The sequence below is a fragment of the Astatotilapia calliptera genome, chromosome 16 (genome assembly GCF_900246225.1).
Source record: "Astatotilapia calliptera chromosome 16, fAstCal1.2, whole genome shotgun sequence".
NCBI classification, from domain to species: domain Eukaryota; kingdom Metazoa; phylum Chordata; class Actinopteri; order Cichliformes; family Cichlidae; genus Astatotilapia; species Astatotilapia calliptera.
In genome coordinates this window covers 16874422-16993386 of record NC_039317.1, presented here as the reverse complement: position 1 = coordinate 16993386, position 118965 = coordinate 16874422, and the positions used below count along the sequence as shown (strand labels likewise).

The window sequence follows — 118965 nt, the reverse complement described above, 5'->3', positions numbered from 1 at the left end:
ACATGGTTACAACCACAATCTTCTCTGTGGCTTTCCTCTTTTCCTCCTGCCTGGCACCTCCATATTCAGGATCCTTTTGTCCAGCATGTTTACCATACCAAAGCCCTGTCTCTCTAACTTTGTCTCCAAATTGCTCAAACCAAGCAGTCCCGCTCATCCATGATGTAAATCTGAACATCTACAACTCAGCATCCCGCAAACAAGAAAAGGCTTAGAGCCGATCCATGGTCTAATTCCAACTCCACCTTGAACCCATCTATCACTTCACTGCTGTCTTGCTGTCCTCATACATGTCCTGCACCACCCTCACATACAGTGGGGCAAAAAAGTATTTAGTCAGCCACCGATTGTGCAAGTTCCCCCACCTAAAATGATGACAGAGGTCAGTAATTTGCACCAGAGGTACACTTCAACTGTGAGAGACAGAATGTGAAAAAAAAAAAAAATCCATGAATCCACATGGTAGGATTTGTAAAGAATTTATTCGTAAATCAGGGTGGAAAATAAGTATTTGGTCAATAACAAAAATACAACTCAATACTTTGTAACATAACCTTTGTTGGCAATAACAGAGGTCAAACGTTTACTATAGGTCTTTACCAGGTTTGCACACACAGTAGCTGGTATTTTGGCCCATTCCTCCATGCAGATCTTCTCGAGAGCAGTGATGTTTTGGGGCTGTCGCCGAGCAACACGGACTTTCAACTCCCGCCACAGATTTTCTATGGGGTTGAGGTCTGGAGACTGGCTAGGCCACTCCAGGACTTTCAAATGCTTCTTACGGAGCCACTCCTTTGTTGCCCGGGCGGTGTGTTTTGGATCATTGTCATGTTGGAAGACCCAGCCTCGTTTCATCTTCAAAGTTCTCACTGATGGAAGGAGGTTTTGGCTCAAAATCTCACGATACATGGCCCCATTCATTCTGTCCTTAACACGGATCAGTCGTCCTGTCCCCTTGGCAGAAAAACAGCCCCATAGCATGATGTTTCCACCCCCATGCTTCACAGTAGGTATGGTGTTCTTGGGATGCAACTCAGTATTCTTCTTCCTCCAAACACGACGAGTTGAGTTTATACCAAAAAGTTCTACTTTGGTTTCATCTGACCACATGACATTCTCCCAATCCTCTGCTGTATCATCCATGTGCTCTCTGGCAAACTTCAGACGGGCCTGGACATGCACTGGCTTCAGCAGCGGAACACGTCTGGCACTGCGGGATTTGATTCCCTGCCGTTGTAGTGTGTTACTGATGGTGACCTTTGTTACTTTGGTCCCAGCTCTCTGCAGGTCATTCACCAGGTCCCCCCGTGTGGTTCTGGGATCTTTGCTCACCGTTCTCATGATCATTTTGACCCCACGGGATGAGATCTTGCGTGGAGCCCCAGATCGAGGGAGATTATCAGTGGTCTTGTATGTCTTCCATTTTCTGATGATTGCTCCCACAGTTGATTTTTTCACACCAAGCTGCTTGCCTATTGTAGATTCACTCTTCCCAGTCTGGTGCAGGTCTACAATACTTTTCCTGGTGTCCTTCGAAAGCTCTTTGGTCTTGGCCATGGCGGAGTTTGGAGTCTGACTGTTTGAGGCTGTGGACAGGTGTCTTTTATACAGATGATGAGTTCAAACAGGTGCCATTCATACAGGTAACGAGTGGGGGACAGAAAAGCTTCTTACAGAAGACGTTACAGGTCTGTGAGAGCCAGAGATTTTCCTTGTTTGAGGTGACCAAATACTTATTTTCCACCCTGATTTACGAATAAATTCTTTACAAATCCTACCATGTGAATTCATGGATTTTTTTTTTCACATTCTGTCTCTCACAGTTGAAGTGTACCTCTGGTGCAAATTACTGACCTCTGTCATCATTTTAGGTGGGGGAACTTGCACAATCGGTGGCTGACTAAATACTTTTTTGCCCCACTGTACTTCTCTGCCACTACGGGCTTCCTTCTCCTAAATATTAAGGCTGATTGTTTTTCACATTTCTCAATTCCCAACCTAGCTTGAGTACAGCAGAGGGCACATTTTGAAGCATTTGCACAGGTGTTCCTGAGCAAACCACTGAAACTTGAACTGCCCTGCAGCTGACACGATGTAAGGGGGGAAAGAGAAATTTTCACTGTAATAATTACAACTGATCAAACCAGACAAAGCACTCTGCATAAGCATCACGTTTTAGACTTGTCTTTTACTCACAAAACACATTTGCGTGAATCAACAGGATATTTGCTGGAATATTTCACATAAATGCCATGGGAAGTAATAATAATAATATTTTTTAAGTAGAAACTTGGGCGCTTCATTAAAAAACAGTACCCAAACCCGACACTAGATGGCAGCCTACACTAGTGGATAACAATGCATGCTCAGTAACAATAAGACTACAATGCAAAATGGTTCCAGCAGAGCTCTGAAAACCTTCAGACATCGCCCAGTGTAGAGGGAAAATAAGCACGGTGTAATTATTTCGTGAAAAGACTTCATAAATATAGCAATTACCTTAATTTTCCAATAACTAATTATTCACACACACACACACACAATAGGAGAGCATTACAGCGATTCCCGCGAAAACTGCAAATAAGGTTAAAAATTGTGGTTTTGAGTGAGACTCAACACTTTGCATTTGGGAGTTAATTAAGCAAAGACGCTGAATAAAAGTACGTTGACCCCGCACTTCCATTAGCCTCGGTTCCCGGTGCAGCTTATTATAGTATAAAACTCCTGAGTGGCCTCACACTGCAGCATTATTCGGGGGCTTGGGTGTACTTTTTCAGACTCATAACCAACAGAGCTTACTTAGGTTACCCTTGCTTCACCGCCGACTGCATATGCGGGCTTATGTGAGTTTAGGGAGCCATGGAGAGTACGCCCAGGAACAGCTGACAATTTATGCTAGTGGGGCCCCCACATTCTCAGAGAGAGAGGGGGGAGTGAGGTGGGTAGGTGGGAGAGAAAGAGAGGGAAAGAGAAGAAGCTAGAGGAGGAGAGAGGGGGGGAAAGAAAAGGAGGGGGGACCGAGAGGGCAAGAGGGGTGAGGAGTAAGGATGGTTGGGGCGCGAAGCAGACGTGAGTTGTTGGGGCGCGAGAGAGGGGGGAGGAAAAAAAGGCGAAGGAGAGAGGGGGAAAAGGGAGGCTGTCTTGTTTGTAGCTTGTCAGCAATTGCTTGAGACAAGCTTCCCCTCCATGTGTGAAAGCTACTTGGCATGGAATGCTTGGACTGTACCAAGTGCTGGCAGGCTGGAGGGGGGGGACAGAGGAACAGACCCGGATTGAGGAGCCAGTGTGTGGCTGAAGTAATCCTTCGGCAGTGTCGGCTCTTTGATGTTGTATCTTTTTGGATGTGTGTATGTGTGTGTGTGTGTATGTGCGTGTGCTTGGAGAAAGGAGGGAGGGAGTTGTGTGGGTGTGAATGGGGCTGGAGAGAGAGCGTTCTGTATGGATATGTGCTCTCTCTCCCCAGCAGCAACAAAAGAGAGGGAATGCTCCCCCCATCGCCGGCTCTCAAGAGAAAGAAAGAAAAAAAAAAAAGGAAAAGATGATGAAACCTGAAGTGGTCATGCAATGTGATTTGTGTGTGTGTGTTCATATAGGCACACCGACATTATGTGCGGTTGCATATGTGTGTGTGTGTGTGTGTGTGTGTGTGCATGTCACCGTGGATAGCTTCTCCAGTTTAATCTGTTTACTAACAATCTGCTTGAATCCTGTTTGTGCTGTTTATGTTTTTGTGTGTTTCGAACATCGTCTGTGGGTGGGTTTGTGCATGCACAATTGTCCCTGTGCCTCTTTCAGTGTGTTATGTGTTTTCTCCCCAGTAGAGGATGTTATTGTCTTAAGATTATGTTGGCGTGTGTATGTGCATGCACTGGGGGTCAACCTCCAGTAGCCTGTTGCTTTCTGCTGCTGACTGCTCTCTCAGCTTCCCATCAGGAGGAATGCAGACTGAGACGAATTCCTGCAGGATTCCTCATCTCTGGCTTCATTATTCCCACTGCCGGTGCTGAACAAACAAACACACACACATACAAAAAGAAGAAGAAGAATACACACAAGCACACACGTTTCTGCTATTTGCTGACCAAAACAGGAATGGGCTATCCTAAAACCGGGAACTGACTCCAGTCTTAATGATGAACCCAAAAAATTTGAACGGCTTTCTCTGCTTTCTTCCCGTACTTTCCTCCTTATCTCTTCTCCCACTTTTCCTTGCTCCTGGGCTTTCTCACATTCTCCTGATTGCATGGTCTGCTGTTGGTAGGCACACCACTTTTGCTTCCATACTCCTTCTTTCTATCTGTATGTGTGTGTGTGTGTGTGTGTGTGTGTGTGTGTGTGTGTGTGTGTGTGTGTGTGTGTGTGTGTGTGTGTGTAGAAAAGCAGTAAAGTTTGACAACGTCCAGTCAGCAGCAGAAAGCTACAGAGCTGTGTCCTCCGTGTTACACAAGGAACTGAAAGCTCCTCTCATCCCTTCACCCCCACTCATCATCTGTTTCCAGGGCCCATGGTTTAAAAAAAGGGAAAAAAAGGAAGAGGCCAAGAAACTGGATGCAATTTTAAATGAATTAGGCCGTGAATAATTTTCATGATGTCAAAATGTATTGGGGTGAAGGCGTTTATGTAATTGGAGCACTTGGTTCACTGCAGCTTAAGACAGGAAATTTTTTATTTAGATGGGAGCGCATGCAATTCTTAATGAACACACACACACACACAAAATCAGTGGCTTACATGTTTAATTTGTGCACGTATGCACCAGCAAAACACCCACGCAAACACCTGAGTGATGTGATGAATACACTCGGCTGTGCTGACCTCATTTACATGTCCTCTTGAGGAGGTGTACTGTAAAGGAGGGGACAAGGCAGAAGGAAGCATGGGTTGAGGGGAAAAGGAGAGAAAAAGAAAGAGAAGGAGAGGTCGGGAGGAAAGATGAGGGTGAGGAAACTAAGGCACGAAAGTAGGTGTGTTGAAAGGAGGGAACAGGAAAGGAGAAGAGGAGCAGAGACGAGGGGGGTGGGGGGAGAAAAAAGTAAGAGAAGGAAGGTGGCGATGTTAAAAGAAGAAGCACTTTGCCATGTGAATATGTGGCAAAAAGGGGGACAGAAAACACTTGGATTTGAGGAGAGGAAATGATGAAAAGAAGAAGGTGTGAGATGTAAATATAAAGGGTGGGGGGATAGAAGGGGAGGGATGAGGAAATAAGGCAGGGAAAGAGGAAGCAGGTAAGGGCATTTATGGAGGAGTAAAAGATGGGGGGTAAAAGGATAGATGAAAGAGAGGGAAAGTTGAAAGGTAAAGGGGGTGGAGAAATGAATGAAGACTGTGGCCAAGGAAGGCAGGGATGGAGAGAGGGAGGGAGGGAGACTGGGAGAGGAGGGAGGGATAGAGGGAGGGAGCGAAGGGAAAGGGAGGAGGGTTGATCTCTGGGGTTTGAAGCACATTAGTATTCATGGGGAAGAGGAGGCCACAGACAGCAGAGAAACAGAGGGACCAGACTGAGAGCAGCATACCACACACATATACACACACTCAACATAAACACACTCACACCACATTTAAGCAAGCACCCACACTTCTCTCTGTATACGTGCCTACACACAAACACCGTTTTATGTATTGCGTGTTCTTCATTGGTACAGAGGTCCTAGCCACTCCTTGTGCTGATATGCAAACAGTATGCTAAAAGGCAGCAGAGACAACTGCGCTCCATCTATCCTAATATCTGCAGGTTGCGCACATTAACGTGGATATGGGCCCCCGGAAATCCTCCCAGGAGAAGCTTTAGCGGTCGAGGCCTGTGAAACCGCATTCACCCCCGCTGGCCTCGGATCGAATCCCGCCTCAGAAGCATCTCTCCTGTGTTTTCACCACTTTCCCCCTCCCTCCTTCTCGGTCTATGAAAGCAGAAGATACTAGTGGGCCGTGCATGACGTCTGTCTGCCTGTTTTTTCTTATTCTATTAATTTTTTTAAAAAGGAGATCTTAACGGCTACCGTGTACCTACAGACAACGAGAGGAAGTGAAAGCAGTGGAAGTGATTCGTTTCACCGTGGGAGAGAAGGGCCGGTCTGAGCTCTGGGGAGAAGGTGTAAGACAGAAAAGATTCCTATCGTGTTGGAGGCCACTTGCAAAACACCTCTGATGGTGGCAGGAGGAGAGCAGAGAGAGAGAGGAGGGGAGGAAAAAGTGGCAACACTCTCTGGGTGTTCTATTCTTAGTCTCCTCAGACTTTGGATGTATATGTGTGTGTGTGCATGCGCGCATGTGTGGGTGGGCAGGTGGTGTACAGCTGACAGTTGATTTGCTGTGACACCAGACACACTGGCTGCCTTGGACTCCCATGGCCTAGATATCAGAGTCTCCTGGAAGCCCCCTCACACTCTGTTTCACACACACACACACACACACACACACACACACACACACACACACACACACACACACACACACACACACACACACACACACACACACACACTTAATCACATCCACACACTCATCTATGTCACTCTCTTTTCTTTCTTTTTCTCTTTTCCCCCCTACTCTCACTCTCTCATAGACCCACATATCACTTTCTGATTGGCAAGCAGGTGGTCTCTACTGAATGTCCTTAAGGGTTTGGGGAGAGGAGTGGGTGGCGGGTGTATGTGTGTGTTGGGGGGGGGGGAGCAGAAACTGGTAAAGAGAACGGCAAGGCAGCAGGCAAGACAAGTGAGAGAAGAAGAGGGGAGCTGGAGATGCGAGGAAGGAGAAATGGTGAGGGGAGGCAAAACAAGAGAGAAACAAATAGAGTGGGAAGCAGGGGGGGAGAAAGAGAGGGAAAGGAGTGAAAAAGTGCAGGAGGCTGACAGATAGATAGAAAAGAAATAGAGAGATGGAGTGAGAGGAAAGAAAAGAGTGAGATCCCATCATGTAAACAGACCGAAGCACCGCATAGAGATGGAGGAGGCTGTTGCCATGGCGGCAGAGGCTGCATCCTTTTGTTAAAGATGTCACTCAGGGGGAATCAGGGCTAATGAGGAAGGACTTTGCGCCTGCGCGTGCACGTGTGCGCGCCCGAGTGTTTAGTCAATGTGTATCTGAGCAACACGGTCTGCTGGTATTCTCGGAGCTATAATGGTTTCACTTCAGGAAATAGAAAAAAAATAGATAGTGGAAAATGCAGTTGAGAGCAGAGGGATGAGTGGAAAATTAAAAATAGAGGAGAAACGGAGTCAAGCAGGGGTTACACGGTCCGTGCAGAGAAATGTCAATGTCGTTGGTTTGAATGGCGAAAGGCGGTGAATTACAGATGAATGTAACTGTGCGCGTTTGTGTGTCAGACTGAACTCCATTGAGAATTAGGCGAGGGATGTGCGTTTGCGTGTGTGTGTGTCTGTGTGTGAGTTTTGGTGTGGCACTGTGCTGCGTAGGTGGTTTGTTCTCCGTGCTCTTCATCTCGCCGCAAATTAGTGAAGAATCAAAGGGAAACAGGTTTCATTTAATCCTACCCTCTCTGTCTCTCTCCATCTTCCTTTCTTTTTTCCTCTCTTTCACTCTCTTGTCTCTCTGTCCTCGGCAAACAGCCTTGAGCCTCCCACAGAGTGAATGCAGACATCTGCCTGCACTTTCTCTCTCTTTCTCTCTTTCTGTCTCTCCCTCTTTTCTTTTCTGTCTTAGAACCAATACACAAACACACACATACACGGAGCATTTGTTTCCCTGTCAGCTCCATCATCAAAGAGGGTGAGAGAGGTCTTTGCGCCATTCTTCCATTCTACTCCACTTCCCTCTCCTCACTTCTTTTTTCCCTTCTGTTCCTCTCTACCAGTTCCCCTCCTTTTTTTTTTACCCCCCCGATCTTTCTCCCCCCATTTCTTCCTCTGCCTTTATAGACAGGGATAAATAATTTGATCTGGAGGGTTTTGAAATTCCACCACTCTGAGAGGCGTGACGTTAATCTTTTATTATCTGCTCTCTCATTCTTCCTCTCCCTTTCTTTTCCATTCCCTTTTCTCCTTATCTCTCCACCAGACCCTCCCACCCTCCCCTTTTCCCTTACGGTATCCCCCCCCGCCACCAAGCCTGTCCTTGCAGTATTCTAATGATTCATATTTCACATCCACTGCCTTTTCATTTAGCCTGTCTACACCGCTTCAGGGACAGCTACTCACGATCTTAATTGACTGAGGAGATAGAGAGGCTGGGTAGGTGGCAGAGGTAGACCTGCCATCCAACCCCCCACCGTATACAAACAACACACACACACACACACACACACACACACACACACACACACACACACACACACACACACACACACACACACACACACACACACATATGTATATATATATAAATGTGTGCATGTGTGAAAGTGAATCCAGAGAAAGATTTGTACACATACGCTCCCCAGCATCCTCGCATCAGAACAAAAACACATCAGTGCATGGGCACGCACGCAGATTTGCACACTGTGGTAATTAAGCTGTCGATTTTTCTTAGGGTCAGGGGAGTGACGCAGGAGAGCAGAGCAGAAATGATGATGTGAAGGAAAGGATGCTAAGATGAGGAGAAATGAGAGGACTCACTCCCTCCCTTTCTCACCTCTCTCTCGCTCTCTCTCTCTCTCTGCCCCTCTCCTCCTCTCTCTGAATCCCCCACCACCCACCTACCCCCAACCCATCTCTCTGTCTGTCTGTGCCTCTCTTTGATCTCAGCCTCTGTCCCACACTGCATATTAAGATGCCCGGGCCCCTGTTTGGTATTCTGAGGCGGGCACCAAGATGCCAGTCTCCATATCCTCTCCTCGCTTCTCTCTGAAAGAGAGCAAAAACCCCTCTGTCTGTCTCAAGATGCTTATCCCGCTAAATGGGTCTGAAATAGCTGGAGAACAGGGCGGGGGAGCGGTGGTGGCGGCAGGGTAGAGAGAGATGCACAGAAGGGGTGGGGGGTGGTAGTAGGGGGGGGCGAGTATTAGACACACCACAGACGGGTGGTTGTGGTGAAGAAAGGGGGTGGAGGGGTGGGAAGGAAAGCGGGGGTAAGGAAAGAGAAGCAGAGTGATGGGGCTGATTTTAGCTGAGAGGATAATTAAACGCTATTATCACAATGGGCCAGTAATACAGGCAGCCTGTACATAGAGAAGCCAGCCCTCCCATGTTTGATTCGCTAAAGGGAGGGAGGAAGGAATGAGGGAGGGAGAGGAGAAGAGAGGAGAGGAGAGGGAAGCACAGATTAATAGGCAGAGGAAGAGCAAGAGAAACAGAGAGAGGAAGACAGAGAGGCACTGAGGGAGAAAGAGGGAGACAGACGGCAAAATAGGCAAACAGAATTAGAATGAGAGAATGAGTGGGAGAGTGTAGTGGTGGGGTGATTGCTCAGTGTTTGGGATTAGCATGACTCTCTCTGTCTCTCTCTCCACCTCTCACCCCCTTGCTCTCTTTATATATATGTATCTCCCTCTTTCTTTCTCTCCCTCTCCTTTATAAGCCCTGGGGATGGCACAGCTTTAGTTAAACTGCTCTATTAAACGACGCCTGCTGAGAAAATCAAATTATAACTTCCTTTAATCAGCGAGTATCAGTGGCCCACACAGGAGCAGCCGGCTCTGACAGCACAGAGAGAGAGAGAGAGAGAGAGAGAAAGAGAGAGAGAGAGAGAGAGAGAGAGAAGGAGACTGTGACTGGAGACCTGAGGGAGGCCGATATGAACCTGTCTCCCGTCTGCTTCGGTTCCCATGGCAACAAGATAGAGTGAGGGGGAATATGGGTTGTGGAATGTCTGCATCTATCGTTTCCTCTCGGTAAGCATTCATACACAAAGATAGGAGGGAGAAAGAGAATATGCTCAGTGAGTCAGGGCGTTTGTCTGTTTGGGTGGCGTTTGGAAGCTGGTGCACGCATTCACAACTAATGCCATCCATATCTGCCACCCCTCCATCCCCCCTTGTGACCTGAGCCGTGCTATTAAATAACTAAGTACATTTACGTAGCCAATTAAGAAAAAAAAAAAAAAACGGTGTTCATAATTGATTTGATTTTATGTCCCCTCTTTTTTTAAGATACAAAATAGATACAAACATATCAAAGTACATGCTTACATATAACATATGTAAAACCCAGAACTAAGTTTTATTCACAATAGGACTAAGAAAACGTATCAAATGTTTAGACTTAGAAACCATTTACCTTTTGAAGTAAGAAAAAAAGAAGAAGGCAAGTTTAATATTTGAACTTTGATGGCAGCATCATGTCACAGAGAAGTTGGGACACGGCCATGTTTACCAACGTGCAGCATCCAAAGTCTGTAAAACTGTGAGCACTGAGCTGAAATATGCAAGGCCTTCCTCCCATGTCACATGGATGGGAGCATGTGTTACTCTAAAACCTGTATGTATCTTTCAGGACTAATGGTGCCTTTCCAAATGTGCATAGGTACACATTGGATAGGTACCAATACCCCACCATACCATCAGGATATGCAGGCTTTTGAACTGAGCACTAAAAACAAGCTCAATTGTCCTTCTTCTGTTTAGTCTAGAGAATTCTGTACCCATGTTTTCCAAAAGAGACTTTCAACTTTCACTTTGAAAATTAGATTTTGCCGAAAGAAGAACGTGGCGTTTCTGAATCTGAATTTATATACAGCTTCTTCTTTGTATGATGTTCACAGACAGGGGATTCCAGACATGATAATGAGCCTAAGCAGTGATTTCTATCACAGAATCATTACTGTTTTGAATGCAGTGCCACTCAAGGGCCTGAAAATCACCAGCACACAGTATAGATTATGCACCCTGGCGCTTGTGCACAGGGATTCCTCCAAATTCTTGTAATCTTGTGATGTATCGCATACCGTAGATGATGAAATATTCAAAGTCTTCACAGTTTTACTTACAGTAACAACATTCAGATATTGTTCCACAATATGCCTCTTTGTAGAGGCAGTACTTAACTGGTGTACCCCTGCCAGTCTTTACTTCTGAGAAACTGTCCTTTTTATACCTAAAAGGGTGTTACTGTTTAGTTTTCCGTTTGTCTTCTCCATCCCAACTTTTGTGAGATGCGTTGCTGTCATCAAATTCAAAATGAGCTAATATTTTTCATAAAAAAATAAACTGTCTTAGTTTTAACATCTGATATGTTGTGAGATTTTCAAATGACCCAATTCTGTTTTTTATTTACATTTTACCTACACTTGTGGTGTTCCAACCTTTTGAGGGTGTGGTATTTATCTAAGACTATTTATGAATTCAACCTGTAAGAGAGAATCTCAAGTTCAGATTAACACATGATTTGATTATGCAACGCACTGTTACGCAGTATTTGCGAACTTCTTGGCTTGTAACCTCTTTTCTTGTTGTCCCATGTCACAAAAACAAATTACTTTTCCAATTACACAATTACTTTGTCCTGACAAAGACAGTTCCTGCCTGGATTGTGTTCACAGGCGGCATTCCCTGAGTCAATGAAGCACTAAATTTTTTTTAATGTCACACCTGTGGTTAGCTTCAAGCATCAAAGGCACTCCCAGTTTCTTTTATATGTTAACAACAGTGTTTATCTCAGGGTTCCAGTCACTTTGCTCTTTTGTGCTAAACCAAACCTGCCCTGCCTTCCTACACTTAATAATGCTTTAGTTACTACAAACAAGTGCAAGGAAAACAGATGAAATATGTTTCCACTGAACTTCTTACAAAATCAACATGGTTATAACGTTGGAACTTGATCAGCATCTTTAGTAACTTTTGGTACATTTAAGTCGTCATCTGAAATCTTTTACGTCTTGTTTGTGTATATTTGAGTGGAATTGCCTAGCATGTCTTAATCTTGCTTTCTTGATTAACTATACTGGGTTTAACCTTAGCTTAACTTTAACTGGTTTCCTTTGGATCACTACTTGTTTCTACCCTTTAGGACATTTTAAACTTCTAACCAACATCACTGTAAATGAGCTCCAGCCCTCAGTGATATTTTGAATTCCACCCAGCAGTGATTTATCCAGCCACCATTTGGATCCAGCCCCCAGCTTCTGAACCTAACTGTCAGCAAAGTATTTACAACAAGCACCTGAAAGATTTGAAATGTGGGATTTGAAATCGGCACTTTACATAAGTATAAGATCTGATCTTGCAGCACAGTCTGAGTTTGTTTCCTTGTCGTCACAGTAAAGGCCTCCGCCATGTAAGCATAATAGACTCGCGCAATCATAAATCTTTCTCGTTAGGAGGCGATGTAATCGCTCTCGCCTCTGATTAGTCATTAACAGTCCAGTTAGTGAAATGGTGAGACGCAGGTGGGTGGGCAACTGCTTACATCTCCGGGGTCTGCCTCGACTCGTTAATGATCAGTTAATTAACATTGTTTCGGTCCTCCAGCTTGTTTACACTAACCTGCCATGGGGAAGAGTTGGAAAACACTGCTGCAGGGGACAGTAAACACAGGGAGGAGGGGGACAGACAGCAGGGCAGAAGGGAGAAAACGAGCTGAAATATGGAAAGTTCGACTCGAAAAAAAATTCTGTCCTCAAGTTCAAGCGGGAAAAGAGCAGAGAGAAATGCAAGAGTGTGTGGAGAGGAGATGGACAGGTGGCAGAAGTGAGGAAAAGAGAACAGACCAAGTGGTAGCATCTCAGCACATCAGCCATCATTAGGGATCCCTAAGGCAGTGCTTGTCTCTGTTACTCATAGCAACACTGCATACCACGATAATAGGCTGACTGATGATTGGTCAGGCTGCCACACTCTGGTAAGTGACCTCACTGCTGTGTGAGTGAGCTCACTGTCTCAGTATTTTGATAAGCCATCCAGTCCTTAGTTTCCTTGGCCTCACAGCCAAACCTGTTAATGAACCAACCCAAATGCAACCAGTTTCTCCTGCTGTCAGCCAACACAGGAGCCCCGCGGATAGGCAAAGCCATTCCCCAACCTCCCGTTCTTCCCACAACCACTGCTCTCTGTCGATCCATTTTACAGATTTGTTAATGTTCTTTGTGTTAATTTGTCACAGTTACTGTCTTCATCCATTAAGTGTAATGCACCTCTGACCGACTACTTCATCCTTTCTGTCTGTGTGTCTCCCCAGCATAAGAGCGTTTATCGAAGCTTTAAATAATGCAGATGGTAATATGATAAGTGAACAGTCAATGTTGGTGTCCTGCTTAAACACACACAGATGATGCATGCACGCCTGTGCATGCAGGCAGATAGCCGTGCACACACAGTGGAATAAATGCGATTCAGTTTTTCCCCTCTTCTATTAAGGTAGCACAGGACGAGATCTGGATTTTCTTCTCCCGCTTCCAAAGCAGTCTGGGTTAGTCATGCCAGAGAGTTGCAGTGTTGGAGGGCCAGAACATCGACCTGAAGAGCTTTGCTAGTGTGCATGTCTAATGCAACCCATTCTGGGAATACTGCCAGTCTACTGTTACTCCACCAGTGGGGTTTATCATACACACTTGCACACCCACATGCTTACACAGTCACACACAGAACCACAGAGAGAGGCAGTGTAGGTGTGTGTTTATGTGTGTGTGTGTCTGTGTGTGAGAGAGAGAGACAGAGAGACAGGAAGAGACACAGCTTTGTGGTGTGTCACTGATCTGTGCTAGCATGCATGAACATGTCCGACGTAGCCATGGCTTGCTTGTCAAAAGTCACAAATATGCAGCTCTCATCCCGTGATTTTTGTGTCCCTCTTACAGAATGTTTCTGCACAGTATTCAGAGCCGTAAAAGGCTTCCATCTAGCTGGCACTCCACATCCATGTTTGCTTAATGTGGAGAGGCATATGGTACCTACAGGGAAAGAAGTAAAGAAAGAGCCAACGTAGAAACCAAACAACTACTTCTTATACACACAAAGATATAGTCCATATGAACTGTTTTCAAAAATGGAAGGATTTGATGTTCTCTCCTCTTGTCTGCGATTGATTTTTGTTGGGTTTTGAGGCTTCAGCTTGAGCTTTCGGAAATTCTGATTTTCTACATTTTTAAAATGTAAACAACAGAAAAAATGGTTAGTTATGGTGCACAAAACATCTTTTTGAGCACTGTAAGTTCAGTGTTGGGAAGGTTACTTTTAAAAAGAATACATGCCCCAAAATGTAGTTTGTAACATATTCCGTTAAGTTACTCAATGTGAGCAACATATTCTGAATACTTTGGATTACTTAATGCATTGTCAAGCTTTTTACAACTGCATGAAGGTAGCAATCACATCCTGCAACTTCTTGTTTCTTTTTCTCTACCAATTGGCTGTTAAGCCCAAATCTCCCTGAATAGACAATATATTTACTGTACACCAACATTAACAGGATGCTTACATTTACAGCCTCTTATTGCATGTTTTGTTTGGGTTTCCGGCAATGCGTTTAATTATCAAAATTAGTGCGGGGGATAGCCTAACATATGAAACAGGAAATGACTGCTGTGTAATCCATTTATTTCAACTAAGTAACTTTATTTAATTATGACCTATTTAAACAGTTGCTCTAATGAAATACAGTTACTCATATTTTGTATTTTAAATATGTAAGGCCAGTACATGTATTCCGTTACTCCCCAACACTGACAGCAAGTCTGCTGTTACAGTGAGCTGCTAATATTTTGATATTTTGAGGCTTTTGAGCAAAGGAGTCCCTGGTGTCAACTCAAATTTAGTGACACGCCACTTATTTTTAAAAGCAGAGTACACGCCCACTTCTAACATGTACACGATACGCTTATACCGTCATGCACAAGAAACTGAGCCCTCACCCATAAAACATCTTTTGAAGAGGAAAGCTTCCACTTTGCAAGAACATCTTCACTTTGAGAATCTAAATCAGTTTGAGCAAAGAGAGAAAACCAAATGCACACGCACGTGGCTGCGCACACAACCACACACACCATAAGGCTAGCTAATAATGTGTGCACTTAAACACCAATTCATTCAATCCCCAGTTGTCTTGATTATACATCTGGGTTAGATTTGAAATGTATCTTGATTAAATATTGAGAAGGACCACTCTCACATCGCTTGTCCTTAATGTTTCACTCTTCCTCTGAGGCTTGTGATAGTCACTCTATGATGAATGTGTATGTGTGTGTGTGAGAGCTTTTGTGTGTGTGTGTGTACACTTTAGCTCAACATAATTTTATCTATCAAGTAGCATCTCTCTATTTTTAATGCCATTAGCTTATCATGAGAACTAGTGAACAACCCCAGGTTAAGAGATAAACGTAGTAATATGTTTGAGAAAAGAACAGTGATTAGATTAGTCTTTTTTTTAGTAAATACTAAATTTGCAGAAGTGCACCATCAGTGGTAAAAATCTTCAAATAATTTTAATGTAATGGGCAAAATATGACAAATATCTCTACATACAGCATTGCGCAAAAGTCTCGAGGTAGAAAAGCTTGTGGTACAGCAAATTACACGAGAATTGGAGTAAAACACTGTAGCAACAGGTCTTATAGAGTGATGAATCCAAATTTTTAACTTTTGGCTCAAGTCATCGTCATCATGTACAGAGGAGATAAGGAGAAAGTGTCTACAGTCATCTGTAAAACAAGGATCCCCAACACCACTGATATTTCAGCCAGTGGTGTTGGGGATTTGTCAGCATTAATGGAATTACCATCAAAAAGCACCATCAAATTTTGATCCACCGCCCAATATCATCTGGACAGACTAATTGGCCGGGGCTTCATTTTTCAGCATGACAATGATCCCAAGCATACTGTCAATGCAGTAAAATCATCCCGGGAGAGAAAAACACTGACAATGATTATGTGTTGAAGATTAAATGCTGTCAAACTAAATAGTGACTTTAAATATTGACTACAAAGAAATTAAAGGTGTTTTAAGACTTACAAATCAACACCCCCACAAAGCCTTTTGGTAAATAGATATATGCACTATACACATATACAGTAACCAACTTCTTGTATCTCTTCTGGCCTCTTCTGTAAGGAAACCCAATTAGAAACACATTTTTCAGATTTGGAGTCATCACTCCATAGGACCTGATGCTACTGGTTTTCAGTCCAGTTCTTGTGTAATTTGGCATACTTGATCCTTTTTCCTTAAGAATGGCTTCTCAACAGCCACCCTTCGGCTGGGACTGCATCTTTCAGGTCCTGAGACAGTACTGGATTTTTCCTGTTTCTTAAGGACATGACTTTCAGATACTGTTCATCTGCTGTAATTTTTCTTGGATATTATTTTCTATGTCTGCTGCTTCTTCTGTCGTCTTCCATTTTTCCAGTTTACTCAGATTTTTTTAAGGACACACTGAATGCCATGCTGATATATGCCAAGTTTTCAACTAATAACTCTCTGGGAATCACCTTCTTGATGCCAAAAATAATATGCCTATTTTGTGCTAAAGAAATGGGAACAAATTATGTACAAATGTATGTACTTGTTTTATGCAACAGGCTTCTAGTAACAAAGTGCCTAAAGATACAATTTGGGTTCTAAAAATGGGTGCGGAAGGAAAGCCAATGTCCCAAAAAAAAGACCTCTAGAAAGCCTGGAGAACTATTGCTCAAGACCACATTTGAAAATTACAAGAAAATCTGGCTCCTTGGTGGGTAAAAGCTCTATAAATGAGGGGCAATACAAAACTTTTGCACAGCGCTGTAAACCTGAAACTAATACTGCACAATTATACAGGTATATGTGTATGTATATGTGTATATCCACACATGAACCAGGATGTTCATGTGCGTGTGTTAATAGGGCAGGATGGGTGTATCTTTACATGAAACTGAAACCCTGCTAACTTTCACATTTTAGGAAACTTACAAAAATGATCAGACACTGCCCCCACCAAATGTTTCAGCGCTGGAAAGGTATAGATGGGGAAGGTCTGTGAAACTATCCAACCATGTGACAAGTGCCTCTAATGGAGTGCTGGACCATTAGTTTTCTAAAACCACCGAGTTTAACACTGTGGTATTAAAAGATATTATATGTCCTCTTCTATATGATGACATAAACCTAGATGTTTATCAACTTTAGCTTGGGTTTAGGGATTAAATGTTATGAAAGAAAGCTTCTGCTGCAAATTGTATGGATGTTCAAATACATTTCCCCAACAGGATGCAGTCAAAGAAAAGATGCATGCATAATTGGAAGTTTAAGATCCATGTTGTTGGTATTTGTGAACTAAAAGGCTTCACTATGTTAATTTAAAAAAAAAACCTGAGTTTCTCCTTTTAATATAAATACAGCTGTTTAATATAAATGCACCCATTCATAAAACAAGATTTTTTATTTTTATTTTTTAACAAATGTAATACTAAACTTCATCAAGGTAAATAGATGATCTAGACTAGTGATGTCTGGGGAAATTGGCTCCACTTACAGTCCACTTTGATCTCTCAGATATTGTAATATAATTAGAAAAATGGTGAAATTTTAACAGTATGTCTCAGTTTTTCTTATATGATAAAGAAGTGCTGCTGTGGTAAACAAAAAGATCTGTTAGCACAACTCTTTGGGCTTAAATTATAAGAAATAAATATGTAAAATTGTAGAAATAGTCCTGGCAGCTCATTGCCCAGACGGTTCTGTAATTATAAAGTGAAAAGGTTTTGTTAATCATCAGACTTTCTCTCTCCCCCTTCTCTCTCGCTCTCTTTTTAACTATGGGCCCACTGTAAAAACCTCAAATTTACTTAGTAGCTAGTGAAAAAGCAAAACTGTTTCGGTCATTTATTTGCATAATAATTACTTTATTACTTTGGTGTAATATGAATGGTGATGGGGAAAGTCTTTATCATTACCAAAAGCTGTAAAACCTATTAAAATACAGTTAAGAGTCTAAAACGCATGCCCTCCCCCACAATTTCCAAAATCATCCACTGGACTAAATTGCAGTCTTTTCCGGCCGATTCTGGCCCCCGGGCCTTATGTTTGACAATCCTCCTCAAGCATATCAGAGACAGAAACACAAAGCTACGAAATTCCTAAAGCCTTAAGTTTTTCTGTTCACATAGGACAGAAGCAACAAGCTCTTGTTAACTTGCACTCCCCCCCCCCCCCCCAAAAGATGTCTAGACAAAATAGCTGCTGATTGATTTTATATAGATTCGATTAACCGTTTCAGCTGCTGACACCATGTGTCTTTTGTAGGAGGGGTGTATCAACTTTGAATAAAACGAAAACAGAAAGAATGTGCTGTGAAAAAGTTTCAAAAGTTTGATGCTTATCTACCGCGCATGGAAGAGAATTAGGGCCACTGGGGGAAAAGCGGGCACGTCTTTTTTTGTGTTTTCCAGAACTCCGACTTTTTTCCCCTCCGAATTCTGATTTTAGAATAGAATAGAATAATCTCAGAATCAGAATTCAGACTTTTTTTTCTCAGATTTGCGGAATTAAAGTCAGAATTCTGACTTTTTTCTCAGGATTGTGGAAAAGAAAAAAAAGACGTGCCCGTTTATTTTTTTCCAGTGGCCCTAATCCTCTTCCGTAACTACGCCTACGCTCTTTCATATAGGGAAGTTCGAGGTAACTACTTTTATAGGAGTTTACTCGGCAAAACAATCCCACGTAAACAGTTTAGTGTGTTTTTCCTTCTCTATTTTCAGATGTCTTCTATAGTGTTTGCCATATCACATGGAGATGGACAGTGGTCTCTCTCGGCTGTCCGACAGTAACATTCTCACTGGCACACAGACCTGACCTAGAATTGCTACTTAGAATTCGACTAAACCATCTCGCAGTAACAGGGGGGTGGTGGGAAGCGACGACAGGAAATCTTGACTGGGATGTAATGGAGTAGGACCACTGGAAAGCTCCGGCGAATGGGGGGGAGACATATTCCTATTTTGTAATGTTACCGTGAAAATGTTGTGATTTGATAATTGTGCGGTGTAAATTCGTCGCTCAGGAAAAAGGGGAAATTAAGCTAGCATTCCAGGTGAGTGTTCCCCTTTTCACATCTAGCTGGAAAGTATCGCTACCACGGCTCGCCTCCTGGCAACGGGCACACGCGGGTCCTCCTCCCGGGGACATCTCACTTGGTATCCGTTCTTCTCTGCCTCTGTCCCCGAAGGCTGGCTAGCAAAACCCACGTAGCGTCTGGCCTGGCAGACAGTGAGCACCCTTTGAACCGTAAATGCCGATTTTTCCAGCGCAACAAAAGCGGATTATTCACGATGTTTTCGGCATGGTGTAAAACCCGCGGAGAAATATTGGTTTTTACCCCATTATACTGGAGGACCGCCCGTGCTTCGTGAAAATGAAAAAAGGATACAATGCAGCATGCATGTTTTGCATTCTTCGGGAGCTCCACACCGTTGGTATTGTATTTTCTTCATTTTAAACGTGTTTGGTATGATTTATAAATCCGAAACGAGATTATAGGCCTCGTCTGCTGATTGTGTCGGCCAGCCCTATCATCTGCCGAGCGATTTAATTGTTACATTGTTAACGGAGCAGGCAGAACTTGAAAATGAACGTTTGTCCAAGGCGGGCCTGAGTACTTTCATTAACAAACGAAGCCGTGGGATGAATATATGCGTGGGTTTTTGTGTGCTTGTGGGCGACGTCGTTGTTCTCGCTCTCAGCCGCCGTCCACTGCCTCCCTCTTCGGGGAAGACTTTGTTTGCGCTGGCCGAGGCTCCATGAATGCGAGTGCTGAAGTCCTCCCTTCCCCCCCAGTTCTCTGGCGAAACAGGAACAACTTCTTTTAGGAAAAAGAAAAAAAAGTTCCTGGAGTTTCAAGCGCCATGGAATTACTTTGTCCGCCAAGAGTTGTCCAGTGAGGCGCTGAGATTTCAGGGGGGAGTCTAATCCCTGTAGTTGCTGCGTGCTTTTACGTTTATTTAGCAGTTTTAGGTTTGTGTAGCTTTGTGTATATTTTAAGGACGACTTCCTCGAGTAGGCCTGTTCGTGGGTAACTTGTGGCATTGTGCTGTGCTACCTTTGGAAAAAGAAAACAAAGAGTTAGACATGGTAACGAATGTGATCACTCTTTTACATTTTACTAATCTTGTTTAACTTCAGGGAGGATAAAAAAAAATCCACAGGTCCGACAGTGTGGAAATAAAAGCAGAGTAAAAACACAGTCACCACCTGGGAATTTACTGCTGATGAATAAAGTCTTATATTGTTCTCCCTTACCAAGTGATTTCTTTTGCCTCACTGAACATTTTGAAAGCATTCGTCAGGTTGCTAAATGCAATGTTTTTCCCTTGTTTTTTCTTTGTTTTGTTTTTTTTCCCCCTTTTTCCTCAAGAGAAGTCTGCAGCTTTTGCACTTTGTAGCAGTCCTTTCTCAGATCAGATGCTGTTAGTTCCTCTGAGTTAGCAGTGAGGAGGGGGAGGTTCAGAGTCTGAGGACAGTTTTGGAGCATACATACCAGTTGCTGAAACTGAACTGCAGACCTTGCTGGGTCTCTTCAATTGCTAGGCAACACTGCTGTCTGCCATTAATGTGCATCATTGCATAGTCTTGAAGCTGTTTCACATGCATCTTTTTGTTTTTTGTAGAATCACTGCTTCTTTTCATTGGGACTTTGTGTAGTTAAGGATTTACAAAAAAAAATGCATTTTTGTCTTTCCACTGTGCATTTTTGGTGCACAGAAGTGAGGAAGCTCTTAAAAGAGTATCACAGACGCTCTCCTAATCCCTTATGTGCACACAGGTCGATAACTGAAGAATAAATACGTGTCTGGGTTAAAAAACGCGAGCCTACACTGTCACTGTAGCCCCTAATGACCTCAGCTTTGCACTGTTTATGTGTTTGCTACATGTTGGACTTGTGAACACCGGCTACTGAGTGCTTTTTCTTGCCGTTTGCTTGTTTGTGTTTTGCCCATTGAGCAAAGTCCCTTCCCTCTGTTCCAGGTGTGAATGACTTGTGGCTGTAGGTTGTCGTGAGGTGGCCAGGTTCCTGCACAGCCTCTGTGGCTGACTGGGAGAAGTCGAGTGGAGAGCAGACATCAGTGCCCAGGGGACCTGAAGGCCTGGTTCTCCATATGAGGCCCTGCTGAAAGGGCAGGGGGGCTTCTGAGGTAACCCAACTCAACTCTGGCTCTCTCTTCTTTTATTACACACTTTATCACACAGTTTCTTATACACACACACTCCCCTTGTCCTCTCTAGGGTGACAGAATGCTTGTAAATGGGCTTCCTCGTTGTTTTCATTGCTTAGGAGTAAGTAAAACAAGTAATGGCAGGATTATAAAGCCAGTGTCTGAAGTCACTCCCTGTTTACGATATGGCTAACTGTATTTACAGTGAACAGTTTGTTTTAAGTTTCTGAATTGTCCTTAAAAAAAATCCTCATTGTGTTAAAATGTAGATAGTGGCCCGATGCTTGTCAGAAATAATGGAAAATCACACATGCTTGAAAGTGTCTGAAATCTACATTTTTCTGCTTACTGTCTGGTAGATGACATGGACTCTGTTATACAGGAGTTGCTGAAAAAGCTAAAACAAAGGGGTGATTTTGGACAATCTGTAGCCGTAAGGCCTTTGTGTTCATTATATGTTGGAATAAGAAGAGCTAGAAGCACGAGGCGCATGTTTTTCAGCTCTGCTTTTTCCACGCTATAATTGCTGTCAAAAACTCACTGGTGCCATAAACTGATAGCTTAACGCTGCTGTGATGTAACCATAACAAGTCAGGCGCGGGCACTTTGCAACGCCGGTCACTATCTCTTGACATTTATCTTTGGAGGTGCCTGCTTTCTGATGATGGAGCCTTGAATTGCGGAGCAGGCAGCCTGTTTGACTGCTGTTGACGCTCAGGGGGTAGCGGCTTGAGGAAAAGGACCTCACCGCCGCAGTGCATTGGACTATCAGCGCAGTGTTTGGTCTCGCTCTCTGATCTGCACATGTTGAGGACACAACACGGTCAGGGCGCTCTTCCTGAGAACGCTGTGCGCACTGTTTATTTATCTGCTATCTAATCTGAAGTGTGTTAACCAAAAACCACAGCGAGGTGAAGGACGCGGGGAAATGGATATTGATGTAAAGCGGCAAAGGATTTATTTTTGCCTCTGAGTATTGGACTCTCATGTTTCTGTGCATTTGTTTGCTTCGTGGGTTTTCTAATTAAAACTCGCAAGCCTTGTGTTGTGTATGACGTGGAGGGATGTGTTGGAGAGGCAGTTTGTCTCTGTGACTGTGTGGCGGGTAAAGGGGGGGGGGGGGGGGTCCCCTCCCTTGTCGTATAGTGGATTAGACTACCCGACTCAGTGTGTTTTTCTACTGCTTTAAAGGTTTATTTCATCTCTGTAGGACCTTTTTTTTTATTTGCACTAATGAAAGATCAGTTCATTAAAGACATTCATTCACAGTTCATTAAGAAATTCAGTTAATTTCATGAATGGCTCTCATGGTTGTAGGATGTCCACAAGGAGAAGGGAAAATAAAGTTTGACGTTTAACTTGTATTACTAACATTATTCTGCCCTTAACTTAGCATTGTAAGATTTTGTGTATCTTTTTTTTTTTTTTAAGTCTAGCAGTGTTAAATTATTACTACAATGCAAGAGACCTGTAATCTAAGTACTTGATATACTGCAGTGTGGCCCTTAAAGGGAATTGAAACACTTCAAAATCACCAAACTCCTATAAAACAGGATTGTCAAGTACTGTGGTGCGTAGTTATATTCATCGTTCCCACCAGAACTGTAGAAATATGATGGTATAATAGGCTAAAATTATGAACTCATAGAATATATTTTTATTTAGTTCAATGGATGTAGAAAGCAATTTTTAACTCCTCAGATTGTAGAGGATTGCTCAAAACCACTAAAATAAGCTTGCCGCTGCAGGATGTTTCTGAGAGTAGGTGTAAGCGGATGAAGGTTAAAAGAAACTTTTGACTTCTTTGGCTATTGATTTGTATTTTGTTGCTGATATTGCCCGTTCACTCCTCTGGCAATTATAATGGACAGTTGATATATTTTCTCTCTCTCTCTTTCAGTAGATATAAATATGGACTTAATGCATTTGATAGGTATCTATGCCTACAGCAACTTTTTTTAATCTCTAGCAACAATGTTTCTCATCCTCGGCATGAAATTGTGAACACAGTTCTTCTACGAGAGTCAGTGTAATTAAAATCAACAATTAGTCGCAATCAGTGGGTTCAGAAGGTGCTATTTGGGGGGGAAAAAACGTTCGCTTGTATCGGATTGAGCCAGTTGATGAAATCGGTGATGAAGTTTAGGCAGCGGAATTGGCATTTAGAGAGAGAAAGTGGAAAATGATGATCTTCCTGCTGCAAATTGGGTTACACGGCAGAAGCCAGTTAGAACCAGTAACAATAGGAGGTGAAATGGGATAAAATGGAAGACAATAACAGAGTGAAGATACACAGATAGATTGATGGATGGATAATAACGTGATGGTATTAAAACAATACAAAACTTTTATCCTGTTGTAGAAACATGGACATCAGTGCTTTCAGTGGATAAAATTACACACTTCAAATTTGCAAAATCTCTGAATTCTCAATCTGCTACAAACTGTTGTACAAAAGCGAGCGCATCGGTTGTGTGCGTCCTGTTGATCACAGTTGGTCCATCATAAGAAATATTAAGATTAATTACTATAATAATAAAATATAAGGGGTACGGTTAAGGCCTAAATATGTAAATTCACAACATGGAGCCCGTAGTAATAAGTCTTTTCCGCTTTCCTACCAGCTGCAGCTGAATGTATAAATGTGTTTCTCTAATAGCTGCAGTTTCACATCGTTTTAGTGTAGGAGGTCACGGACTCGTGTGGATGTGTGGTGGGATTGTTGCCCATACAAGATCCTCGGGGATGTGTCTGGCTGAGTCAGAACGTACCAATCAATCTGCTTTCATGTTTTTTTCGCTGTGATTGACAGTTATGGCACAGACAGGCTGCTTCTTCTACAACGAGGGAAAGGGCGCTCGCAAACAGAGCTGCTTTCAGGTGGAACCTGGGTGGTGGTGGTTGTGGGAGGGGGGTGGGGGGGAGCTCTGTGAACTGCATTTACCTCAACTGTGAGCCACCAAGCAGAGGGCCTTTCCTGCTACAAGGCTGACACTTTTTTTTGGGTTAGCCTAGCTTACCATATGACCAGGACTGATTTCACACACTTACTCACAGTGGGGCCGACATTACTTAGTCTGTAATCTGCCAGCTGGCCCAGTACAAAGTCAGAGTGATGTCTTGATTGTGAGATAACGGTGTGGTAAATTCACAGCTAGCAGGTGGTCATCCTGTGTCCTGCTTTCTGCATGTTTCATTCAGGCGGCGTTCTCATCAAAAACACTTAAAGTATTTCAAGAAGTGAGAGACGTTTGACTCTGACTACAACCTGTTGTGTGCCACATCTGTGAAAGTGCAACTTTGGACAACATCCCCACTGTAAAAACGCTGGATAACGTCCAGCGTTTTCATGAGTGAAAAATGGCTTTAACGAATAACAAGGTGGCCACAAGAAGAAAGCATTGTATCGTGATGAAGTTGACTAACTGGGAGTTTTTTATTGTTTCATTTCTTTATCTTTGGTGATCCGATAAGATGCCCAACAGTGTTTGTTTAAACTTTAACACAATTCAGGGAGCTCAGTTTTAATTTGAAATCTCAATTTATTCATCTGCTGTGGTAACTCTTCATCGGTAAGTATTCTTTGACTAAGCGATCACTGTAAATATGAGGAAGATTCTGGTGCTCCAGCCCTTTATTCTCTTTAGTTGAGCTTCTGATAAGTGATAGTTTCAGCGCTTTGTAAAAAAAAATGCACTGTTTTAAATTAGTTTGTGAGAAATAAACAGAGCTTCATAGAGTTAAATGTTGTTTATATGGCTGAAGTGATTAATCTACATAATGCTTGCCAGGAAATTGTTTTGCAACTAAGTTGATATATTGATGTAAAGCAAACATTAATTTAAGTCCATTTTTAAGCAAAAATACCAACTCTACCAAAGTGTAAGCTTCTCAGTTGAAGAATGATGCTTTTTCATTAATGCTTAGTTTTGACTGTTTTCTAACAGTAACGTCAATAGATAATTTATAGTGAAAAATCACAGAGTTGTGCAGGGGTTAGAATAGAATAGAATAGCCTTTATTGTCATTGTACAGAGTACAACGAAATTGGAGTGCCACTCCCTTGGTGCAAGTTTCAATAATAAATATAAATGTAAAATATAAAAAGTACAAAAAAAGTACTCAAACAATAGTATGTACAATATATACAGGATAGCAGCATTAATATAATGACAGTAGCTGTGCTGCTTCATACCAGGAAGGTCCTGGGTTCAAACCCATCGGGCATCTGGGCGGTTTGGAGTTCGCATGTTCTCCCTGTGCTTGTGTAGGCTTTTCCTGGGCTCTCCAACTTCCTTCCAAAGTCCAAACACGCACATGTAAGGTTAACTGGTGACTCTAAATTGGCTGTTTGAGTGAAGATTAGTGAAAATGTTTGTCTGTTTCTCTCTCTTTGTTAGCCTTGTGATTAACTGGCGATTTGTCCAGGGTGTAACCTGCTTCTTGCCATATGACAGCTGGGAGAGGCTCCAGCCCCCCTACCAGCCTCATTTGGTTAAGAAGATGGAAAAATTGTAGTTTATACTGGACTTGAGTCTTATGGTCACTGCATTTGAAAAGCTTGCTCAGAATAAAGCCCCCTGCATTAGCGCAGGTATAAGAGGAGAAGAATCCAGAAGAATCAAGCAAATAAATCACAGTTTTCCCCTCCAGGAAGTCTTATCTTTTCAAGCTACTCGAGAATCTTCCTCTGTATAATCTGGGAATCTCTGAGCTCCTTTATTTATATAATTGAAATGTCAGTAAGGGCTGTCACGGCTGTACACTTCTGTATAACCTGGCTGTGTGTATATTAGGTTACAGAAATTAAGAGGTGCAAGAAATAGCCCTCTTCTGCTAGTACTTACACGGCTGCATTTGAATCGAATTGACTCGTTTTTTCGGGTTTTCTGTTAGTGATAGCACCTGGTACCATGTACTCTTTTAGTACTTGCTTGGCTGGGGTTCCAAGTGAGCTGAGTTGATCGGAAAATGTAATGTCAGCAGACTGTGTGCCACCGATTGGTCAGTCAGTGGTGTCATGAGAGTGACTCCTTCCCAAAAATTAAAACTGTCATTTTTGAAATTCAGCATCGAGGAAAGTAGCGGCACAAAAATCACGGCCCGAGTAAAAGCCATAGACTGAGCGGGTATGCTATCGGCTCGACGTCGTTCATTGTTGTATTGTTTGTGCCACATACAAAGGTCATCACAGGACATTTGGATGTGTTGCTAAAACAACCCCACGCACATTTAGGTGATACACAGTTGTAGTAGAAAATGAGTCGAGCTGAGTAGGTACCGCGTCCCACCACTTGGGGTGAGGGTAACAGTGATGCATATAAACAAGGGTTCAGACCACACAATGGTCACTGTGTCAGTTTAGATGAATATAGAGTTATGATATCCTGCCTTTTCGTGACTGAGGAACATGGCAGACTACATGGTGCTACCCAGTCAATCATGCTTGCAGTCTTTCCTGATACTTTATGCTTTCTGTGAAAAGAATCCAAACACACTGTGGCAGTTGAAGCAGTATGATACTGGTTGACTAGTGGTCATTTCACAGTTTCACCTAAACTAAAGTGGTAAAATCATTCTTCATCTTCTTTGCCATGCCTGCAGTTGTTCACAGCTGAACTTTTGAGAAAACTCAACAGCTGGCACAGCGCTCTGTACTGATATTGATGAACCACACAGGAAAGACAGAAGTGCCACGAAACACCCAGAAAAATGTCAACATGCTAGTTTTTTGTTTTTTTTTTTTGTTTTTTTTTAAATGTATGTATTATGTGAGAAAAATCAACTGCCTATTTTCATCCTGTGTCACTTAGATTGGGCCGTAATTGGGCACAAGAAGATGCATATCGTACCATCTTAACCCACTAAGAGTCAGACTTTGATTTTAACTAGAATGGACCAAGATCTTTAGATAGATGATTCATGGACTATTCACAATGGAGTAATTTCAATTTGGAGTCACCACTGTTTATATTGTAATCAGATCATTTATAACCAGTAGCAAAAATTAGCTTTTGTTTTGTTGCATATAAACAGTAGTTTCCAAGCAGACAAAATCAGATGTTAGCGCCTTAATTATCTAAATCAGCTAACTTAAAGGTAATCTTTTATTTTTATATTTAGACCGCAACTGTAAGTGCTTTGTTATAGGAGGCAGACAAAGGGGATTTTTCACACGTTGCTGCCTATAATTACAAATGTCATGTGTCTTGGATGTGGCACAAATTACACACACTGGTTTTATTGTATTATAAGCTCATCGCTTCAGATGGGAATCTCAAGAGACCTTCCAATACAGATGCTGATTTGACATGTATTAGGGCCCTTTACTGAAGATGCACTTCTTTTAGTGCATCTGTATTTGATTTTTTTTTTTTTTTAACCCGCTGTCGAGTAATTCGAGCCACCTGCTTGTGGTTGTGAGCAAAGGACTTGAATGTGTTGTTTCTTAATCAGTTTTAGATCATGAATGTGAGGAACAAAACAACTCTAAGCTTCATTCTGAAAATGTATTTTCTTGAGTTATGTTGGCAGTTAAAAAACATCGCCTTAAATGGTTATTGGTGAATAAATCGCATAAAAAGAAACCAGGCAGGATGCTCAGCATGCATCTGATATCAGGATTAAGAAGCATCACCATTAATGTGAAGATTTCATTTTAAGTTAGTTCACCAGGGGCGTGGCTTTTGCATGGCTTTACATATCACTTATTGCTGCGATTCCATGGTTATATGCAGGGACCTAAAGGAAGCTCAGACAGAAATGCACACGAGCATGCTCTGACTCATGGGAACAGCACATGCCATAAACTTGAAGCAGAGTTCTCAGTGGATCTCCGACATTATTAGGACAGCTAAGTACTGCCTCATGTTGGTATTTGTCTGTGCACCAGTATAGTTATGTGCGTGTATATTGCTCTGTGACTGTATATTTAATTAGGCAGGTCTTAGCCAGTGTGTTTAAAATTCCATGGGTATGACACACCAGTGTAAACTGGGGTAATTCAGGGACACAATCTGTCTCATATTCTCTCCAGAGTGCTAATTTTGTTGTACGATAAAAGAACGAAGATAGAACATCTATTATATACTCTTTGTGTGTGTGCGCGTGTGCTTGTGTGTAGTTTCTCTCTTTAGGAAATACCAGGTCAGTAAAGATGCCTGAGCTTTGTTACGTGGTTTGAAAGGTTGCAAAGCCTGTTTCTTGTGGGCGCTGTGGTTTGTAAAATACAGAAAAGAATGTATGGAAAATATTTTGCGTAAGCACGTCTTGAAGTTTTGCATAGTGTGTTGTCATCTTTCCTGCTTAATATTCTTTTAAAAATTTTGATGCAGTTTGATTAATGAAACGTTTTAACTAATAACAAGTTGCTTGCAAGAAAAGCTTGTTGACCGGTGAGGAACGCAAATTTCTTTTCCTCTTTACCTCAGTGGTCTACATGGCTGCTGAAAGGCCTGGCCGTTGGGATTTCCCACAATACTTGTAGTCACAGGGAGACGTCCTCCCAGCATGAGCAAGGTTGGAATGTGGCCCGAGTGTGGGAGCGACTGTGCGGATGAAGGAAGGGGAGTCACGGACCAGAGAGCAGGGGAAGGGAGGAAAGAAGGGGTCTGCACAGAGGGCAGCAGAGTTTGTCCTAACTGAGTGCTGTTCCTGTGTTAATTCATATCTGAGATAGAAATGAGAGAAATCATTATTTAGAGAGGAAAAATGCGTATGTGTCTTACTGTTTACTGCTCATATTTGCCGCAGTGACTGCTGATTCCAGGAGTGCTCTTGCATTAATTAGCAGTTCTACTGGAGGTCTTCATGGGTTTAAAATTTTGATCCTAAAGGGATCCAGAGGGGATCTGAAAAAATTCATACGCAGTCTTAAATGGACCTTAAGATAATTGGACTAGATCTGAAATGCAGTTGACCTGAACAGACCCAAAGAGAGACCACCAGCAGTTAATTGGCAGGATGATGCACCATCAGCTAACAAGCAGACTTAAAGAGAGGCAGTTAAATTTTTTTTCTTCCCTCTTTTCTTTGCTGGAGTTTTCTTTTGCCTCAATCACTTTGTACTCTGCAGTGTAACACAATGTATTTTGATGTCACAGCTGAAAGCAAATCTACTGGGATACATGTACATTTTAATTGTGGAGTTTGCATGTCGTCCTTGTGACTGCATGGGTTGACTGCAAGGCTACGACCTTCTTAAAAAATGGACAGATTGGTGAACGTAATCATTCAGACATCCAACCCAGAATTAAACTCCTTAGGTCCAGAATAAGGTCTCTCATATTATGGTATGTCATGAGTTAGTATGGCTTACTATGCTAAGATGTGCTAGTCATGAAGTAGAATTAATAGAAGGGTGACCAGCTTCTAGGTATAATGGTTAAGAACTGGACCCACAGGCATCGATGTTCACAAGCTCACTTCCAGCTCTGGTCGTCTTTCTGCTTTCTCCTGCTAACAGAGTATACTTCAGTAGAAATCTCAGCTACAGTTTGACCTGATTGGTTTGATCCAAATGGACATCGAAGGGTTTTACAACCAGTTTTATTCTTGTATAAATGTTTTCAGTGTGATTTATTGTTCCAAGTCTTATCTGGGATCCAAAAGTTGTGCAGTCTTTGATGTTTCATCTATAAAGTCCAAGATCTGCTGTATTTTATAAGTGAGAAATATTGTCAGATTCTTTTTACCTTGATACCTTTTAAAAATCTTACTGTCAGGTTTTGATACTAGCAACCCCCTTAATTTGCACTTCTTGTCATAGAAGTACAGGCACGTTCTTGCCAGTTATCCCGTTGTCTTTGTCTCGTATTGAGCACAAAGGTGTGTGTGTGTTTGTTTTGTGTGAGCAAGGCACAGTCACTTAGCCAGGGATGCAGAGACAGAGGGCAGATGGAAAGAGATGGAAGTGCGGGGTGAAGTGTGTGAGACGGAGATCAGAGCAGGCCAGAGTGCTGAGTGCCAGTCCTGCTGCCGGAGCTGGCCACTACACATGGCACCATTCCCAGGCTACGCCAGCAGATGTGCCACTAGTGAGTCAGCGTGTGTGTGTGTTTGCCTACTTGCACTCGACTGGGAGACAGACACCCACCCGCACTCTCTGTGAAGACAATGGCTTGTGTAATGACTACCGTATCACACCCCTTTCCCATCCTCCTGTTTTCGTTGCCACTTCCATCACTGTGATGGATACGGTGAGGCTTCTGTCACCACGATATGATATGACACAGTGTGACATTACACACATGTCGCCTCCCAGGGGATGGTGGGCCTGGTCTGCAGACCAGAGGAGAATGTGTTGTGGATGGTTTGAATTGGGAAAGCTGTTATGCAGGACCAGTAGGAAAGCTAATATTGGAAGTAATGGAGGGAGCTGAGGAAAAAAGGAGAAAGATGGAGGTGTGTAAATATTGGACTCTGGGAGCAGTCAACAATTTGGAAAATACAGAAGACTTTAAGTTTCTTGTAACAACTTGATTTCAGTTGAAAGGAAGCCTGGTCATACTTGTGCGTGCATCCTTGAGCCTCTCACAGTGCATGCATAATGTCAAATGTTAGTCTAGTGGCGTCACAGCTCTATCTTTAGTGACATTCAGGATTCTTTGCATTCTGTGTTCGCTAAGTGTAAATAATGAGCACAACGCAGGGTGTGGCATGCTGGCAGAGTCCTTTCAGGAAGTCACCTGAACAGGTGAGCATGCAGGTGTTTCCTACACTGTGGTATTGTTAATGTCCAACAGATATCTTTATCTTACTTTCATTTTTTTTCTTACTGTTTTTTTTTTTTTGTCTCACTTCTTCAAGACAGAAAGTAGCTGTAATGTTTGTGCAGGTTGTGCTGTTTATTACCTGAGCTAAAGCTGCATATCAACATCATCGTCATCATTTTAGATTTGCATTAAACTTTACATAAACTAAAATGCTAGTATTTTAGCGGTGGCAGCTTCATAATGAAGTAGAATTGCAAATGACAAGTTTAATGTATAAATAATAAAACTCATTGTCCTTGAGTTCAACAGATTGGCAAGTTTTGCTTGCTGTAACTCAGTATTTCTGTTTAAGTGACATTACAGCCACTATTCTTACTTTGTGGCCCTGCTGTCTTACTACTCACTACATACTCATGCTTAGAGTATGTAGTGGCAGTATGTAGGGGCAGGAATAGCTCAGTAGGTAGAGTGGTGACCCCATGATCGGAAGGTCGGGGGTTCAACTCCACTGAACGGCTACCCTGAGGTACCCCTGAGCAAGGTACCGTCCCTACACACTGCTCCCTGGGCGCTGCATTGGTGGCTGCCCACTGCTTCACTGGGTGAATGGGTTAAATGCAGAGGAACTATTTCCCTATGGGGACTAACACTTACACATTATTATTATTATTAAACTCAATTCATATCACAAATAGAGCAAACAGATATAGAAGATTTACCTGTCCTTCAAGAAGCTAAGATGCAATTTAAGGTATAGTACAGCGCATGTAGATTGGAAAACCATAAAAAAATAACTAAAGCAAAAAGTAATATAGTCAGTGAGAGCAGCCATCATAAATTTTATAGTCCAGTCTAACATTTCAAGCCCATGTTGATAAACACACAGTAGCAGTATCTGACACAGACACCACTGTGTTATGCTTTGTTCCCATTATACACACACAGTACACTGACAAAGTTAAAGGACTGACTCAGAGAGATTTTGTAAAAGTACAGAAATTCAGTGCTGCTATCCTGTAATCACCACCTGTGGCTTACTTTGACAAAGGGGCGATCGTGGCTCAAGAGTTGCCAGCTCGTCTTGTAATCGGAAGGTTGTCGGTTCGAGCCCCAGCTCTGACAGTCTTGGTCGTTGTGTCCTTGGGCAAGACACTTCACCCGTTGCCTACTGGTGGTGGTCAGATGGCCCAGTGGTGCCAGTGTCCGGCAGCCTCGCTTCTGTCAGTGCGCCCCAGGGCAGCTGTGGCTATAATGTAGCTTGCCATCACCAGTGTGTGAATGGGTGAATGACTGAATGTAGTGTAAAACGCTTTGGGGTCCATAGGGACTAAGTAAAGCGCTATACAAATACAAGCCATTTACCATTTACCAAAGTTATCCAGATTTTCACTACATATTTAACTCCAAAGGGAAGAAATCAAACATCGTTTGAACATTTGGAAGGTTTAAAATGTGTTTTCATTAGAAAAGGGCATATTTTGGCATAAGGCACATCCTTATTTCACCACTCTGTCAGATTAAAAAAAAAAATCATTTTGTTGCATATAAGCTTTTATTCATGTGACCATTTCACTAAATTGAAGTGTGTGTGTATAAGCTATTGTGATGAGATGTAGAGCGTTGTTTTTTTAAATTTTGTTTTATTTTTCCTGCTCTGAGTTGGCTGCTGCTTTTTCAGATTGTACAGTTGGTTGCTGATGGCCATGTGTTTTGTATATTCTTACAGAAAACTGTGAGAAGAGGTGGAAATAATGCTTTTTGATATTTCCCCTAAACAAATAATGGGCAAAAGCAATTCTTGAGATGGAGGGTGAACAGACGGAGAGTGGGTAGGGAAGCTAGAGTGAGAAAGAGGGAGCAATACTCCATTGTGACTGAACTGCAAAATGGGATTTGCATAAATAAGGCTGAAACATCAGCAGGCCCTTTTACAGCCACCAGCAGGGCTGAGATGAGGGAAGAGGGATGGCGTGTGTGTGTGTGTGTGTTTGTTTTTTTTTCTTTTTTTTAAATAAATCTTTATTGTGTTTAAAATTTTCAGCCAGTGGACTATGTTGACAGCAACATAGTTCTTTTCTTCTCACTGATCCCACACCTTACCAGCGGAGTATACCAGTAGATACTGCATTGCTATAAAGCCTCCCACTCCCCTTCAGAGGAATTTGGGTGACGTAGATTGGAAGGGTCTACTCTCTAAGCAGGCAGCATACAATGACTGTTACATAAGCATGAAAATAAAATAGTCCTCCAGTGCCACCCGCATCGGAAAGCCCAAATCTAATTGAATTGAACTATTTTCTGCCCCCTTCATATTTATATCACAGGCAAAAAGCTCATTTTTGGAGCGTCATTATGCTGTTTTCCCATTAACTTGCATGAACTGCATCTCCTCGTGTTTGCCGTGATAGACAGTTCAGCATCTTTACTGGAGGTGGAGGAAGTGAATTCTCTGTGATTACCTCTATGATGCTTTCTTGTTTAAATGTGTGTGTGTGTGAGACATGCTGGAACGTACACACCTGATGTGTGTGTGTGTGTGTCCGTGTATTCCTTATGACAATCATGTCAGCAAGCTTTCCAATTAGTGTCTTGTTAGCGTGCGATTGGAAAGAACAGATGATTGACAGTTCCTGCTGTTTGCTTCCATGTACGCGCACAGACTTGCATCACACGCATATGCTTGTTATTGGGGTCTAGATTTAGATGAAGCCCCTCCAGGCTTTACATGCAAGTTGGAGTTGAATGAAGTAGAAGACTGGTTCTTTGATATATTATAAACTATATCTACTAATGCAAACGAAATATATATATTTTAAGTGATTTTATTTTATTTTATTTTTTCTTGCTCTTCTCTCAAGGCTCTCCTCCTTTTGTATTGCTCCATAGTGAAGGAGTCAGTCAAGGCCAACTACTGCCTGATCCCACCAGGTCCGAACATTTTTAACTTGCGCTGGACACCTTCTCCTAAAGGGTTCACTGAGCTTTAAGCAAAGTGCTTGTGATGGTTGAAAAGAGTTTAGTATACATCCCTCAGCACCTTGTGAAGAGGGAATAGAGGAGCCTAAATTTCCCTAGCTGGCAATCATGCCCAGTTTGTGCAAAGTAAATGGTGTTTTTAAATGTCAGTCAGCTTTTTTTTTTTTTTCTGACGTTCATTGCTCTTTTTAATGTACAAATGAAATGGTACACCCTCTAAAAGTCCTAGTTGTTACTGGTGTCCTAAACATTTTACCTGTTTAAAAACACCAACAATCACAATCAGATGCCACTTTAGGAGTAGCCTTTATTAATATCTCATTAGGTTTTGTAGTGTACATTTAAATTTTTTAGGAGCAGGAAGGTTCATCCAATTAGATTTCTCTTGGAGACAGACGTTAAATTCAGTTTACATTGTTAAAGTGAAGGGGAACCCTGAGCATGTTTTTGTGGCCGGTACACAGTAGCCGATAGCATCTGATATAGTGTCATCGTTAGACTCCGCTCTAGCACAAGCTCCAATTATAGAAACAAGACGTTAACAGCAGAACCTGTTTTCTGCGTGCCTGTTCAGCTGGTAGTGTGTAATTATTCAGACACAAAGTTTAACTGAACTTTTATATGGGGACTGTCGCGTTAACAGAAGCTCTTGTTTCTGATTTATGCTGTATATCACAGCTGCAGAATTACACGTGCTTCAATATAAAATGCGTAAAAGAAGTTGCCTTTCGTTACATTTTTAATAATGAGCCTAGCATTTCTCTGAAGTGTCTCCACTACAGTATTTTTTTTTACATTTAAAGGTTAATCTAGTCAGTTTAATTTGGTTCTACAAGCCGCCTCTGTTTCTGTTGAGAAGCCAGCGTCTGCCTGTGTGCAGTAATCTGTGCTCCTGACTGCTGTAAATCACTTCTTCTTCTGTGACCAGTGAGAGATGAGTGTTGCTGCTGTAGCAGGAGTCGGTGTATTTGTCTGCTTCCCAGTGCTGCCACCATCCCCCCATACAAGTAGAAAAGGGGGCGACACAACCCCCAAACACCATTCCACCTCCCTCTCCCCAGGGGGACTCTGGAGCCAGTTACAATGCTGAGTGTTTTGGAAGAGCTCCTAAATATTTTCAGGATGACAATGTAATCTCACTGACTGGGCTGCTCTCTTGAACAGGATTCTCGTGCAGTTCTCGCTCTCACTCACCAACACACACAAAAGACAGTGATTGGTGTGAGTCACAGTACCAGCTCGACAGCTCTACCACATGTGCCAAAGATAAAGAAAGTATCAATGACTAACCTAACTGGTGTTTTTTTTTTTTTTTTTTAAATTGTAAAATCATTATATGTAAATCAACAGATTTCTTTTTTCCAGATAAATATTGGTGCTCTCTGGTGGACAAACTAAGCAGTGGTGGCAGCGTTTGGGCTGTGACTTAGTTTTTATCAGTTACTATTGAACCAGACTCCATATCAGCTTATAGTGGAGCATTTATATTATCAAGCACCTTGAGATGATTGATCTTGCATATTGATGATGTATAAATTGAATCAAACTATAGAGTTAGTGGAGGGGAAGACTGATGTTTTGTGTCTGCTGTTTTTTTACAGTCTTTGTTCTGTCAGCTGTTTAAATTGGTCAGTTGTTTTAACTAACACATGTTGAACAATGAGGATTGAAATTATGTACGTACTTCCAGAGTTCACTACAGATTTAGACTGTATTTGTGAGGGGTGTTTGTAGGAACACCCATGAGCTTCCAAAGACAGTGTATGCACAATTTCTTAAACAAATTATTAGATTATTTATTTTGTAACTTTTTCCTGCAAATACGATTGTGAAGTACTTGGTGATTATTACCGGAGCATTATAATCCGCCGTCTCTGTAATGAGTCTCTTATCCTTCACCGTTTTGGACTGCAGCTGGATGTGGTAGACTTTGTCTGCTCTGAAGCACTCGATACAGACGCATGAACCGGTTCTCCCCCAGTCGGTAGACCTTGAGGACACAGCAGATCTGTAGAGTTGAAGAAGATTATCATTACCAGCTGCAGTCTAAGGGCTCCAAGGTGCTTCTGCGGTGGTATTGCAGACAGACAGCTTTGTGGATGGCTGTATACATGTTGTAGCTGTTTACTGTCACTAGGGGGCGACGCCACAAACAACTGATCTGTAGGCTACTTTTACTTGCTTGTGCTATTGTTGGTCCATCACTTGTGGACAAAAGCAGGTTTATAACTTGCAAATTGCTTAAGTGAAACCAAGTGTTCAAAATAAAGAAAAGCGTCCACTGCAGCTTCTCATGCTGCTCCTGTTTGTGGCCCACTCTTCAAGCCGTCAGGGTTCAGGTTATGCATACACTCATCCACGTCGAGCTATGTGCTTTTGTTGTTGTTGTTGTTTTTTTTTTTGAGGACTTTTGACGTTGGAGTTGGTTGCCTACGGAGAGCCTCTCTGCAGACAAATACCTATGCAAACAGACACAACGTCTCTACCATAAATTAAGTATAAGACGGCGCATGTAATGTGTCCATTTGCAGGATGCGATAATCTTGGAAAGCAGCTGAATGATGTTGAAAGCTGTCATAGTAGAGACCAGGCTGTTGATCTGCTGGCAAGCGGGTTAGCAGTGTCTGAATTTTAAAAATGAAAGCAAAGGGTATTGTCCATTTGTTGCGGATGGCATCATTCTCTCAGATGGATATGGAATAAAGCTAAAGCCAGTCTCTAAATGTATTTGGGCGGGTCTTAACATACCTGGGCGGCCTGCCCATATAAAGTCTGTGTGTGAAGCACTGAGTGTGTTGAGGGCGAAAAAAAAAAAAGCACTATAAGCAGACATTTCAGACACTGGGGGAAAAACAAACATGCTGAGGTTACAATTAACAATGACTGAAGTCTGTGTAAGTCGTCAGGTAATGAATTTGACCTACGATTTTCTTACTGAATAATGTCAGAATTACTTTATTAAGCCCTGTTTTGCCCAAAGCAACTTTAAAAGAGGGGGGGAAATAACAAAGATTGATAATAAGAAGACTTTGGGTAGAGTGTCACTTTGAACTCTCTTGAGACGGCGTCTACCTTTTCCAGTTTTGTTAACAGTCCTTTTTCTCCTTCTTTTCTCTCAACAGTGTGCCCAAGGGCCGTTGAAAGCCCCCTTGGGGGAATTTCATAAATACACACTGAACAAGAACAAGAGAAGCCTTCTGGACTATTGTTATTTTTTTCCACACTTTTCCCACACACACACATACACTTACACACATACACGCACACCCACACAGACAAGGACGTAGAGAGAATGTTGGAGGTCCAAGAGGAGAGGCCAGCGGCGGCAGGTACAGCAGCGACACATTTCAGCAAGAGGGAACGAGGAAAGAAAGAGAGAGAAGAGGCCAAGGACGGTCGGGGAAACCTGTCGAACATTGGGAATCCTGTTCCTGGCTCCAGGAACGTGCGTGCAAAAGCGCCGCTCACACACACAGGCAGTCCTCACCAGCTCATCACTCCACCCTGTTCTGTAGTCTTGGGAGCTCCATCAATGAACTCCAATAGGCTAAAGAACTCCCCGTCCACCAACACACAAAGGTGAGTGGATTCATACAATGTGACAACCTGTGGATATTGCCCTGCGATACTTCCTTTCTAATAATGATCAGCTATTTTGTGGGTGTAACTGAAATCTAGGTTATACTGGCTATATATTAAAGCTATGGATTAAAATAATGTTTAATCCAGACTGTTTATGATGGACAGCAAAGCATTTTTAACTGCATGAAAATCTTTGGAAGTACATGGAAATAAAACTTTTTAAAGGGTTGTTTGAAAAACTACTACCCTTTTTTTTTCTCCTTTTTTTTTGTTAAGACAACCTTCCTAGACAGTTTGGTGGACTATTAATGATGACTAAACCACTTAAGCTTGTTATTTAGCTTCAATAACATGTAATCAAACTTTACTGAGGAAACATCTGTCCACGGCAATTCTTTTTTTTTTTTTACGTAATTGGAAAAAAAGAAGAAGAAAAAAAGCCAAGGTCATTAACAACAGTTAAGAACAAGGGGCAAATTGAAAAGCTCTGCCTGTTTTTCCAGCTTAGATTTAGTTGAAATAAGAAATATTAACTTTAAAAATCAGCAAGACCGAGGCCACATTAAGGCGGCCTTTTTGCTCATATGTACTGTACTTTCTAGAGAGCTGTTGTTCTAGTATTTGAATGTAAGAAATAAACATATTCCTGCTGTCAGATCTGTTTACGCTGCTTACAATCAGCATGTCGTTTAAACCCTTATAGCCATCAAGAATGGGGCAGCTCTTTTCCTAATTGATGCATGTGGGCACAGAGTTCAGTTCAATTTCAGTTCACTTCTGGTTTATTTAAAGACCCTACAGTACTCAGAAAACTCCAACGATTAGATGATCCGGTATGAGCAAGCATGTTGTGACAGTGGGAAAGAAAAACTCCTTTTGAACAGGAAGAAACCTTTGGTAGAACCAGGCTACACGAGGCACAACTGTCTGCCACGACTATTTGAGGGAATGAAGGCAAAGTGAAGAGAAAAACGGGAGCACAGGGAGACAGGACAGTTATTTCTTTTTCTATTCCAGCTCCTAAACCTGGTAGGAAGACCTAGTTTAAAATGGTGTCTCTTCTCTAGTTTGGCTAGAAAAGCTAGCCATAGTTAGAAATTACTCTTAAGTAATCTTTTTGCATGGACATCATTTACTTTTCTGTAGCAGCAGGCAGAAAATGCGTTTGGATAGCTGTTAACACAGAAACTAGGCCCTATCTAGACTCTTTTGGCTGATTACTTTAACTTAATTACCTCTGTCTGCTTGCGCTTCACCAGTGGCTGTGGCTTAATGATTGTAATGTTACTTTTTCCTACACACTCGACAGACGGAGTCACTCAGTCCCTGCAAGGACCCTGAGGCACACACGTTACCTACAGGGCTTTCTTCTTAAAGAGGAAGGCTCGGCCGTTTATAAAGTCATCTCACTTGCACATCTAAAATTAAAAAACAAAAAAGTAAAATAAAATAAAAACAATAAATAAAATAAAGCTAACATGTTATCCTTATGCTTTTTAAGGTTATTACTACTCTGGTATTTTCATTTCTCTTTACTGAATTGAACTTACTCTCTTGATGTCTTTAATTGTAGCGGTATTTTGAAGTGAGGCTTGTAAGCAAGTATGTCTACACGATACCTGATAAATCTATAAGAGTTGCATGTTGGCAAGGTCAAGAAGGTGGTACAAACCTGAACAATTTGCTTTACCTGTATGGTGTGGAAATTAGGTGTTGGTCAGGTGTAATGCTAATGTAAAATCATTTTTTGTGAATTATTAGTTTAAGGTTTTGATGCGTGATCCAGAGCTCTTCCAGGGTCAGGGAGTACACTGGGCTTGGAAGTTTTCCCTGCTGACTCATGGTTCTGGAGCCTCTGGAAATGACTGCACGGACTGCCAAACTTATGGCTTTGCCTTCTTGTTCTGCTGGCTGTGTGTCTCTCTACATACGTACAGTGTGCAGAGCTGTGGCTGAACCTTTTGGACATGTTGGCATATGTTATGCTACTTGTACGTGTGTGTGTGTGTGTGTGTGTGTGTGTGTGTGTGTGTGTGTGTGTGTGTGTGTATATGAGGAAGAAAGAAAGATATTAGGGTGTGGTATGGAAGTTCTCTGCCAGTTGGATGTTTCCTGCTTGCCTGAACTGAACTGCTCTCAGAGCCGGTTAGCAGCAGTCATTTGTAGGTGCCCTGTCTCTTTGCAGATGAGATCTGTGTGCACTGAATTCCCCATACCGGTAACTTAATCTTGCGTTCACAGACATCTATGCCAACTGTTGGTTGTCAAACTGATGCTGTGTTTAGCAGTTGCAAGTTGTTTTTTTTTTTTTTTTTTTTTTTGGGGGGGGGGGAGGACTAAAAGAACACAAAGTTCACATTTTCCTTTGGTTTTCTCTCTGCCACCCCTCTTGGGTACCATATCGGAGGGGAAAAAGGCACATGTTATGACTAGGTGTCGTGGGATTAAAGACCCTATGGATGGCAAGGTGCCTCCGCATTTATCTGTGATTTACCTGGTTCATTCTTGATTCCAGAAAATGCTTATTAGATAAGCCTGCTAAAATGCCCCTGGCCTTTTGTTGTATCCAAAATATCTGATGTTTTTCACAGATTTCAAGGCAAAGTAGCTGTTTTAGTTCATGGCGTAAATGTATCCTTATCTATTCATTGTTTTTCAGCCCTAAACCTAAGACGGAGGCCATGGTACGATCACCTCCTGTCGTGTCTCCCTCCACTGCCGCCCAGAGTGACTCTAAAATGCCCAATCAGGGCAAACCAGGGAGTACGGGCAGCCAATCACAGCCCTCACCCTGTGACCCCAAGACCAAAGGGGCTCAAAATGTTGCAGGTGGAGTGGGGCTTAAAAACGGCCAGAGCCTAAGCTCCGGCCCAAGCTCCAAGGTGAAATCCAAAAGGAGCATGAACAACTCTGCAGAGTCATCCGAACAACCAGAGAGTGGTACGCCTACCAGTGAGGAAACAGGTAAGAATCACCTTAGCCAGTACAGTATTATCAAATCATCTGCTGTGTTGTTTGCTAATACTACACACTCTGCCAAGAGAATACAAATTGGACATCTTGAAAGATGTACTTTGCAGTCCCTCATTGCCAGTCACACTGATAAACCTAAGGCCACTGATGGCTTTGTGTGTGCGTGTGTGTGTACAGATAGTAGCAGGGCGAAGAGGATATGTGTTACGGAGAGGAGGGCGCCGTACAGTGGAGCTGACTGGTACTCTGGGGGAGAAAGTGACGAAGATAACAGAGGATTCTTCAGTAAGTGTGTTAACATGTGCATTCAAGCATATATAATATTCCCTCCATTAATCAACTTGACTTGACAGCGGTTTTCAGTAGAACTACATTTCCCATAAATCTGTGCTTAAAGTCGTGGGTGATACCCTGTTCTCTCCCTGCAGACTCAAACTCCAGCGATGTGAATCCCCAGGACACTGTCACACATTCTACCTCCAATGCCGGACTCAGTCGCTCCTCAACGCCCTCCCACAATACACTGGGAGGCCAAGTCTCCACAACAGAGCCTGCTAGTGGCCAGAAACAAGGCTCAAAATTTGTTTATGTCTTCAGCACAGGGATAGCTAACAAGTAAGGAAGCCAGAAGTTACCTTTTCTATTACTTCGTATTTGTCATATATTTTTTGGCTTAGAAATGGAATATTCCTGTTTAATTGTTGGTGTTCACAGTTGGTTTATCTAGCCAAGTTTTAAATATTAATGAGTTTATAGAAAGTAAAACATTTTTTCTTTTACATAATAAAAACCTACATCTGCAGCAACACGATTAAAATAGAATTGCTAACAGTGATATTTTCATTGAGTGTATCTTTGTGCTTCTGTCATCAGTGACTGTTAAAGCTGTTTGTATATGTGGGACTAAGGCACTTGGCTTCCTCGCCTGTCCTTCACCCAGCTTTTTCAATTATAGCCTAAATATTTTGTGTGTATCTGCACAAGCACGTGTGTTTTTCAGTGGGAGTACATGCTTTGCTTAGATTACCACTCTCTTTTGGGAGTTGGAGATCAAATATGTGGATGCCCAATAGAAGGTGTGCACGTGTAATACTTTTCTTAGTCTGCTGACCTTGGCATTACCTTCATGGTCGCATCTAAGACTCAGTCATGTGGCTCACTGTCTCACACACTCACACTCACTATTGTGTCTGATGACTGATATCTAACCGTCTGCCTCCTTGTCCTCAGGGCAGCTGAAGAGGTTATTAGTGGCCGTATAGAAAACATCATTGTCTTCCACATTACAAACATCTCCAACAACAGGGACATAGCTCACCTCCTCTTGGTAAATACTCATTTCATAGTAAATAAATACTAACATATATACATGGCATATGAAATTTTATATATATATGAACATGATTATGTTGACACTGCTACATCTCAATCCCGTTTCTCTTTCTCTGTGTTAAAGAACAATGCAGCAAACGACTCCAATCCTCCCCAGCAGCCTCCGTCCCACACCCAAGATCAGAGCCACCAGTCTGGATCCAACCCGTCCTTACCTGGCACGTCAGAGCCAGCCCCACCACAGCCTTCAAATCAAGGGAGCCAATCTGGTGTTCTTCCGCAGGAAGGCTCATCCTCTACAGGCATGGAATCCAAAAATATTCCCAGCAGCAGCCCCAGTAACACTACAGCCCCAGTTGACCAGGTCCCTGCAACCCAACCAGAGGCTGGCCTCAATCCCCCAACATCAGGTGAAAGTGGACAGGGTGGAGGAACTGGTGGAACAGGTCTGACACCCCAACAGCAGCAGCAACACCAGCAGCTAACCCAGGAGCTGTTGAACATGGAGGTGAACACAGAGGGTCTGTCACAAGAACAGATAGAACATCGGCAGCGCTCTCTGCAGACCTTGCGAGATATTCAGCGCATGCTTTTCCCTGATGACCGTGATGCCCCGCCAGCTGGAGCTCAACAATCTCATGGTGGACCCCATGATGGGGGTCCTGATGCGCCACCCCGGAGGTCTGAGCAGGGCCCCTTACAGGCTATGATAGCGCAGTCTCAGAGTTTAGGCCCACCAGGTGGACCAGTAGGACCTCGTCCACAAGGTCCACCTTTTGGCCCACCCCATGGTCCCAGGGACATGCCCCCATTTCCACAGGATGAAATGGGTCCACACATGGGAGGCCCAGGTGGATGTGGAGATGGAGAGCAGATGACCCCAGAACAGGTGGCGTGGCTGAAGCTACAGCAGGAATTTTACGAAGAGAAGAGGAAGAAACAAGAAATGCAACACCGGCCAATTGGTCCTGATATGATGATGCACCCCCATGGTCCACGTGGCATGATGCGAGGGCCCCCCCCTCCTTATCAGATGGGCCCAGGAGAAATGTGGGGAGGACCCAGTGGGCCACCGGATCACTATCCAGAGCGCATGAGCATGGGTCCTGGCCCCAGGGGTATGCCCCCACATATGCAGAGGATGCCTGGCTTCTCTGGTATGATGAATCCCGAGATGGAGGGCCCCCCGAGGCCTGGAATGGGATGGCCTGATGAGTTGCCTCCCCGTATAGGAGAAGCGCGTTTCCCTGGAGGACCTGGGCCAATGTTTGCTGGTCCAGGAGCTCGTGGTGAGCGTTTCCCAAACCCTCAGTCAGTCCAAGAGGCAATGTTTCACCAAGGAATGGGTGGAGAGAAGGGTCTTCCTCCTGGGATGATGATGGACATGCAGAGGATGATGGGACACCAAAGAAGTGGAATGGAACCAGGTAATGGCATGGGTATGTTTCCCAGAATGCCCAGTGATGGTCCCATGAGTCCTTCCTCTAGACTGCCAGGAATAGGGGGCCGAGAAATGGGACCTGAGTTCGGCATGGGGCCTGGCCCGGGGCCAGGACCTCATATGCATCCTTCAAAACTACGAGATCCCCCCATGAATATGAGTCCTGATGAGATGATGAGAATGAGAGGGGGTGGAGGGCCAATGGAAAATATGGGTCCACAAGGCAGGCCCATGCAGGGTCGGTCATTTCCTGAGCAGACGCAGCCAGGAGACTTTCCTATGGGGCCTGGGAGATCCTTCCCTGGGGGTGCTGGAGGAATGAGGGGTCCACATGCAGACCAAGCATTTGGTCCAGAGCACAGATCTACACCAACTGGAGGCAATGGCCGTATTAATCATATTCCCTCTGCTGGGGGTCCTGCACAAGGCCAGAGGGGCCGCAAGCCAGCAGATCTGAATGTCCAAGCAGGAGGTGGGAACTCTCCCAGTGTTAATCCACTTAAGTCTCCTCCTCTGAGGCAAGTGCAGTCCCCCATGATGGGCTCTCCCTCGGCTAATCTTAAGTCCCCTCAAACACCGTCCCAACTGGCTGGCATGCTCACCGGTTCCACAGGCCCTGCTGCCCCCCCAGCACCTCCAACTTCAGCACCAATGAAGTCTCCTCACTCCATGATGGGATCAGCAGGTGCTTCTCCTGTTCATATGAGATCTCCTTCTCTCCCTAACCCATCTCCAGGATGGGCTTCCTCACCAAAACCACCCATGCAGAGTCCTGGAGTGCCCCCTCAGGGTGGCAAGCCTCCGCTCAGTATCACCTCACCAAATATGATGCCAAGTATGGAGCAAGGTATGCATTGTTTTTCCTTTTCTGTTGTTATCTGTACCCTTTTCTTGTAAAAAGAAAATTCCTAAATAAAAACAATGAAAAAAGAGAAGTTGTATTCAGTTAATATTGGGATTTTATTTTTTAAATGATTATTGGGTTGAATTTTAGTTACAGTTATTGTCTCAGTGATCACATTTCAGATATTTGACTCAACTTGTTGAAACAGAATCAACCTAAAAACTGAAAATGATATGGATCTGATGTGTCTATCTTCCATGTTCATCAGATCTTTCAGATTAACACATCTGTGGGGTGGGGTTGGGTGGGTTATGGTCCAGTGGCTCCCTCTTCTGGCCACATATTATAGTAGCCACATTATCTTACTAAGTCTTAATTTGCACACAAATTGCAAGGAATGTCACTTGTGGTAGTTTAATGTGAAACAATCCACAAGAAGCAAAAAAAATCGACTGTTGTATTTTATTATTTCTTTGTCATGTCCTCTGTTTCTTCATATGTTGTCGTCTAGGTGGTAACGGCCCTCCCTCAGCCCCTCCTTCATCAGGGGCTCCATCTGGCTCCATGTCTCTCCCAGGCAATGTCCCGTCTGGTAGCCCTTACACCATACCTCCTGAACCAACACTATCCCAGAACCCGCTCTCCATCATGATGTCACGCATGTCCAAGTTTGCAATGCCCAGCTCCACCCCACTTTACCACGATGCCATAAAGACTGTTGCCAGCTCTGATGATGACTCACCGCCAGCTCGCTCCCCTAACCTGCCGTCAGGGAACAATAATGGTAAGACGTGAAATATCTTCTGTATAATATTTAATTTCAGTTCTCTGAACTTGAGCTACTTTACCAGTCGCTATACTCTGTATATAATAATTTCTTTTTGACTTATAGGTATGGCAATGAATCACCAAGGCAATCCACGTATGATGGGACCTGGAAATGCTGGACCTATGCCTGCCCTCAGCCCTCTAGGTATGAATCCAATGGGATCCCAGCCTCTCTCACATGGCATGCCCCCACAGATGCCCTCTCCCAATGCCCCAAATATGGGCCCAGGCATGATGCCTCATGGTATGATGATACCACCAAATCCTCAAGACCCTGGAATGGCCAACCCTCAAATGATGCCACAGGGACGCATGGGTTACCCTCACCGGGGCCAGGGATACCCCCTAACCCAGTCACCTTCCCAGCAAGGCCCTTTCTCTCCGCACAATGGTCCCGGTCCCCAAGGCTTCCCTGGCCATCCTATGGGTTTCCAGGGAGAGGGAGGACCTATGGGAGGACGGATGGGGAATATGTCTCATGGGGGAGGGGCTGATGGGGTTATGTGCAAACCCAATACCCCTGGTGGGCCAGAGTTCAATAACATGCAAGGTGGATTCAGTGACGCAGACCTTCATGAGGTAATGCGGCCGGGAGCTTCTGGTATTCCCGAGTTTGACCTGTCCAGGATAATCCCTTCAGAGAAGCCCAGTCAGACTCTGTCTTACTACCCTCGAGGTGGAGGAGACAACCCCGGGGGGAAACCGCCACACCCTTCTGGCTTTCCCATGCAGAGCATGATGGGCGACGGCCCACCAAGGATGGGGATGCCAATGCAGGGGATGGGGGGAATGTCAGGGGGACCTGGTCCTGGGGGAATGGGCCCTCAAGACATGCCAATGGGCAACCCTGGCCACAATTCAATGCGGCCACCGGGATTCATGAGCCAAGGCATGATGGGCCCTCAGCACCGGATGATGTCCCCTGGGGGCCCAGGAGGGATGATCCAGGGGAGACAAATGGCCCACCCAGGTCCTGGAGGCTCACCTAACATGATGATGTCACTGCAGGGCATGGGCGGCCCCCCGCAGCAGACAATGATGATGGGGGCTCAGATGAGGCCTCGTGACATGGACATGGGCTTCAGTCCGGGCCCTGGAATGTTCTAATCCAACAGAAACATTGTATCTAGAATGTTCTTGGACAATACACAAGGAAGGAGTAATGATATCGGACTCTGGAGAGTATTCATTAAACTGATGGACTCGAGTAAAGGAGGTAAAATATGAACGAGATGGCGTACCCAGAAAATGAGCAGAGTGGAGATAACCAGTCACCTGGTAATTTCCTGTGTGAACTATTCCGGCGGAGACTGTGATAGGGCCGCATTGGAGTACTTTTTGCCACAAGAACATTTAATTTTGACTCATGAACTTCAGAATGTATGGGATTGTTGTGGTCACACAGTTTTGCAAAACTGTTCATGTGGGGGGGCTTTTGGGTTGTTTTTTTTTTTTGTTTGTTTGTTTTTGGGTTTTTTTGATTATCTGACTGTAAAGATGACTTCGACATCAAAGAGGAATCAAACCTAACTAAAAGTCAGCGTGGAGATGCTACAGTATATGTCTACTTTTTTGAAATTAAAAAAACAAAACAAAAAAACAAATTTGTCGCGAAAGTGGTATGGAACAAGAGAAAGGAAAGAAGAATTTGTGCTTTGTGAAGACTTTAGTGGAAATCCATCTTGTCTCTCGCTCCATTGTTTTGACTGTATCTGTACAGTATATACGTGAGAGTGCGTTGGCGTGCTTGACCGAATGTGCGTTTGTGTGGTATGTATGTATGTGTCTGTATGTATAGGCATTCTATCAGTGACCTCTCAACTCCTCTTACCAAGCTTTCATTGGGGGAGGAACGTCCCCCTAAAAATACTGTACTGTTTACCATTGGTGGGCTATTCAAATTTTAGTCTATTTTAATTTTCTTTGTAACTCCAGTGTATAACAAACCAAACTATGACCTCATTAAGATAATAGTATTATTAAAAAAGCACAAACATGGACCATCTGCAGAAAGCGTCTTCTTTCTCTATTTTTACCATTGAGAGCAAACACATTTTAAGTGTGATGATCCTGGCAGCTTTGCAGCACCATGATAATCTCCAGTCCATTTCAAGTTGTAGATGACATTTGACTCTGTGCTCCAAAACTTTCAGGACTTCCTACGCTCGCCAGCGTGAATACTATTGCTAATACCCAGATGTGCTGTGTTCTTCTTGTTCCTGTTGTGTTCCTGTTTTGTTTTGACTCTCTTGTTGACTCTGGGTAATGATCATTCCCACAGCAATAATCTCCCGATGGTCAGCAGAATAGGACAGGAGTGGCTGTACGCCGCAGCAGGTATGCCAGGTATTATAGAACTAGAGCTAGGTAGATCTGGTATAAAAAATTTAAACAGATAAAATAAATTTTTTTTTTTTTTTAGTAAGGCAGGTGTGGTGTCCGGAGTGAGACACAGAAATGTAAACACGTACTGCTTACCATCCAGTTGACTTCTTCTCTTTTCTCTATTGTATAAGCTTGTCATGTGTTTCTCCATTGGCTTTGGTGCAGAATAGCCTACCAGGGCTGTGGTGATGGACTACAAATAAAAGATATTCTTTTGTTATATACATGTCTATGGAGTGTGTGTGTGTGTGCACACGTGTGTATGTTTCCACAGAGGAGTCTTTACTATTTCACTTACAAGGACTAGTTACGCGTCTTTGTCTTGTACATACTCATACCAGCTTACCAACATTCTGCTACAAGAAGTGCAAGTCATATTAAGGAGCAGCGTTGATATGCTGACATTTTATCAGGAGGTACTAAGTGAGACTATTTTCAGAGGACACCACACTTCTAAAATAGATTCAAGCTTGTTGATGCGTTCAAATGCTTCTCCATTAGCTTCAGAAGAGGCCTTGAGGTTTTTCTAACCTGTATTTTAAAAGTTTCATTTGGCCTGTGGGAATAGTTCAGAGCCTCTCGCAAGATGTGAGCTTACAGGGGGGAGAAGAAAAAAAAAAGACTCCATATTGATTAAAATCTGTATTCATGTCACACCAAACCAAAATAAATCTTTACATTTTGAGTGGCAGGTCATGGGAACCTCCCACAGATGAGGTACAACGTGTGTTTCTGGAACAGCGCAACGCTTGGGTCCGTGTGATTCAAGCATGCATTGCACTGTGGTCTCACAAGGAGGCAAAATGTTGCATTCAAAACATGTAGCAGAATAAGTGTTCTAACACAGTCTCTACTCCACACCTTTCTAAACACTTGATCCAGTACATTAAACTATACTTCCCTGAAGAATGATCGAACCGTATATGATGAATACAGTTGGGAGCGCAACTGATTTGATGGAATAATTTAATCAGCAATCAGACACAGGCCACATAATACAAACCTGTCCATATATCAGTGTGATGCATAACTGCATCAGTAGTTGTTTAAAAGTGTAAAGGAAAGGTTGAGAATGCTGTTGGAGATGTTAACAAACACCACCCCAAAAAGAGGAAAAACAACAAATTTATCCTATGAATAAATATCAATGCTAGACTAAAGCCTGATGTAATACATTCCAATGTGCCATAAAGGCCTCATTTCTAAGTTAATTAAAAACACAAACCACATCATTTTACTGACTGAGATGTCCCCTAGTTGCAAAAAACATGATTTTCTTTGCAGCATTCACATATGCTTTATATTTTCCCAGTGCAGCAAATGCTTGCAACCATAAAGAATCACAAACAAATGTAAACCTTACTCCTGTTCAGGTGAGTTACCAGTTTATTCTTAAAAACGAAGCTAATTGTGGGGTTAACAATTAGAAAGTATAAAATAACTTCAGCCTTAATCAGTAAGCTTAACTTGCATTCAAATATAAAGCATCTATCACACTCTTCCACTTTGCACTCAGCTGTTATTGAACTAATCGTTTAACTTAATTTTAAAGGTTCTATATATCGGGTTTTTCAGATAGCAGCAAAAAGCTATTCATACAGATGTAGTGGAGTGATGATGATCTTAGCAGAGGACGAAGCTGCAAGCCTCCTGCGTGTTGTAAAATGAGTGTCTTTGTTCTTTGTTTTTGTAGCCACATGTGCGTTAGTGTATGAGTCCCTCCCTTTGAAAATGTTTGTCCTCCCTGCATTTATAAAGAGACAGAATGCAGTTCAGAGTATTCACATGGTGCCCCACCCCCACAAAGAGCACAAACAGAAGAGGCAGGGGAAGTCAAGGTAATGTTACTACAGTTTATGACATTACCAAGCGCAATAAAAGCACCCCATCAATTGTTAGTCCATCTAAGATGTCAAACAAAATCTGTGTTTTTTATTTTATTTTTTTTAAAAAACACACATCCAATCTGAATGCAGGACAAAAAATATGGGAAAAGTGCCGCTGATGGTGGGTGGGCATGCAGCATATCACAGCCATTTAATGGCTTTTACTGTGTTTGCATAGAGTGATGGTCGGGGCTGGATGCTTTTTGTTGGCTCACGTGTGCACAACCTTTCTGTTTGTAAATGAATTGCAGAGAGAAAGGGGGTGGGGGGGTGATTGCTTTGGTCTTAAGATGCCAGTGCTCTAGTGCACCATTCAGTGATTCAAAATGTCATTTATAGCACCTTTAATGCGATTGCCATGGTAACAAGATGATGTTGACTCCTGAAAGCAAGCGGTGTAACCCGAAAGCTCTACAAAAGTGGCTGTACTCCAGCGTGCTCTGACAGTGAGATGATAATGACTGATGCCGGCTGGATGGAGAGAGGACTGAGGATGTTAAAAAGGCATGATGCGTGCTGGCTGTCAGCGGTGTGCCGATGCGAAGGCTTGCTCAAGGTTCAGGGTTCGGTCGGGCCTACGGTTCTGTTGCAGTGCGAGTGGTAGTCTTCAGGGCTCAGCGAGTACGTGGAGAGGACCCGTTTGAACTCCTCCAAGGGGCAGTAGACTGCACTACAACCCCCAATGAGTTGATCCTGCAGAAAGAAAAAGTAACTTGAGGTTATAGAAAGAAAAAAAAAAAAGCAATTTTTTTTTTTTGTTTTTGCTCATCCTGCGACACATTCTCAGCTCCTACCTCGCCTACATATGACACTTTAACAAAGGCCTCATTAGTTTTCCGGTTCTGGTGCAGCTCCACAGTGAGATCAGCGGCATACGGTGGCCATCTCATGTCAAAAATCCCCAAAGCCAAGAGACAAGGAATCAGAGTGGTGTCATGTGCGGAGTACAAAAACACCTTCCTGTTCGAGAGAGCATTTCAAGAGTGAAGCATTTGAAGACCAACCACAGTTATGTGTGAAATAATGCGCGTCCAACCTGCTTGGCTCTGATGAGGTGCCCTGTAGTTTCTCCTCGATGTTGTCCACCAACATGTGCAAGAGAGGTCCCACAGACAGCTGCAAGCTCTCTCTGCCACAGACAGCAAGAGAAAGGCAGCCTGTGAAGCTGAATGCACAAGTGGTAAATCTCAATCTGGCCTTTTAGATAAGCCCCTGGGACTGGTGACTTTGGTTAATCTGACCTCTTGCTGGGCTCGAAGATATGGCACATCATATCCACGGCTCTTTGCTCCACTTTATCCCTCCAGGTGTCGAGCACTTGAGGGCAGGGCAGGCCGTGTGTCTGTTAATGCAAAGGAACAAGTCGCAAGTCTTCAAATAACTCCGTATAATTTCTGTTTAAATAGCATGAAGCTAAATGCATTGATTTCATTTGTCTGTGAGAATTAAATGACAACAGATAGACATCGACACCACCGCTGACTTTGACTAGTGAGAACCCTCCAGAAAAACTGCGGCTTCCTACTCATTAAATGTGATTTCACCCTCTATTGTGACACATGGACACATGCTGTCAATCTTAATATCTGGGTTAATATCAGGCTGGATCTCAAGAAGATTAATGAACTCTGATGCTGAGTTTCATCTTACATAAGGAGCAGCTTGCGAGGTTGCGGCTTCCTGGCCACGTCTTTACAGTAAATCCTATGTAATTCTGATAGCTTGTGGCAAGAGCTGGCAAAAAGTCACATAAATCACAATGTGGCAGTGTCACCTCTCTGGCAACCATGTCATCCCTAATGAGGATGAAGTCAACTTTCTGGTGAGCAGCAATCCCCAGCTCGCTCTGGATGCTCTGCAGGTCTGCCGCGATGTCTGGCAGAGTGGTCGACTCTGCCCAGCGGTGGCTGCAAAGAACACACGCGGTGTCAGCCACAAAACACAGATACACCGTGACAACCTGTCACAGGCGCCTCAACTCTGCTCATAATGTTTCCACAGCACATTATTTCAAGGCTCCAGTAGGATGGTTTAGGCTTGATGGGACTCTATTGCTAGGAAAACACACTCTCTTCATACCCGCAAAGGATTTTAAGCATCTTGCATCCGTGATAGTTAGGATACAGGATTTCAGATTCGGCCTCCGATGTTAAAATAGGCACAATTGCTGCAAGTAGAACAGGAAATTGCAAAATAAATGAAAAATTAAATAAACAGATGAGATGAGACAGAAAAATGGGATAAGTAACATACTGCACATCTCCGCTCTACCTTTTTGTTTTTGCTGGAAGAGCCCTGCAACCAGGCACTTGGCAGACTCAATGGTCCTCACAATATTAGTGGAGCGCACGCTAGAAATAAGGAGGAAAAAAATAGGTCATGGAAGGCACCCAGTTCTAAAATAGTAAAAGCATTTAAACTCATATCCTTTGTACTTGCACTCATAAACCCAATCTATCAAAATGTCAGAGCACAGATATGAGGGTTTTTTTTTTCTCCTTGCTCCTCATTATGATTTGGACCACTTACTAGACCTCAGCTGGGTTAAATGTGGAGGTAAGGAAATCGCTTTCTTCAATGTATCTCCCCCTTAGTCTTTTGCCCAACTCATACAGCTGCTGCATGCCCAGTGTGGTCAGCTGACCAGGGAATGTGCCACCCTGCCAAACACAACAAACAGGATCAGGTTATATACCCACAGATGTGGCCGGGCAGACACACACCTGTGATCACATGCAGGAATCCGGGCTGGATGTGGTACAAGAATGGCCGGAGTCCATATTGGGGGATTTAGTTTTCTAAGCTAAATCCAGTGAAGTTAAACCTCTTTAGCAAAGCAGCTCTCAGCACAGGAAAGTAACAGCTCCACGGACACTGTGACCGGACACGATATGTCAATAGGAAGCTCTACGTACAGTTCAGCGGCGAGTGAGTGAGCTCAGGCCAGTGATGTCTGTAGTGGCACCTTTAAGCCACTAGATGGAGAAAAACTACATGAATTGAGGAGAGTAACAAGTGTGCTACACACATAAGGTCTATGGAAAGCCCAGAAGAAATGTGTTCAGACATTAACTTTGTCATACCACTAAAAGCAAAGCAGCATTATTAGGTTTATTCCATCATTTTCATAGTGAGAGTCAAAGTCAACTAAGCCAGATGACAGCCAGCAGCCACATCACACCTATTTAAAAAAACAAAAAAGACAATGACTCACACTAAGTATGTTTTTCCGATAGCTGTCTTCTATAGGAGCCGGGGGCCTGGGGCCACCCTGAAGATCTGTCACTACATAGTCGATGCTGGTGTGCGGCGGTGGCTCCAAAAGCATTGGCACCCACTGGGCCTTTGTTGAAAAAAAGAATTTGCAGTTTTTTTCATGTGTGAAACATCATTTTCTACAAAACATGCTCTTAACGGAAGACAGTTTTACCTCCATAATATCAGGTATTGACTTTAGGGGCGTTCGGGCGCCGTGCCGGAACAAGATCTGGACCAGCTTTAGCTCGTAAGGGGAATCAGCGTTCGTGTCAGCAAGGTTGGAACCCGTAGCAGCCTTTTCCGGTTTAGTCTTCTGCTGTGACCACAGCATCGAGCCAAACGCCACGGACACCGACCCTAACGCAGCCGCTCCGCCCCAAAGTCCCTTCATGGCTGTGCTGTGAACAAAAGACACCAGCTGTCACCACAGAGCCACTGAGAGTGAGATAAAGCATATGCACAGGATCGAAACAGTCTGTGTCCCTTACATAAGAGATCGATTAGAAAGTTGGAATTTGATCTAAAAACTATTAAAGCTTCCAAGTGCATGGTTTTAAGAGACTATGAAAACATACAAACATCCATTTAAAACTCTTTTAAACTAAATTATTTGGACATTCTGTTTGAACAACATCCGTTAATCAGCAGTCACAAATCCTCATCAGTCTTTCAATACAAAACTGTGAAAACTCAAAGGATTTCAAATAAACAAGACAAGAAAAGCAGCAAAAGCCTCACATTTAAAAAGCCTTTGTTAGGCCATTAAAATCAGTCTAACAGCTGCTTCTGCTCTTTTCACTAACCTGTGTTACCTGGCACAGTTAGACCTCCTGTCACGGTCAGGGATGTCAGAGATGATGATGGTGTGGCCAACTGTAACACATTGAGTAAAGCGGAAGTTGTTACTACAGACAGAAGCGTGAGTGTAGAGAATCAACGTTAAAAAAAAAAGATGACGGTTTCTGATGGTGCAACACTGGTGCAATGAGCTCCCCAGGATGTGACGTTTTCCTCATTAAATATTTATTTTTTTGTAACACTATCTACTTCTGCTATAAAACTCAGATTATTAGCATTTCAACAGCACAGGGCACAGGTTAGGCAACAGGAACTCAGTGAAACACGTTACGAAAACGGAGCTAACCGAGGTGAACTCTAAACTAGCGAGGTGCAGCAGAGGGTAAAGTCCCTGCTGTCAGCCTCGATGCCAGTATCACCAAGGAAGATCACTGCTACCACACAGCCACGGCATTACCTACAGATACAGAATAAAGTGTTACCCTCGATTAAAACATACACGGCGTCCGGGAGATGACAAAATTCACTTCAGTCATTCAGCAACTAAGTTTCCACCAGTACAGAGGCGCAAGTCATGTCGGTAACTGTAGGCCGGCAAATAATGCTTCAGAATAGAAGAAAATGAGAGAGAGGTGAAGATTAAACTACATTTCCCGACATCCCCTCGGAGTACTGCCGCTCTTCTGTTTTTGTTTGGAGACTTGAAGGGGAGAACACCACCAAAGTACGCTACTCCCCTCTACAGGAAGAAACTGTATCTGCATTTCGAACTAAGAGGATTTGTTACTTTAATCTATTTTATAAAGTTATAGATCAAATATATTCGAATTTGGACAATTTGTTTATCCAAAAGCGAGGATTTTCTGGGCTTTTTTTGTTGTTGTAATCTTTAATTGCAAATGTACACTACTGTGCAAAAGTCTTGAGCAACCCAAGACAATTCTTTTTAAAAATTATAACTTGAGATAAAAATGGATATGCAGTACATTACGGTAAAACAGAGTTTGTGGAGTTCAGACAAGCTTGAAAGTCAATATTTGCTATGACCACCTTTGTTCTAAAGCACAGCCTGAACTTCCCGAGACAAGGTTTTCAGTCTACTTCTTGCGTAATTTGGCGTACCTCAGCACCTTCTCTCTGTTTCCCTTCCTTAAAAGCAGCTTCTTGACAGTCACCCTTTCACTGAGAGCATTTTTGATGAAGCTACAGTGAACAGTAGATGAATAAAAAAGGGCCAGATGCATACTTCAGGTCCTGCGGCAGGGCTTTGCTGGAGTTTTTTCTTGGTCAGTTGCAGGAAAATTAATGAAAAAAGCCTGGAGTTTTGTTGCTTAAGACTATTTAGAAAAAATTATAAGAATGTTCAGGTCCTTAAGGAAAATGTAAAGAAAAGAGGGCTGACCCTGATCTGGATCTCAGCCGTCTTATGGCACAAACGTACTTATTCTATGTGTGTTATATCAACAAGTTTAGCTGTTTTTATTTTAGTAAAAGATATTAATACTTGTCTGAATTTCCCCCCAGTTTTTCCTTCTAACTACAGCATGTAAATCTATTAAATTAAATTTCCAAAAGTCTTAAGCAGAGCTGCAGAAAAAAAAACAAGAAACATGCCCCATTTATATTTATATAAGATCTTTAAAAAGAAGACTTTTTTTCAGGAATTAACTTTTTATAAAAAAAGATGTGAGTCACGCATTCACATAGAGATACCTAACGCATGACTTGCTCACGAATTCCAGTCACACTGAAGGGACCTTCATCTTCCATGTTGCCAGAGTCCTCTTAATCATTACTGAATCATAACTCAAGTAAAGCAAAATCTCCTTGAGCTTACTCTTGTTTGGAAAGAGGTCTTAAAAGGACACCAATTGGAAAAGATATATAACACTTAATAGTTTTCACTGTAGAGTAACTTATAAACTTCCTTGTAGGTTTTACATTTGTATTAATTTTAGTTTGATGCTTAGTCTCGTGTTTGTCTTTCTTTAATGTATGACCATTTATATCCTTTTAAGCTGATTCTGGTTCTTGCACAATTTTCAAACTATTTTTTAAAAATGAATCCTTTAGAAAAGAAGACAGGAAAACATTTTATTAAGCAGCAAATGTGCTATCACCATCCTGGTCTAACTCAGAATACACAAATATCTCTGTGAAGCTCAATCTCAGAAAGCTCTGAGGTTCCACAGAAATAAAAATAATACAAAAGCAACAAGGATTTTCCAATTCAGCTTCAGCATGTGGCAGATTAAGCTGGATACCAGACCTCAGCATCCTGGCAGAAATGGCGAGACAGTCTCTGTTTGTGTAAACATTGCTCATCTTCCACAATCTGTCTCCTGCAGGTCCTTTGTGAGGACGGCAAACAGAAAGTCGCTGCAGCAATGGTACAGTGATTCAGAAATGCTGGAGACTCTTCATCTTTGTTCGGATCTGGAAATTGCATCACTTTGTCTTGATTTCAGCATTTCTGCAATGAGCACGTTATTTAAATGGTAGTTGTTCTAAATGTTCATCTTGTGCAATTCTAACAGTTTAGTGTGTGCATATTTACATATACTAAAGTCTTTCTATGTTCATACGACAGACAAATCAAAGGCAAGTGTTGTACGGCACTGAATAAATCACACGCTGAGAACAACAGAGCAGATTGTACAGCTGATGATTTATTTATTTGTTGTGGGTTTGCGATGACAGTTATTGCATAAATGTGTGTGTGAAATAACCAAAGACTGCAGTGGATGTACAGCAGGATGGACAGTTCTTCAAATATTATGCTATGTTTATGTACATATACATGTATATATTTTTAAAAAATCATCTTCCACTTGTAAAGACAACATGGTTATGAACTACCCGCACAGTTACTGTGCTACAAGAACAATACATTCAAAGACACCAACCGACTCACACACTTCTTAGGAACACACTTTTAACACAATGGCTCCGGGAGAGAAAGGGGGAAACGCTAGTGCATTGTTGCCACCTAGTGGCTGAATCCATTCATAACAACATCCAAGCAGGACCGCTTGCTTTTTCTTTGAGGGACCTTCAAAAAGAAAATCCTGTAAAAGGCTACATTCTCTCATTTCTGTGCACAGAAGACTTCTGACTAGTATAGGACTGACTTCACTGACAGGCTTTGAGATTGCAGTGCTATTATTTCCGAGTTAGGTTTTTATGTTTGCCTGCAGGTATAGTGCAATCAGGTCAACAAGTGGTTCAAATGACAGTCTCTACCACGGCTTTTAAATAATTACAAAAACAATGTCATAAGGAAATAGATATTTCTGACGCTTGATAAGGCACTTTATCGAAGAGCTTCACAGTTTCTAGCATACTGCGATCTTGTCTATTTATTGCAAATCTTTTTTTCTTTTTTTTTTGCATTTGTGTGTGACAAAAATCAGCTAATCTGTAGTTAACTGGTTTAAAATGAAAGGACTCTCTACTCCTAATGTGCAATAGTCAGGTGTCAAACCTGTTACTCTGTTCTCATTATTCTCCTTTACAGCTTGTTTTGCAGTTTTTCTTTAGAGCTCTAGGACACAAAGCTCACACAAGTCAAGTTCACATTATCCACTCATCACATGTGCTCAAGTGTCAGGCCTTGGTGCTACAGTTCATAGTTAGCCTCAGCTCATGCCTCCATCACAGAGATCTATCTCCCAGACACACATTTCTTCCGAAGGTCCAGCCCTTCTTCCTCTCTTCCTCATCCACCACACTTTGTGAATTTATACTGCCAGGTCATCTTGGCGAGCCCTGCTGCTGGTCCCGCTGGTCTTGCTCAGGCGCCGTTTGTCCTTCAAGTACACTGAGTGTAGCAGAGGCAATGGCGAGCAGTTATTGGGCAGGCCTGTTGGTACCTGGTTGTATCTCATCCTGAGGAAGTCTTCATCATCCTCCAGGTTGTCGCAGCTACGATGTCGCTCAGTTGCCAGATTGGCTGAGTTCTGCTGCAGCGCCATTCTGGTGTTGAAGGGATGAGAGGCCATGGAGGTCATGCGGTTTATGGAGGTGGGGGCTGTCAGGCACTGGTTGAAGTCAGGAGGTGGGGTGCAGGAGACTGAGGGTTGTGGTGAGGTGTTGGACTCCAAGGCTGCAGACACCGCTACCGTCACAGCTCTCTGCTTGCTCTTTTGCATCATCTTTTTGTGTATGCACCTCTTGATGCTCTTCCAGCCGAGATGGTAGAGCTCCAACACAGAGAGCAGCAGAGAAACGCCGGCCACCACCAGCATGAAGACGATGAAGACATTCTTCTCCGTGGGCCGTGACATGTAGCAGTTAACCGGATTGGGACAGGGCAATTCCTTGCATAGGTACAACGCATCGAGGAACACCCCATAGATAAGATACTGCACCACAATGAAAGTCACCTCCATCATTGTACGGATTAAAATGCTCAGGACGTAGGTCCGCAGCAGCGCCCCTTTTAGGCGAACTCTGCCACTCCCGTCAGCAACCACCTCCTTTCCGCTCTCCTTCTGCTGGAGGTACTCCTTCTCCCCCTCCAGGTCTCCTCCCTCTTCACCTCTCGCCTCTCTCTCCTCCTGCTCCCTCTTTCGCCGCTTCTCCTCCCTGCGCACTGTGTGCATGGCGTGGCCCATATAGATGAGGGAGGGCGTAGAGACAAAGACAATCTGCAGCACCCAGTAGCGGATGTGTGCGATGGGGAAGGCCCTGTCGTAGCACACATTGGTGCAACCTGGTTGCTGGGTGTCACAGAGGAAATCGCTCTGCTCGTCCCCCCACGAGGACTCTGCCGCCGTGCCCAGCACCAGGATACGAAAGATGAAGAGGATGGTGAGCCAAATCTTTCCGACCGAAGTGGAGTGTTCCTGGACTTCCTCTAGGAAATTCCCCAGGAGGGTCCAGTCCCCCATCACTACTCACGGCCTGGGCGCACACCTGAAGCACAAAGAGCTGGTAGGAACAACGGGGAAGGTGAAAAGAGGGTGCACCGGAGGGGGAAAGGGGGAGTTTCTGAGGTGGAGGATGAATAGAGTGGAAGAGGAGGGGGAAAAGGGGAAAAGAGAAATACAAGCAGACAATCAGTGACAGCTGTAGGTCATCTGCATTCCCGCTGATGGGAATGACCTGGTGTATGAGTGGCATTGTGTGGCACAAAAATAGCCTCTCTGCCTGTGAATCGCTTTAGGGCTGGATACTGTCACATGAGAACAGCCATTTTTTCCCCTGAGAGACAGACGGAGGAGAAGAAATTTGGTAGCCATGTAAAAGAAAATAATAATATTATTATTAAACATTAGATTATGTGTGTTTACATTCCCTCTTGTCCTGTTCCAAATTATTAAAACAGATTAAATTACAGAAAGCGAAACACACCTCCATCAAAGGGGCGAGTCAGCACAGAAAGACTTTGCCCTTTTTCAGTGCTGTGACCTGGCCTGAACTGGACATTTCCCATTTCCCCCCGCGGCACACCACTCACAATTTCAGTGCAATGGTTTAGATGGCCACTGTTCTCCTTTGCTGTGATGAAACCCTCCTTCAGATTCCAGTCTCCATCTATCTGGAGGTGTCAGTCAGACTGCTTCTTCTCTCTCTTTTTTTTTTTTTCAAACTAATCTCTTGACTTAAGCATTATTGAGAGTCTGGGTAAGATCCAAACATGGCAGTGACAGGCTGGGAAGTCTCAGCTGAGAATGACCCTATAAGGCGGTTTACTAGACAGCTTTATGGGTGACACAGATGACCGCCATCATGGAGGGGTTAAGAAAACCTGTCAAACTGGATCAAGTGGTGACTTCTAACATTTATGGGCTGAATATGCATGTAGCTACTTTTAGCTTTTACTACGCAATTAAGAAATAAAAGCCGGTTAAAACACCTCAGAAAGAAAAAAGGGTTGAAGGTCACAGGTCAACAGGTTTTTCCAACGCGTCACGCATTTGAAGTTAATGCTCTGTTTGGTGGTGTAGCAGAACATGTAGACATTACTCTAAAGGAGCCAAAAGCCAAATATACTTTCATGGAAGGAAATTATATACAGTATAATCCCTACAAGCAAAGTAAGTAAGTAAGATTTTATTTATACAGCACCTTTCAAGATAAAGTGCTTCACAATAAAACGCCAGAACATAAAACTAAAAGTTAACCAAGCACAAGTCTAAAGAGAGAGAGAGAGAAAGAGAGCTACAAAAGCCACAGGGGATGTTAATATGATTTCTTACCACCTCTCATCTCTTCCTGAAGGAAATCCTCGAGCAGCTGTTTCCATAGCAAATAGCTGTTTGGTCCACAGTGCAAGGTTTTGAATCGACTGGCTAACACTGACTCTGGTTATGTGTGACAGCGAGATATGGTCTAAATGACCATGACCATCTGTCTCGCCCCCTCCCTCTGTGTCTCTATGAAGTATATATATGGCAATAAGATGGAAAATCAGGGCATTGTGCTCCGTATCTCTACAGCACAGAGTGGTAGAAAACAAAACACCAGTATGACAACATTTTGGAAAAGAAACGTTTAACCTCCATCCACAGCCCAAGGCTGACAAGCCAATGCGCAGCACAGGAAAACTGCGCTGTGCTATTTTTCCAGCATACATCTGACACCTTGGATAACTGGACAGCAGCTGGCCCAGAGCCTTAAACGGATAAAAAGCTCACGATCTTTACTGGAAGTAAATCGCAAACAGCCGCAGAGTTGAGGAAGTGACTGAGAATCCAGCCAGCACAATGCCAGGAGACCGCACATTAAAACAGCCACGCTCTTATCAGCTGATACTGACAACAAACCTGTGCAAACCTGGGTAACAATGCATTTCCCCCTGGGCTATGACAAACTATGTGACAATCTCTTGCTGGTTTGCATGTGTCATTTTCTAAATGAATCCCAGATTCGAGCCGTGAGCATAGAAGAGATCCAGAACAAGTCATTTTGTAAAATGATGTTCTTTAAGAGGATACACGTTTTTAATGAGTTTTGCTTTTTAAAGGGAGATTAGGTGAAGACTGATTGTTCCCTAATCTATTTGTACAATGGTACAGTGGTATTCAGACTCTCACACAGTTTCTTAATTTAATGCAATATTAGTTTCAAGGCTGCCAAAGTTCCCCCCGTGGTTCTAAAGCTGTGCACCATTTAGATGCTGATATCTTGTAAGCAGGATTTGATTGGGTAAACTGCCTCTTTTAGAAAGGACTTATAGTCCGTCAGTCTGGGCACATGGTGTACATACACAGCGATGAGAAAGGAAGGCAAAGCAGAATTCAGAACAAGTGGTGTGAGGCTGTTTTCTTGGCTACGGTCTCCTTCCCTCGAATACCTCTTCCTGCTCTCAGAGGAAGCAATCTCAAACAATATGATTTCCTGTGGACAGCAGGAGCAAGACATTGAAATGAGCAGAAGGTGAAAGGGGTGGAGGTCAGAGACGAGCTGCTCCTATGAACCGTTTCTGTCAAAGTGCCTTTTACTGCTACTGGTTGTCGATCACACCTGTGCTGCAGGGATTTACTGTGATCCACTGTGCCCTTTTCTGAACAGTGCGCTTTGCCTGTGCACCATCACAGCTGTCAGGTCTGTTTATAATCTCAGTGGTATTGTAATGGAGGAGTAATGGAGAATCTAGTTAGGTTGTATTCAAAATAGCAAAGTGCGTAAATGCAACATTACGTATCCCTGACTTATTTCCTTTGACGCTGATCGAAGTGCCTGTGTTTGCACTGAGAGAGCTTCACAGAAGGAATGTTTATGTGGTGGAGGGATCCTGTGATGAACCAAACAATAAGCTTAGCTTTCTACGAACTGAAGGAAAAACGATGATGTTTCAGCACTGCAAGGTCAACTCAAACCGGGCTCACAGTGTGCAGCCTTATTGTAATTTCCAGTCAGAACATCAGTCAGGCAGCTGAGACAAGTTAAGAGAAAAGCAGCAGCTACTTCACTGAGAGGTGATGGCTGCTGCTGTGACTCACTGTAGACCAACAGGAAAATTGTTGTGTGTTTTCTCTCCCTCTTGCGGTGCCAGAGGGCGGTGGAGCTTGTTTAAGAACCAGTGAGGCTGGTGGCAAGGCCCGAGGCTAGGGAAATCTTACAGGAACACGAAGCTATGTTTGTATTGCTATAAATTTATGCCCACCAGAGTCACCTTGTGTCATAACACAAAAGAGACATAGGCACATTCCCTCAGTTGTGGTTTCTAAATCTTAGACAATAAAATCCTTTTGATGATATTTTACTGATGAGCTTTATAAACTACACACTCTTTTTCCAACTCCCCCTCAGCCTGCAGTGTATCCACAGCCCGGTAACAACAGGGGGCAGGGTTGATTTAAACTTTCCTTCAGTGATGTGCACCTTTCAGCACTAAGCCGTGTTTGACAGACTCCGGATGCTCTCAGGGGATCAGGATACACTGGTTGATCTGCGCTGTCATCACAAGCACACAGACAGTAAGGTGGTGAGTTATACACTTTCCTGGCTCGCTTCCCTCTGATGGGGCATTGTTTAGACTACCATCAGTGGAGGAAAACGTATGTTGTGCATTAAGAACAATCGTGTTATTCGTGTCTGAAAGGATTTGCTGAAGAGATCAGGAAAAGTCATTTCTTTCCTACGGAAGGACAAATTTGGCCTAATTGTATTTTGGAGTTACCAGCATACAAAACCCTGTTAACTGAATAGCCAAACTAGGGAAGAAAATGGTCATGTGCGTTATTTGAAGATATTTAATCGGCAGCTATAAGGCCTGATGCATTTATAAAGCCTCTGTAATGAGCTGCATGCGCTAAGATGGTTTTTTAGTGTCAGAAATGTGATCAGTGCTGAGAAAAAACAAAACAATCCATAACGCTGCATAGATTTCTGCAGGAAAAAGTTAAATAAACAGCAAGACACTAATGGTGCACATTGTGTTTTAAGCACCTAATTGTTTTTACATGAACCAGAGTTGGGTTGTTATGCTTTTAATTCAATTTTAAATCTAAAAATTATGATATATTGTAGTGATATTCATCTCTATCACATCCTCTAACCAGGTATAGCATACAATAAAACTTTATTATCTGAAGTTTTTTTTTACTCTTGTCACTATTTTACTCTATGACCTTGGTTGTGTTGTGTTGTGTTCCTCTCAATGAAACAGCCTCAGTATAGCTTTACTACAGAACCGCCATGTGTTAAAAACAGTACATACAAGTTTTCTGAGCTTATTTCAGTTAGATATCAATAGCATAGTGGATAAGGATATACAAGTTGAAGTCACTCACACTTGGTTATTTTTACTCTCTCGTACTATTTTTCCCAGTTACAATGCACACACGTATTTATTTTTCTAATGCTTGAACTTTAGCACGTCTCCAGAGTCAGTCCCAGTCCTGCAGCAGCTGTTTGGGTTAGGGACTTGTTCCTGAAATGCCAGGATTACAATCGAGGATGAGCGTGTTTAAGTTTAGCTATAGTGGCACGCTGGCTGGTGTTAGATTGGTGTAGGGTGACCTACAAAGTGGATCTGATTTGGCACGAGAGCGAGAATTCTTCGCTCTCATGTGAGTCACCTGTTGCCACTTCTTACAGACCCGCACGGGTCTGGGCTCCCATATATCAGTCACACCAGCAGAAGCCAGCAGGCCGATGTGCTGTCTGCTACCTTACATGGCTGTCTGGCTCTTCATCTACCCACTACTGTACACAGACCCACAGCCCTGTTATGATCTATTGTTGTGCTGCATATGGCATTACGCTGGAACCTTCAGGCCAGAAAGCTGCAAGGTGTTTCAGGGAGCAAAACAACCTCCTAACAACCTCCTGATCATGAAAAGCAGTTTTATATATTTTTATTTCGGTGTTTACTTATTTGAAGACAGTCTATATACTCAGTAATACACATACCATTCAGCCGTGGCATAGGGCACTGCTTTCAGATTAGCGAGCTGGTAATCTTTTATCTTTTACTGGCAGGTATTTAAACAAATCTCTTTTTTTATGATGGCAGAGGGAGTCTCGATTCACACTAAGACATGCTAATGGCTACTTTTAAGTGTGAATGTATCAGCTGTTGGTGCTTGAATGTCAAACAGAGGAACACTGATACAGATTTAGGTTGAATATCCTGCTGAAATCACAGAGTAAGATTTTTTTTTAATTTTTTTACTGAGCATCACATGAAGTTATAAATCTGTTATTTTGAAATATGAAGTCCTAAAAGTTCTTATTTCCTACATAAAAACGGCACTTTTTGGGGAGTACGTTAAAAAGAAATGTACAGTTCATCTTTGAAACAAATCCCTAAATAGTAAGTAAAGGAGAAAAAAACGCCCCAAACTGTATCATTACGACATTAAATACCGCCCGTGTATTTAAGAGGCCTCTTTGATTATGAAAAACTTGCTTATAATAGAGCAGTTGTGCTCCGTAGCACTGTTACTAAAGAATTTAAATGTCTTCCACCGTTGTTCAAGCCTGCTTGAACAAAAGAGTCCTTTAGTTTTTTGTTTTTTTTCGCCTGTATTTCTCTATGAACACTCAGAAGAGTAACTGGTATCTACAGGCAACTCATTAATTTGATTTTTATCACTTCTCTGTAGAAGAACAGAAACTGTAAGGGTAAATTGTGCTAGCATTAAAGTAGAATTATCACGGCACAGGGATAACGATTTCTTAAAGTCTTCATTGAGTAGGTATGCATTGCTGGTGGCTCTGTGCTTTAGGTTACCTCCAGTACTGTGCTTTGTTTGAGTATATTTTTCTTATATGAAAGCCACGAGGGAAGAAGAGCGAGACGAAAAGAGTTAACGTAAGTGGGTTGACAGCTGTACCTGCCGGGGAGGACAGGGGGTTTAACACAGACCAGGCCTCTCACTCCATTGTACCTCTCTTCAAGATATCATCACTCCCTTAAAGACTGCTTTAGTAAGATGCTCGCAGCTTTTTACCAGACAGTCTGCATCATTTCACTGAAATGTCATTGAGTATTATTAGAGGCTTCTATGCTTACCCACCGTTCTGCTTTAGTGCCGATATTCGAGAAGCTGCTTTCAATCAAGCAGAGATGGTCCCTCAGAGGAACTAAGTCTTCCTTAAGTTAGCGGACAGATGGCAGGTGTAGATGTAGATGACCACAGCACGATTGTAGGACCACCTTCTTGTGGACATCAGCAGAAGATGACTCTTGACGCCGGCATCTGAGCGTCGTGTCTTCCCACCACGAGCTGTTTGTCCACACAGGGGGCACGAGAAGAAAAAACAGGGCATCACGACAGAGTGTTTCCCCCATGGACCTCCCTTCTCTTTCCCTCTCTCTCTCTCGCTTCCTCCTCCTCCATCTCCTCCTCTTCCTCTCCACACTCCCCCTTAATTCTTACATCCCTGGTGCTCTATTTTTTGCTGGGAAGCGTTCTCTGGAAGGGGAAGTTGAATTGTTTGTCTGGGATCAATGGCAATTCCTGTCAGAGTAAACTTCAAGACAGTTATTTACCATGCGACTCTTGGGTTTACTGCTGAGTTTTCTGTGTTCAGGGTGAAATTCCCACAGTGTGAGATGTAAACTGTAATGAGGTGAGGTAAATCCAAATTATCTAGTGAAAATGGGATTAGCTTTAATTCAACGACCAACAACTTTACTCTAAGTTGTGTTTTCAGGAAACCAGTAAACACAGGAGAATCAAGATTTTGGTCAAAACACCGTACCTGCTTTGTTCACTTGTTCGTCTCAAGGTTTCCCTTCATCCCTCCTCAAAAGTCACGCAGACCTGCAACCAGTTGGTGAAGTTTGGGATTGCAACAAAGAGTCACAAACAAAACCAAAATAGCTCATCCTCCTCTTCCCTTGTTTCCCTGTTTGCTGAATGTAATGTGAGTGTCAGCCGAGGACCCCCTGTACTGGCCTCTGCCTGCAGACACATGTTCTATTATATAACAGGAATCTTTCAGGTTTAATTCCTCCTTGCTGGAGGCCATTCCAACGGTTATAATGAAGCATTGAGAGCAAAAACACACAGGCAGATAACTTCCCTTCTCGCATGTCCTTAACGTCTTTCAGAAACATTCAGGTTTCCCACCACTTCACATTTCATTTTAAAAATAATACTAGGTCATTTAGGAAAATACATGTACTTTATGTGGAACTATACCCATTATGCAGTGTTAGCGTCATAGAAAATGTAACAGCAACACCAGACTGGTTAGCTTGGCTTCCAGGAAGTTACTGCACCTGGCCAGGAAATAACCTGCCTCGTACCCACGCCTATAACCACAACAGGGAGGAATGAAGATTAAACAGGTCCTGTAATCAGACGAGAGGTTATTTGCTGGGAACAGAGAGGAGCTGCTGGGGACAATTTACAAGGTTTACCTGAACTTGGTTATTGATGAGAAGATTTTAATGTTAAATTTACAATAGGTCTACATACAGAGTTTTAAAGGTAATTTTTTGTGGGGTTTGTTATGTTGAATCAAGTTGTCGTCGTTTACTTGATAATAGTCTCTCACAAAGATTATGCAGCATATTGAAGAGCGGAGCTTTAACTCAAGCTATAAGAGGTACAACTACTGTACCAAAAATGTTGTGACTTTTAGTTTCTACTGGTAATTTAATTAAGAGGATACTTCAAAGCCTACAAATGAAATTATTCTAAGTCAGATATCAACAATGAAGATTTGGCTTGCACCAGATTACACTGCCTAGCTGTCTTTTTTAGCGATACTGAGACCTCGAGGTCTTCAGCGCTGATGAGTGTCCAATAAAACTCTAAAAATGCTGGGAGCTAAAATTTTGTTTACTATTATGAACAAATTGTTTTTTTTTCCTAAACAACACCAGGTTATGGAAAGAAAAGCAGATTTAACTTACAGACTTACAGACCTTTTTTTTTTAAAGCATTGTAGTCCAGTCTTCCTTTTTTGAAATGGTTTTAATGCTCTGTCTAATTGTCTCAAGATTCTGGGACAAAGAAAAACCCTTAATAAAAATGTCTATTCACAGACCACAGTAAAGTATTCCCATCAAACGTCTGCAACTGTATCTACTTTTTACACATTCAGAATAAACATGGGTATTTATCCATTTGATTATGTGGCACAAAAGACCCTTTTCAGGGTCTCAGGAGCCTATCCCAGCTCTCTTAGGGTACACCCTGGACAGGTTGCCAGTCTGTTGCAGGGCTAACACATAGACACAGACAACCATTTGCACCTATGGGCAATTTAGAGTTACCAATTAACCTATCCCTACTAAATACATGCGATTGAACTGTGGGAGGGAGCAGGAGTACCTGGAAGGAGCCCACACAAACACAAGGAGAACAAGCAAACTCCACATCAAAAGGCCCCGGGCTGATGAACCAAACTCAGGACCTTCTTGCTGTAAGGCAACAGTGCTAACCACTGTGTCACCATGTGCCATGTTGTTTAAGAGAAGTAGGACCTCTAAGTGCTCAGATAATTTGTATATAATTCTGATCTGATGTGATTTGATTGTTGATTTTATCTCTGAAATTGTATATGTCACCTTTTGTGTTATCTTTTCTTTAACTTGTCGGCCCATGTGACCTGACTTTCCTTCTTAACTCTTCAGGATTTGTCAAAAGGTTGTCAACTGCACCTTCACATTTAATACTTAGGCTCTTGACAAGAAAGCAAATAGGATTATTTACCATAAAGTCAAACTTTTCTTTTACAGAAGAGTTTCCATCGACCTTGTTATTCTATTCAAAGACTCCCATAACTTCTTAATTACTGATTTGGGCCTCTTATCCTTGCCAATTTCATGGCCTAAATTGTCATATGAATGGTTAAATTCTCCTCTTTAACAACTGTGCCTTTGACTGTGGAACTGGAAATTTTTTTAAGTATAAATAGCAGGAGCACCAAGTAAGAAGGATCTTGTGACAAACTCATTAACTTCTGGCCCGAGGAGGTATGACCTCTGCTGTACCCCCACCCATATACATACAGTATGGCCATATATATGTTTTACATTAGTTTTATATAAGTCTGTTCTTTCCCACTCTTTGCATGCAAGCTTAATTTAAAGAAATGTGTCTGGGTGTAATGTTTCTGAATATTTCTTCTTTCCTTCTTCATTTTTCAAAGGTTGCTGGTCATTAATTAAATAATTTACTCTTTTTTCCCTTCATTTCCTTCGTCAAAAGCCCATGGAGTATCTAACACCCCTTAAAGGCTTCAGTCAGCTTCACTCCATTTTTTGAAGGGATGGAAAAGTTGTTGCTAATTCCTAATTACGAAGCTTTCCACAGTTTAAAGGATGTGCTCTGATGGTCCCATTGTGTTGAACATCAGGATGGATTTAGAAGCGGAACAGCATTCACATCCAATAACAGCACGAAGAGATTTGTAACAAAGAAGTGCTGTCCATGACTTCAAGTAATCTTGTCGCTTAGAGCTTCTCAGTAGTGCCAGGATGAGGTCTGAACATGTGTGTATGTGTGACAGTGAGCTCAAGAGTGGGAGAGGATTGCATTATATGAATTTCTATGAGTGAGCGTAGTATGCAGAATTTGTACTTGAGTGTTTGATGGAAAAATCCCACACTGCCAGGATGCATTAACATAACCCTCCCCAATAGCCTGAGAGTCTGACCCCTGCACATTTCAGCCCTGCCTCACCCAAGTCCAAGGGAAGCCATGCTTGATGGACATGTACTTCTGAATGGTCATCACAGCCTTATGTGCACCCACTAACGGGAATTTGTAATCCACAGTAGGAAATTCTCAACACGGAAAGTCAAGGTTGTTTAATGTAATTAAAATAATTATATGCGCTTGTATGTACGCCTATATCACCACAGACTCTAGCTGTGAGTTCATAACCAACGGATGGGTCCCTCTTTTCTTAAGCCCAGACAAGTGTTGGCCCAGAATGTCACTTCCAGAAACAATTCAAAATTTCAGATGATCAACCCACAGGGCAGTTTATAACTTTGCCTCAGTCCATCCAGCGAAAGTGGCGGTTTTTAGTAATGTTGTTAATTCATTTATGTATTTATTTATTTATGAGTATAATAGTGAAACATGTTCCTAAGGTTATGTCAGGATTTCCAGCACAGAAGTGTGTCTGGTTTTACAGCCGACGGGGCCAGAAGGCTCAATGATAATTTTTTTGAAATACACAGTCATGCCACTGACTACCAATAAGCATATTTAGCTATGATATTTCCAGATGTTTTTTCTTAACCACTACACATATTTTGGGTCTTAAATAAAAAAAAACAAACAAAACAAAAACATAAAATACGCTCAAAGTGAATTTTTTGACAGGTTTTAACTAAGATCATGCTTTAGAGATAACCCCATGAGCTAATGATAATCTTTCTTGAGTTACAAAGAGACATATATACGGTGGCCAATTTCCCAAGGTCTAGCTCGCGTAGTCCCATGTGCTCCAGAATCAGTGTCCTCCTCAATCCTGGTGATTGGTGCAGATCCTGCCACTATAAACCAAGTAATTAACACGGGTTTAGTTGTTACTAGAATAACTTATTTGCAATATGCGTATTTAACATTTTCATTACAAAAACACAATACTTCATTTTAGTTGTAGTTGAGGGAGCACAGTGATCTACAGTGAATAGTGGGGTTATCCAGCTAAGTTCAGGCTTAAGGAAATGGTGGGTTTTCAGAATAACAAATCTTATCAGGGTTTATCACCATGGTAACCTGTTGCTACAGACACCTTAAGTCTTCAGAAGATTTCCCAGAATACATATTAACATTGGTACCAAACGGAGAGATCATATATCTCCAGCTTTAGCCTCCCTACACTGGCTGCCTGTCTACTACAGGATCCAATTTAAACTTTTACTTTTTGTTTTTAAGTCACTTCACGCCCGAGCCTCTTCTTACCTGTCTGAGCTCCTTTCTGTTTATGCTCTAGGAAAAGTCATGAGGTGTAGCTCAAAATTAATGCTATATATCCCTCGGGCTAAACTCACATCTCATGATGATAGAGCCTTCTCTGTGGCAGGTCTCAGACCTGACCAAGTGCACAAACACTTGATCAATTTAAATCACTTCTGAAGACATATTTTTATGTCCTGGCTTTTAACACACTATGACCCAAGCATTTTGGTCTTATTTAATAGTCTTAGTTATTTTTTAAATTCTTTTATTATCCTATCATTGTTTTATATTGTTATTATTGTTTATATATTGTTTCTTTTTAATGGCATTTTTATATTGTTAAGCACTTTGTGAAGCATCATCTTTCTGGAAGTGTGCTTTATAAATAAATTTGACCTCTGACCTTAACAGGTACGAAGTCACCGCCTACTTACCAATCAGCTGAGTCACCATTCCTGATCCTTTGGATGTCTGCACATGTCTATGTTTTTCCCTGATGAGCATCAATATAGATACTTGACTTTATTTCTCGATTTATTTCTTTTTTCTTTTTTCTTTGTTAACAGCAAAAATGCCATAATGAATGATCCTAAAATGCTACACCTCTAGTAGACTTTACATCAAATCTGCACAAAATCTAAGTATGTGGTTGAATTTTGCTTTTACATTTAATCTTTAGTATATTCTTAGATGGTTTAAACTCACTGGGCCTGCAGGTGAAATAAACTATGACTGTCTTACACCCCTCTAAACATTAATTTAATGGATTAACAATATTAATTGTTAATCCATCTGATTGTTCTGTGTCTAAATGTCAGGGCATTGAAACCCTGTTAACTGATATAGTCAGGACACTTTCAACCTTCAAATAGGCTAAACTTTGTTAATACAGTGTGCCCTTTCCAGTCTTCAAATATTCATAAAGTGTTTCAAATACTGCACCAATATTATACAAGACACATCTCCTGGATGCACTGGTACGCATCTTCAGTGATGTATCCTGGGGTCATCAGGTGTTTCGGGTCTCACAACATCATACACCCTCACCCAGGTGACCCAGCCGGGGTGATCAGGCCCCGACTTGCGTACCAGTAGCTACCCACGGATCAGCCCTCTTAATCCACAACCACCAAGTGGCTATCTCTGCCGCTTCGCTCACAGCCTGGATGACCCTCTGTTTGGCTGCCCCAGCCACACCCAGTCGGCCTAGGACTTTGCAGAGTGATCGTCCCGCAAGGCCCCTACAACCCACTTCTATGGGCTCATAGAAAGTCTTCCAGCGCCTTCCCCTGCACTCCTGCACTAGTTCCTGGTACTTTCCACGTTTCCTTTCATTGGCCTCCTCAATCCGCTCTTCCCAGGGCACTGTGAGTTCCAGCATGATCAGCTCTTTTGAGGCCTCAGAAATAATGATCATATCTGGCCGGAGGGATGTTTTTGCAATGTGCTGTGGGAACTTAAGTTGTTTACCCAGGTCAGCCTGTAGCTGCCAATCAGAGGCTGTGTTGAGGAGGCCGGTTGTTTAAATGTGGGTGCACCTGGGGTTTCTCTCCAGCCTTTATGAAAGAGATTGCCTTCCTTGGAGCATGATGGTATATATAATGGTAATATAGACTACATTGCTATAGTACCCGGCTGGTATCTTCATATCAGCTATGCATTAGGCTATATGTTTAACCTCTTCATATTTTCCTGATGTTATGGCTTTATCTTCCTTGCAAAATGAGACCAGACGCTGCTAGCGCCACCCCTTTCATGTGACTGTACCTACAATGATAATTTCCAGTTTAGCTTGTCAAGATAACAAGTATTGTACGATCGCTCAGCCTCATGTTAGCATAAGTGACGGCAAAAAGCAGAAAGATATCCTGTGTATGTTAAACTTGCTTCATATTATTACAGGGAATAAAAAGGGGCAAAATCTTGACTGAAGTCAAGCATTGATGCGAATGGCATGAAGTAGTGGTAGCTAGATATACATCAGGAGCCTGATAGTAGATGAAACTCAGGTTCCCAGGTGATGTGAAGATAGCAGTGGAATGTCACATCAGATAAAAAACACACAAATCCAGCGAGAATGATCACTATCTTAAAAACACTACTCAAGGAGAGATAAAAAAACAGAGAAAACACTACGAATGACAATGATACTGTATTGATATTTCATTTATAAGTGACTTAACAGTTACTCAAGCCATGAGTTTCCAATCGTAAGCTGTTGTAAAGTAAAAAGAAGACCTTATTAGTGTGATAGTGACACAGTTTTTCAAGGCAGTATGTTTCAAGACCAATGGAAACACAGACCACACGTTTTTACTGAGAACTATTGGTTATTATTAAAATACTGTCGCTCCGTTGACAAGCCGTGCAGAGCATGTGGTTGAGGCACTAAGTGATTAGCCGTGCTGTCTGCACATTTTAGGCCGACAAAGCTTTGAACCAACAAGGTCGAAATTGCAAGAGGCCCACAGTTGTTGTATTTTAGACGTCACATAAGTCTCCACAAAGTGAGATCAGCTCTATTCTTACCAACAACACTTTGGTCCTTATTGTGGCACAGATGGCAAAAAGGCTGGATATTCATATTCACAGCCTCATCATGTGTACCACAGTGAGGACTTCTCTTTAACATGGTTTTATTACATTTACAATGATTGCCTAACGGTGGAAAAGGGACCAGGACCCCCTCGTTCCACTGTTATTTCTGTTCACAGTTGCACTGATCACAGTCTGTGTTTTTATGGCAACACTGAATGTGTGCATCTGAGGCAGCATCACATAATTAATACGACAAAGCCGTCATTGTTGATACAAGAAGTGAATGAACAATGCTGGGAAATTAGAATTTTCTCCTGATTTTGTGACATTCTCATATGGGGCGCAACAAACTTACAAACATAAACACACTTCTGAAGACTCGCTCTGTCTTTATTTCTTGTTTTGCTTTTGCTACAAATTGTTTTAAATTTTTACCTGTGTTACTGTCAAGCCACATAATAACAGTAGCACAGGTAGAGGAGTCATAAAGGAAGTGAACTATCTGAGTAATGTTGAGTAATACCAATGGCTTTGGCACGGACTACTATGTACAGTTCAGTTGCGATCCTTTCAATGGTGTAATGAGAGAATGTGGGATGTGGGCTGTAAACCTTTTTTGGCTCATGATCTGTGACATGCCACAGAGAAACAACACTACATGATAACGGTTGTTTTCAAAGGCCTCACTTTACATTTGAAATTTGGAGGATTAAATAAATCACATAAATTAAATAACAAATAGTTTGAATTTAAACTTCACACTGTAATATTATTAGCTGACTCTAAATTATTTAGATGCATACAGCTGTTTGACTTCAGCTGGAGACACAAGCTCCATTTTAGGTTGTGCCAGCAAGGTCCTCTGGTGTAAAACCGCTAAATCAAACATGCAAAGCAACCTGCTGTGGTAACACCCTTTAGCAAGAGATGAGCTGAAATTAGATTAGTCCTTCGATTCTACATTTTCCAGTCTTTTGTTGTTCCGTTTTGGTGAGTCTGTGTCATGAATTAAGCATTTTTACCCAGAGAACTACTGCTCACTGGATATTTTCTCTTTTTTGGGCTATTTTCTGTAAACCTTAGAGATGGCTGTGTAGGAAATTCTCATTAGCTCAGCAGTTTTTGAAATACTCAGAGCAACAACCATGAAATGTTGTTGGTACCAATGACTTAAATCACTTTTCTTCCCTATTCTGATGCTCAATTTGAACTTCAGGGCATGTTGACCATGCCTACACACCTAAATACACTCATTAACTGATTAGATATTTGTGTTCCTGAGCGGTTAAAGAGATGTAAGTAGCCATGTGGTCAGTGACTGTGTTATACCCTTTCAAGTTAATACGGTGAACAGGTTAGCAAACAAGAGTGTGATTTATATTATATTTAGTTATTAAGTTAAAATACTTATTTGATTAACTTCTATTAACATTAAAGAACACTAAAGATTGTTAAAATGTAGGTCTGACATTTTGTTTCAATCTCTACTGTCTCCTGAGAGCTCAGGGTTTAGCTGCTAAATCTTTCCATATGTTCTCTAGCAGCTGTACATTCTGCTGCTGATGCTGGGGGGTAAATTACTGGTTTGTACAGCCACATATGGCAAAATAAGCACAGTTTGAATACACGCTGTCAAAACAAGCGGCACACTTTCTTTTTAAAACAAGGCTGGAGAGTAAATGGACCTGTAGCCCACTGTATTTTAAAGAAAAGCCATTATTTTCTGCATCTGTATCAAATATTAACATATTTACATGGAGTGAAAAATACCCAGGGGCCTCAAATAAACGTCAGTGAGGCATACTGTAAAGTCAGCTATCAGTGTTTCTATTCCAAAAGCTTTTATAAGATTATTGAATGTTTGAATGTCGAAATGAAAGCAAACAAAATCCATGCAGAGGGCCTTGTCAGTTCCTTCTCCACCCTCCTAAGAACAAGGTTATCAAGATATGGAAAGAGCCGAAGGAAACATGGACTTAATGCCATATTTTCGCCACCAAGGTAGAATTACAGCATCCCAGTGTGCAGCCGTGGAGAAGGAGCCTAACAAATGCAGGAAGAGGGATATCTGTGTGACCCCTCACCCAAGACGACTAACTAACTGAGACATGAGGACAGATGGGTACTGTGTGTATGCATGTGTGTGTGTGTGTGTGTGTGTGAACAAATTTAGCCCATATGTTTTCAGTTTGTATGATGGCTGAAGACAGACACGGGGTGTGTTTAAGTATGCCTCCTATATAACCCTAAAAACAAACAGTGAATGAAAGAACAGCTTTGTTGGTCAGATCCAGCAGAAGTGCAAAATGCAGCCACCAGGCAAGGGCAACAAAAAAGCAGTTTAGGTCTGCTTCTTTCTGCCTGATGGACCCCTGAGTGGAACTATTTTAAATCAAATAAATAACAAGCAAGAGGCACTTTTACAGCTGATTTAACAATTTAAGTATGTTCATGAATTGTTGTTGTGTATTTTCTGTCTTAGACACTTTACCGTGGCTATGTTTTATGGCTTCCTGCTCATTCTTAAAGTGTCCCAGATGCATTCGAAGAAACACGATCAAGTTATAAATCATTGCCAGTGTAGCATATGTGAGAACACCTCGGTGGTGGCTGCCAGTAGATGGCTGACCGCGTGTCCAGTTCTATCTGCAGATAACATTGTGTTGGGTGGTTGGCTCACTGAGAGGATCTGAGCATGAAGTCATCCTGGGTCTGGCCTGGATTTCCCTGATAGAGAGACAGAGGGTGTTACTCTCTTATAAAGTCACGTCCAGTCCTTGAGACTGCTCTTCCTGCCCTGAGTGATATGCATGCCCACAGGTTCATTCTTACTCTGCATTTCTCAGAACCTTAGTCACCCTTTCGGCACTTTCTCAAAAAATCATAGCTTTCATCCTCCTTTTGTTTTGTTTCCTTGCAGGTTTCAAAACACCTTGTTGATTCCCAGGCAGAGGCAAGTGTGCTTAGCTGCACAGGGTGATATTTTTTTTTTTATATCAAACGCTAAAAATGGCTTTTAAATCTTAAACATGTTGTAATCAATATAAGTATAAATGATCTCTCAATGAAAGGCGTTGCTCATATTAACACTCTGAATCGGAATTCTCCCAAGTATTATATCATCTTTTAACACCTTTCATGGTATTGTTTTGGTTTCACAGATGACAGCATTTTTTTCCTTTTCGTTCTGCTGACTCTCAGCACATGTGGCTGTTGAAACCAATAACCCTCAGCAGTCAGGCAAAGTTACCAGAAAACATATGGAAACATTTAAAACGTATGAACATGGAAGAAAGGTGAGTTAGGTGACCTTGAACGTTGCATGGTTTTTTGGTGCCAGACAGCCAGGTCTGAGTATTTCAGAAACTGCTGATTTGCTGCTGATTTTCCTGCACAGACATCTCTAGGGTTTACAGAGACTGGTTTGAAAAAAGAGAAAATATTCACTGAGCAGCAGTTCTTTGGGAAAAATTGCCTTGTTGATTCCAGAGTTCAGAGAAGAACAGTCAGGCTGCTTTGAGCTGTTAGGAAGACAACGGTATACCTGAAATATAAACACTCATTGCAACTAAGGTATGAAGAAGTGAACCTTGGATCCACAGCAGAAGACCACGGATGTCAATCCGGTCAGCTAAGACCAGGAAACTGAAGCTATAGTTTCCATGGAGTCATCACAATTTATCTTAGATATTGGAAATGGATTGCCTGGTCTGATGAGTGTCAATTTCTCCTGCAATGTTTCAATGGTTGGGTCAGAATAAAAAAAAAAAGCGACATGAAAGCATGAATCAGTCCTTATCAGTCAGAATCAGAGTAATTTATATTAATCCCAGAGGAAATTATGTGGTCACAGTTGCTCCAAGATGCTAAGCAAAGTACCTTACCTACTTTGTATCAATGATTTTCCTGGCACTTACTACCAACTTAGCATCGTTTAAATACCACAGTATTGTTGCTGACCATGACCATTTCTTTATGATCACAGCAGACTCATCTTCTACGTAAAGAACAATTAAGGTGGCTCAGATACATAAACATAAAGATACATAAACAGTTATCTACACATGTTTCTTTGTATTACTAAATGCACAAGAACTATTGTTAACCACTTTAAGGCCACCTTGCTGGTACTGGGTACTTTATTTATTTTGAGCACCTGGCTCTTTCGTCTACAACCCTATGAGAGACTTTATGTCCTTTTTGTAATGGCTGTCAGTATTTTTGCTACTTGGTAATCTTTGATTTTCATCAAAACAATATGAGAGAATATGAGATAATATTTTAAGGATCGGCCACACTAATTGTAATAACATAATTGTTACACTCGGCCAGACACTTAAATCTCTCTCGTGCACTTGTTCTCAAGCTGTTTTTTTTAAAAAGCCAATAAAGTTTCACAAAGGTCAGAAGATGTCAGCTTGTTTATTTTATAAAAATAATCATATTTACTCAAGTCTCTACACACCTGACCCACAGTGGCTCTGTGTCCCAGAGCAATAGAATTAATGTATATGAATAATATATTAATACATGTCCCAAGGAATGCATCATTCTGGAAAGGTTGTATTCAGGTTGTGAGAAAGTCAGTGCAACAAGTGATATGTGCACAAAAGTCAAGGAGTTTTCTCCTGAGTGGTCGTCCTAAAATGCATCTTTCTCATCCAGGTTCTTACATCTAGTCGGGCACAGGACTTACATCCTTCCTCCATTCACACCTCCTGTCTGCCCTCCCCTCTCCTTACCCCATCTCCATTGTATGCGCACCGATTCTCCGCTTCCATAGTGCCTGGTGTTGCTAGAGCGGAAGCTGCCCCTTCTTTATTCAATGGTGAGAACAATTCATGCCTTGTATCTCACCCAGTCTCTCTCTGTCACTCTCTCTTCTAGGGGCGGACTCAGTCAAGCTCTCAGGATGGCTCATTTCCTCATGCAGGGCTGAAAGCCTGAAAATCTGTAACCCCCCCCCCCCCCCCAGTTGCAGTTGCAGTTCCCAGGTTGTCTGTGACTTTTACATCTAATATCCTCTGACTCAAGCTCAGGGAAAGTGTCAACAGTTTAAGAATGACTTATTCAAGCTGGAATCTTCTGATCTCACAGTTAATTTATCTACTGAATGAACTCTTGTTCATTCGGGGTCTTTGGAGGTGAATGATGCGGTTGAAATCCCTGCCAGTTTGTATAAAACATTTAATTCGCATGTATTGAGGCATTTAGGATACAGCTGTGGTTGCTCCTGTTCAATCATGTAAAGCTTGACCAGGAAGTAATCCACCTAACCACCTCCTACACCGCAGCCACCATGCTACTTCATTTATAGCAGTCAGAAGTCATTCTGGGTTCCCGTTTTTATCTCTTTAGCCATGTCTTCCACATTTTTAAAGCTATATGAATGACAACTTCTTATTTCAACTGTGTTTTCAATTTTTCAGTCCTCATATCGTCATAAAGACATTGACAGATGCTATGCTGAATTACCGAATGAGTAGAAAGCAGTCACAAAATCCCTTTCTTACAAAAGGACTGTAGCAGACTGCTGAAAATGCCAGATGAAGTTGGTGAGAGTTTATCAAACTTTGCCAAAAAACACTCAGAAATTAAAACACTATTATCAGACTGCAAACAAGTTGGGATCTGATATCGGTGGCCCACTGAACAACCAGACACAGGAGGATGGTGTTTGCTAGTCTTAACAGGACACGGAAGGGGAAGCCTTAAACACAAATGCAGGTAGTTAGTCCAAACAGTCCAATCTTCTCACCGTTTAAACACACTGCTCTCTTTTCCAACAAAATGTCACACAATAACCGGTAAAAAATATTTACCAGTGAACAAACTTTAATTTGTCAGCACTACTACTGGCTTTGTCATGACACATTTTACTTTCTAAGCAAACAGAATTTAATGCATATGAGTTTTTTTGTCTGCCATTTCCTGTAGTAAAGTGTGTTTTGCGGGCCTGGTTATGCACTTCCAGGCTCTAAATGACCCTGTCCCATGAGACTAATGCCCGTGTGACCAACTGAACACATGAAGGTCAGAGGGTTGGTCCAAATTCAACAAATATGACTTCCCAAAACACAATGGTAGAACTCATTTCCAGCTGGGCGCAAGAACTCAGCCCTGAAACACACAATGCTGTGGCTCGCGACCAAATGCGACACATGTAGGGCCTGTGTGTGTATGTGTAGATTCATGTGAGGAGGTGTGTGTATTCATTATATGTGAATTTTAACTAATTTGGAAGGCTTGGCATGGTTTTGTTTTGGCTTCAGTTTAGTTTCACCATGTCATGCTCCTAGACTGCAGCTTTTGTCTGTCTTCTCACCAGTTTCTGTTGGGTAATACAGCAAGTGTTCACTCAGTAAATTCTGAATGCCTTCACGAATGGTTTCACCCTTTCTCCCCATTTCAGGAAAGAGACACCAGCTCGGCACCAGTTTTCGAAGGAAATGAAAAATTTGACTGAGAAGAATGTTTTTTTGTTTTTTTTCCTGAAAGCGAAGAACGTCTGTGTGAAAGTGGAAGCATAACAAAGACAGTTGCTAGCGAAGCGATGGTATCTGAATGTCAGAAAGCTTTACTCAACACCACTCAAAAACCAAATTGATGATTCATGAAGAAAAAGGATTTAAAAATAAAAGGAAAGAAACACAAAGAAAAACTTTGTCAGTGAGGCAGTAGGTCATGGAATACAAAGAGAAATGATGAAACTCAGATATTCACACACACATGCATGGCCTTATGTTAGCAGACTAAACAAACAAGTTTAGAAACAAGCGTATCCCTGTCTTTAAAACATAAGCCTTATGTCACTGAGGTCATAGTGTTCTGCTCTGTCATGAGACACACTGCTGCCCTCGGGTCACGTTGTAATCTGTGAAGGGCATCGCTGATGCCATCGCTTTAAACCCGCAGTGAATGTCTCCTCTGTGTGTACAGAACTACGAGCAACAGAGATGATTCATGTGAAGTTCATGTGATTAAAAGAGTGTGAAAAAAGACACAATAACATTATGAGTTTGAAAACAAGAGGTTTTTTCTTTAAAGTGCTGTGTGATCAAACTGGGCTTGTAGAATTCTGAACTGATGACGTGCAGCCGTGCAACAAAAACTCAGATGAACACACCACTACAGCTTCCATCAGTAAGTGTGAGCGCCTCTATAGAAGCAGATGCTTTGGCAATTTGCTGGCCTGCAAAGGTCAAGGAAGAAAGAGATAAGCAGTTATCTTACAGAAACAATTGTTGCCATTTAGGAAAAGTCATGAGGGGATTTCAAATCAAATCAAATCAAATCACTTTTTATTGTCACATCACATGTGCAGGCACACTGGCACAGCACATGCGAGTGAAATTCTTGTGTGCGAGCCCCACAAGCAACAGAGATGTGCAAACACAACAACACAAACGAGCAAAATACAAGAATGGCCAACCTGAAACTAATAAATATATGTACAATATATAATAGTGTATGCATTTCTGGATGTGTATACTAAATATTTTCCTACGTGTGTGTGTGTGTGTGTGTGTATACACATTTTTACAAATTAAATAGTAAAAAAATAAAATAAAATAATAATAATAATAATAATAATAAAATATATAAAATATACAGAGTTGAATATGTGCAAAACAAGTGGCATTTATATACAGTGTGGAGTGCATAATGTTGAAGTTCCAGTAGTGAAGCTGAGGTGTCTATGACGTGTTCAGCAGTCTGATGGCCTGATGGAAAAAGGGGATTTCCAAACAATTGGAAGTTCCTAAATCTATAGAGAAAGAAAAATACTTACAAGTGGAAAAAAAATTCACATGGCTGCCAGTCTTCCCAGCAAATTTATCTAAAGGTCAGACTGTTGCTCAGAGGAACTGGAAAAAAATATGAGTTACATCTCAGACTCTACAGGCCTAAGTTAGTATGTTAAATGTTAAAGTTCAGAACAATCAAAAAACGACTTGTTTAGAAGAAAGCCGGTAGAAAGCCTCTTCCAATGGCAGCATGGCTTAGGTTTGCAAAGCTGCATCTGAACAAACCACAAGATGTTAACACTAAAGTCCATTGGCTGTATGAGATCAAAGTGGAGATAATGCACAGTGGCACATTGGGTGGAAACCAAACACAGCATATGAGCACAAACACCTCATACCAACTGTCAAGCATGGTGGAGGAGGGGGGTGATGATTTGGTTTTATTTTGCAGCCACGGGAGCAACACCTTACAGCCACTGAGTTAGCCACAAACTCCGCTGTATACCAACGTATTCTAGAGTCAAACGTGAGGCCATATGTCTGACAGTTAAAGCTTGGCTGAAAGTGTCACGCAACAGGACAATGATCCCAAGCACAGCTGCAAATATAACCGAATGCCTGAAAAAGAAAAGAATGAAAATGTTGCTGTAGCCTCATATATAATAATCATTAACATGTTATGTCATATCACAATCATATGGCTTGGTACACTAAGAATATAGCCTTCCTGTCTTATCATTTTATGTCAAAACCAAAGATTTAGATATTTTATACATATATATACACATACAATACATACATGTCAAGAAGTGTGCTGATAAACCTTGAAGGCAAGTCGCAAAAAGAAATGATAACAGTTGCTGTGCACAGCAGTAACACAGCTGGTGGTGCTGAATCTTCCTCAGGCTATGCCCTCTTCTGAGAGGATGGATCAAAAATTCATGGATGGCATGGAATATATCTCTGTCTTCTGTAATCTCGGTCTTTTCTCCTTTTCTCTCTAGGCTCAGTGATGTTGCTACCGAACATCCTTTGCATTTGTGGACGTGCAGCCTCAGAGTTGCTGGATGCCAGTTCTCTGTTGAGTAATGATGCCCCCTATTGTGAGATTATACAAATCAATTTCAAAAGTGTGTAATGCATGAGGACTGCTGTGCATAATATGCAGGCATTTTAGCTGACTGTTGAACTTCGATGTCTTTAGAAAAAAGTATTAGAGGAGAACTGTGGGTCTGCAGGAAGTTATACATAAGATTAGGCCCATGGGATGGTTTAATATGCTTGTTGGGGTCACCAATTCCCATTAAAAAATGTTATTAGAAATTAACTGATGTTTCCTGCCTTTTAATTTGGGTTGCTGGCAATATTGACATCAACACTGACAAGTTTTCTTTTCTTATTATTCCATGTTCTGTTTTTCTCTGATTCCTTTGATCCACTTACTTCATTTCTTCACCTTGTAAAAAGCTTCTTTTATCAAGTATTTTAATATTAAAGTGTGAGTGCTTGTTTGAAGCTAAGAAAAAGAGTATTTCTATGTGCACTGCAGCCCCTGTTGGTGACTGCTTCCACAGAGAGTGATGAGAGTCCAGCCATTAACTGCAGCAAGGACACGACCCCACGATGGGGTCAAAGCAGAAGCACAAAAGAAAGAAGAAACAACCTTCTGCTTTAATTGCTGATGAAGGTGTAATTGTACTGTATGCAGTCCTTATATATGTGTTATGTGTCGTGCATACAAAAGTGTTTTGTTGCTTCTAAAGTACTCCTCCTCTAAAAATGTTTTCCCTCAGGGAGTGGTGTGAGATGTTCATTGTGTGAAGGGTAACGGGGAGGCCAAATCAAACCAACCCCCTGCTACTATGTGTTGGAATCACATAATGCATATTGTTAGATGTAACAGAGGTCTTAAATTGCATCACATTTATAAGTTCATTACAAACCTAAGATTTTGGTTACTTTCTCTCTTTCAAAGGCACTGTGAGCAGGAAATGCATGGCACCATCACGCTGTAGGAAGATCACCGTATGATATGTTTGTTAGCGTGTTGGCGTTCTGATTAACGTCCAGTTGGTGCCCTGCTTCGAGGTCTAATCTGGCCTCACGCCTCAATGCACGTGCTCAATAGGGTCCGCACCCTGCATCATGACATCATGTCTTTGTGCGAAATCCCGGAGCCATTCACGGGCCCACCGTAGGGCTTAGCATGCAAGCGTCCACTATACCAACACACAGCTCTTTAAAGGGACTCCCCTGGTCCCCCAGCTCAGTGGATACACCCTGAAGCCTCTACAGGGCTCTGCGCATGGCTTCTATTCTCCAACGCACAACGGGCGGAGCCCATGTGCCACCCAGGGCCAGAGGAAACAAGGATTTGGCCTTTTTGTTGGGAACATTTCTATAAGGGAAGATATGATTGCTCCTGGACACATGGAGACATACTATATCTCTATAGTCAGGCAACATTTACACTCAAGTTCCTGGCTGCCATGTCAGGCAGAGAAAAAGTGTAGCAAATGATTCGGGGACGTTTAACCCGGCAAGATAGTGCCTCGTGCATGGTTTGCTAAAGATTACATCATTCATTTGTGAAAAGCTGTGGGATCAGCGGAGCTCTGTTTGGAGGCCAAATCTGCCACCAACCAACAGATCAGAGAGCAGACATCAAGAGGTGGATTTGCTACTTCACCAGCCCTGTGATGTCACCTAGGCTTGTGAACACCATTGGCTGAGAGAGAGTGAGGGCAGGCTGTAACATGGGCAGAGCGGAGATACGCCCATAAAAGGAGTGATGACTTTTATCGATTAATGAATGCTAACTCTGAGTGCTGATACATCTTTTACACGTGGCTTTCGAGCATGAGGTCACCTCCAGCGTCTATCTGAAAAATCTGTAAAATAAACTGAGAAAACAATTAATCAGTGATGGTGCATCTCTTTCTTTTATTAGATATTGATAATGCTTACTACTTTCTGTTAATCAAATAGGCTGCGTCACTCATCTCGCAAACTCATGTATAAATAAATGGGAAAAGTCACTAAGCCATGCAAACATGACAAAAGACGCTAAACAGTGTGACTTCAGGAACAAGCAGAATAGCCATATAGCTCTTTTAAGAACAAGAGCATTGTTCAAACATCTTTCACTGAAGCCAGGGACTACAGGGCATTTGTGGAACTTGGAAGTGTGATTGTGCAGAGGGAAGTGAGTTGTGTAACTGTCAGACTGTGACTGTCCTGTAATTGTTCTGTTCTTTCCTTTAAGTTGGGGCATCGATGTTTTACCAAGAGAGCGAGTTTTCAACAGTTTAGACTAAGAACAAACAAAAGCTTTCTTCAAATAAACTCTTGCAAAGTTCAAGTGGGGTTTATAATAAAAGTATTAAATGTTGGCACAAAGAAATCTCAATGTTGATATTGAACAGGGCAAGCCTGCCGGGCTGGTAAGGTTTTGCATTTCAGTACAAAAACATCCTAATGCAAAACATCCTAATTGCTTATACTTATACTCGTATGCTCATACAGAAACATGGGGCATAGTAAAGCCATTTATTCACACAACACCATTTTACAGACAAGTAGCAACAAACATATGTTAAATCATTACTGGTAATGTTTTTAATGATGGTAATTATGAAGACTTTACACACAGATACTACAAAGGCAGTAAGGTTGAAGTTGCATCTTTATACTAATTAATTAGGAGGACAAACCTTTACCAGTGTAAACTTCAGTATAATCCTAAAGATTTTTACTTTAAGTAATCTGATTACATGAAAATGGAATGCAAAATGTTAAATCTAATGGTATCTGGTCAAGCAAAATGTACTTGACCAGTATACATTCTTTTATTACACAGCATATTTTTAAAATGATTATTTTTTGCATCAATTAAACCTTTGATTTGATCTTTTTCAGCTGTCAAAATGATTGCTTCACGTTTACGAGGGCATAGAATCATTCTTTTGAGTGTAAGCATGTACAATTTATTTCTAAAGCATTTCTCAAGAAAAAAAAAACTGTTGCTCAATATCACAAGATGAGATGCCACATATAAAAACAAATACAAAAAATAAAAATAAAAATAAATCTTCAGAGTGTTCAAACATTGCAACTTGTTACAATGTAAGATCAGAAAGATTTGGTCAGTAGACCACAAAGACCTGCTAGACCTGCTAGCTTTCCTGCTAAAAAAACGAATATTATTAGTTTGATTTTATTCCCGTAGGTAAAGGAAGGCTTACTGACTGTCATTATGACAATTCAAATTACACTTGGTGGATCATTTCTTTATTATATGTTATAACTGATGGTTAACGCAAATATCTAATCCGCCAATCATTTGGCAGCAACTCAAAGCATTTAGGCATGTAGACGGGATCAAGATGACCTGCTAAAGTTCAAACTGAGCATCAGAATGTGAAAGAAAGGCCTAACTCCATGGTATAGAGGCCTATCTCCCCCCACCACTCCCCCTGCCAGTGGCAGACGCCCTCAGACATCGGTGCATTGGTGGTTCTTTGTGTCCGGGGATGGGCATCCAGGTACCCACCGGCTCACTCCTGGTGGCTGCTTGTCCCCCACCCCCTTCGGGTGGGGTGCCCTCGGCCTCTCGGCCTGGGGGTCGGTCACTCTGGCACAGCTGGCTGCCGGCAGAGCTCACGGGCACGTCACTGCAACCCCCCTGGCTTCTGCTCCGCGGCTGCTGAGCGACCCCTCATCTGGGGCTCTCCTCAGCTCTTTCTGGGATAGTGGTGCGGCTGCCCCTCTGTTAGTCTTCCTTGGTCTCCTTTGCTCTTGGGGCCTCTGGATGTCTGGAGCCTTTATCTCCTCCATACCTGCGTCATGCCCTGGAGGATGGGGCTGTGGCTCCCCACACCCTCTAGCAGATCATTACATGAAGGAACCTTTTAAATACAAGCTCACAGGTGTACACACGGGTGCTCACACACACAAACTACACCCTTTTTGGCTGCTACCTATATTCACATAGATCATCGCTATGATGTTGTTTATTATATTGCTCTCTTTTTCTTTGCTTGTTTTCTCTTTTTTCTTTCTCAACAGGTGATCCAGGTGATTGACATATGTACTTTTTGTCTGTTTGTTTTGTTGGTTTTTTGTTTTTGCCCTTTATCACCGTCCCTCTTCCCCACTCTTTTACTTTCCCTCTTTCTTTCTCCCTTTTCTTTTCCCCAGTCAAGTCTGTCCCGTGTTCAGCAAATGAAAATAAAATAAACAATAAAAGCAAAGGTGAATCAAATAGACCAATATGGCAAGGCTGGGATGGTCCATTTGGTAAAGTAAATCCGTCCGGCATCTTTCTTTGCCTTTAGACAACAATTCTGATGGCAAAAGAACCAAACGGGACAGGAAAGAAAAAAAAAGAATATGAAAGAAAGGCAATTTAGCAATTTAGGGAACTTTGATCGGCATGATTGCCGATGCCTGAGCTAATCTATATATTGCAGAAACTGCTGATCTGCTGGGATTTGCCGCACAATCGTCTCTAAGGTTTACAGAAAATGATCACCAAAGGAAAAAATAATTAGTGAGAAGCAGTTATCTGGGTGAAAATGCCTTGTTGATGTCAGAGGTCAGGGGAGAATTGCCAGACTGCTTCATGGAGATAGGAAAGTAATAGTAACTCAAATAATGGCTCATTAAGGCTGAGGTATGCAGAAGAGCTTCTCTGAATGCACAACATGTTGAACCTTGACCAAAATGGTCTACATCAGCGGAAGACCACACTGGGTTCCAACACTTTCAAGTAAGAACAGGAAACTGAGACTAAAAATTTTGGATGAATGCTGCCATCTAAGATGGCACAAAGCTCAAATCATTCCAAACTTGAAGTTGGCACTGTACTCAAATGGGCTCCAGTGTAATCAGATTTTGAGCCACCTTTGGGATGAAGTAGAATGGTAGATTACCATCATGCATGTGCAGCCAAAAAATCTCCATCAACTGTGGCATGCTATCATATTGACCAAAACCTTTGAGTATCTTGTCAAAGATACAAATATTTCAGAATGTTCTGAGTGCAAAAGCAAATCCAACCCAGTAGTAGCCAGGTGCAGCTAGCACTGTAGCCTGCAGGGTGTCCAGTGAATGAAGTTTATTTGGACATTAAGCCACACTCCAAAATCTATGAATTGCCCGAAAAAGATACCAAAGTACCAAAAAAGGGCAGCACAAAAACAGTCAAGCTGAATTCCACTGCCTTATTTCAGTGATAAATGCAGCTTCACCTAACAATTTGTAAGAAAAACAGAACCCTTCAAAGATTACCTTTGGTGCAGTCTGGCTGGTACTTTTTCCATGACATATAAACTTTCTAAAGTACCCCTCTCTCTCTTTGTACCCACACTCACTCACTCATCCTTCACTTTGTGACTCTATCTGGTAATCTGTGCTGTTGGTTTCAGAAATGGTTTTTACTCTCCTTTCTTTTCTGCTTTTCTTGAGGTTACTCAAAATAACATAACTATCAGTTGCTGGTTTCTGGGTTTGCCCGTCTGCTTTCTCAGTCACAAGTCCTCCATTTTTTCACCTTTCTGACAATAGCCCCCATCTGTGGAGGATGAAAGATTGAACTTAATATTGGTCTGGTGACTACAGTGGGCTTCTTTGTACGAAGTAATAGTGCTCAACCCTTCCCTGCTGTACCTTTCTTTTCCATCTTAGCAGTTACTGCTAATGAACCAGTTCAAACTGGTGAAGTTCGTCATGTTTATCACTGACATGTTCCACATATCAGGATAAACTGGACAAATTGGAAATTAACCTGCATCGTCTAACATCTCAACGTGTATTTTTACGCTTTGTGGAGTGGAAATATGACTTATTTGGTTTGGTAGAAAATTATTTATTTATATTTTTAAATAGGCATCACATACCAGTTCGCCTATCTTTATGTTTTATGTAATAGCCTTATAAAACTCATGGTGATTTGTTAATAGTGTAATTGTCAAAACAATGGAAAACAACCTCACTGGGCACCGCTGCAGCTTTTCCTCTGTGCAAACATCTGTGGAATGACTCTGAGATCAAAGTTTGCAGCTGAATGTTTTTCTTCTCTCAGCTGGCAGAGTTTGACTAGTTCCCTAATAGAGACATTACAGCGTGTACAATCATTCAGTGCTTCACATTTTTCACACATAAATGACACACGTATGAGATACATACACACACAAAGGTCTCTTCTAGCATTAAAAAACTCACATTTTGTTCATCTAAAAGTTAAAATTTTAAATGTGTTTACATAATTTTTTTTTTATAAAATTGCCTTTATGGTATTTTTAAACCAGAAATAATATAGATAACAGTGTGCAAACAAACAAGATGTATAGTCCTGATTTATGTACAGAATACGAATTAGAGACATGCTTATATTTAACAAAAGTCTTTGTTTCATATAAGGACGAGTACTATTTTTTTCTTCATTTATTGAGAGACGCAGATTCTAATTTATTAAAGACAAAAGAAAAAGACTGTAACTGGTGAAAGAGGTTTTCCTTTTTTTAAGTAATATCTTAATTTTGAAATGTTGGAGATGGAAAGCCAAGAAAAAAAGTGCAGAAGCAGATTTTCCCAATCATCCATAGAAAATGTTGTGTGGATATAAATGTCGTGTTACTTGTAAACCATGTGCAGAATAATCACAGCCACATGCCAGACATAGTTGTAAAAGTCATTCAGTCAGACAAATAAAAGTGGACAGGAGCAAGCCACTGTTTCCTCAAATTTGGGAAAATACATTAATTAACCCTTTACATAGTTGAAATGACCTAATGCTCACTTTAGATAATCGTATAAACAACAGTGTTCAGTGTTACCGCACAAGGACATAAGCTCTCCTTCAAAGTTTGTCACTGACCTGCCTCTCTGCTCTAATGTTGGCCTGCACAGCCGGAAGCACATGCTGCTGCTCTTGTATCCTCTACTGTATCTATGCTTCTGTATACAGTATGCATGTTCGAGGAAGTCGCATGTATGTAGCCTGACTGCTCCGCTGTGGACCCGGTGCCCTGGCAGTACAGTGGCCATGTTGGTGTGGGAGCCTGAGGCCTGCTCCCATACATCCCCGCTCTGGTTTTGTTGATCCTATTGTCTCCTGCGTCACCACACGTCGCCCGGCAAATAAAGGCCGTCTGGCTCCAAGCTTAAATATTGCAGCAAACTAAAAACCAACCATCAGAGCCGATTCATTCACATCTGCTCAGTGGGGCGACAAGGACAGGGCTTTAGGTGGGAAAGAGGGCAGAAAAAAGTTCACTTTTCCCTGCTGGGTGCCAAGAGAACGGGACAGGACTCAACTTCGCCGGAGCCGCAGCTGTGGCAAGTTGCCCATTTGATTCGATTTATTATACATTTCAGGAAAAAGGGACTTTATTTTTATTTAGTGATCTCTTTTTTATTGGTTTATTTAGATATACAGTGTGTTATAGTCTGATAGCTTAGCAAAAGTAAAAGCTTGTAGTATTCACATTTGTTAACTTTCGTTAGTCCAGTTCACGATGAGAATATGCAGCCATTAGTACAGTTAAATCAATGCCTAGCTTAAAGGTTATTTTCATATTTGAAATTACCAGCAAATTGCTGTTTGTTGTTTACTTTCATCTTTCTGTATATTTGTGAATGTGTGCGTACAAATCAAATTTACGATCAAATTCTGGCGTTTGTTTGATTTTTAAATGTTTGCAAGTTTTTTCCTCTCATGCATAGCTTACTTTTGGCACCCTCTTTTCCCCTCCCCCTGTTGGTCCCTGCCTACCCCACCCTCCCTGTCCATCTGCACCCTTCGTGTCCCTCCCTACCCCACCCTTCATTCTGCAGTGCTACGGACCGATCATGGGTGACTGGAGTTTTCTGGGTAATATTTTAGAGGAAGTCAACGAGCACTCTACGGTGATCGGCCGGGTGTGGCTCACGGTGCTCTTCATCTTTCGCATCCTCATCCTGGGCACAGCAGCAGAGTTTGTGTGGGGCGACGAGCAGTCTGATTATGTGTGCAACACACAGCAGCCTGGATGTGAGAATGTGTGCTACGACGAGGCCTTCCCCATCTCCCACATCCGCCTGTGGGTGCTGCAAATCATCTTTGTGTCCACGCCGTCTCTGGTGTACGTGGGTCACGCTGTCCACCATGTCCACATGGAGGAGAAACGCAAAGAGCGGGAGGAGGCAGAACTTAGCCGGCAACAGGAGCTGAGTGAGGAGCGTCTTCCTCTGGCACCTGACCAGGGAAGCGTCCGCACCACTAAGGAGACCAGTACGAAAGGAAGCAAGAAGTTCAGGCTGGAGGGCACCCTGTTGAGGACCTACATCTGCCACATCATCTTCAAGACACTGTTTGAAGTGGGCTTTGTGGTGGGCCAGTACTTTCTGTATGGCTTCCGCATCTTGCCGTTGTATAAATGCAGCCGCTGGCCCTGCCCCAACACGGTGGACTGCTTTGTGTCTCGCCCCACGGAGAAGACTGTCTTTATCATCTTCATGTTGGCTGTGGCCTGTGTCTCACTGTTCCTAAACTTTGTGGAGATCAGTCACTTGGGCCTGAAGAAGATTCGCTTTGTCTTTCGAAAGCCAGCCCCTGCTCCGGGGCCTTCCCAAGGCGAGGGGTTGGCCCCCCTGCCGCCACAAGGGAAGAGCCTGCCCCCCCTGGCTGTTCCCTCTCTGCAGAGAGCAAAAGGTTACAGGCTGCTGGAGGAGGAGAAAGCTCCCCCCATGACTCACCTCTACCCACTGGCTGAGGTGGGCATGGAGGCTGGCAGAGGGGCCCCACCCTTCCAGGGGTTGGAGGAGAAAGCGGAGGAAGTGCTGCCCATGGAGGACATCTCTAAGGTGTATGACGAGACTCTGCCCTCCTACGCCCAGACCACTGAGACAGGAGGGGTGACATTACACGAGGAAGAGGCTGAGGAGGTACAGGCACCAGAGGCGGAAGCAGAGAGGGTGGATCTGGCTGCAGAAGAGGACATCGAGGTAGAGGAGGCGGTGAATGGGGAGGGGGCAACTCCAGCAGAGGCAGGAACGGAAGCTGCGGAAACGATAGAAGACAACAGGCCGCTGAGCCGACTGAGCAAAGCCAGCAGCAGGGCCAGGTCAGACGATCTCACCGTATGAACCTGTGAGACACCTGCACACACTAAAACGTTCAATGTGAAAGAGAGCACACACACCTATCTCAAGACAATGCACACTCTTGAACAGGCAGGTCAGAAACCAAATGTATGAAAAACAAAATCAACAGGGACTAAAACCTTTTAGGATTACCAAGTTACAAAAAACCCCAACAAAAACAAAAAAATGTTTGTGATAACTATGAAATATTAAAAAAAGAGTAGATTAGAAAAACAGGAGTTTTTTTTTATTAAGCGTGTTCTTATATTTAAAAATATATTGAAAGGACACATGTGAGGGAGGATGTTTTTACTTGACGATCCTTGTTCAATTTTTAGAAACATCTTTTCTATTGAAAGACTTATAATAGTACATACTAGAGGGATAGACCTTTTTACACAGGGTTTGAGTAGATAGGGGAAAAGGGGGGTTATAATATACTTGTGTGTCTGCATTTCAGTTCTATCGCCGTAGTTAGGCACCGACTTTCATTCCCATTCAGGCACCACATACTGCAAATGCAGCATGTTGCTGCAAGCCTTGCCAGCGAGAAGGCTCTCGCGTGGAAAATACACCTGACTAAATGTCGGCACATTAACGTGTAGCCTGCAAAGGTCTTTGTGAAGAAGCAGAACAAGTCCATTTTCAGGTTTTAGAAGAGCATTCCTCTTTTGCACATTCAGAGGTTTCAGCTCTATGCAAGGCCTTTAACCCTCACAACACCTCATCCATTGCATCCATGTACACAGGATTCTTTTGAGTAAACAGAGATGTGCATCAGTATTGGAGCGTTTCTCTCTTTTTCATGTTTATATACCAGGTAGCGCAGCCAGAGCTGAGTAAGTCCGGAATAAAGAAAAAAGAAAAAAAAAAAAAAACAGAAAAAAAGAGACCACATGTCGAATGTCTTTTTCAGTCCGCATTTCTTCTTTTTGAGATTTGCTTATGTTGTGTTGCCTTTAAGAGCGCTGCGTACTGTGATATCAACAGCCCGTGGAAGAGAGCAGAGCTTATTTTGCCCTATCAGAGAGTGAACTATAGCGGCGACCTCAAACCAAATCCTCTCTTTTCGTGCTATACAAACAAGCGTCCGGCCGATAAAGATCATGCACCATCAGCACAAAGTATTGTTGGAGGCGGGACAATAAAAGAAACCGTGCTCATCAATGAAAACAAGCATCCTTAACCTGGCTGTGGAGAAAAAAAATCTTTCTGCGTGATTTTATCCAAGCACAGCAGAGAACATACCCCTTAAGAAAACACAATAGTTGTGATATGCTTATAAATACAGAGAGAAACAACTGTAGGGGAGGGGGGAGTCCAGCTGTACATAATGCCCTATCACATGCCTAATATTGTACATAGTGTGCAGCTGTTTTTAGTTATTTCACTGTCCACTGCAAACACACATTCTCATTGTGACGACACTAATAATTTAATCCCACAAGCCCACTGTAGACAGAAAATGCCCAGCAGCAGGATCATACATCTATCTGAGTAAAGGAGACCCATTTCCTCACTATTACAAAGTGTGTTTAAGCCTTGGATTTATTAAAATCTTCTTTTTTACTCAAACCAATGCAACTGTGAGACTTCCAGTGCCTTTTCTGTAAGTGTTAATTATTGTAAGTGGTTTCATTGCTACGTAAACTTGATGTTTTACTTCCTTTTTTGTTTTTTATGATTGGTTTCATTTCTTTGTGACCCCTCTGTACACACAAACACCTCCACGTAACATCACGTCTCTGTAATATACCTACGACGATAATATAATGACTTTTATTTTAAACATGTTCAGATATAAGTGCATAAAGCTTCACGTTTGTGGACATTAACCCATTCATGCAAAATGAGCTGATGCTCAATCTGTGCCTCTATGCCACACATGTACATCTCACAGTGTTGGATTTGGGGGCACTTCACCTCCCATAATCCCATGTGGCAGAAACTGAGCCTTTAATGAACAGCCAAATTATTAAACACACATATAACAATGTTTTGCTCAAATATGCTGCTGGCTGTTTTGTACATCAATATGCTGGTATTGTATAGTTCTGTGTATTTTAAGACTGTTGCATTGCCTGTATGTTTGTAAGAATACATGATTAATCTTTGGAAAGGAGAAAAAAAAATCCTTTTTACTAACTTGTAGTCTTCTCTGCTGATAGATGTGTGGCTGTATCTTCTTTTGAAAAGTGAACCGACGCAATAAAAAGTCACACGTGGTCAAGACGTGTCGTGTCAGTGTTTCTCTGGGGAGCATGCACCCAATGACGCACACTGAGTGAAACAAGATACAACATCAAAACAGAAATAAGAGGAAGATAGAAACACAGAAGAATTCCAGTCCACCCCCTACACACTATAGATTTAGTAACTGTGTAGGGTGTAGTGGGTAGAGTAGTGGGCGACGTGGGCTTAAGTTTCAGCTTGTAATATTTGGTGTAACACAGACTTGTGCTTTTTCCTTTATACTGACTAAATGAAAATCTAACATGAAAACTCTATTTATTGCACAGTTCAAAAGTCTGTTATTCAGTTCAGATTTTCCAGTTTTATATTATCATTTTGATTTGCCTTTTTTTTAATAATAGATCAAAGACATTTGCCAATGCAGAAGCAGAAATATCAAACTGTGGACGTGCATATATTAAATAATAAAAAACAACAATGTATTTATCTTTTTCTTCTCCTTTCGGCTGCTCCGTTGAGGGGTCACCCGAACAGATCATTTGTCTCTCTCCCTATTTTACTCCTGCCTAACAGCTCCACAGTCCCTATATTCAAAGACCCTACCCCTCTGATTTCTCTCTTGCTGTGTCCAAACACACCTTCTCCCTCTCCTCCTCTTCCTCGGTCTTTGATCAACAGCGGCACAGCTATCCATGCTGGTCAACAGCACTGGTGGCAATTGCCCTTTCTTGGGGGCCTGCATTGGGCTTTGTCCTCCCGTGGAGGTGTTAAAACAAAATTATTATAATGCAGAACTTTCTATTTCAGAATGACACTTATTAAACCATTAGGCTGTATCTTAACACTTTATTTTTGCAGATGTTATGATTAACTAAAATATTTAAAAATGATCAGATGTAGTGGAGATTGTATACGATTGAAATGTAAGTATATAGGAGTATGTTAACGTTGCACTATGGTAAAAATGGCAAATGGCCTGTATAGCGCTTTACTAGTCCCTAAGGACCCCAAAGCGCTTTACACATCCAGTCATCCACCCATTCACACACACATTCACACACTGGTGATGGTAAGCTACAGTGTAGCCACAGCCACCCTGGGGCGCACTGACAGAGGCGAGGCTGCAGAACACTGGTGCCACCGGGCCCTCTGACCACCACCAGTAGGCAATGGGTGAAGTGTCTTGCCCAAGGACACAACGACCGAGACCTATACTCAAGTACATAGAATTAATTTCACCCATGACTACTTGCCATCCTCCCAGGTATTTGAGGAACTAGGAACAACATGACCCTAGAGTCTGCGACAGATAGAAAAGAGAAGCAATCACTATCAGATCTTAGAGTAACTGTTTCCCATTTTTACTTAATCTTCTTCTTTCTGGACGAGCAGAATACACTCATTCATTGTTCACAGTTTTTAATTGTCTCTAAGTTAAACTTGATTTAACCAGTCAAGTGATGAAAGGCTGTGAGGCACCACTAAGGGGCAGTATTGTTAAAATTAATTTTAGTCCACATGCCTGTTCTATGGCATAATTTTGCATGTGGTAATCTGAAGATCATGGCTTTCTGTCTACATTTTTATACTATTAATTGTCATAAACAAAATCTCTAACATCAAACAAACTTTAGATGAGGATTAACAGAAAATTCCATTTCAGAGAAACTTTTGTTCCCTCTACATCTTGCGGCATCTTGGGCTTCCTCTTGAGTTAAGATATAGATCTTGTGGTATCACCATATCCTGTACACCTATTTTGCAAAGTTAAAAGTTGTATTAAGATAAAAATGAGGGCTTGGTAAGGCTGAGGAAAGCCAAGTGAGACAGTCATAGCATATTATTATTTTACTACTTTAATAACAACCATGTAGTTCCACAGTGTTTTTCTTCAGTCAAGTGAAGTAAAAATGCCATAGCAACACAAGTTTGTTGCCATGCCATTTTACAGTAATATGCATGGTGGATCACCACAAATGGTTAGTTAGGTTTATATGAGCAGGCAGAGCAGCTTTTAGCTAAAAAAAGAAATTAGGCCACATAACAATTTACAATTCAGTTTTATTTATATAGCATTAAATTAAAACAGCATTTTAAATACATCAGGAACAACAGAGTTTTAAAACTGCAAGCGAAGTGCTCTAATGAAGGGATATGGTAATATAAGGTCATTAATATAAGATAGGGCCTGATTATTACAGACAAGTGACTTTTATTTGGCCTTTCAACCATGTGCAGTGGTACAGTACAGAGTGAAACGAGACAACGTTCCTTCCTGGTGCTACATATGACATATAACAGATGAACACAGGACTACGTAAAATGCAAAAGGGCAAAACAGTGGAAGACCGGATGGAACAGGACGATACAGACACAAGACAGTGCAATGGAAGTGTGCAAAATGCTATTCTATTGTGCAAAACGAGTGAGTATTGTGCAAAAAGTAGCTTGGTGTCTGAAGGTGTGCATGTGAAGCTTGGGCTTCAAGATGGCGCCAGTGCGTACGGCTTGCCGTCTGATTCTGTTTGTACTAGTGTTTTATTTTTTCTTTGTTTTAAAACATGCTAACTCTCTGCTTGTATATGATCGTCAAATGCTGCTGGCTATAAGATCCTCTCAGTTAAAAACTCTTTATTGCAATCGTGGATATCAGGGAACCTTCTCCCCACCACTCCTGTCAGGAGTTCCAGCTTGTCTCCGTTGCGTTCCGGCGCTACCGCAACTGAGAGGGCGCCGTAGACACCGTGGGAAACGCAGTGGCTTATTGGTGAGAATGAAGGCAACCTGGACACGATTTCGAAAAATACCTCACCCTATCCCGACTGGATTTGACCGCGTCAACTACTGGCACTCTTTGGACACGGCTTACACCTGCCTGACACCTGTTGTCGGGCTTACGACAATAACCCCGCGCCAGCGTCCCCCCCGTCTTCGCTCAGGTGGAGTAAACCCTCAGAATCTACGGCCGATAGGTCGGGCACCCACATCGGCTGCTGAGCCACCTGTACCACTGAGATTAAGTCTTGTTAATGCACGATCGCTAGCAAATAAAACTTTTATTCTTAAGGACTTTTACCAATCGGGAGCTGGATCTAATGCTTTTAACGGAAACTTGGCAGAGAGTCGGTGAGTCCAGTTGTTTTACTGAACTTTTACCGCATGACTGTGAGTATCTTAATGTGCCGAGGATGACTGGGCGTGGTGGTGGAGTGGCAGCTGTTTTTAGGAAGAAGCTCTCTTGCAAACAACTCTTAACTGACTCATATTCTAGTTTTGAACTTCTGGCGTTTGAATTGGGGCATCCCCGCCCGACACTCGTTGCAGCTGTATATAGACCTCCAAAATACCACAAGGATTTTACCCAAGGCTTTTCAAACTTCGTTGGAGATTTTAATATTCATGTGTGTTGTCCCTCCAATTCGCTGGCCAGAGACTTTTTAAGCTTGATAGACTCCTTCAGTCTTGCTCAACTTGTGTCTGGGCCAACCCAGAAACAGGGTCATACATTGGATCTTGTGCTGTCTCTAGGGTTACCGGTCCTAAACATGGAAATATGTGATGCTGTTTTTTCTGATCACTGCCCTGTTGTGTTTGACATACTTTTCTCTCTCCGCCATTTTACACCTCTTATTTCAACACGTCGTTGTTGTGTTTTTAACCCATCTACAACAGAACAATTTTCTATTGCTTTTAAAAAAGTTTTAAGATCTCCCCTTGGCTTTGGCAGGAAATTGCAAAAACTGTTGGATGAGTGGAGTCACCTGTAATCCAGAGGGCGGGTGCAGTAGATGTCCTGGAGGGAGGGAAGAGATGTACCCATGATCCTCTTCGCTGCTCTCATTACTGACTTTTCCTGGCAGGACTGTGTTCAGGAGCCATAACACACAGTGATGCAGCTTGTGAGTGTACTCTCAACGGTGCCTCTGTAGAAGGTGCTCATAATGGGGGTTGAGGCTCTTGCACACCTCAGTTTGTAGAGAAAGTAAAGTAAGAGCTAATAATAGCGAATATTAACATTTCTCTGAAGGAAATTTCCAAGTGTGGAATGTTTTGTTTTAGTGAAGGTAAACGAAGCGCAACATTTCTAAAACTCATGTGTGTGTGTAATGCCTGAAAACATGAGACAGGCTGTGAACTACGACTCACTGAGGTTGAACAATCCACAACCGTGCATTCATCACAAAGACAAAGTAAAACACAATCATAAAACAAACAGACAACAAACAGCCATAACATTGCTTAAGTGTCTGAAAGCTCTGCTACAGGAAGATGCGTCAGAATATCAAACAACTGATCCAAAATGACAGCGTGATATAAATGTGAGCAAGTGGTGCCTGGATATGTTAGTGTGTGTCTCTGACAGATAAAAATAGCACTGTCTAGGGTCAGAGATTCCAGTAATTTATGCCTCAGAGGTCCAAATATATGAGTCACATGGATTGTGGGTAAAAGTACTTGCTCTCACTGCACTTTGCAGATGTTTTCAGTTTTTGGAGACTGCCTTCTTCCCGAAACCTGGGTGAACTACTATTTACTATTTACTACTTTATTATAAATTATTATTGTTAAACAGATAGGGTTTGCTCAACTGTAGCTTGGAACATTATTTTCAAACTCAAGGGAATCTTTTTCATATCTTGCACTCTTTTATGTTTGACTTTTTACTGCCTACAATGCCAAGTAAGAGCACAAAGTTGTGACTGCTGAAAGGGGTTTCGTTACAGTGTTCCTCTTCCTAGTTTCAAGTGGACTTTTATGCATTTTTAAAAATGACAGACGAAGCAAATACATGCCATGCGATCTGTAGCCTCTCGCTGTGGTGTTGGTATAAGTAGAACATTGCAATAAAGGGTTGTAAGCGACTACAGCATGTACTCTCAGAGCAAAGGCCAACCAAACAAATATGAGCATGTTTCTCACATGGCCACAGATCAAAGTTTTTCACTTCCTGTGTGGAACCGTATCTGTGGTATTGTGAAAGAACGACAGCGAGGCTGTATCTTAACGCTATGCACGTATGCCCCCCGTAGAAGCTGTGCCTTCTAATTACTATAGCTATTAGATATTGCTTTTTCTTGCTTTTGCGACCTTAAAGCTGTTGTCGTATTGAGATAAGGACCAAACAGCATATGGCAATCAATACTGGTAAGAGAATTGCTGTTTATTACTCTCAAGGATATTACATTTCAAATCTAACTGAAGCTCTCGTAGTAAAAGATGCAAATAAACTACCAGTTAGAAATATTCGCAGATCATCCAGCACATACTGAAAATATGTTTCTAAATTATCTTTCCTTCATGTTGCTATGGAAGACTTTTCAAGATATTTGGGCATCAACTGGACCTTGACTCTGATATGGTGCTTCTTCTATATTTTCTTGCAAGCAGGTAAAATAAATTTGAACTCTCTCTGACAATGTGCAGAGCAATATGTGACCCATAGAACAGCAACGATAAGCTGAATATGTGGGTGAGTTATAGTTGTAGCTTTTTGCTAGCAAGGTTGATTTTCAGTTCAGTTACGACAGCTTTAATCGGCAGAAGACTGCTACTTAAACTTTAATGCACTACTTTTTGTGGCTTTGCTCCCTACACTTTGAAATGCAAACATGACTATGTTTAAGTTACTTAATCTCTATAATTAACAAAAATATTACGCTAGCAATGTATGTACAGTTTAAATGATTTGCAAATCAATTAATTGTCTTTTTATAGACATTTTGAGCTGTGTTCAGATTTTTTGAGGAATAGTTTTATTTTCCTGTTGCTTTAGTATTCAAAAGTTTCCAGCAAAAACAAAACCTACAATATGATTTTCTTTTTTATCAGAAACACACAGGATCTCACAGACAGCTGGGAGCACAGTGACCCTGAACTGCAGCAATGACTCAATTAGCAAATTAACTCAACTGGCGTGGAAATTGAATGGGGAGATTCTGTTCACTATCAGGACAGACAAAACCTTAAACAGCAGCTCAAATGACTCAAAGGTCAGATTTGTAACGTCCTCTAAAGCTGAGAGCCTGAAGCTGAACATGTCCATGTTAAAGAGCCAACTATATGCATTAACCATAACGAGAGCCCAGAGGTGGCACACGGGAAACTACACTTGTGAATTCTCCGCATCAAAGGGAGTCGGGGAAAAGAAATGGGAGCTCGTAATTACAGGTGAATTACTCATTTTGAAGTTTACAGGTCACATAAAAACACAAGCATTCCTTAAACACCTGAAGTAACAACAAGAGAAATTATTTATCATGACTGAGGGGGTAGTCAAGCTATGGAAACAGGAAGAAGGGGGCAATAACGACACTTTCCATATCAACTTCTCTCTCTCTCTCTCTCTCTCTTTGTATCAAAGACAAAAGTTGGGACTGCCAGTGGTTTGGAAGCTTTTAGGGTGGAGTAGGTGAAAGTTGAGTTTCCCCTACCACTGCTTAAATGTTATTCTAGGGGAAAGTCAGACACTGAAAGTTGCCTCTGTGTTCAAACACAAAAGAGGCGAAGACATCTGGCTTCACTTACATTGCCTTTATATTTGTGTTTCTTACAACTCTAGACATTTTGTGGTTAGATTGGTTTAATGTAAAATTTATTTTCTGTAAAGCTTGCAGGTTTCGGAATTTGACACAAAGAAGAATTATGAATAGGAACATGTTTTGAGAGGCTGAGGTCTTTAGAGAGACCACAGGGGAAGTGTAAGCAGTGCTAACTTCCTTTCTGCAGGTCTAAAACAGACTAGAAAACTCATACTGGTCTTCCAGTGCATAAAAAATATATTAGATCACCCAATGTAGGGTTTATAACACATCACTAACAGAATCCTTTTTTATGTTTCTGCAATGGTTAATAGGCTTAAAACATGGGCAATAAAAACATCCAAAAGAAAGGCTCATAAGAATATAATCTTAAAATGAGTTTCTGACAGAGTTCTAAAATATTTGTCTTTAACAGTTTTTAGGATAGGTGGTCTAATAGATTTGTTAAACACTGTACATGGAAGTGAAAAAAGTTAACTGAACATTAGAACTGCAGTGAAACAAGTTCGTTTTTGTATTTTACAGAGGATGCTGAAGCAGGAAATCAATCGAAAATCCCACTTGCCATAGCCGTTATTGTACCTTGTACATGTTTCCTGATCTTTCTAATTACTATTGTGATCATTCAGAGAAAAGTCTGCAAACGACGTTCACGGTAAGTTGCCTGCAGTCACTGCTTTTAAACAGTTTTATGCTAAATGTATTACACTGCTAGGATTAAAAACAACATGTCTCTCTCTCTTTTTATAGCTCTCGTTCTCCCGCTTCAATAATGGTAAATATAATAATTTTTATATTGTCTGTTGAGAAGCAACAAGCAACCAGTCTGTTTCTATGCAAGATCAAGCTGGTCCACTACCTTTTCCACTTTAGGTATTGCTAAACATCTGGACATGTTTAGTGGTGCCGAAACATCTGAATTTGGTTTTCTTCCCATGTTTTTGTGCAACAGGAGCAGAAAGAAGATATTTATGAAAACTGCCTGGAACTTGAAAATCGCCGACGTAATCAAATTCAGGTTCAACCTTACAAATACAGAGTTCAATGATATGGACCACACAAAAGACTCAACTTTTTATAGCAACAGATTTAAACAGCTTTCTTACATGTAATTTAATAATAAAAAACAAATATAAAATGTACTTAAAGCTGCATTTTTCTTGGCTACTTGAACTTCTGTCAGTTTATAAATAAGTCAGCAGTTTACACATTTGCCATTTCAATAAGGAGAGATCGTTCGGAAGAACTGATCTCTATGATATACTGAGATAGAGAAATGGATTGATGTATCTGGTGACTGAACTATGGTCCCAATGGTGATCGGATTTAAGACAAACCCCATCTGGAGTCGTAGTGCTGATGGTGGTGAAAATGAAGATTATGGCTCTGAGTGACTCAGCAAGGTGGAAATGGGGAGGAGGTGGGTTGCACGTATGAGACTCTGAAAGTGTAAGTAACAGACCATTGAGATTTAAACTCTGCAGAGTGGAAGCTGATTGGCTCAAAGAAGGCGGTTAAGAAGATGATTGGACTGCTATAAGGATGTTAGTATTGAGATTAACAGCGTGGGAATGTAGCAGTAATGCAAAGAGTTCCAATAGTGGTTTACGTCCTGGAGCTCTTCCTTGGATGTCAGTTGTGCCAAGTCTCTTTTGTATTGTTCAATCTCAACACCTGGGTTCTGGGTTCTTCATTTGGATGAGTCACTGTTTACTCTTGGAATAATTTGGGTCTGACCACTGCTGGGAAATTTCACTGTTACCTGTATTTTTGTACACAGTAGCTCTCACTGTGGTTTGCTGGAGTCCCAAGGCCTTAGAGATAGTTTTGCAACGCCTTCAAAACAGATAGCAGCCTGGAAAGAGTAGAGTGTCAGTAAATTCAATGTCGTCTGACATGAACTTGTCTGGTGAAATAAAACCCAGATTTATAAAAACTGCATTTAACCACATTTCGTTCATGATTTAACAAGGGCAGCAATTGCTTTTTCACACAGGGTCAGGTAGCTTTTCTTAATTAACAACTGAAATCGTCATTTAATAACTACATTTTACATTCACACTTCACTCTGAAACATGTAATGGTGAGAAATATGCAAAACACTAAGAAATCAGGAAGGGGGTGACTTGCACACGCACTGACCTCATTGTCTTAAACTTTTACCACTTTTAATATCCTCCATTAGTCATGTGTTGCAATAAGGAAAAGCATAATTGGTCCACATTAAATATCTTACTAGATCACAGGAGTGTACTATGAAGTAAGTTGTATGCACTTAATGTATTTCAGGCTTTCTGCGTGCTAGCTGACTAGACTCCACCTAAGATCGTAGTCAGAGATAATGGGTATCATGATGGTGGTTATCAACTGTCTTTGTTAAACCTTCTGACCAAATGACAGCCTCTTGACTGAGTCAGAGACCTGGGTGACAATCCACAAAGAATAGAAAAAAATAAAATGAATAATACGATAATAATGATACAATGCTGGCAGAGAGTGCTTCTTCACCCCTCTGTAGTGCTGCAGGAAATTGTGCTGTGGTTTATGTTTAATGTGACAAACAGCTGTACATTTGAGGTGTTAAACTTTAAACTTGATGCAGTTTTTTATTAAACCTTTACTTATATAGGTAGTCCCACTGAGACTCTGGGTCTCATTTACAAGAGAGATTTGTCTGTTTCAGACAAATATTTTAAACTTACAGCAATAATAAAATAGCAATAAAATAACAACAATAAAAATTGACTACTGTCAGTCCTTCTGCAACGTATTCCATGAAGACGAGGCAGAAAAGGAAACTCCAACATCCAACAACTGAATGTAATAAAGTCCTAAGACCACAGGCTATGGCCAAAATGTTCATGTATCACGTAATCTGAGAAATAAGAGGGGACTAAACCACAAATAGGTTTATCGTTAAACATTACAGGCTACTCAGTGCATTCATGTCTGAATACCCATAATTACAATTCATAGTACTCCAGTACACAGGACTGGCTTCTAAGGCTACATTCACACTGCAGGCGAAAGCGCATCAAATCCGATTTTTTTGACCCTATGCGACGCATATCCGATCATGGTGTGACAGTGTGAACGGCACAAATCCGATATTTTCAAATCCGATCTGGGTCACTTTCGTATGTGGTACTGAATCCGATACATATCCGATGTTTCAGAAAGCGACTGCTGTGTGAACGGTCAAGTCGCATTAAATCCATCTTTTACGTCACTGACACAAGACAGACACCAATTATCAGCGCCAGAGAAGCGCCCGAGAAGACATCGCGAACGATTCCTGGCCATCCGGTGAGACTGCTGGGAAGACAACGTTGGAGAAACGTGAACATTTTATTTGTACTGCATAACCTGCAGATTCTGACAGAAATCTGCAACTATCCTTTGAAGCACTGCTCCTCTAAAACAGCAATAAGGATCATTATTAGGTTATTTACATTATTATGTAAATAACAAAATAACTTAAAGCAAAAATTGGGAAACATGAAGTCTTTATATTAAGGGCCATCAGTCAAACAATATAGTTTGCTCTGGGTCTAAACAGAGCGCGTTGTGTGTGACGTCTTCTTTTGCGCATGCGGGCCGCTTTGAGCGTTCACACTAGAGCGCGTTTGCTGTCGCATTTTATTTGTAGTGTGAACGAGCAGACAAAAAAATCGGATTTGATCAAAAAATCGGAATTGAGCATTAAGACCTGCAGTGTGAACGTAGCCTAAAAGAAGGCTTCTTTCGGTCCATGGTTTGATGTGTTTAGTCATCACTACAGAGTAAGACAGTTTATCTAACAAAAACAGAGTTCGTTCTCATGGTGTCAACTCTGCATTTGCTTTTACTTCCACCTGTAAACTATGTGACAATGGTGAGCGCAGTGTTATCCTGTGTCACACATGCTGAGACGATGTAGATTGCTAAGTTCATAAATGCTCTCAGTAAGCGCCATGGTCTGTAAAGACAGTGAAAGGGCAGCCATACAGGTGCTGATGAAAACACTTTACAGCAAAGACTACTACTAATCCTTTCTTCTATAGCTGTGAATAGCCCTTTTCCGCTGCTGTAAGGGTACGTGACATACCCCACGTCAGGGGTGTCCAACTCCAGGTTCGAGGGCGGTGTCCTGCAGGTTAGATCTACCCGGTCACAATGATCAAATGATAATTCATACCAGGCTAGTGAACTTCAGACTTATTGAGAGTCAAGCGACACATCTAAACCAAAACCTGCAGGACACCGGCCCTCGAGGCCTGGATGCTTTTCTGCCCCTTTGTCCATGCAGTGTGAAAGAACAGCTTCTACACCATACAGAGAGGCATCGCAGGACATGATAACACACTTTTGGGGATCAAAATGCACGAGGAGTGGTGCAGAGCGTAACGGTTGCGTTACCTGCTGGAATGCCTTCTTATGAGCTTGGTACCACCTCCAAGGACTGTCTGTGCAGTAACCCATAGAGCGGTTGAGCACGGCGGAGAGGTCAGGCAAAAACTACATTTGACCAAACAGGGACACTTTGTTTTCTGCGCTAACCTGTTATTTCTCAGATATCAGCCAATTTGCTGGCAGATGCAATAAAATAATAATAATAATAATAATGATGATGATAATCTCTCTTCTCGTTACTTCTTATTGAGAAGAGAGAAAGACCTAACTCATGGAGAGGACACGCACAAAGATTAAGCTCACTGGGAGGAGCTTGATGACAAAGTGTACAAAAGAACATGCCTGACAGTGGTCAATTTCGACATTGATATGTTTTTTTTTGATAAAGTTTCTTTTAAATTGCAATGTATGCTCATAATACAGCTGATACACTCCTCATTAAAAGGATACAAGCATAAACCCCACGGTGTGAAGGGTTAACTAAGACGGATAGAGCTGAGTGTTGATGGTAAACACTTACAGAACACAGTATCAGACAGGAAGGGCTGATTGGCCTTGGGTGTATGATAACAGGGTGCTGTAGTCAACAAGAAATGGAAACTTCCTTGTGTCACTTGAAGCTGACTTTAGCATGAAAATAAGATGTCTGATCCCTGACTGGAAGTTAATAACTGTTGCCATGAGAAAAGACCCTGAGGAGAATAAATCAGGGGGCACTAAGGGTTAACCACCGCATCTCCCCATCAATAGCCAATCACAATTTTTTCCTGTTTTCATGTGTCTAATATATACTTGGAATTATGAATTGTATTTCATTCTCCGTGTGCAGACTGCCTGACACTGAGAAGTCCACAGCTGTGCAAGAAAAATCTTTAACTGCCTGATAATAAAATAGTGTGAACTGCTAGACTGTCTTCTGAACTTCTCTTAGTGAAACAGAACACAACAGTGACAAGATCCTTTGATCCTTTGACAACATCCTTTGATGCACACGAACGACTCCTTTACACAAACCCAGAGCCTGGACTTATAGATCATAAGCTCCCATTACATTGAAAAACAGACAAGCCTTCTCTGTTGCATGAGCTGAGACAAAAAGGAGAAACAACTGAGACCAGTTGTGTATCATTTTGCCTTGAAATAGGTACAAATCATAACCATATGAATGGGTCAGTAACAGTAACACCACGTGTAACATTTTAATTTGATTCATATGCTTTGTATGAGCTAAAAATGCAGCACAGGGCAAGTGAGAGAGGAAACTTTATTTACAGCAACACAAACCAGTCATATCAGGAGCATGACGCAATCAACTCTACTCTCATATTTTTAAAAGTTTATGTTGCAAAGGGAAGAAAAGTACATTAAGCAGTAATTGTGAGTAAACTGGAACTGAAATAAATCATTACAAGATGCAGTGGGTATTCACTAAATGTAAACCAATCGAGCATATTTGATTTAATAACCCTTCATTAAGGTGTTTATTTGATTTGGATGGATTCTATTAAAAGTAAATGTGTAGAAGTTGCATGTGTCTGGAGTTGATGGCAGTTTTTTGCTCTTTTGTGTTGTTCATCTTGATAGATGTCCTTCTGGGTAGATGAGGAGATGAGATAATGGTTCAGTGGCGAGCCTGTGTGTGATTCATAGGTCAACACACAGAAACAGAGTGAGCCACAAAATGACCACCAGCAGGGAAGAAGAAGCGATGAAGACAGGCCACAAGAAAGCAGAAATACAAATCGAGGCAACAATGGTGGCATTAACTGATGGTTAGATGATTAGATGATGATTAGATGATTATGCTGTCCTATTCCTTGTTTTCTCTTTACAGTATAAGGATGGTGATAACGATTTCTCCTGAAAGAATGGGGGAGACATAGCACAGGTTTAAGAGAGAAAGAACAATATCACACCTGTGAAGGATACCAAGGAGGGATGTGAGGCTTTCAGTTTAAATATGGATTCACACCTTAACGGGTGTAAAAGGAGGGATTTGTTAGAATTCATTTTTTATCTTTAATATATGTATTCCCTAATATTTTATATTTCACAAATACCTCATAATTTTAATCACACATTTTATCTTTTACTGCACCAATTAATTTGAAATTCCAACCATTTAATAATAAATTGTAAAAACCTATACTATGGGTTTCTTTGTCTTCTCTCATAAAAAATTAACCCTGACATCTTTCATTCCTTCTTTATTTTTAGCACTTCTGCATTTCTTGGTTAAGTGCCCCTTTTTCTCACAGTTATGGCATATACCTTTAAAAATTCAGTCCTTGGCAAAATGTGCACCCCCAACACTCCACTGGCTTCCATGACTTGCTTTTAATATTGATGTACAGTGGCTGGGTGCATACTGCCGTTAGCTTTCTGATTTTCTTTAGGGTTATCAGCTGCTGTCACTATTTTATGTGTTCTTAAAGTTAAGTTTGGTTTCTCCCAACAAGTGATGTTGCATGTTGTCATCATTGATACCTCAACATATCAGATCCAGTCGCCATCTCTCTCTGTGAACTCTGTGAGCCAACGAGCTAGCTAAATGCAAATTCATACTCTGACCATAATCTCCCGAGAAAACACGTTCATCTTTCTTCTTTTGTTTTTTATTCTTGCCACCTAAAAGGTGTTATAACCTCGGGGTACTCATTCGTGGAAATTTAGTGACCTTACTAGGATTTTTAGGTCCTGATGGGCAAACCGTGGTTCTGTGGTGCAGTATTCCCAAACACATCAACACTATCACTTCTGTAACAATATTTATTTTAAAAATATATAATTTCTGTTTCAGTGTTTTTTCATTTCTTAACCAGCAGTGGTGGGTGGGGGTTCATACCAGATGAGTCAAAAGATGAGTAATGACTTTCTCTGGTGCTGCTGGTCAGCAGCATTCTGGTAAAAGCTGTTATTTGGTTGAAGACCAAAAAAGGAAGAGGAAAAGCGTAAGAAAAACAGAAGCTGGAGGTACGAGTAGGACTAAATATAGAGATTGTGGTTGGTAAAGGAGGAGACCTTGCTGATATGATGGAGAGAAGGAGGTAGACATATTTTGTGTGTGTGCAGGGGACAAATATGAAGGGAGGCAAGCTGTATTAAAACTTTGTAGAAAGGAAGAGAAATAGGACATTAATATAAATAGTGTTGTGGGGACGGAGAGATGGTCAGACAGGATCAGTTTGACATCGAAAGGTTAAAGAAAAAAAATGAAAACAAAGAGGTTAGCAAAGAAAAAGTGGAACATTCAGAGAAATTAAGAAAGTAACAGGAGTACAAGGAGACTGGGATTACAGGAAATAGACAGGTGTCAAAGACAACACACAAGAATGATAGTGAGTGGTACAGACACCCAGGAATTCATTGGCTGGTCAGAGAGACAGAGCTGGACAGGATCTGTAGCAGATTAATCTCCATCATTAATCTGCCTAAACTGTACTTTGAGCACTTTAAGTGCTCCAGGACAGTAGAAAAGCCCTACATACAGTAAAAATCAGTCCACTTATTATTTATTAACAAGTGGAGAAAGTGTATTGAAAAGATGGAAGGAGCAATTTGAGGATCTCCTAAATGTAGAAAATTAGTTAAAGAAGAGGACAGATGGATGAAGTCAATCAACAAGGGCAGCGGATAAGTGAGAGCAGTAAGAGGATATCCAAGGAATGTAGACGAAATGTACTGGTGCCGGTTTTCAGAAGAACGGTAATAAATTAAAAGCAGTTTGCAGTGAGGGGTGAAAAACTGCCCTCCTCTGGCTGCTGAGTGAAATAATGAAGTAAAGTACAAGTTTTCCAGGACAGGATGTTGTGAAGCAGGGGTCCTTAATCCCAGTCCACGAGGGTCCCTGCAGGTTTTAGATGTGTCCTTAATCCATCACAGCTGATTTAAATGGATAAATTACCACCTCAACATGTCTTGGAGTTCTGCAGAGGCCTGGTAATGAACTAATCATGTGATTCAGGTGTGTTGACCCAGGGTGAGATCTAAAACCTGCAGGGACACCGGCCCTCATGGACTGGGATTGGGGACCCCTGTTGTGAAGGAAGACATACAGATGGGTGACGTGACACAGGAAGATGCTACAGATTGGATAAGATAAAAGCACATAATCCACTGTGACAGCCCCTGAAGGAAGCAGGCGAAAAAATAACAAGAATTCAACAAAAGCCTTCTCTTCCTTTGGATTTGTGGCAATGCCATAAGACCATAAGACCCTGCTGAGGTTTTTTTCAATTCAGAATTTATCCACATATTGTTTAAGAAGTTAGCAGTCATAGCACTGCAACATCAGTGAAGGGATCAAGACCTCCCTGTAGTTTCTTTGTTAGTAATGGCATGTAAAACCAGCATGTTTTTGGCAGTATTGTACTGTACCATGTATAAACGCTGTCTGTGTAGTATGGACTGTTTGTCATGATCCTGGGTCAAACTGTGTTTTTGAACGTTTAAGTGGTGAATTTTCTGTCTCGATTTGTAGTTTTGTTTATTCATGTATTTATTGAGTATCGTGGAGGAGTCTTTAATTCTTGCCATAATCGTAATTTTAAAGTTTCATTTGTTCACTCTGCATTCCCTGTTTTGTTCTCTTGGGTCATGCTTTAGTGTTTCCCAATTTTATTATGGTTCTCACTTCTTGTTTTACTTTGATTTCTTGTGTCTGGTGTCGGTGTTTAATTCTACTACCCCTCTTGACTCTATACCCCATGTGCGTACAGAGTACTGGCTTCCCCTCAGTCTTTGTCTCAGCGTCTGATGTTGTGGATCTAGTTTGCTGCTTGATTTAACTTTGAACTCTTTCAAAGCCTTCACAAAGGTTTGTTTGTTTGTTTTTTAATTTTTTTGAGTCTGCAGTTCATGACAGTTTGGTACCAAATTATAGGTCTCTGTAATTTGGTACACAGCAAAATCTCCAGTGTTAAATTAACACTGGAGAGTGTCTATATGGGTCCACACCTCTGAGTGTTAAATTAACACTTTTGACAGTGTTATATGTTTAAAAGTAACCTAGTCAGTTTTGAAGATTAACAATGGCTAACACTGCCTCCCCCCACCGCAGGGAAAAGGGTAACACCACCTGGGTCTGGGTGCGGTTCCCCCTCCAGGGGCAAGGGTACCTAGACCCGGTTCGTAGAGTACGCTTGGGGAGTGTGATCGTGTGTACAGCGTCTCTTTATGTCTGTCTCCACGTTGGTTGAGTGTGGAGTAAGTGCATATGAGAGCATGAGGGTGGGAATGGATGTTTGTGTCTGTGTGTGCCTGTATGTCTGTGTCTATATGTCAGGTTGGGTATCAGACGCCACCTCTCTGGGGACATCTCAGGCCCTCCAAGGTTTGGAGGCCTATCTCCACCCATCACCACTTCCCCTGCCAGTGGCGGACTCCCTCAGACATCGGTGCGTTGGTGGTTCTTTGTGTCCGGGATGGGCGTCCAGGTACACACCGGCTCACTCCTTGGCGGCCGCTTATCGGGACCTGGAGCCTGGGGCTCGCTCGGGCCACTTCGGAGGTGGGGTGCCCCCGGCCTCTCGGCCTGGGGCTCGGTCACTCAGGCACAGCTGGCTGCCGGCGGAGCTCACGGGCGCGTCACTGCAACTCCCCCTGGCTTCTGCTCCGCGGCTGCTGAGTGAGCCCTCATCTGGGACTCTCCTCAGCTCTTACTGGAACAGTGGCGCGGCTGTCCCTCTGTTGGTCTTCCTTGGTCTCTTGTGTTCTGGGGGCCTCTGGATGTCTGGAGTTTTGATCTCCTCCATACCTGCTTCATACCCTGGGCTGTGGCTCCCCACACTCCCTAGCAGATCGTTACATGGAGAAACCTTTGGAATGCAAGCATGCTGATCCACACAGGTATGCACACAGGTGTACACACGGGTATTCACAGACGCGGACTACAGCTTTCTTGGCTGCTGCCTCAAAGCACATTGTGCGCTGTCTATCTTGCGTGCTGCACAATATCGTTTATTATTTAGTACCTACTGATATCTACTGCTAGCTAGTTTATTGTGATGGTGCTGTGTTTTTTTTATTATGTTGCTCTTTGTTGTTTGCTTTCTCTTCTGTTTTTTCTCTCCATACAGGTGACCCAGGTGTTTTGTTTTTTTTTTGTTTTTTTTTTCTTTCTTCCCCCCCTTCTCACCGTCTCTTCTCCCCTTTGGTTTTCTTTCTCTCCCTCTCTTTCTTTCATTCTTTCTCCCTGTCCTATCCCCCAGTCATGTCTGTCCCGTTTGTAGCAACCGAAAATAAAATAAATTCTTAATTATAATAAAGGTCAATCAAATGGACCAATATGGCAAGGCCATGATGATCCACTTGGTAAAATAAATCCGCTTGGCATCTTTCTTGGCCTTAAGACAACAATTCTGATGGCTAAAGATCCAAACGGGACACACACACAAAAAAAAAGGCTAACACTGAGCAGTGCTGATTTTCTAACACTGGAATATTTCTAACATTTTGAGTTATTTTCCAGTGTTAGAAAATCAGCACTGCTCAGTGTTAGCCATTGTTAATCTTCAAAACTGACTAGGTTACTTTTAAACATATAACACTGTCAAAAGTGTTAATTTAACACTCAACAGTGTTGTATTTAACACTCAGAGGTGTGGACCCATATAGACACTCTCCAGTGTTAATTTAACACTGGAGATTTTACTGTGTACAGAGACCTATTATCACATGCATTGAATGTCTTGTTCTCTCTCTCTCTCTCTTGGCTTGTTACTAGTTGTTGCTGGTTCACAGTGCAGCAGGGTGTTTTCTAATTTGACACATTTTGCTGCATTTATATTACTTTTTTGTTTTTCTGTCTGTTCACGTCAACCTTTTCACTTCTTCATCCGCACTAAACTCTGTTCCAAAATGTGCATGAAATTGATGGTAGGGGTCGTGCTGAGAGATTCTGATTGGAGAATGCAGTATCAGTAATGACAATGAATGAATAGGCTGTTGTCAGTGTGTGTAAGTACTGGTGCGCAGCGGCCCTTCAATTGGCTTAAAGGTGCATTGGCTTACTTTGGCATGTGGTCATGGCTTGGCCTCCCCAGAGCGTAGACACTAACATTACTGAAGCAATGTGGGATCATTTTGAGATAGCAAAACAAACAAATAAAAAAAATGATGTCGGAGAACTATTCCTGAAGACTTATATTTTCAGGAATAGAGCAAAGAACCAGTAATGTCACACACATGCACCAAAATGGTGGCGTGGCAAATCAAACATAAAGCTCTCATAATTGGCCACCCTGGGAATTTTACCCAAATTATGCTAATTACCAAGAAGGCACTTAGGTCTTTTACACCTAGGACTTAGACATGGTTCAATTAAAAACAAAACAACAATTTATTGACAACTAGTTAAAACATCACATAAAAACAAGAGCAGATGAATCAGTTGCACATGTATTCTAAAACTCAGAGCTGTGGCTTACCAGTGGGTGAGTGGGATGCCAGATGAAGGTAGGTCCAAAAAAAAAAGAAATCACCAATGCATACGTGCAGCACAACGTCATGCACACACACACACTAACACTATTATGCTGCTCAAGACAAGGGTGTATAATAAACGGAAGGTCCCACCACCAAGGCATCCCAGCCACCTCCACTTCCGGCCTTCTGCATCTGAATAAAAGAAAGAAACGTTATAATGTATTCCAACAAAAACCTAAATGCACCCTCTGTTGTGAGCCCAACTGCAGAAACACCCTGGTGATCCACAGCTAGAAAAAGGGCCTCCTTCCAGTGGTGTAAAACACAAACAAAAGTATACAAATCAAACAGTCAGAGACCAAATATACAAACAAAGTAAATGAAACCCTTAACTTTGAGCAGACGGCCTCACATGTCGGCTCAATGCTTTTCTAAAAATGTTCACCTTTAGTGAAACGGTAAACAACACTGAAAGAAAAGGCGACAAAAAAAAAAAAAAAAAAAACCAAAAAGGAAAGGCTTTTGGGTTTCACTTCTGTCAATGTAGCCTGGAAAGGCAGTAGGGTATCGGCTGCCCTCTGAGGCCCACACTTCCTGCAATGCATCATACAATTAGTATTTACAGAAAAAGACAATAGAAGGATCGTTGCAGAGTTACGCACCGGTCAAACGGGGTCGCTGTTAACAAAGTGGCCCAGAGGAGGCTTCTGCAGCTACAACCTATCCAGGATATAATTGACTGTTAATGACTGGACTGTCACAATGGTTCCTTTCTTTTTTAGCCATTCTGCTATTAAATTTGCTGCTGTGTTTGGGACCACTGTCCTGTTGTATGACCCAGTTTAGCTTTCACTGTAAAGCAAATTGTACAGTCTCCTGCATTTTTAAGGAAATCCACTACTTTGATAGCTTCTGTCCTGCATGTTTTCCACTTTCTCATTGTAGCAAGCTGAACTTTAAATTGTTCAGAAATAGCCTTATAACCCTTTCCCGATTGATGGGCAACAGCACTCGTTTTGTATCTAGATCTGCTAAAGAGCAGCTTATTTATTTTTTCAATCATATTCTGGCACATAATACCTTAGAAGTAACAGAAAGCGTGCTTTCTTTTTTTTTTTTATAGTGACTGTATATCCCACATACTTTTTGAGAGATGACTTTTTATAACAAGCCTCGAAAAGACAAAGTGTCAAGAGAACAGAAGCACTGTTGGAAAAAAAAGCACAGAAAAGTAAAGTAAACCTCACCTACTTTATGAGATGTTATCTATGACCTGTTGCTGTGGTATTGGTAAAAGTAGAACAGTGCAATACTGGGTGGGAAAACTACTACAGTCAGGGTACACTCTCACAGCATCGTCTCCGACTTCAAAGACCCAACCAGCCAACCAAAAGAAAAAAACGGCATTTCACTCACGTGGTCACACACCAAAGTTATCTGTTTCCTGTTTGCACGCCATTTCTGTGGTATTGTGTAAGCATCTGGGCATGGTCTTAATACTATGCATGTATGTCCACTGTGCAGGCACACATGCAAAGAAGCTGTACGCTAAAATTAAGATGATTATTAGATATCAAATTTTCCTGCTTGTGTGACATCAAAGCTGTTAAAGTTGCCGTGCAGAGAAAAGGATTAAACAGCATATGACTCAACGGTAAGAAAACAGTATTGCTATTTAGTCTGTACCACCTTTAGGTTTGCACAGGATGTGACCGTTATCGTTCTTATGAGCAATTTATTGCTTTTTATTACAGTCATAGGGTATTTAAAGATTACTGATTTGATACTGCACTTCAGTTTCTTGTAATTATTAAGAAACTCTCAGCTGAAAAGAGCTCGAAAAGTTTTCGTGCATTTAAAAATTTTGCTCTTTTGCGTGACCCTGTTTTTTGTTGCTTTGTGTTTAGGACATCCTTGATATTTACTTTTTGACACTCAGTGAGAACAAAATACCAGTTGGAGATATTTACATTCCAAATGAATAAATAAATAAATAAATCTTTTTTTTTTAAGCTGGCATGGAAGACTTGTCAAGATATTGGGGAATCGACAGGATCTTGTTTCTCATATGCTGCATCGTCTCTATATCTTTACAAGCAGGTAAAATTTATTTTACGGCTTTGACAATAAGTATAATGTAATGGAAAAGTTTAATAGTTTAATTTTTTCAGCTTTTGCTTTTATACTGGAAGCTACATGGAAAAAAGTATGAATAGTGCAAAATAAGCTTAATTTTATATCTGGATTATGACTTAAACTTCAGTTCTTTGTTTTTGGGGATGGGCTGTATTCTGCAACGTGCCCGCCTTTTTACAAAGCTGTGTATCCTTTTTTGTATATTTGTCACAAAATACGGTTAAATGTTGATTTATATCTCAAGTGAAGTAACCTATCCAGATCTACCTGATATTAAGAAGTAATTCCTCCCTAAATCTAAACCCTGTTGCGCAGCCTTGGCAGCAAGAACTGCGATCAGCAGTAACTTGTAATGCGTCTTTCAGATCACTGTGGACAAAACTTGACTCATGTCTTAGCCAGACACTCTTTAAGCATTTTCTTTTAAAGAGCAGAATTCATGAAAACAGAAAAGCAGCCTCCGACCATCACACTACCACCACCATGTTTTACTGTAGCTATGATGTTCTTTTCATGAAATGCTGTATCAGGTTTATAGCACATGTGCCGAGGCTCAAACCTTCCAAAAAGACAAACTTCTTTTCTCTTGAGCCCACAGATTAATTTCCCAAAAGTTTCATTGATCAACAAGTTTTTTTTATGTCAAATGTGAAATAATCCTTTGAGGTTTTGTTTATTGGAAGCTATGTAACTCAATTTTTAGGGTGTTTTTTTTATTTATAAATGTTGAAACATGAATACTGACCTTAGCTGAGACAAGTGAGGCCTGAAATTCTTTAGATGTGGTTTCATACCTCAGACACCCTGTGTGGTTTTTTTTTTTTTTTTTTTTTTTTTACCTCCTCATTGAGTCGTCAATTCTCTCTTGGGGTAATTTTGTTAGACTGGCCACTCTTGGGAAGGTTAATGTTTATTTACTTGTGGATACTGGCTCTCACTGTGATTTGTTGGAGTCCCAAAGCCTTAAAAATTACTTTATTACAGTCAGGTAGATTTGGATATCTTTTTTCCTGAACAAATATAATCACCATTTGAAAACTGTATTTTTAAAATGTATGTTGGTTATCTGCTCTGAAGCATACAAAAAATAGGAAGTGGGCAAATAGTTTTTTCACAGCACTGTACATGCGTTCAATATTGATAAAGTCAGAAAAAGGATGAAAAAGCAGAGCTGGCATAACGGTGGGCTGCAAAGTGACTTGAAGAGAAACCAGCATCGATAGTCAAGCGATAGTTGATAGTACCCATAGGGTACACAATGAGATTATGTACCCTATGGGATATAACAGTTGAAAGTGCGTAGGAGCATCAGCTGAGCTAACTGATATACCAGGATTAACTTCATTCAGTGACCTGCTCTGTATGTTCTTCTACTCTTTATGCTCAAAGTTAAAGCTAACCATCTACAGCAACTGTGACATGCTTTCATAAAAATTAAAATCATGTAAAAAAACAAAAAAACAAAACACATTTCCCAAAATGCAGTCCTATTCCCCAAAATACTGATGCTGCAGAATGTAAACACAACCCAAGCTTAGTATACTACAGGATACTATATATGTAATGGAAGTAATGAGTAAATGAGGCCTATAAAGGGATTTTTTTTTGTCTTTCAAGAAGCGAACAGCACTTCCAGGATGGTGGGGAGCACAGTGACCCTGCACTGTACCAGTAACACAACCGGTGACCTCCTTCAACTGACATGGGGAAGGAATGGGACTTGTCTTTTTAGTTTCAGGCCACAGAAAACCTCAAACAGCAGCTCTGTCACCTTAAGCAAGTCTCCTGCTGCTGCCACCCTGAATCTGATCATGTCCACCTTAGAAAGCCAATCATATGCACTAATCATAGAGAGCGCCCAGAAAAGTCACACAGGAAACTACACTTGTGCAATGACCACAAACTCTGGAGTCTTCGAACTGAAATGGGAGCTTGTGATTATAGGTGAGTTTATCAGCTTTTGATTTTTTGATTACAAAAACCAACCAACCAAACAGACAAAAAAGCACACCTTACACACCCATCATGACTGAATACAGTGTGGGGGCGAGGGCAGAGGCTGGCTGATGGTGGGGCACGTAAAGAAGAAGGGGCTGGCAACAATGGCCTTTTTTTTTTAGCTTATCCCATTTTTTATCTTCTTTTTAAAATACACAAGTCCCTGCCCTTTTGCTCTAAAGATTACACTGGATTAACTTCATTCAGTGGCCTGCTCTGTATGTTCGCCTACTATTTATGCTCAGAGTTAAAGCTAACCATCTACAGCAACTGTGACGCGCTTTTGATAAAACTTAAAATCATGTAAAAACAAAAGAAAACACATTTCCCAAAATGCAGTCCTATTCCCCAAAAATACTGATGCTGCAGAATGTAAACACAACCTAAGCTTAGTATACTATAGGATACTATATATGTAATGGAAGTAATGAGTAAATGAGGCCTATAAAGGGATTTTTTTTTTTTTTGTCTTTCAAGAAGCGAACAGCACTTCCAGGATGGTGGGGAGCACAGTGACCCTGCACTGTACCAGTAACACAATCGGTGATCTCCTTCAACTGACATGGGGAAGGAATGGGACTCAGCTGTTTAGTTTCAGGCCACAGAAAACCTCAAACAGCAGCTCTGTCACCTTAAGCAGGTCTCCTGCTGCTGCCACCCTGAATCTGACCATGTCCACCTTAGAAAGCCAATCATATGCACTAATCATAGAGAGCGCCCAGAAAAGTCACACAGGAAACTACACTTGTGCAATGACCACAAACTCTGGAGTCATTGAGCAGGAATGGGAGCTTGTGATTATAGGTGGGTTTATCAGCTTTTGAAGTTTTTAGATTGCAAAAACCAACCAACCAAACAGACAAAAAAGCATACCTTACACACCCATCATGACTGAATACAGTGTGGGGGTGGGGCAGAGGCTGGCTGATGGTGGGGCACGTAAAGAAGAAGAGGTTGGCAACAATGGCATTTTTTAGCTTATCCCATTTTTATCTTCTTTCTAAAATACACAAGTCCCTGCCCTTTTACTCTAAAGATTACACTGGATTAACTGCAGTTTGTGGGACTTTTATAGGCGGCTGGTGAGAGCACTACTCAAATGCTGTTCTAGGTGAAAGTTGAAAACTCACCAACACACAATAGCGCTGAGCACCTCTGGCTGCACTGACATTTCCTTCATAATTGTGCATTGACCTTAATGTTAGATTGTGTGGATTAATGCTTTTCCCACTCAAACCAAAGTATGAAAGTAGAAATATAAAGCTCCCAAGTTTCAGACTTTACATGAATGACATGAATGACATGAAGCGGTAAAAAAACATTTTGTGAGATGCCTGAGGTCTTTTCAGAGACCACAGGGCAGGTGTAAGCACTTCTGACTTCCTTTCTGAAAACATAGAGCTAATAATAATAATAACAACAAAAAAACAAGATACTGCTGTTGGTTGGAAATTAGCATATCTGAACCAACTGAATTGCAGTGAAATGACTCACTTTTTTAATTTTATTTTACAGAGAACGCTGAAGCTGAAAGTTCGAATAAAATCAGCAAAGTTACAACAATTGCAATTATTGTACCTTTGCTATGTTTCCTGATCTTTATATTAACTGCTGTGATCATTCTCAGAGGAGTCTGCAAACGACGTTCACAGTGAGCTTCCTCCAGTCATTCTTTTACATTATTTTATGCCATTGCTATTACAAATAAAGTGTTTTTTTTTTCTTTTTCTTTCTTTTTTACAGAACAATCACCCAGCCTCCTAGAAGGTTGGTAAGTGTGGTAAGTTAGGAAGTTTCTTCGTTTTTTTCCCATTTATACACAATACTTAGACTTAGAAGGTCAAATAGATCTGCCACCTTTTCCAGCTCCACTAGCACAAGGACAGAAACCAACCAATACCACAATATCTGCATTCATGTTGTATTTAAGCTCCTTAAATATGATGTTTTGTTCCTCTTTTTTCCTTCTGCAGCGGGAGCCGACACAACCCACTTATGAAAACCTGGATTTTGAAGGTCGCCAGCAATGTGGACAAATTCAGGTTCACCCTTATAAATACAGGGCTGAGTGATATGAATCGCACAGTAAAATAAGGCATAACTCTTTTATTAAACGATCATCCACTTTAAACAGCTTTCTCCCTGAGTGTGTTGTAATGAAGAGCACAATCTGTACTTGAAGATGCATTATTTTTTCTCTGGGTAACTGAAAACCAGTCAGAATGTGACATCATCGATTTGTAATCATAAGTTGACAGTACATCCCTGTCAGTTTGTATAGGGTGTGTAAATCCTGAGCAAAATAGCTTTCTTGGAGCTCCTAAATGCACTGTTATTCACTCACTGGCTAATGTTGTTTTAAATGAATTCAGTTTTATTTATACAAGTCCAAATCACACCCACATGTCATCTTAGGCTGCTTGTCTAGTAAGCTCAAGACGTTACAGTTTTACAGAGCGAACAAGTGCCCATTCATTATGCTCTCAGTGCTGCAGTTGCGAAAGTAAAACTTTAAACTTGACGCATTTGAACATGATAGGGTAGTTAGTGCGCTCATCTCTGATGCTGTCTCACAGTTTAATATAGGAGATGCAGAGAGAACCAGATCAAAGCGGAATTTATTTACTTAATTGAAGATTCTTGGTCATAAATAAGACTACACAAACCCTGATCACTGTTTTTGTTATCTGTGTATGCTTTCATTTCATAAATCAGACTTCAAGGCAAATAAGTTACAAGTATATTTATTGTTTTTCTCATCACCGGGTAAATGCAAATGCATAACAATGCAAAAAACATAGTTTATGCTGGTGTAACCTCACAGGCGATCTACCTTCTGTGGTTTTAGTACGATACGTCTCAACAGGTTACATACATAGAAAATATTCTTTCATCAGAGATTGTATATCACTGTTAAAGCACACTGTAGCAACAACCCCAAAAGGTTTGACACTGTGTGAAATAAAAACAGAATGCAATTATTTTCCAATCTCATAAACTCACATTTTACTATTTCATGGGAAATATGAGCTCATTTTCAGTTTAATGGCTGCAGCATGTGTCAAAAAAGCAGGGATAGTAGCAACAGAAGACTAATACTAATTAGGTTACCATAACTGTTTTCAGGCCATTAGAACCAATTTTAGAAAATACGACATCTACAAATTGTGGAACAGTTTCAGAATAATGTCCCTAAACATGAATCTGGAGAAATCTCTGTGCACATGTGACAAGGTGGAATATCAATAATTGATGCCTGTCATGATTCTGTCATGGAGGTCACTTCATCAGCTCAGGAACACAGTTTACTGTGCCATCCACAAATACATGGAAACCATACTGGCTGAACCAAAGAGGAGAGGGACCATCAGGCTCAGTACAGATGCCTGTATCTGTGATGGTAAAGTGTTGCATTAATTAGTGCTTATGGAACTGGCAGCTTGCATCTTTAAAGACGCCTTCAATGCTAGCCAGGTTAAAAGAAAGTCAACTTTATGACACTGCAGACTCTGACTTCAAGCTCACTAAAGCATTAATTTGTACTGCACTCATTTTGACTGTATTCTGAAGAGGAGAAACAGAGAGTCAATAAGATGGTACTAAGATCACATTTAAAGACTCTGCATGACTCAGTGGAACATATCTCACATCCTTCCCTTGTCTGTGGTCACTGGTGTGAAGTGGCGTCGATGCTTAAAAAAACAAAACAACCACAACTCACAACAGTGTTTGTTTTTTTTTTAGGTCAAGAAACTGTTTAATTCCAGGCACGGATGTAGGAGGTAATTTCCTGTGAAATTATTTTTCCAATCGTTTAAGAAATTAAACAATAAAATCTAAAAGTGCAAATAGTGCACTGCTAATGCAAGTAGCTTACTCAGTTCATCAGCTGGCAAAGTGAATGAAGAGAAAACTTAAAATTCATGATGAGGGCATTTTAAAAGAGAAGTGCAGTGCTTAAAAAATGCTTCAAAAGACACTAACAGTACACATGAGCCAAGTTTAAACTCAGCAAACTCCTACTGGTTGGAGCTGCCCATGCTGGCAGTCCACACCTCTAATTTTAAAAAGGCTGTAATAAAAACAAGAATAGATAAGTCCTAAAGTAGAAAAAACATCTCCCTCATCCATATTAGGTTAACTGGGGATTCAAAATTGCCCAAAGGTGTACATGTGAGTGTGAATGGCTTTCTGTCTCTATGTACTGTCTCTGCAGAAGACATTGTTGAACCCCTCTCCCCACAGCCCAACCTGTTTGGAATAAGTTAACACATTGCTCCAGTGTTGTTGTTGTTGTTGTTTTTTTGAATACGTATCATTTAATGTGTAGCACCTGTGCTTGTCAGTATAAATGGCTCTGTAGAGACTACATCGATCAGGCATAACATTATGACCACCTGCCTAATATTATGTCTGCCTCTTTTTCTGCTATAACAGTAAACAATTCCAATGCACTGTGTATTCTGAAACCTTTTTATGTGAACCAGTCTTACCTTTTTTGGCAATTTGAGCAAAAGTAAGTCATCTGTTGGATCAAAACATGTGGGCCAGGCTTTGCTTCTCATGTGTAAAATGGCCTGTATTTGTATAGCGCTTTACACTACATTCAGTCATTGGTGATGGCAAGCTACATTGTAGCCACAGCTGCCCTGGGGTGCGCTGACAGAGGTGAGGCTGCCGGACACTGGGGCCACCGGGCCCACCACCAGTAGGAAACGGGTGAAGTGCCTTGCCCAAGGAGACAACAACCAAGACTGTCAGAGCCGGGGCTCGAACCGGCAACCTTCCGATTAGTAGACGAACTGCCAACTCTTGAGCCACGATCCCCCCAATGTGTCAATGACCCTGTTGCTGGTTCACCACTGTTCCTTCCTTGAACCACTTCTAATGGATACTGACTATTGCAGACTGGGACCACCGCACAAGAGCTGGGTTACTGAGATGCTCTGATCCCGCCGCCTACCTGTCACAATGTTGCCCTTTTCAAACTTAATCAGAGCCTTGCCCATTTTT

At 41.8% G+C, this 118965-nt stretch overlaps 6 protein-coding genes across 14 annotated transcripts; 4 read left to right on the top strand and 2 right to left on the bottom strand.

Annotated features, from left to right (window-relative positions):
* The first annotated feature begins 18562 nt into the window (after positions 1-18562).
* bcl9 (BCL9 transcription coactivator) lies at positions 18563-47308 on the top strand. Of its 2 annotated transcripts, none has more exons than XM_026144085.1 (10): positions 18563-18893; positions 20825-20991; positions 36824-37280; positions 39943-40247; positions 40434-40541; positions 40685-40871; positions 41487-41583; positions 41713-43876; positions 44385-44657; positions 44766-47308. In XM_026144085.1, the coding sequence occupies exons 3-10, from the start codon at positions 36994-36996 to the stop codon at positions 45806-45808; spliced, it is 4464 nt and encodes a 1487-aa protein (XP_025999870.1). In that variant the 5' UTR covers positions 18563-18893; positions 20825-20991; positions 36824-36993; the 3' UTR covers positions 45809-47308. The 2 variants fall into 2 exon arrangements, with proteins under 2 accessions (XP_025999870.1, XP_025999871.1); XM_026144086.1 differs by lacking the exon at positions 18563-18893 and adding an exon at positions 18913-19275.
* Positions 47309-47715: 407 nt separating this feature from the next.
* On the bottom strand, positions 47716-53656 carry acp6 (acid phosphatase 6, lysophosphatidic). Of its 4 annotated transcripts, none has more exons than XM_026144087.1 (12): positions 53528-53656; positions 53043-53103; positions 52403-52628; positions 52187-52315; positions 51502-51632; positions 51244-51323; positions 51052-51139; positions 50747-50879; positions 50214-50314; positions 50009-50137; positions 49767-49932; positions 47716-49665 (listed from the first exon to the last, which is right to left on the bottom strand). In XM_026144087.1, exons 1-12 carry the CDS (start codon positions 53562-53564, stop codon positions 49531-49533), a joined length of 1416 nt encoding a protein of 471 aa, XP_025999872.1. In that variant the 5' UTR covers positions 53565-53656; the 3' UTR covers positions 47716-49530. The 4 variants fall into 4 exon arrangements, with proteins under 4 accessions (XP_025999872.1, XP_025999875.1, XP_025999874.1 ...); XM_026144090.1 differs by having other exon boundaries at positions 53034-53103; positions 53511-53651; XM_026144089.1 differs by having other exon boundaries at positions 50009-50101; positions 53528-53651.
* Positions 53657-55677: 2021 nt separating this feature from the next.
* On the bottom strand, positions 55678-64298 carry LOC113008309 (gap junction alpha-5 protein). Of its 4 annotated transcripts, none has more exons than XM_026145645.1 (2): positions 63998-64298; positions 55678-58020 (listed from the first exon to the last, which is right to left on the bottom strand). In XM_026145645.1, exon 2 carries the CDS (start codon positions 57918-57920, stop codon positions 56769-56771), a length of 1152 nt encoding a protein of 383 aa, XP_026001430.1. In that variant the 5' UTR covers positions 57921-58020; positions 63998-64298; the 3' UTR covers positions 55678-56768. The 4 variants fall into 4 exon arrangements, with proteins under 4 accessions (XP_026001430.1, XP_026001426.1, XP_026001427.1 ...); XM_026145641.1 differs by having other exon boundaries at positions 64002-64298; XM_026145642.1 differs by lacking the exon at positions 63998-64298 and adding an exon at positions 59232-59607.
* A 23077-nt stretch (positions 64299-87375) lies between these two features.
* On the top strand, positions 87376-89466 carry LOC113008378 (gap junction alpha-8 protein). The gene is made up of 2 exons (XM_026145743.1): positions 87376-87484; positions 87983-89466. The coding sequence occupies exon 2, from the start codon at positions 87998-88000 to the stop codon at positions 89270-89272; it is 1275 nt and encodes a 424-aa protein (XP_026001528.1). The 5' UTR covers positions 87376-87484; positions 87983-87997; the 3' UTR covers positions 89273-89466.
* Positions 89467-96347: 6881 nt separating this feature from the next.
* Positions 96348-99105, top strand: LOC113007976 (uncharacterized). Its single transcript, XM_026145068.1, has 6 exons — positions 96348-96607; positions 96776-96850; positions 97292-97630; positions 98527-98656; positions 98752-98776; positions 98954-99105. Exons 1-6 carry the CDS (start codon positions 96592-96594, stop codon positions 99047-99049), a joined length of 681 nt encoding a protein of 226 aa, XP_026000853.1. The 5' UTR covers positions 96348-96591; the 3' UTR covers positions 99050-99105.
* Positions 99106-111303: 12198 nt separating this feature from the next.
* LOC113008521 (uncharacterized) lies at positions 111304-118569 on the top strand. Of its 2 annotated transcripts, none has more exons than XR_003270030.1 (6): positions 111304-111472; positions 111832-111918; positions 113572-113898; positions 114430-115603; positions 115696-115732; positions 115926-118569. XR_003270030.1 is itself a non-coding variant. In XM_026145991.1 (6 exons), the coding sequence occupies exons 2-6, from the start codon at positions 111837-111839 to the stop codon at positions 116022-116024; spliced, it is 681 nt and encodes a 226-aa protein (XP_026001776.1). In that variant the 5' UTR covers positions 111304-111472; positions 111832-111836; the 3' UTR covers positions 116025-118569. The 2 variants fall into 2 exon arrangements, 1 of the variants encoding a protein (XP_026001776.1); XM_026145991.1 differs by having other exon boundaries at positions 115468-115603.
* The last annotated feature ends 396 nt before the right edge of the window (positions 118570-118965 follow it).

Excerpts from the sequence above, each read along its gene's own strand:
- LOC113008521 (XM_026145991.1), top strand. The coding sequence starts at position 111,837 with ATGGAAGACTTGTCAAGATATTGGGGAATCGACAGGATCTTGTTTCTC. Across the intron at positions 115,604-115,695 it reads GTCTGCAAACGACGTTCACA|AACAATCACCCAGCCTCCTA; the intron begins GTGAGCTTCCTC and ends TCTTTTTTACAG. Across the intron at positions 115,733-115,925 it reads CTAGAAGGTTGGTAAGTGTG|CGGGAGCCGACACAACCCAC; the intron begins GTAAGTTAGGAA and ends TTCCTTCTGCAG.
- bcl9 (XM_026144085.1), top strand. The coding sequence starts at position 36,994 with ATGTTGGAGGTCCAAGAGGAGAGGCCAGCGGCGGCAGGTACAGCAGCG. Across the intron at positions 40,248-40,433 it reads GCCTACCAGTGAGGAAACAG|ATAGTAGCAGGGCGAAGAGG; the intron begins GTAAGAATCACC and ends GTGTGTGTACAG. Across the intron at positions 40,542-40,684 it reads AGATAACAGAGGATTCTTCA|ACTCAAACTCCAGCGATGTG; the intron begins GTAAGTGTGTTA and ends CTCTCCCTGCAG.
- LOC113007976 (XM_026145068.1), top strand. Across the intron at positions 97,631-98,526 it reads ATGGGAGCTCGTAATTACAG|AGGATGCTGAAGCAGGAAAT; the intron begins GTGAATTACTCA and ends TGTATTTTACAG. Across the intron at positions 98,657-98,751 it reads GTCTGCAAACGACGTTCACG|CTCTCGTTCTCCCGCTTCAA; the intron begins GTAAGTTGCCTG and ends CTCTTTTTATAG.
- LOC113008378 (XM_026145743.1), top strand. The coding sequence starts at position 87,998 with ATGGGTGACTGGAGTTTTCTGGGTAATATTTTAGAGGAAGTCAACGAG.
- acp6 (XM_026144087.1), bottom strand. The coding sequence starts at position 53,564 with ATGACTGAAGTGAATTTTGTCATCTCCCGGACGCCGT. Across the intron at positions 51,324-51,501 it reads TTTAACCCAGCTGAGGTCTA|CGTGCGCTCCACTAATATTG; the intron begins GTAAGTGGTCCA and ends CCTTATTTCTAG. Across the intron at positions 49,933-50,008 it reads ACCTCATCAGAGCCAAGCAG|GAAGGTGTTTTTGTACTCCG; the intron begins GTTGGACGCGCA and ends TCTCTCGAACAG.
- LOC113008309 (XM_026145645.1), bottom strand. The coding sequence starts at position 57,920 with ATGGGGGACTGGACCCTCCTGGGGAATTTCCTAGAGGAAGTCCAGGAA.